Source organism: Lepisma saccharinum, chromosome 2 (genome assembly GCF_977018435.1).
Source record: "Lepisma saccharinum chromosome 2, izLepSacc3.1, whole genome shotgun sequence".
NCBI lineage: Eukaryota > Metazoa > Arthropoda > Insecta > Zygentoma > Lepismatidae > Lepisma > Lepisma saccharinum.
The window spans coordinates 149008568-149147212 of NC_139230.1; the positions used below are offsets into that span (position 1 = coordinate 149008568).

At 36.7% G+C, this 138645-nt stretch overlaps 1 protein-coding gene and 1 pseudogene across 2 annotated transcripts; both read right to left on the reverse strand.

Annotated features, from left to right (window-relative positions):
- Positions 1 to 3328: 3328 nt before the first annotated feature.
- Positions 3329 to 4105, reverse strand: LOC145984532 (cytochrome c oxidase subunit 3 pseudogene; annotated as a pseudogene).
- Positions 4106 to 42919: 38814 nt separating this feature from the next.
- On the reverse strand, positions 42920 to 118413 carry Rip11 (Rab11 interacting protein). Of its 2 annotated transcripts, XM_083117592.1 has the most exons (13): positions 118195 to 118413; positions 109172 to 109210; positions 106709 to 106814; positions 104629 to 104766; positions 89624 to 89790; positions 86867 to 86935; positions 79281 to 79453; positions 72859 to 73075; positions 71540 to 71803; positions 61415 to 61596; positions 59414 to 59580; positions 57336 to 57445; positions 42920 to 43831 (listed from the first exon to the last, which is right to left on the reverse strand). In XM_083117592.1, exons 1-12 carry the CDS (start codon positions 118223 to 118225, stop codon positions 57394 to 57396), a joined length of 1605 nt encoding a protein of 534 aa, XP_082973718.1. In that variant the 5' UTR covers positions 118226 to 118413; the 3' UTR covers positions 42920 to 43831; positions 57336 to 57393. The 2 variants fall into 2 exon arrangements, with proteins under 2 accessions (XP_082973718.1, XP_082973717.1); XM_083117591.1 differs by lacking the exon at positions 42920 to 43831 and having other exon boundaries at positions 57331 to 57445; positions 59312 to 59580.
- Between the last annotated feature and the right edge of the window lie 20232 nt (positions 118414 to 138645).

Genomic DNA, 138645 nt, shown 5'->3' on the forward strand with positions numbered 1-138645 from the left:
ATTTTGACTGGAGTTTTATTAAAGCTTGGTGGATATGGTATTTTGCAAATTATTTCTTGTATTGAGAGATTAGCTATTAAATATAATATTTTTATTTGGTATTAGAATTGTTGGTATTTGAATAATTAGTCTTGTTTGTATGCGTCAAATTGATTTGAAGGCCTTGGTTGCATATTCATCTGTGGCACACATAGGTCTTGTTTTAATGGGAGCTATGAATGTTGGACTTACCTTAATAGTAGCACATGGTCTTTGTTCTTCTGGTATATTTTGTTTAGTAAATATCACTTATGAACGATTAGGAAGTCGTAGTATATTAATTAATAGGGGAATAATTAATTATATTCCTAGACTATCCTTATGATGATTTATATTAAGAATTACTAACATGGCTGCTCCACCCTCTATTAATTTGTTGGGGGAGATTAGTTTATTAAATTAAAAAAAATAAAAAAAATTTAAAAAAGTGATCATATTTTAGCTTTATAGGGGTTGCATTACTTTCTTTTTTAAGTGCTGCCTATACTTTATATTTATACTCCTATACTCAGCATGGAATATATTATTCTGGTGTATTTTCTTGTTGAAGAAGTAATATTCGTGAATATTTATTATTATTTTGTCATTTATTTCCATTAAATTTTCTAATTATTTTTTGTTCTCCGATATTTCATTGAATTTAAATTATTTAAGTAGTTTAAATAGAATAGTAAGTTGTGGGCTTAGTGGTAACTAATAAGTTCTTAAATCAATGGTTTTTAATTTTTTTATTACAAGGGTAATATCAATTATTTTATTAATTGGTAGAATATTTTTATTACTATTAGGAATAATATTTTTAATTAAGGATGTTACAGTTTTTATTGAGTGAAATATTATTAATTTAAATAGTTCTAATATTATTATAACAATATTATTTGATTGAATGTATTTAATTTTTATATGGTTAGTTATATATATTTCTTCTATAGTTATTAACTACAGAGGTTCTTATATAGAGGGAGATTATAATATAAATCGATTTATTATTTTAGTTTTATTATTTGTTGGATCTATAATGTTTTTAATTGTTTCTCCTAATATTATTAGAATTATTTTAGGATGAGACGGCTTAGGATTGGTTTCTTATTGTCTAGTAATTTATTATCAGAATGTTCGTTCCTATTCTGCTGGAATATTAACTGCTTTATCCAGTCGAATTGGGGATGTATTTATTTTATTATCTATTACTTGAATATTAAATTATGGTAGCTGAAATTATATTTATTATTTATGATTAATTTCTGATTTTGACATAATATTAATTACTAGCTTTATTATTATTGCTGGGATAACAAGGAGTGCACAAATCCCATTTTCTGCATGGTTACCGGCAGCTATAGCTGCTCCAATCCCAGTTTCTGCTCTGGTTCACTCTTCTACTTTAGTTACTGCTGGGGTTTATTTATTAATTCGTTTTGGGGATATATTAATGCATACTGTTCTTGGAAGGGGACTCTTATTATTATCTGGGTTAACTATATTTATAGCTGGGGTTGGAGCTAATTTTGAATATGATTTGAGGAAAATTATTGCTTTGTCTACATTAAGACAACTCGGGTTAACATTAATGTTAACATTATCTATGGGGTTAAGGGAGTTGTCATTTTTTCATTTATTAACATATGCTATATTTAAGTCTTTATTATTTTTATGTGCTGGTGTAGTTATTCATGTTATAGATGTTCAGGATATCCGTTGTATGGGGGGCTTAATTAATAAGATGCCAATAACTATTTCTTGTATAATAATTTCTAGTCTTGCTCTATGCGGAATACCCTTTTTGGCTGGGTTTTATTCTAAGGATTTAATTTTGGAAATATTAAGCATATCTTCTTTTAATTTAGTAATATTTATTTTATTATGAATCTCTACTGGTATAACTATGGCTTATAGTTTTCGGTTAAATTATTATTTAGTCGGTAAATCTTATAGAGGTGCTTCATTTCAATTTTTATCTGATGATGGAGGCTGAGGAATATTTAAGGGTATATTAGGATTACTATTATTGTCTATTGTAGGGGGGTCTGGTTTAATATGATTAGTCTTTCCATCTGTTTTTGTTATTATTATTCCATTTAATCTTAAAATAGGAGCAATTATTTGTATTTTATTAGGAGGACGAATTGGGTATAATATTACGTCTTTTTTATTTGAAATTTATCCATTTTTTAATAATAAAATAATATATTATTTATTAGGAGGAATGTGATTTTTACCATATTTATCTTCGGGGGGCTTAATTAATAGTTCATTTACTACTGGGGGGATATATATTAGGGCTATCGACTATGGATGAAGAGAAATTATAGGTGGACAGGGGGTATATAAATATATAAGGAGTGGTTCTTTAAGTATTCAACTAGCACATTCTAATTATTTTAATATTTATTTTATATTTTCATTTTTAATAGTAATTTTATTAATAATTTATATATGTTTATATAGCTTATAGTAAAGCATAATATTGAAGTTATTAGGAAGAATAGATTAGTTCTGTAAACATTTCTTGGATTATGAATAAACCCAGCTTTATCATGAAAAGATAATGTAATATTATACTAAAGAAATTATGTAAAGAAATATTATGAGAGTATTAATGGAATTTCACCACTAAAGGTGGAAGTTAGCAGCCTCCCCTTAATATTATACCCCTTAACCGAGGAGATTAAATCCTAATTTTATTATTAACATTAATATGCCGCCTTCCTTTGGCTTCAGTTAAGTAAGCAAGGGTAATATATACCAATTTATTCAGGTCGAAGTTGATTGCTTTTGCTTCTTGCTTAATAAAGTAAATTGAATTATTCAATACTTTTTGAATGCAACTCAAATGTTATTATTAACTATTACTCTAGCATGCTCATTCTAGTGATCCTTGGGTTCATTCATGATATAGCCCTAAAAGTAAGATTAATAGAAATAATAATCTAACACATAATCAATATATTAGTTTTGAATTAGTAATAATAACTGTTATTGGTAGAAGTAGTACAATTTCTACATCAAAAATGAGAAAAATTACTGCAATTAGGAAGAATTTTATAGAAAATGGAATTCGTGCTGAGGATTTTGGGTCAAATCCACATTCAAATGGTGATTTTTTTCTCGATCTGTAATTGTTTTTTTTTATAGTAATGTGGATAATATTATCACAATTGAGGTAATTATTATAATAATTAATGAAATACTTGTAACTATATTAATTATTTACTTTATTTTATTATAATCTTTTTAATTGGAAGTTAAGTGTACTTTAAATATACTAAGTAAATGTTTATCTACATCATCAATAAATTGAAATATAAAGGAATAATCATACTACGTCTACGAAGTGTCAATATCATGCTGCTGGTTCAAATCCGAAGTGATGTGTTGGTGAAAAGTGACACAAGATATGTCGGGCTAAACATACTCCCAGGAATGTTGATCCAATAATAACATGTAGTCCATGGAATCCTGTTGCCATAAAGAATGTAGATCCATATACTGCATCAGCAATAGTAAATGGAGATTCATAGTACTCATATGCCTGAAGAATAGTAAAATATATTCCCAATATTAATGTTAATGTAAGTGCTTGAGTTGTATGTGTATAATTTTTTTCTAACAATCTATGGTGGGCTCATGTTACCGTTACTCCTGAGGCTAATAGAATTGCTGTATTTAATAAGGGTACTTGTATTGGGTTAAACGGGGTAATTCCCTTTGGTGGTCATAATATTACTAATTCAATTGTTCGGGATAAACTTCTATGGAAAAATGCTCAAAAGAATGACACAAAAAATAATACTTCAGAAATAATAAATAGAATTATGCCCCATCGTAGTCCTATTATGACTTGACTTGTATGTAATCCTTGATATGTTCCTTCCCGTGAAATGTCTCGTCATCATTGAGTTATTGTAAGTAATATAGTTGTTACTCCTATTAATAATAGCATTATATTTTGTTGGTGGAATCATCTAATTATCCCTGTTGTTAACATTATTGCTCTAATAGCTCCTGTTGCTGGCCATGGGCTTTGATCTACTAGATGATATGGGTGGTTTTGATTTGTTGACATTAGTTACTTTGATTCTCTGGAATAAATAGCAATTAATAGTGCAAATACATAAGATTGAATAAATGCTACAGCTGTTTCTATAATAATTAGTATAATTTGTGCTAAAATTAATATTGAAAGTCCGATAATTTCTAATATTGTTCCTGTGTTTCCAATTATTGATATTATTAGATGTCCAACTATTATATTTGCTGCTAACCGCACTGATAGGGTTATTGAACGAATTAAATTTCTAATTATTTCAATACCTACTATAATTGGTATTAATAGTGCTGGTACACCTTCTGGCACGAGGTGTGCTAGTATATGTTTTGTATTATTAATTCACCCAAATAGTATAAATGATAATCATATTGGTAAGGCTAAGGTTAGGGTAAAAACTAAATGACTTGATCTAGTAAACACATATGGGAGTAACCCTATTGAGTTATTAAATAAAATTATTGAAAATATACTAATAAATATTAGAGTTCTTCCTTGATGATTAATTATTCCTAAAAATGTTTTGAATTCTTCATGTAATTTTACTATTATTATATTATATAATATAGAGGTTCGTGATTGTATTAATCAAAATGGAGTTGGAATTATTAGTAATTCCAGGATTGTTCTTATTCAATTTAGTGATAAATTTATTATTGATGATGTTGGGTCAAATGATGAAAATAGTCTTGTTATCATTTTCAGTATTTAATTTTTGGTTTATTTTCTATTTTAATATTATTATTATTTAATAATTTATTATAATTATAGTAGTTAATGATTATAAATAGAAAATAAATTAATATAAATGTTGTAAATAAAATAATTCAATTTAAGGGGTATATTTGTGGGATAAAAAAGTATCTATAAGGATAATTTAGGTTTGACACTCCTATGTTATGTATTAACTAACTCTTTTCATTAGAAGTAGTTGTTATATTACTATTTTGTGGTTTAAGAGACCATTACTTACTTTTCAGTCATCTAATGATTCTTGTATAATTTTTATTAATCAATTAATAAAAGATTTGTGAGTTGTAATTTCAATAATAATTGGTATAAATCTATGATTAGATCCACAAATTTCTGAACATTGTCCAAAAAATAAGCCAATTCGACTAATATTTACTCCTGCTTGGTTAAGTCGTCCTGGAGTAGCATCTATTTTAATTCCTATTGATGGTATGGCTCATGAGTGTAATACATCTGCAGATGTAGTTAGTACTCGAATATCTACATAAATTGGTAATACTGTTCGGTTATCCACATCTAATACTCGAAAGGAGTCTATTGCTATTTCATTTGTTGGGGTTATATATGAATCAAATTCTGCTTTTATGAAATCGGAGTATTCATAACTTCAGTATCATTGATGCCCAATAGTCTTTAGGGTTAATGAAGGCTGATTAATTTCATCTAGTAAGTACCGTGCGTCCATTTCGATCTGCAGCCGAGAGATCGGGAGAAACGTGGCGGGCGGCGCTGACGGAGGTGCCGACATTTGCGGCCTGTAATGCCCGCATATTTTTATGGACATATGCAGACATTTATATAAATATTGCAAAACTAGCACTAACCTGTGTTATAAGAGTTGTTCAAAGTGATGTCCACCTACATTCACACATTCCTGGCATCGTTTGATGAAATTTTGATTCACACGCAAAAGTTCTTCTTCCGTAATTCTTAATAGTTCTGCCCTTATATTGTCTTTTAGTTCGTCGATGCTATGAGGGTTATTTCGGTAGACAAGGTTCCCCACAAATAATAGTCACATACGGTAAGATCTGGTGAACGTGAAGGCCATAAACCTCTTGAAATTATTCTGTCATCAAACACCTCCCTTATAGCGTCCAAAGAATCAGCGGCGGTATGGGCTGTGGCCGAATCTTGTTGAAAATACCCATATTGTCTCTCATTATCTGATAACAACTTAAAAAACGGCGCGAGTATTTGTGTGCGGTACCTCTCTGAATTTATTGTGTCTTCAAAAAATATAGGCCCTATTATTCTTTTGGCACTTACAGCACACCACACACCAATTTTTGCATCGTGTAACGGAACTTCGTGTATTATTCGGGGATTTTCAGTGCTCCAGTATCTATTGTTCTGTGAACAAACATGACCACGCAAGTGAAACCATGCCTCATCCGAAAAAATTATTAACTGTGGATCAACAATACCATCTACAATATTCTGCAAAACCCAATTACAGAAATTTACTCTACTTACGTTGTCAGGGGGCCGTAATTCTTGCACTATAGAAACTCTGTACGGTTTTAATTTTAGTAGCTTAGTGGCTGTATGTGCTGATGATTTTGACACGCCCATCTCCTGTGAAACACGGCGTAGAGGTTTGTTTGGAGAACGTTCTAACGCTGCACCAATTTCATCGAGTTTTGCTTCGGTTAGAATCCGTCTTTTTTGCTTAGGTGTTTTAAAATTTAACGATACAGTTTCTCGTAATTTAAGGACAAGACGTCTAACCGTATCTCTATGTGGAGGTGAAACGCCTGGGAATTTCTGTACAAATTGCCTACACACGTCTCGACACGAGTCTGTTTTCACGTAAGTGTCATACATAAAAATTCTTTGTTCTAACGTGAACCTTGCGGCTGGCATTCCAATCGTCTGACTGACACAACACACATACACACTGCAATAACACAAACAAGTAACGGCAAGTAACCAAGAATAACACTCTTACGCACAGTACGAAATTAACACGCTCTTGGTTTACATCTGCCTGCCACTATATTCACAGCTCTGTAGTCGCGAAGGAACAAAAAACTTGAGCTAGGAGATTTCGGATTGCAAGGAAGCTCACGAACACCATTAGCTTTTAACGGTTCGTCTGCAGCGTAATCTTGATACAGTGTTGCACATTCGAAACCTCCAAACGATCCCCATCGACATAAAACTCTTTCAAGGATATAAACTTAAGCAGGACGTTACTGGTCAAAACTATGATTAAAATGTTTTACAGAGTATTATCTGTGGCTCTTAATATAATTTCTAAAGCGTATTTATTTGTGTATATAAGGGTGGAACTTGGAAGAATTACAGAAGAACTTTTGCGTGTTATAACACAGGTTAGTGCTCGTTTTGCAAGATGTCCACAAAAATAAGCGGGCATTACAGGCCTCAAATGTCGTCATCTCCGTCAGCGCCGCCCGCCACGTTTCTCCCGATCTCTCGGCTGCAGATCGAAATGGACGCACTGAATAATAAACGTAGGGAGGGTAATGCAATAAAAACTAATGTAATTGCTGGTATAATTGTTCATATTGTTTCTAGGACTTGCCCTTCTAAAAGTATTCGATTTGTTAATTTATTATTAAATAATGATGTTATTAGGTATCCTACTAATACTGTAATTATAATTAAAATTAATATTGTATGGTCATGGAAGAATATTATTTGTTCTATTAGTGGAGAGGATCTATCCTGTAGTCCTATTTGATTTCAGGTTGCCACTTTTAAGTAAGGGTAATCCTTATATTTGAAGCTTAAATTCAATGCACTTCTCTGCCACCTTAAAAATTATTTGTTAATAAGTAGTATCGGAAGTTCTGAATATGTATGTTCGGAAGGAAGTGATATTTGGTATCATTCAATTGATGATGCTTGTTGTAAATTAAATAATGTTGGTCGAGCACTTGTTATCCCCTCTCAGGTAATAAAAATTATAATAATTACTGCTGTAAATGATAAGATTGATCCTAATCTTGATACAATGTTTCATATTGTATACGCATCTGGGTAATCCGAGTATCGTCGTGGCATTCCTCTTAGTCCTAGAAAATTTTGTGGAAAAAATGTTATGTTGACTCCAATAAATATAGAAATAAATTGAATCTTTAATCAATCTGGGTTTATTATTACTCCTGTAAATAGTGGAAATCAATGTACTAGTCCTGCTATAATAGCAAATACTGCTCCTATAGATAACACATAATGAAAATGTGCTACAACATAATATGTATCATGCAATACAATATCTAATGATGAGTTTGCTAGTACTACCCCTGTTAATCCTCCTATTGTAAATAAGAAGATAAATCCTAATGCTCATAATATTGACGGAGAGTAGTTAATTTGTGTTCCGTGGAGTGTGTCAATTCATCTAAATACTTTAATCCCTGTTGGTACGGCAATAATTATTGTAGCTGCAGTAAAGTATGCCCGTGTATCAACATCTATTCCTACAGTAAATATATGATGTGCCCATACAATAAATCCTAGAAATCCAATTGCTATTATTGCATAAATTATTCCAAGAACTCCAAATGTTTCTTTTTTACCTCTTTCTTGAGTTACAATGTGTGAAATTATTCCAAATCCTGGTAAAATTAGAATATATACTTCTGGGTGTCCAAAGAATCAAAATAAATGTTGATATAAGATAGGGTCTCCACCACCAAAAGGGTCAAAAAATGAGGTGTTTAAATTTCGATCTGTTAATAATATGGTGATTGCTCCTGCTAGAACTGGTAGTGATAAAAATAGGAGAACTGCAGTAATTACTACTGATCATACAAATAGTGGCACTCGTTCTATAGATATTCCTATAGTTCGTATATTAATTACTGTTGTAATAAAGTTTACTGCCCCTAGAATAGAGGAGACTCCCGCTAAATGTAATGAAAAAATTGATAAGTCTACAGAGGCCCCAGCATGTTCAATTCCTGCAGATAGGGGAGGGTATACTGTTCATCCAGTTCCTGCACCACTTTCTACAACTCTTCCTGATAATAGTAGAGTTAATGATGGTGGTAGTAACCAAAATCTTATGTTATTTAATCGTGGGAAGGCTATGTCGGGGGCTCCAATTATTAGAGGTCCCAATTATAATAGGTATTACTATAAAAAAAATATAATAAATGCATGTGCAGTTACAATTACATTGTAGATTTGATCATCTCCAATCAAACTTCCTCGCTGACCTAATTCTATACGGATTAAGATACTTAATGATGTTCCAACTATTCCTGATCATACCCCAAAAATTAAATATATTGTACCAATATCTTTATGGTTAGTAGAAAATAATCATCGTTGCAAGAATGAGATGACTGAAGTCATAGGTGATAAACTGTAAATTTATTTATGAGTTTTAAACTCTCTCATTAATTTTGGCTTTATAGTTAAGAATATAATTTTGAATTGCAATTTCAAGGTGATACATTGTAGTATTAAGGCCTAAAAGAATATCCTTTGAAGGTCATTAGTTTAAAATTAACTTAAGACCTTATAAAGATATATAAATTGGTTGAATCATAGGCATTCCACAAATTGATATAAAAATTGTAATTACTGATAATACTTGTTCTTTTAAGTTTAATGGTTTATTATTAATAATACTTCATATATTAGTTTTATAATTTATTAAAATTGATGTGAGTGAGGTTCGTAAGTAATAGTATAGAGTTAATAGTGATATGCTAATTAGGAATATAATTATAATTAATTGCTTAAAGTTGGTTATTTGGATAATAACTATTCATTTTGGTAGAAATCCTAGTAGTGGCGGGAGACCTCCAAGAGATAATATTGATATAAATAAGGACATTTTTTAATAGGAGCAAGTTTTAATATAAACAGTTGATGGACGTAATATGCCTTGTTTATTGAAAATAGTAGAATGGTGGAGGTGGTTATAAGAATGTATAGTAATAAGTATATTAGCCAAGTATTATCTTCTGATGTTATTCTTAGAATAATTCATGATATGTGGTTAATTGATGAAAAGGCTATAATTTTTCGTAATGAGGTTTGATTTAGTCCTCCAATTGCTCCAATAATTGCTGATGTTCTGATGCTTACAATTAGAATTATTCTTAAATTGTTGGTTACATATCTGAGTAATGTTGATGGAGCGACTTTTTGAATAGTTGTTATTATCAGACAGTTAATTCATGTTATTCCTTCTATGACTTCTGGTATTCAAATATGGAATGGGCTGCTCCTATTTTTATTAATAAAGCTATGGTTAGAAGATGGGTGTGTATATTTAAATTTACTGAATTAATTATAATTAATGCTGCAGTCAAAATTATTGATGATGCTAGCGCTTGAATTAAGAAGTACAGGGTGGGCCAAAAGTCAGGTGACAGCATTGTCATAGGAAAGGCTGGTGTGTTGGAGGTCCACTTTGGCTACATATAATGTTTGAGGGGAGGGGCAAACCCAAGGACACATGTGACCACCCCGGGCACCATATTGGAATCCGCCATCTTGAACGCAACTTAGGTTTCTCAAATGGAACCTTAGGCAAGTGGCATATCATTTCCAATTGTTTTTTCGTCAGGAGTTGAATGCCGCAAACAGTTTTGTCCTATCGTGAATCTTTTCCTAATTATGGCCTGTTTTATCTTTGCAAGTATCACCGACTGAATAATGGTGCTGACGAGCGAAGAACGTGTGGAGATCATCCTCATGTGTGAAAATCGGAGCTCGCGTGTGGTGGCTGCAGAGTTTAATGCATTACACCGCAATAGGGAGCCCATTTCCCACAATGGTGTGGCGAAACTCATCAGCAGATTCCGAAAGACGGGATCTGTGGCCGATAAAGCACGCAGTGGTCGCCCGAAAATTTCAACATATGAGGCAACCACTGTCGCTGTCCTCGCACCCTTCTCCAAAAGCCCCCAACGTAGCACCAGACGTATCGCCCTTGAATCTGGAGTTAGCCGAACGTCCATACGGAGGATACTTGCCGTTAGCAAATGGCACCCATACATCTGACCAGTGGCACCAGCATCTGACAGAGGACAATCCTGACCGTCGGGTACAGTTTGCCGAATGGGCGACGGAGGAACTGGAGACCAACCCGGATCTCCCATTGCAGGTGTTGTTCTCCGATGAGGCACTTTTTTACGTAAACGGAGAAGTGAACAAACAAAATCACCGTTACTGGAGTGAAAACAACACACACTGGATTGATGCATCGCGGATCGTTGGTTCCGAGAAGGTTATGGTATGGTGTGGTATTTTTGACACGTGGATCATTGGCCCATTTTTCATTTTCGGCACGCTGAACGCCGACCTCTACCAACGACTGTTGGATGAGGAGATTTTTCCGTCGGTTTTGTCGGAGGACGGTTCGTACCCAACGTTCTTCCAGCAGGATGGAGCCCCTCTCCACTACGGACATTGTGTTCGTGACTACCTGGACCAGCAGTTCCCTGGGAAGTGGATCGGGCTTCGGGACCGGTAGAATGGCCACCACGGTCACCGGACCTCACGCCTCTCGACTTCTACCTGTGGGGCCACCTCAAGGCCATGGTTTACGCCGTGAAAATCCAGAATTTATAGCATCTGGTGCAGCGGATTGTGAATGCCTGTGCTGCTGTGCGTCCGGAGACATTGCTGGCTGTGCATGAGGACTGGAAGAGGCGTGTGGCACAAACCATTGTGCACGAGGGTGCTCATTTCGAGCATGTGTTGTAAGGAGACACAAATGGGGAAATACAGGCCATAATAAGGAAAAGTTTCACGATAGGACAAAATGGTTTGCGGCATTGAACTCCTGACGAAAAAGTAATTGGAAATCATATGTCATATGCCTATGGTTCCATTTAAGAAACCTAAGTTGCGTTCAAGATGGCGGATTCCAAGATGGCGCCCGGGGTGGTCACATGTGTCCTTGGGTTTGCCCCACCCCTCAAACATCAAACGTGGCCAAAGTGGACCTCCAACACACCAACCTTTCCTATGACAATGCTGTCACCTGACTTTTGGCCCACCCTGTACTTAAGTGACGCTTCTGTATTTCGTTGATTATTTAAGAAGAGCGAGAAGAAAAGAAGAAAAAGGAAAAAGAAGAGGAAGAAAAAGAAGAGGAAGAAGAAGAAGAAGAAGAGGAAGAAGGGGAAGAAGAAGAAAAAGAAGGGAAGAAGAAAACGAAGAGGAAGAAGAAAAAGAAGTTAGAAAAAGAAGAGGAACATGAAGAAAGAAGAGGAAGAAGAGGAAAAAGGAAGAGGGAGGAAAAGAAAAAGAAAAAAGACGGAAAGAAGAGAAGAGGAAGGAGAAAAAAGAAGAGGAAGAAGAAGAAGAAGATGAAAAGAAAAAGAAGTAGAAGAAAAAGGAAGAGGAAGAAGAAAAGTGAAAGAAGAGTAAAAGGAAGAGGAAGAGAAAAAATAAGAGAAAGAAGATAATGAAAAAAGAAGAAGAGGAAGAAGAGGAGAAAGAAGAGGAAGAAGAAAAAAACAAGAGGAAGAAGAAAGAGAAGAAAAGGGAAAAAGAAGAGGAAAGGACGAAGAAAAAAGAAGAAAGAGGAGGAAGAAGAGCAAAAAAAGAAGATGAAAAGAAGGAAAAGAAGATGAAAAGGAAAAAGAAAAAAGATGAAAAAAGAAGAGGAGGAAGAGGATGAAAAAGAAGAAAAAGATGAAGAGGAAGAAGAAGAAAGAAGAGGAAGAAGAAGAAAGAAGAGGAAGAAGAAGAAAATGAAGAGGAAGAAAAAATAATACGAAGAAAATGAAGAGGAAGAATAAAAAGAACTTTTTTGTTGCTACCAAATCCAGTTCCTACTAAATTCAGGAATTCTTTTTGCTACTAAATTCAGTAACGGTTTTGTTTTGCTAATAAATTAATTCAGGAATTCTTGTTGCTATATGTTGTTCATCATATCGTTATAAGTTTAAAGTGGGATCCGAACCACTATGTGCCTCCACCGGGTATCGAATCCGGGTCCCCTTGATTACAAGGCAACGACGCTACCACTGCGCCATCGGGGAGGCCCTCAGGAACTTCTTGTTGCTACTAAATTCAGGAACTTCTTGTTGCTACTAAATTCAGGAATTCTTGTTGCTACTAAATTCAGGAACTTCTTGTTGCTACTAAATTCAGGAACTTCTTGTTGCTACTAAATTCAGGAATTCTTTTTGCTACGAAATTCGGGAATTCTTGTTGCTACTAAATTCGGGAATTCTTGTTGCTACTAAATTCAGGAACTTCTTGTTGCTACTAAATTCAGGAATTCTTTTTGCTACGAAATTCGGGAATTCTTGTTGCTACTAAATTCGGGAATTCTTGTTGCTACTAAATTCAGGAACTTCTTGTTGCTACTAAATTCAGGAATTCTTGTTGCTACTAAATTCAGGAATTCTTGTTGCTACTAAATTCGGGAATTCTTGTTGCTACTAAATTCAGGAATTCTTGTTGCTACTAAATTCAGTAACGGTTTTACTAATAAATTAATTCAGGAACTTCTTGTTGCTACTAAATTCAGGAATTCTTGTTGCTACTAAATTCAGGAACTTCTTGTTGCTACTAAATTCAGGAATTTTTGTTGCTACGAAATTCGGGAATTCTTGTTGCTACTAAATTCGGGAATTCTTGTTGCTACTAAATTCGGGAATTCTTGTTGCTACTAAATTCAAAAATTCTTGTTGCTACTAAATTCAGGAATTCTTGTTGCTACTAAATTAAGGAAATTCTTGTTGCTACTAAATTAAGCAAAATTCTTGTTACTACTAAATTCAGGAATTCTTGTTGCTACTAAATTCAGTAACGGTTTTGCTAATAAATTAAATCAGGAACTTCTTGTTGCTACTAAATTCGGGAATTTTTGTTGCAACTAAATTCAGGAATTCTTATTGCTACTAAATTCAGTAACGGTTTTGCTAATAAATTAATTCAGGAACTTATTGTTGCTACTAAATTTAGGATTTCTTGTTGCTACTAATTTCAGGAATTCTTGTTGTTACTAAATTCAGGAATTCTTGTTGCTACTAAATTCAGGAACTTCTTGTTGCTACTAAATTCAGGAATTCTTGTTGCTACTAAATTCACAGGAACTTCTTGTTGCTACTAAATTCAGGAATTCTTGTTGCTACTAAATTCAGTAACGGATTTTGCTAATAAATTAATTCAGGAACTACTTGTTGCTACTAATTTCAGGAACCTTTTATTGCTACCAAATTCAGAAACTCTTCGTTGCTACTAAATTCAGGAACGGTTTCTTACTAAATTCTAGAACCCCGTTTAGTCGCACGAGCGTTTTCGTTTAGAAGGAAAACGAACGCTAGAAAAAAGAACAGGGAGAAGAAAAAAAGAAGGGGAAGAAGAAAAGAAGAGGAAGAAGAAAAATGAGGAAGAAGAAAAAAGGAGAGGAAGAAGAAGAGCAGGAAGACGAAAAAATAAAAAGAAGAAGAGGCAGAAAAAGAAGAAGAGCAGGAAGACGAAAAAGTAAAAAGAAGAAGAGGCAGAAAAAGAAGAGGAAGAAGATTAAAAAGAAAAAAAGAACGAGAAAAAGAAGAGGAGGAGGAAAAAGATGAAGAAGAAGAAAAAAGAAGAGGAAGGAAAAAGAAAAAAGATAAAAACGAGAGGAAGAGAAAGGAAAAAGAAAAAGAGGAAGAAGAAAAGAAGTTCTTACTAAATTCAGGAACGGTTTTGCTAATAAATTAATTCAGGAACTTCTTGTTGCAACTAAATTCAGGAATTCTTGTTCTTGCTAAAATTCAGGAACTTTTTTTATTGCAACCTTCGATGCTAGAAGGGGAAGAAGAAAAGAAGAGGAAAAAGAAAAAAGAGGATGAAGAAGAAAGGGAAAAGGAAGAAGAAAAAGAAGAGGAAGAAGAAAAAGAAGAGGAAGAATAAAAAAGAAGAGGAAGAAGAAAAAGAAGAGGAAGAAGAAAAGAGAAGAGGAAGAAGAAAAAAGAAGAGGAAGATGAAAAAGAAGAAGAGGAAGAAGAAGAAAAGAAGAAGAGGAAGAAGAAAAAGAAGGAAAAAGAAGAGGAAGAAAAGGAAAAAGAAAAAAAATAACAAGAGGAAGAAAAAGAATAAAAGGAAGAAGAAAAGGGAGAAGAAGAAAGAGTAAGAAGAGGAAAAAAGAAGAAAAATCGAAAAGAAAAGAAGAGGAAGAAGAAAAAGAAGAAAAAGGAAAAGAAGAGGAATAAGAAAAGAAGAAGAGCGAGAAGAAAAGAAGAAAAAGGAAAAAACAAGAGGAGGAAAAAGAAGAGAAGAAGAGGAAGAAGGGGAAGAAGAAGAAAAAGAAGGGAAGAAGAAAACGAAGAGGAAGAAGAAAAAGAAGATAGAAAAAGAAGAGGAACATGAAGAAAGAAGAGGAAGAAGAGGAAAAAGGAAGAGTGAGGAAAAGAAAAAGAAAAAAGACGGAAAGAAGAGAAAAGGAAGGAGAAAAAAGAAGAAGAGGAAGAAGAAAAAGAAGAAGAAGAAAAGAAAAAGAAGAAGAAGAAAAAGGAAGAGGAAGAAGAAAAGTGAAAGAAGAGGAAAAAGGAGGAGGAAGAAAAAGAGAAAAAATAAGAGAAAGAAGATAATGAAAAAAGAAGAAGAGGAAGAAGAGAAAGAAGAGGAAGAAGAAAAAAGAAGAGGAAGAAGAAAGAGAAGAAAAAGGAAAAGAAGAGGAAGAGGAAAGGACGATGAAAAAAGATGAAAGAGGGGGAAGAAGAGCAAGAAAAAAAAGAAGAGGAAGATGAAAAGAAGGAAAAGAAGGAAAAGAAGATGAAAAGGAAAGAGAAAAAAAGATGAAAAAAGATGAGGAGGATGAGGATGAAAAAGAAGAAAAAGATGAAGAGGAAGAAGAAGAAAGAAGAGGAAGAAGAAGAAAATGAAGAGGAAGAAAAATAATACGAAGAAAATGAAGAGGAAGAATAAAAATAACATTTTTGTTGCTACCAAATCCAGTTCCTACTAAATTCAGGAATTCTTTTTGCTACTAAATTCAGTAACTGTTTTGCTAATAAATTAATTCAGGAACTTCTTGTTGCTACTAAATTCAGGAATTCTTGTTGTTGCTAAAATTCAGGAACTTTTTATTGCTACCAAATTCAAATAATTACGCTGTCGTCTTTGGTTCGGCAGGTTCAACAACCTACCCGGGTTCGATTCCCGATGGAGGCACATAGATGTTCGGATCTCACTTTAAACTGTAGGTCCAGCCTTACTGTGCATGAAGTGGACTTAAAAGACCAGTTCAATTAATCAATCAATCGAAAGGTTCAAGGTTCGATCGCAGGTGGTCAGGCCGGTAGCCAGAATTTGATTTCGGAAGGGGCTTATCTCTTATCGGCAGCCGACATCTAAAGACGAAAAGATTGGGGGGAGGAGTAAATGTGTTGAAAATCAATTTCTTGGTTTATTGCAACTAATCATATACAATATGTTTAATCCTGTTAATGAAGTAACTGCTACACATTATTAAAATCAGATATTAGTAGGATTTCGGGAAAGGACTGCAGCTCCCGAGTCCCTTCCCTGGGTGTGTGCCTGCTTGTATTAGTTCCAAAATTTGTGTGCTGTTCCAACTAGGGATGGCCAGATCCGGATCCGCGGATCCGGAATTTTCAGATCTGGATTCGGATCCGAAAGTACCGGATCCGGATCCAGAGCTTTCGGATCCGGATCCAGAATTTTCGGATCCGGATCCCACATGTGCTTCTTTGGAAAGTAAGAATGTGCTTATAACATATTGTTACTAATATACATATATATATATATATAATATACATACATACACATATATATATAGTGTGTGTGCGCCCGTGCGCGATTTGTAATTAATTAATACACTTACAAGGGAGGTCTGCCAGTTTCATGGAAATCGGAGGGACACAGGGGTCAGATCCTCACTTCAAGTTGTCCTAATCTTGACATTTGAGGGTGTTTTTGCCCCCTAAAACCGTTTTTTAGCTGAAACAAGAAAAACACGTATTTCTTCCTTTGGGCCCCACTATACGCCTGCCAAGTTTCATGGAAATCGGAGGGGGACACTTAGATAACCTCCCTTGTTAGTCTTACACTTTGTAATTATATAACACTGTTTCATTTTAATTTGTAAAACTGTAACTGTAGAACAATTGTATAATTTTTGTATAACATTTCTATCTTGTTATATGTGTTAAAGGTTTCATCCAGGAATGGAATGTCTCACATTTATGTGTGTTTTCATTTCCAATCCATTCGAATGAATACATATTCGTCTCAATGACATTTACAAAATCACCTCTGACATTTTATGTTAAACAAGTAAGATTATTTTTGTGCACGAGTGTGTTAGCCGATGCGTAGCAAAGTATTTTAGGAACAACACTTGAAAACAATTCTTCTAGGACTAACTAATGAAAAATTTCTTTGTAATCGAAGATCATAATACCTTTTAAGGTGTGGTAATATTATAATGGGATTGAGATACGAAACTCTCGGATCCGGATTTTTCGGATCCGGATCCGTTTGGCCATCCCTTGTTCCAACATCGCGAGGACAATTTGGGAAGTACTTGAAAGCGATATGGAAGCAAATTCTGCTCTCGAAACTATGGGACTCGATGTGATGACCACGCGCAACCGAATGAAAGAACTCTTCGCAGGCCTTGTCCCTCAATATTAATTTTACTGACTAATTGTAAGTTTTTCTCGGCCTCCTCGATGACGCAGTGGTAGCATTCAAGGGGTCCCGGGTTCGATACCCGGTAGAGGCACATAGTTCGGATCCCCGATTAGCCTTACTGTGCATACAGTGAACTTAAAACACGAACTCGATAATTGGAAGGTTTTAGAACAACAAAACACGGCTTTTTATGCATCGTACAACTTTGCTTCTTTTCACCCTACTTTTACAGTTTTTCTTCCACTGAGTATAACACGCTACGAAACCAGAGATCCAACGTTCGGACATTGGACAGGTATGGTTGTATCATGTCTGTCCCATCGCCATTCCTTCGGCTCATCATTCATCCTCATCGTCGCATTTATCCCAAGAGGTAGAAAAGCGGCTTAATATAGAAATATATAAATGATTGATTTGGTTTATTTTACTTCGCTTTTCTGACACTTTTTGGCTAATCGTGAAGATGAAGATGACAATGAGTGATGTGAAATTGATGAGAGGACCATCATAAAGAACACACACGCCCAGTCCGGGATTCGAATACAGGACCTCTGGCATCGTAACCACTGCACAACAAATAGGAACAGAAAATGCTTGATAAGTTATTTGCTTCTCCATAACTCATGATTATATTATAAGTATTATTCGCTGCATGACTAGGGATTAATTACACCCCATAACACGATTTTTGTTCCTGTGTAGTAAGTTTCATTTTCTAAAGGCTTCTGACTGGAAACAATAGAAAATGCCTATTATTCCCCTCAAACTTTGTTTTTGTGACCAGGACAGTGTTATTTTTTAATTTTACCTGTTTTCAATGAGAAAATATACGAATTCGTGTTTTTCATTTACATAAAGAAAAAGACAAACACATATACATCAAAAGTGACATATATTTGCACTCCAGTTGTGAACAAAATTATTGCAAAAGATTTAAAAATGAGTCGTTTTCCGGGATTTATAATTATACTGTACATTAGGTACAATCAACAGAAAATGAATTAGGAGAAAAAAGATATTCTCGACGAAAAATGAGTTGGCAATGCTGCGAACACCGAGGCAATCTTGATAAGACGCTTGAGAAGCGTCGAGCAAACTTTCCTGATTAGCACAACTCAACTCCAGTATCGAAGGTCATGCTACATGTGGATTGGCAACTTTCGGGAGCATGCTGTCTGTCTACACAATTCTCCCCAAATGCCTGTTTGAAGATGAACCTTCGGCTCGCATTTTATTTTTCAAATGTAGTTCTGACGTTGTAGTCATTTTACAATTATTTGTATTTGTTCTTATTTTGCTTTGCTTTTATTTCACCTTTACAATTAATCGAAACTATGAAGATGGATGATAATGAGATTAAATTGATGAAGAGACACTTAAAAAAGATATTGCCAGACCAGGACTCGAACCCGGAACCTAAAGCGGATAAGGTGGGGAGACCGTCAATAACTCCCGGCCATGAACTGGAGTATAAAATTTGTAATTGCTCAGGAGTATTTTTTGTTCTGTTCATGACTAATACCTGCTTTCGGACACTTAATTTATAAGTGATACACTTCTTTCGGTGGGGACAAGCCACGTATTGTTTTAGAGGAGGGACACATCTCGTTCATATACTAGATACAATCATGGACTATACTTGAAATGTGACGTGCTAAACAATACTTTCGGAGATCAGTTGGACATAGCAATTTTGATATACAAGTTGCATTTTCTCTACTTATTCATTATGCCTCATAGATAATCTCGCAACAACGCAAAATGTATTAATTGACTCGAATTCACAATGACTAATATATACTGGACCTACATATTTTAAATGCAAAATCTAGGTGACGAAAATATGCCTCAACACGAAATGAAAATGCAATATTCATTCAATACACTAAAAAAGCTAACCAAAGCAGACTTTTAACAACACTACCCACGTAACGTTTCCATCCTCTAACAGGGTTTTTGTTGGAGTAAGATTCACATGGCGTAATATGATTATCATTCACTACAAAGCAATAGCTATAAACATGAAATAAACCTGAAATGAGGGGTTAGAATTCACCATATGAAAAGTACAGCAGGTAAAACAAAACACATATGTAAGAAAGAGGTGTGTAAGTGTAAGTTTCTATATGAAAATTGACTGAGTGGTAGCACTAGACGATTTTACGTCAGGGATCCTATGTTGGAATACCGGTCTGGGCATTGGTGTTGTTTCTGAATGTTCTATTTATTTTATCTTCACTCATCTTCGTCGTCGCGATTGCCCAAAAGTGGAAGAAAAGCGACGCTAAATAAAAGTAAAAAATATATGTGAAAATTAGAAGGTTAATTAAGAGCTGATAGGTAAAATATACTCTATGAGCGATGCTCGATAGAAGTTCTGTTAAGATGTCAAACCTGTAAGAAGCAAATAGCGAAGTTGTGTGAAGGATTGAAGATAAGCTTCGATCACATGGTCACCTGGATTGTCTCGAGCTGAACCAGTGAATGGGCGATGTTTAATCCCAAGGCCATTCTGCAAAACGATTGCCAAAAGAGGTTCGTGTGTGGATTTGGTAAGCATGAAATTGTTGGGTGATGATAAGTGAATGGTATTTTTTCTGTTTTCGTTATTTTACGTTGCTTTTCTACCTCTGGATCTTGAATGACGAATAAATTAATTTGGTGAACTGATAAGCACAAAAAAGCCAACCCCATGGCTAATTGGTTAGCGCACGCGCTTCGAAGTAAGTTGAGGATGTGTCATTGTCTGCATCCCACTTCCATCTATCACATCTTCAACCTTCATCATTGCGATTATCCTAGACTGGTAGAACAGTGTCGTGAAATAACAAAAATATCACCCTCGGTGTCGATTTCAAAGTTTGAAGTATTGCTGTTTCTGCATTCAATAGCGGCTCTAGATTGTGACAGTGATGTGAAATGCTTCTGATTTTATAAGAAATAGTAAAACGAGAAGAGCGATAGATATTCCTCTATTTTCAATTTTCTCTAAAACTATTTTCCCCGACTGTGGTGATAATGAATTCTATGTAGTATGAGAAATATATTTTAAATTAATTTATACTAATTTATGCATATGCAACTGATTAAGAGAGCCTCCACGATGGTGCAAGGAAATCGTCGCCGCATTGTAATCAAGGAGTTCTCGGTTCGATGCCCGGTGGAGGCACATAGTGATTCGGAATCTAGTTTAAACTGTAGATCCCGTCCCGGTTTGCCTATTTGTGCATAAAACTCAGACTCAGAATGATTAAGGACTTTTCGAAATATTCTGTCTGTACCGGAATGGCAATAATACGCACAGCACCTCTAATTACCCACTGCCATTCAACACGCTCTATCCGTAAATTCAGAATTATTATTTTAGGGTTCAAATTCTGGCATCTGAAAGAGGAACACTTGGCCCCAAACGTTTCAGGTTTGTTAAGATTTACTAGTTAAGGATATTTTTGTTAAGCTCCTGGGACCTGAGGAACAAAAATATAGATCTTTTAAAATGATTTCTCAAATTAAATGTAGAAATTATGCAGCACACTAGCCCAGAGACGCTATAGCTTATTCATGGAATGGAAAAATTGTCATTTCCGCCCCCTCGCCAAGCTGTATATTCGATTGACTTAGATTCGAGTGTTAATATTGATTATGATTATTGGTAAGATGATAAGGGGTTACATCATTCATTGAAACTTACGTAACTATGCTATTGGTTATACAGTATAAACAATAATAATGACAATTATCGTGCGTAGCACTCTGATTACTCTACTGGGAAGATAATTTACACCTGTAAGTTTTTCGAAACAAATACACATTTCACTTCGTATAACAAGAATCGGCGATGAAATTTCGTAGTAGAAATTCAGTAGCATTAGTTTACCTTAACTTTCGCAAGATATGAAAAATTCCGTTTTTGAATTGTTGGATCGTAATGTCGTGACCATCCCTGATATTTTCCTTTCATATCAACGATATTTTTTTGAAAATAGGGTTAGCAACCCTTAATTGAAGACCAAGTGAATGACTTGCGATGTGGTAGTCGGAAGCCTGGCCAGGACGAGCAATCGTTCATTGGAGCTACGGAGTCAAGATGCCATACACGTCTGAAGTTACTCGTGGCCGTATAATTTTCATGTTCGAATGTGGCCGCACAATTTCCGATATCGCAATAGCCATTGGAAGGCATGAAAATGTTGTTCGTCATTGGATAAAGCGTTTTCAACATGAAGGAGAAGAGGGCCTGAAAACAAGAAGGAAAACAGGGCGCCGCAGAGTGACATCGGGAGAGCAAGATGCTGCTATTGTGGAACACATTGCAAATCATCCATTTTCTCCAGCCGCTATTGTTACCAGACATTTACAACTGCAGTGTTCAAGTAATACAATACAAAGGCGTCTACAAGCTGCGGGGATACGGCACAGAACACCAGCGAAGAAAGTGCAACTCACAGCGCAACACGTAAATGCTCGTCTTGGGTTCGCTTTACAATATCTACCCATGACAAATGACTTTTGGGAAACAGTAATTTGGACTGACGAGAAAGTGTTTTGTTCGGATGAAGATGGCCAAATTAATTTGTGGCGACCGGACAGAACTCGTTATGATCCAAGATATGTTCTTAGCAATCGAAGAAGTGGAAGAATTTCAGTGGCATTTTGGGCGTGGATCAGTGCAGCTGGTACAGGAGATATCGTAGAAATATCCTCGAGGATGGATTCCGAAGAATATATTAAAGCGCTTGAAGAATATATGCTACCGACAGTTCGCGTTATTTATCCTTGGGAGAAAATGCCCATCATCAACTTCGTTCATGATAATTGCAGTATCCATACGTCCAAAAGAACGAAGCAATGGCTTGCACATCACCCTGACATTCAGCCATTCGAATGGCCAGCAAAATCACCAGACCTCAATCCAATTGAAAACGTATGGTCCATTATGGTGAGAGAATGGGAACCTGGCTATGAAAGAACAAGAGAACAATTACGTGGCCATGTGTATGACGTATGGAGAACTATACAGAACAGGCCACGTATTTGTCATAGACTTGCTGAATCTATGCCCAGAAGATTACGTGAGGTAATCGACAACAATGGCTGGTGGACTCATTACGGAACACACGCCAACATTATTTGAAACATTGGAAATCAAGTTTATTTTTTGTTTGTTTGAATGAGTGTGTCCTTTCTTTCTTTCTGTTTTCCCTAGAGACAATATATTTATTTTCTTTGAAACATTTTGAACTCTGATTTTTACAAGGCTGCATTAATTTATCATGTGACACAATAGTCTCAAAATATGGCATTTCAGTTTGGAACAGGCAAACTAAAGTCGAGTTTGCAAAAGCAAATACATTTTTTTTCGCCCTTGCAACTCATTGTTTCTTCCAGTTATCGAGTGCTTTCTTTGCTTTGCGTTGCTCTAAGTCACTCAGTCGCCATTTTTGTTTGTGAGCATATACTAAGTTTGATTGAAGCTTATCCTCTATCCTTTCTTCATACAACTTGACTATGGGCAGGTTTGACATCTCAATAGAATTTCTATCAAATATAAATCATCAACTTGAAATATATTTCACTTACTAGCTCCTACTCTCCAAAATTTGGTATGTTTTGTTTTCTGATGATACACGTGATATCGTAAAATTTGAATATGATAGATTTGTATTTTATACCTATGGAGATTACTTACTTACTTTTGTATCTCAGATCTCTTGTAATTACCTACAAATTATGTGAAACAATACACCAAACATGCTCATACAGAAAACCAAAGCTGAACACGATTCCGAATACATCCATAAATTGCAGTTCGTGGCCTTCCACTCCATTCTCTCACATACGCTGAGAATTCTTCAGTCTGGGTTTTCTATACGAGCACAAATAGTCCAAGATCGCACAGTACTGCTGTCTAGACATTCATCCCCATAAAACGTCTTCAGTCTCAGATGAATGTCAATTTGTAGCACATTTTCTGCGGTTAGAAACTCGATAACTGAAAGCTACTTCAGGCACTTCACCAACATTACATGCTGCCATTTTCCTCGCAATAGTTCAGCATCCCCTGGCGATAGAAGTTTGAAACCTTTAATGGAGAAGCGGTACAGTCTTATAAGTGCAATGTATCGTTGCTCAAAATACAAAATGAGTTTACAAGGTAACAAAGAAAATAAAAACATAGAAAGCTTTATTTTTCAGCACGCCCTCGTATATATACTTTATTGTAGATCCACTTCAGGATTGTAATGTTGTTCATTGACATTCCAAATTACAGTTTGCAAAATTTTAACACAATATGTTAATAAGAAATGAAATTAGGCATACCAAATTTAATGCAAAATATTGAATTTTTCACGAGTTTTGTATCTCTTAAACCAATTGAATCTCAAACTCAAAATTTTTACTGAAGTTACTTATCATGGAGTACTGTATTGTGTACAAATTTCAGATTATGCCTGCCCACCAGAGATATTTAACCCTGAACTTGGATTTTTTTAACAAAAAGTACATGTTTATGACCCTATAGAAAAAGAAGGATAAAAGTCTCAAGCTTCAAATAATTTTGGCACACACTATTGGTACACAGGTACTTGCACAAAAAAATTCAAGTGTCAAACAAACTGCTTTCCCCCTAAAAAAAATGTCCAAAAATGTCATTTTGAGCAATTAGAATACACAATTTTGACCTTAAAATTTATTATGAAGGATTAATATTTAGAAAATTACTCGGAAATATAATTGTAGCCTATAATGTGCTTAACATCACAGATTTTGTCTCATTGTCGTAATACTTACCAGAGCTGAGATAAAAAAGTTGCCGCTGATGCTTACGAATGGAGAAAATGACGCGTGCCATGATAAAAAAAATGCCCGCCATCTTCAAATCGGTGATAGTAAAAATAAAATAACAGTGGTTCTGAACTGTCAACATATGAGGCTCACAGCACACAAGAAATAAACGTTTTTAAAAATGGTCAAGTAACCATGTTGTATGACTTCATACGGATTGACCCGGCCGAGAGTTAGAACGATATGACTAAACTTCCCAGCTCTTGCTTCCGAGTTCGAGGCCTGGTCTCAGCATGGAGTTCTATCTCTGCAGTGTTTCCTTATCAATTTAATGTAATTATCATCCATCCTCATAGTTGCGACAAATTATAAATGTGTCATGGTGAAAACAAAGCAAAATAAGAAAAACAATATTGTAACATTACTGCAATGTCAGAACTACGTTGGCAAATAAAAGTGAACACCAGATCATTTTCAAACAGGCATTCGGGGAGAACTGTGTAGAGGTAGACAGACAACATGCTCCCGAAAGTTGCCAATCGACATGACCTTCGGTACTGAAGTTGTGCGTGGAGAAAACTTTGCTTGAGACTCCTCAAGCGTCTTATCACAAATGCCTCGGTGTTCGCAGCATTGCCAACTCATTTTTCGTCGAAAAAATATTTTTTCTCCTAATTCATTTGCTGTTGATTGTACATTACTTTCACGAATCAGCCCCCAAACATAGTCTCCCATCATGTTCTCGTTATACCGGCCTTGGTAGCGACGTTCGAAGTCCAATATATATCTTGATGGAAACGCTCGCCTTGCTCCTCCGAGTACGCTCCCATGTTATCCTTAAATGTATGAAGGTGAGCATCGAGGACATGAATTTTCAGGGACATCCTGCAGCCCATTTTGTCGAAGTTCTTCACCAGAGTCTCAACCACTCCCACATAGCTTTCGGACTTATGATTGCCCCAAAAGCCCTTAACCACTAAGACAAAGGTGTTCCAAGCCGCTTTTTCATTCTTACTGAGCTTCTTGGGAAATTCTTCGCACGCCAAAAGCTTCTTTATCTGTGGGCAGACGAAGACACAGGCTTTGATCTTTGCATCAGACAGCTTAGGAAGGTCTTGAAGGTACTTGAAGGCTGCTGACTCCTTATCTAAAGCTTTGACAAATGGTTTGATCAGAACCAATTTAATATGGAGTTGAGGCTACCAGTGGCTACCTTGTGGGGGTCTTCCTCTCTGGCCAGTACCTCGTGTTGTAGTGCGCTTTGGTGTCTCTGCTGTCCCATAGACAAAGATAACAACGAAACTTGGTAAAACCGCCTTGAAGACCCATTAGAAATCCTATGATTTTGAAGTCTCCGATAACTTCCCATCCATACTCATTATATTTCAAGGTATCTAGCAATCGCTTTATGCTGTTGTAATCCTCTTTGAGGTGGACTGAGTGAGCCAGTGGATGAGACAGGTATGTATTTCCATTATGAAGAAGCACGGCTTTAAGACTTCTGGACGAACTGTTAATAAAGAGGCGCCACTCATTTGGACTGAAGTCAATTCCAATTGCTTCAAACAGACCGGTGACATTGTGGCAGAAGCAGAGTCCATTTTGACTTATGATAAAGCTGAAAAAACTTTGATGACGCTTCTTCTGATCTGTTATTTGCACACTTTCATCTAATAAATTCCACTGCTTAAGCCTGGACGTCAAGAGTTCTGCATTGAACTTGATGATACCAAGATCTCTTATTAAGTCGTTAAGATCTTTTTGATTCGGGTAGTACGGGTTTCTCTTTTCGGCTCGAGCCCGACCCAGTGGCCGAGTGGTTAGCACATGGCGCTGCGACGCCAAGGGTCCCGGGTTCGAATCCCAGTCGGGCTTGGTTGTTTGTGAATGTCCATTCATCAATTTCATCACTCATCCTCATCTTCGCAAATTAGCCAAGAGGCACAAAACGCGAAGTAAAATAAACTAAATCAATCAATCAATCTTTTCGGCTCGAAAATTGTAAGTATCAAGATCAATGTCTTCCTCGCTCTCTGACTTACTACTCTCGTCTGAAGAGGGTAGCTTTTTCTCCGGAGGAGTGGGCACGGGAAACTCGGGGCAATGTGGCACAGGGGCGATGGACGAAGGCGTATCCGGATATATAATAGCTTGCGCATTCTTTCCAGCCCGACGTTTGGAAGGAACCACCATGCAAAAGTAGCAATTACTTGAGTGGTCAGTGGGTTCCCGCCAAATTCTTGGGATAGCGAACTTCATGGCTCTCCTTTCTCCTCTGTACCATACTGAAAAAGACAAAAATAAACTAATGTGTATTTTCACAACATAGTATTTCGCATATGAGATACGTAGATATATATTTAATATGCACAAAATTATATACTTTTATTAACTTTCTCAATCAGGCGCACAACTGCACCCAAACCTTGTGACTTAGGTGCACTACTAGCTATTGGTTAGGTGCAGAAGCAACTTACAAAACAGGATGTGTAATTCAACATTAATGTGGGTAAAAATAAAGTATATAGCAGTTTATTAAATGTTAAACATGTAAGGTGTTAGTAAAAGTAATTTTTCAAAATACATTTGAAATAAACAAAAAATTCTCGGCCTCTTCAAGAAAACCCTAAATATTTAATATAAAGTCCTGCAAAAAACTAAAACTCTATAACTTCAAAACTATTAAGTTTATTAACAAACTATTTTGTGTGTACTTACAGCAAGGTTCAAAGTTTATTTCCTGCTTGTTAGGTTCATCGCCAAACCTCCAATTGTGCACCATTCACGTCCAAACACTGTTGCAGTCTTTTTGTGAAACCGAGAATTGCATGCTGACGGTGCTCTCCTGGGATATTCAGAATCACATCTCTTATTTTTTTTCATTTAGGTCATCCAGATTAGCTGGTTTCTGTGAATACACCTCGGTCTTTACATGTTCCCACAACCAATAATCGCAAGGTGTCAAGTCTGGTGATCTTGCAGGCCAAGGTGTGGGCCCTCTTCGGCCAATCCATCTACCATGAGATTGTTCGTTAAGAAACTGCCAAACTTCAAGTGCAAAATGCTGCGGCGCCCCATCTTGTTGCATGTGGACGTCATTGATATTGCCTAACCTATTAAGTTCTGGCACAAGGAATGTCTGTAGCATGTTCAGATAGTTGTTGCCATTTACCGTGTCTTCCTCGAAGAAAAATGGACCAATGATGTGGACCATTGAAATCTCACACCACACATTCACTTTGGGACTACCCCGAGTTTGCACTTCAAACTCGTGTGGATTTTCAACCTCCCCATATGGGGTGGTTTCCCATATGTTGTCTGGAACTTTCTCTGCACTGAAACACAAGATTTTGACTCTGCAAACAACAGAACACATTGTGCCTTTTCCTGGATGGACGCCATCTTAAGTCATATGATCACGTGATTACCAGTGCAAGCGTCACTGAGCAGTGTGGCCAGAACAAAACTTTAAACTTCCAACCTTCTCACCCAAAAAATGTGTATTGTTAAACGGAACAGCTAAAAAGTTATAGAGTTTTAGTTTTTTGCAGGACTTTATGGACTCCCTGTATAATTGAAATTATTAAAATTTTACATTTTAATTTTCTGTCTTACCTTCCAGAGTTTTTTTTGCAGTTCTCGCAGGTGAAATGAGGTGTCCAGGTTTTGTCTTGTTCCCCTACAGACATGCCGAAATATGCTCTGTATGCTTCACACATTTTAGCAGATGCTTTCACAGAGTACTTATTTCCTATTTTCTTGATAAAATGTCCACAGACATAACAAAATTCGTCTGCCATATACTTGCAGCCTCTTGATGTCATTGTAAATGTGTATCTAATTAGGCAGCCAGAACGACAAGGAACCTCTTCAAACTGCACGATTTGCACTATTGTTGCTGGCAGAATGCCAAGACCTGTCCATTTCAGTTATAGGGGAGACCAGTATATTGCTACAGCTCGCAATATGACACGTTATTTATCTTCTTTATTCGTAATGAGAAAAAGGGTGTACTGGAAAAGGGTAAATCTCAAAATATCATTGTCCTGGCTACAAAAACAAAGTTTATGAGGAATAATATCCATTTTCTATACTTCTGGAACACAAGGAATTAGGAAATAACAATTATTACCCAGGAACAGACAAAAAATATTTTTTGTTACATTGTGTTATATTTGTATGTCTAGCCAACCTAGCCACCTAAGCAGCAGCAGCTTGCAGGTGGAAGCTAAATGAAGAAAAATCACAGAAAGTTAGAAATATATACAAATTTTGTAACATAATACTTATAGAGTATGCAGACGCCTGTAAAACAATTGTTACATGCCTAGTTTCTTTCCTTAATTGAAACGTGGTTTATTCTTCATTATACATGAGATCAACCACCCTGGGATCTTGTGTGGTAGTCAGACTCTTTTTTAGAATGGCAATATGTTTGATATTTGGTCGATCGGTCGATCCTGATCCATTGTTTCCGGAGGAAGACAGTCTGGCAGCTTTTCATTCGACATTTTACTCGCGATGTAGGAAAAGATCTACGAGATCACAAACACTTCGTGATGCTATCTTCTCGCGTTTACAGAAGTTTACCACCGCTCGGACAACAAATCCTACTTCAAACTGACAGATATCAACTGTCCACCAAATCAACAGATGAACCGACTGCTTTGATGTTTCTCGGAATTTTCAGAAAGTGGCCTCTCCCTCCTTGCAGGGCAGGTCATTAGCAGGAGGGTTGAGTGCATGTGAGAAGAACCGCTATGTCATTCATTCCCGCGCCGAAAAAGGGACAAGCAATAGAATTATGTTCTTGGAATTTGAAACGCATGGGGATATCTTTTCTGAACCATAAAATAATTAACGCAGAAAGTTCTAGCCACCCGTAGCTAAATCTTCCTGTTTGTGTCGTCCTTTCGGCGCCCATGGAGCCAGTGCAGGGCCAGATGAAGAGAAAGTGCGAGTTTTGGGGGGATCCTGGATCTGGTGTACAGCAGGGAGGAAAAGTGCATTCTCAATAAGTCTCAGACTTCCCTGACCGGGACGGACCACAAAACCATTAACTGCATCCCCTCCCAATACATCTGTTTGTGTTCAACAAGCAAGATACAGGGAAATAAAAAAGAAATGCCTTGATTGGGTTCGTGCTACTGAAAATTGAAGAAGTGTTTCAAACTGCAAGCAAATTTACTGAAGAATTATTTTGCAATATTTGTCATCAAAGTAAAATTTCCAGCAAATACAGAACAGTTTCCCGGGCCCACATGGACGTTTGCCGGGGCCAGTGCCCTCGCGTGCCCCCCCCCCCCCTAACGACGTCCCTGATTATAGTCACCCTAGGCCCCTGGAAGACAGAAATTAGAGCGACCTGCTATTCCTCCTCCATTTCCCACCTCCTCTCATCGGAAATATAACATTGCACTTACATGTTAATTTATTAGGGAACTAATGTGTTTTCAAAGTTTTTTATTCTGAGCCACTCCACCTAGTTACATACATCAGATCATTAATTTGCAATCGAATTTGCAGATGTGAACAATACCAAACACTGCTTGAAAGAATATGAGGTAGGATGCACAACCGACTATCCTATTATTAGACACATTTCTTGAATGCTAAGTTTTATTTTCGTCGGATTCAACGGAAAAGATTAGGTACATAAAATGTATTCATTGTCCAAGTATGCGAGCCTCGTCTAGGCAGCGAGGATGTGTAAATTCGGTGCAGGGGGTGCAAAAATCTATCCTCGTCCTGGGCGCTGAAATCTCTAGCTACAGCTCTTATAAGGAAATATTTCCTTTCGAGAGACCATTAACAGATTTACACCATTATAGAAACATACCACAATAACAATATGAAATTTTATTGACCATTATTTATAGAAAGCAATAATTAAATAAAATCTAACACTTATTAAAAACATTTCACCTATAGTCTAATTTCTCGACATTTTGAACCAGTTGTTAAAGGAATTAATTTTCTAGTTTATAAATGTACCAAATTAATTAATTTATGTGTGTTTAATTATATTAATTAAGTTATAATTGACATATATTTCATGACAATAATATATTTTTATATATATTGTAGCGTGACGTCGGGTAAGGTACGGGATCGAGTCACGCCGGGACGTAGCTCAGATAAATACAATAGGTCTTAAGTTTGACTTGGCTAACCACCTCTACCCTTAAGGAGGCTGATGAAGGATTGTTGGGAGCCTGTGTTGTTGAACGCTACTCACCCCTTGCTGTTGGTCTGGCCCTCGGCTTCTGGCGTCGGTGACGGTGACAGGTGTCCGCTGGAGAGATCGAAGATGACGATAAGAGACGGCAGGCAATTCGGCGACTTGTTTTATTCTTGCAGATTCTTCGGTTGGCTTAATCTGGACTGCTTATGGACTTCTCGCTTGTTGCCGCCTCGTAGTGTCGCGTTCTCTCAGCAGGCCGTTGTCCTCTTCTCGTCGATCAGTTTGGTGGTGATATTGGAGCGAAGTGAGAGATCGATTTACCGACTCCAGGGGTTTTATACATTGGATTTGAGTCATACTTTGGGGGACTTTGCACCTCCACTGTGCACCTGGGGTATCCCTGGATGCAGATGGAAATTTACAGTGGAGGTGCACTCACCGCTGGCGAGGGCCGTTGCCTTGCTGACTGTGCAGAGCCAAGTGGAAAATTCTTGTTGCTCGGCTCTGCATCCGGTGGAATGTGGGGTGAATGAGCGTTCAACTTGCGAGCTTCAGAGCGATGTTTGAGGCAAATTAATGTTTCTAACTTTATGCTCCCAATTCCTTCATCAATATAGATGATTCCACGGTTTGGCTTCCACCCCCCCCCCCCCCTCAAGACATTCCTGGGTATGGGCCTGTTGGCAGCCATGAAGTGTTGAAATGTCCTGTTGTGTGGCGACTTCAATCTTTCAATTGACTGGGAAAATCAAACCACCGGAAGTGCAAATTGCTCAAATGACAAATGGTTTATCAACACTTTCATACACGGCATTGGATTGAAGCAACATAACATGCACAAATAATTTGGATTATGTGCTGGCAACACTGTGTGAAATGGAGATAACTCCACAAAGGAACTTGCTACCCTCAGACCATGCCTCTCTCAATGTCGCTGTGCATCTCCCATCCGCTGAGAAGGTTAAAAACCTCCAACCCCAGAACGAATCGCGCCACCTGTGGCGAATAGCCCCCTGGAATGAAATTCGCTGAGCACTAGACAGGGGGGTGAAACTCTAATGCCACGAGCTGTGGTCTTCGTGACGTCAGCGATGTTAGCGACATCTATTGGCAGTGCACCCAAGTTATGCGCTTCTCAGTCGCGAAGTATTTCATAGTTCTACGCTAGATGTCACTCCATCGCCAACTAACAGTGAAACCAAACACAATATACATTTGCTGATCCTAGTTACATTGAACGTTTTTAGGACATCTACTTGAAAGTTCTCGCAGGAATATCTCCAGAAGAAGTCTTGAATTTTAAGTTTGTTTTATGCACAGATAGGCTAGTTGGGACTGGCCCAGCAGGTTAAAATGGGATCACACCATCCAATGCTTGAAATGGACAACGATGTGCGGGGTGTCTCAAAGGTAGAAATATCTACGCAAAGCATCCCCATCTGTCCTATTTTATAATTTATTATTTGAAAACATAGGAGCATTCAACAACTGAACTCACGGCTCGAGCTAGCATTCCCTCATTTAAAAACTTCCATTTCGAACACACTCTCCCGTCTCCACCAGTGTGATATCGAACCCGACACACCTTGATTACATGGCAACGAAGTTACCATTACGCCATCCGGGATGCGACATGGTCTTATGCATCGTGCATTATGTAATACAGTGTTGAACTTCTTTCCTTGAATAAGAAACTCGAAATTTGGCCCTGAGTTCCCAAAGAATACTGTAGACATCTTAGAACTAATTATTTATTAATTAGTATTAATTACACTGGGGAACAGTGAAATTGCGGCACAGTGTTTGAGAGCTAATTTAGGGCAATTTCATGCTGCTGAATAATGATATAATAATATATTTCCTGAATTGGCTCTAATTTATGAAATAAATGCAACTAAACCAAAATGGCGGAAACATAAGACATACATATAAATGAACTTCCAACAACAATTTAATATTTATTTTTGTGATTACAATCATTATTATAAAAGTAAATTTATATAGGCCTATGATCATAATAATTAAGAAAATATGTACACAATGAAGTAACAAACTATGTGAAACGTTTTCTGTACGATTTCCTGCTGTATTGCTTTTGAGGACAATCCCTCTGTAAGCTCCAACAGTGGTCGGCCATCACGTGGCGATCCCACCGTCCCTGGTACCTTTCTTCCATTATCCTTATATCCTGATGGAACCTTTCTCCCCGTTCTTCACTAAAATCACCAAGGTTCTCAGGGAATCTGTCAATGTGGCTATGTAGAAAATGTATCTTCACACTCATATTAGCTCCCAATTTCTCAAAATTTTTCAACATATTTCCAAATATATCGGGGTACTTTTCTGCTCTGTGATTCCCCAAAAAGTTTTTGACGACGGCCACAAAGCTCAGTCAGGCCTCAGATTCGATGTAAGACATGTAAGTTGTAAAATTGGCATCATTTATGAGTGTACGAATTTGTGGTGGTCCGTCAAAGATTCCTCCCTTCAATTTTTCAATACTTAGTCCTGGAAAAGTGTGGCATATATATTTGAAACAATCACCACTTGTATCTAAGGCCTTGACAAACTGTTTTATCAACCCAAGTTTAATATGCAGTGGCGGAAGGATGATTTTGTCCCTATCTATCAGCGGTTCATGAATGATATTAGCTTTTCCCACTAATATTTTCCCTTGGGGGCCAAACTTTTATCGTCCAATGCTTTTCTCTAGCACGACTATCCCACAAACATAGGAAACAGGGATACTTTGTGTACCCACTTTGCTGTCCTAGTAAAAAAATCACCATCTTCAAATCCACACACACGAGCCACTTATGTTCAGCATATTCAATTTTTTTCTAAAACCATTTTTATGTTTTGGTATTCTTCCTTAAGGTTTGTTGAGTGTCCGATATATTGCCTAGCAATGCTTCATAAGTTGCCTAGCAACAATTTACAAATAAATAAATAAGTTTATTATGGGAATTTCAGGCCATTATCAAATTTTGATATTACCGAGAAAAGCGTAGAGTAATTTTACCTCCTATATTTTCCATGGTGTGTTTATTTTTATAACTGGAGTCAATTCAACTGAACCAATCATACAATTGGCAATCACAGCTGTTTTGTATGCTGAAACTGTTATTAAACTTTATGCCGCAAAATAAAATCTTTTTTTTGTTCCCCAGTGTTATGAATTATATCTAATCCTTGGTATTTGCTGCTTGTAATATGAAGCTTATATTACACAGCGCTTCACATTAATATTTATTTACACAAAACATTTTTTTCTGTCATCCAGTGCTTAGCTCATTTTCTGCGGGTAGAGTTAGCAACACTCATTCAACGTTCGCCAGCCCCCGCGAGCTCAGCTTTGAATTTGAAACGGCCGTCACCGCCAGTTGGACAATAGACGTGGATAGACAGGGGTCGAAGGTGCAGGGTGATGTATGGAGGATGCTTTGTTTTGGACTCGTTAGCAACGGCAGTGGGTGGATGCAGTTTAATGCACTGTTATTGTAACCTATAGCTGCAAAATTAGTTATTTCGCTCATGCTTTCATCGAAGAGAAGATGATATTAACAGTAGGATATTTAAAAGGTAAAAAGGAGAAACTTAGAAAAATATTTTAAATATATTTGTTGGTACAACCCCCTCCCCTCCCTCTCCTCTACACAGCCTGCCATCTAGCGTGCCCACAGAGAAGCAAATCGGCAACGTAGTTGGGTGCACTGCCAATAGGTGTCGCTAGTTTCGCCCGTGACGTATTAAGGCCACAGATTTTAACATTGAGTTAACAAGTCTCTCCTAGTAGTTTGTCTATGGCACTAGATGCCTACCCCTGGTTTCTGCTGGAACAGGAAGAGATCAACGAAGCCGTGGAGATGTTTGTGGAAGTACCGCATGATGCAATAAATGACCTTGTTCCCACCAAGAAAGCGAGCAATGCGAAATACCCGGTTTGGTTTGATAGTGAACTAATTCATATTTTTAAAAACAAGAAACAGGTTTGGAGCTTGTGGAAACAGTACTCCAATGAACACACTTATAAAACATTCTGTGGTATTCAGAGGCACTCAAAAAACCTATTCAAAAATAAGTATATTGATTATGTAAATAACTTAACATCAGAGTGTATGACTGATCCAAAGAAGTTCTTTTCGTTAGTTAATTCAAGAAAGCAGAACCCGCGTGTGCCGATGGAAATTGTGCACAATTCTACCACCGTTGTAGGATATATGAGAGCGCAACTTTTTAATGGTTTTTTTTTCATGAAAATTTCTCCTCAGAGACAATTTCTGAACCTCTTCCTATAGTCAAGTCTGTCAGTTCACACACACACTATTCGATTAAAACCTCTCCTGAAGAAGTAAAATCTCTCCTCTCCTCTTTGCCGTTGTGCCAGTCCTTAGCCCCAGATGGAATCCCGACAATTTTTCTTCGTAAAACTGCTGACTCCTTGGCTCACCCTCTGTGCATCTTACTTAATAAGTGTTTTTCTACAGGTGTGTTTTCCGGCTTGTTCAAACGTGCCAATATTGTACCAATCTACAAATCTGGAGACAAAAATTCCACAAATTTATATAGACCAACCACTCTCCATTGTCTGTGAGAAAATAATTAAAGACAGGTTGCTAGAGGTTACATCTCTCCTTATAAATACTGCCCAGCATGATTTCCTTCCAGGTAGCTCTTGCTTGATCAATCTATCGGTATTACTTTCACATGATACTGTCTATCTCAAATAATTCCCAGCTTGACGTTATATATTTGGACATTTGAAAAGCCTTCGATAAAATAAATCATAATCTCCTTCTTCATAAATTACAATCCAGATTTAACATCCATGGGAAATTTCTATCCTTACTACTATCTGAGTGCACGTTTGCAGCATGTTATTCTTCCTGGCACCTCTTCCAACTTTCTTCCTGTTTTGTCTGGAGTTCCCCAAGGGAGCATCTTAGGCCCACTTTTGTTTCTTCTTTACATGGATGATCTCCCCGACAGACTGTCCTCTCTCTATATAAATATACTTCTGTTTGCCGATGACTGTAAACTCTTCACAGAAATCTCATCAGAACATGATGCTTTAATCTTACAACAAGCTCTTACAGAACTACTTGTGTGGTGTCGCCAGTGGATACTTCAATTGAATCCTAAGAAATGCTCCTGCCTCACCATTTCCCTAAAAAGGAACAAACTTGATTCTGCTTATCATCTTGAAAACAATTCCATCAAAAAAGTTTCCTCTCAAAAAGATCTCGGGAGTTATCATTGACGAAAAACTAAACTTTAATGAGCACATTACGAACACTACTAACAGAGCAATGTGTCTTCTCGGTCTTCTGTACAGATTCACTGAATTCCAAAACCAATCATCCATCAGCATATTTTACAAATCCCTTATCTCCTGTCTACGGAGAAAAATTCAAGCAGAAGTCGTGCATAATTCCCGAAACCAATAATTCACTCAGCATTCCCAGAATTCAAGGAATTCCCAGCGAGTAGCCACCCTGTTGATATCAACAAAGTAAGCAATGCTTTTGCAGACAAAAAAAATCAAGAAAAAAGTCATTTCAGACCAATATTGTAAATGATAATAAATAAGGTAAGCATTGTAATAAATTAGTAATCTTAATTTGTTAATGAGCAAAGAATGTATTGTATTTCACAGTATGTGTTATATATATTAGTCATTTTGTATACTCTCTTATTATTAAACTCTAGCATGTGTCAAAATTAAATCAACACATCTTTAATCATAATCAAGAGAAGTATAGCCTACCAAGACTACCAAGGGAGAGAACAAAACTTAACTACGATTAGATCTAAGAAATTGAAATGTTGTGACAAAGCTGAAAACGGCACAATGGTATTGCTTCCTATCTGGAGAAACTGTAGAAGAAAACATGGTGCAATGCATTGAGTGCAAGAAATAGGTACAAGATTCATATTCTGGCCTCTCAAAATGAGGAACTGCATTTCATTTGTGATGTTTGCAAATAAACTACAGTCCAATGTTATGTTTACATTTTTCAGGTTCAAAATTAATGTCGAGAATATGTTTACTTGTTCATCATTTTCCATTTTTTTATTTATTAAACTGAAGAAGTTATTGATATATCACACATGTTTGGGATGATTGTGGCTCTAAATGAATAGAAAACTTGTCACTATATTTTGCAGTCTTGAACCTTCGAAACATGTTATTTCACAATCTTTTAAACTGCAGTGTGATTTGGGCTCCTTGGGGGTGCAATTTAGGAGACCCGTTGCCGAAATCGCAAATGCAAGGGTTTTGATTTTAATATTTTTCTGGTACTTCCAACTTGAATAAAATTTTCCAAAAAAATATGAAGAAAGGTAAAAGTTCCCTTTACAAGCTGGTATATCAAAAACTACATCATGCCACTTGTTTTGCAGCTACGCTCATTAATTTGAAAACTGGTGCGATTTGGGCACCTTTCCCCTACCTTCAACTTTCATGCTCCCAATACCTAGGTACAAAAAAAAAGTTATAAAATTTTCCTATATTTTACATTTAACTGTTATATAAGTTTTTTCACCTTGGTTCCCTGATAAACGTAAAATCGAGGTTCCATTGTATACATCTTGATCACAATGGACAATACTTGTGACACAGAAACGTAACAATATTCAGAAAAAAATTTATTATCCCTTTTTAACATATACATACATTTCAAAGTAATACCGTAGGAAAAACTAAAACCAAGAAAAGTACTTGGTCCACAATACATTATCCAACAATTTCAACAGACATTAACAAACATCTTGAAGAAAGGCATAGCATTTCTCATTCAATTTTAGTACTTGAGCAAAACACACCATTATATCTGTCTGCAGACTCGTATATAAATCATGAAGCAACCTCTTCAGAACGTTTTCACATATGGCAAATGGAAAACTGTGAACATTATAGAAGAAAAGGAAATAACACAAAAGTGTGTGAACAGTTGGTGAAAATTTTCATATTTTTTGCAATCTTTTCTTTGGACTGATTGTTGTAATCATTTAGACTAGATGAACACACCACTGGTCCAATTTAATCAGCAACACAATTTTATCATGTCAATTTCAAGCCAATCTGAAATTAAAATTACACTTCTGTGTCTGCAACTTGAGACACAAATTCCAAATACAGCAAATCTCATGTCCTCAACATATCTGTATAGTTTATCAAGAGGCAGCTGCTTTTCCTGGAAAATTCTTCGAATGAGATGAAAAAAATTAAAATATTTAATTGGGGACAATGTGTGTTCTGACTAACTTTATTTTCAAAAACTGTCAAATAAATGAATATGGGCACCATTTTACTGATTTTACAATTGCAAAGATAAAATGATCAATCGATCACCATGCTCATTCACTTTTATTATTCAATGCGATAATACCACTTAGCAGAGACTGACCTCAACATTGTTTTTTTTTAAAAAATCATTCAAACAAAATGTTTCCAAGTTGTATGTATTTACCAAACCTTTCTGAAATCCACAAAACACATTTTTCACAGATATGTAATATGTTGCATTGCATTTTATACATATATATTTTCTCATATTTACAATTTTTTGAAAGACTAAAGTATTAAAACAATGTAAACTTATTGGAAGCATTTTCCTCAACAAATATAACCTAAATTATAAATACAACCATTTTCTCTTCAGAACTGGAATTGTCACTAACTTCAAAATACAAAATGGAATCTTAGTGAAGAATTTCCACAATGTGACCTGATCTACATGTTTTCAATGCTATTCTCATGAGCATAAACAAAAGTACGATTCAACATAAATACACTCATGGACTCTTCTGGGTTGTAACAATCTCATTGAAAGTTAATGGGATTGTTACAAACCAGAAGTGTCCATGACGATACAAGTAAAAGCCAGCAGCAACAAAAACAATAGACATGCCATCTAAGCGTTGGAATTTGAAAGAAGTGGTTATAATACACATGCACAAGAGATGAGCGAATATAGCCTGTTGTTCATTCACAATATGTATGTATAATGTATGATTGCCACCTATGTCCATTGCCATCTAGAATGTGTTGGAGAATTGCAAAAAGTACCAACGCAAGTCTATATCCTTGTGTACCTTGCAACAATAATGAAAATGGCAATGGTAATATTTATGCAGTTAACTGTTCTAGACTAAGTACCAAACCTTAAGTTTCATTAGAGAGTCTAGTGAAATTTGAATGAAAATCAATAAAAAAAAAGTAAGTTTATGGACTGATTAATGTAACGTGGGTTCCCATGTAGTTAAATGGTCAAAAGTTTGTCAATTTTTTTAAGTCCACTAATCAGGACTGTTTCAGTTTAAAGTGAGATCTGAATCACTGTGCAGTGTGCCTCAACAAGGATCGAACCTGAGACCCCTTGATTAGAATGCAACGATCACTATGCTATTGAGGTAGTCCTGGTCAATGATGCAAACAGCCGTGTGTTTGGTCCCTGGTGGGAACCTTAAAAATTCTGTGTACGAGTATTTTAAAGGCAGTTAGGGAAAGAATGAATTCTGGCATAGGGAAGCAAATGATGGGACATGAGCAACCATGAGTCATCCACTTGGTGCCTTTATTGGTGTACTCTGGAGTGAGGTTTAGAGTAATGTCACTCTTATGGGCACATCTTTGTCATGCAGCAGACTTAGTTTTAATGCTAAATCAACCTGTGAATTTGATATTAAAAGGCAATATTGAATGTTTCTTGCTTCCATAGAAATACAAGACGACAGGTTGCAATCCAGAAAATTGCCAATTGTTCTTAAGAATTTGTGACCCTCAGACATTTCTGGCTTGTTAATGATCACATTGAAAATCAATGGGATTGTTACAACCCAGAAGTGTCTGTGACTGTACAATAATCTCTAAAACAGAAATATTCCTTCCAGATGAAACATCCTTGCTTTGCTTTGTCAAATGTTTGCTTAAAATCAACCTTATGCTCAGATAATTGGGACTGCACCTACAATTTAAACCACTGAGCAATGTGCATCCACTGAGGATTGAACCGGATTTCCTTTGATTGTTTATTTTACTTCGCATTTGTGCCACTGTTGGGTAATTGCAAAGATGGGGATGAGTGATGAAATTGATGAATGGATACTCACGAACACCCATGCCCAGGCTGGGATTCGAACCCAGGACCCTTGGCATCGTAGCATGATGTGCTAACCACTCTGCCATGGGGCTGATTTCCTTTAATTAAAAAGGTGATAGTGTTACCACTATGCCATTGAGGTGGTCCTGTTTTGATTTGGAAGAGAATGTTGTAAGGAAACATTTTATAGAAACTTATTAATAAAGTGCTGACTTGTACAAGTGAAAATGGGCTTTCAATCTATAGGGGGAAATAAAGTTGGTAATCTACTATACATTACATTGCAACATATTGTTTTCCAAGAATTATGAATACACAAGAGATTTAAACAGCTGGACTTACTTTTTCCACAAAAATTTCATCATGAATTACATTCAGATTAAAAATTCAAAACCACCTGGATCCAAAGCATTATTCTCTTTCTCTTCCAAGTTCATAGTGTGCAATGAAGTCAGTTACAACTATTATATAGTTTTCACAAAAAACAGGATGAATTATGACTGTCGGATAATTAATAGAAATGAAGAAATAACTAATGAAATATTTGGGTGTAGATTTTAAACCTCATCACTTTGCATTTATCAAATACAGTGGAACCTTGTTTTATTTTTTTCAGGGGACCAAGCTGGAATAACTTAAAATGCAGGAAAATGTAAAATCGAGGAAAATTTTATAACATTTTGATATGTTCGGACCATCAGGATTGAATGTATAAAGCAGGAAAATGTAAATGAATGAATGAATGAAATCAGGGTTCCACTGTATTTGAGACAACATACTTTCGGATGTCAATTTGCAGTTCTTCAATCTGCAACCAACTGGAATTTTTGTTGTTTAAGTTTCTTATTACTGCACTAAAACAATTTCTAAATTCTTACTATATAATTTAACCATAGCTTACTTAATAAACCGTTATTTCATATTTTACATAAATAATTCTGCTGAATAAAAAGAATGCATTAACTGTGTATCACGTTTTAATATATTTAAGTCACTGAAAGCAAATGCTGATGTCATTGTTAATGTTAAAATTCTAGTATATTCCTGCTTATCTTTTTTATAATGCTTGTGTGTACAATTGGTATGAAAAATTTGAACTTATCCATTCTTCTCACAGTAGATTTACACAGATGCACATTTTTTTTCACCAACTGTTACATACACTGTAGTAACACATTTACAGGAAACGTTACAATCTCAAAGAGAGTAAGCAGTATTCACAACCGTCATTTGTATTGTGAGATACCCTTCATAATATCATCTGAATTATTTTACACATTTACACATCCATACCTTGTACTATTATTAGCTGCAGCTGTTATCACACTCAGGGAAATTTCAGACCAAAATAACAAGGGACACATGCAACTTGCATTATTTCAGCATAAAAGGCTGCATCCACAGGTTTGTTTCCAAGTGATAAGTGTTGCTTGTCACCTGATGGCTGTTCTGAAAGCTCATTCAAGTAAATAGCAACAAGTGAATCACTTATTTGTATCGAGAATTTCACACAACCATTCATTATGTTCAAAGGGAGATTTTTTTAATCACCAAATTACAAAAATTAAACACATTCTTATATTTTCAAGATAGGTGTGTCGCAACTTGTGGTATAAAACAAAGTAATCAGAACTTAAGTCTACTAGGACAAAATTACTTGCTTATATATGCAATACACACACATACATGCATTATTATTGCTCACATGCATTACAATTATATATTATGTTAATAAAAAATGATAATGATTAAGTAGAAGAGAATTGATTTTGACTTAAGTAGAATATTTAAAACTAAGTTTTGAGGAATGGCAAGGTTTTTCTCCCCTGGCTTGTAAAAGATCACTCTATTCAAATATTTTATAAAGAAAAAATTCGGAAGACATTCGCTATCATACAGTAAAACAGACAATTCTAGTAAAACGTTTGTAGTCCTACTTATCACACTACAGAAACATTTTAAGTACATTTTTTATTTGGAATTCACATTTGCTAGATATAAATTATTTAGTAAATAATCACTCAATGTAACTTTTTTGTATTCTATATCAAATACATGTATCACATTTATTCTTTTTCATTAGCCATGCTTCGGGAATTGAGACAAAACATGAAGTGTCTAGCATGGCAAGTTTTGATTTATATCCCTGGATTACTTAAGGTCACTCTTTAATTACTTGTTAGGACGGATTGAAGTCTTTGTTAAAATATAAGCTGTGAAAAAATACTTACAATTCTCAACTCTCACTACACCAAACTGACTGGTGCTATCTTGTGTTGTAAACCCACACATTAATTTATTAACTATGCACATGTAGAGTTCTACACACATCATTAAGTAATATAATTTACTACCAAATGAAATGTGAATATAACACATTTTGTGACATACTATATTAATGGTTCAATAATGAATGCTTATTAGTATAAATCTCTGTACAAGTGGTATAATTTGTACAAATTTAAATTAATTACACAAAACTACTTTTGAATTAGAAGTCAAATATTAACAATTGTAACAATAAAATATATTCTTTGTTCTATATATGTAATACTATTTCACACATAGAGGGTTTGCCATGTGTTAAAATATTTGAAAAAAATTATATTAAGTAGCTTCAAAACTTTCTACAATAAACATTCACATAAAAAACTTGAATTTATAAAATTAAGTACCAAACCTGCTTCAGAATACAAGATAATGCATATATGCAAAAAAATGATTCACTGTAATAAATCTAAATGACTGCTAATAATTTGAAAATTTTAGATATGAAATGGATTTACAAATTTTCATGTAGTTGCAATGTTCAATTGGTAACCTTCGTTTGGCAACCTCTGAATATTTAGAATTAGAACACAATGTCAATCTTCTTTTAAAAAACAAAATTTGAATAATGCATAACTAAGTCTTCAATTATAATGGAAAAATTATATTAAAATGTTTGAAGTTTCACCCATACTTGGTTCTATCATATTTGTCAAAATAAAAAGCAAGAAAGAAACTTGTTGTGTACTCTTTCCAATTTGTTTTTGTGATTAACACAACTTACCAGAAAAAAAAAATGCCTTTCTTACTATTTTCAAATTAACAAACCAAAACATGAATGTGTCAACACTGGATCACTACTAGAAATTCACCTAGTTCCCACTTCTATCTGGGATTAAGGGAAATTAGAAAGTGGTAGTGTATTATATATTATCTTTCAGCACCAACTTTTGTTACTTGAAAATTTTGCAGTGAACGTGTAGAGGAAACAACCTGTCCTTATGAGAGTCTATATGGTACCACTCTGGTAAGTTTTCCTCCCAGTTTACATTACCTTTCTACCTGCTTAGGTTAATTATGCTCAGCTTCAGGGCAGTTTTTACAAGGCATTTCGTTAATGTCATCAGGGCAGTTTTTACAAGGCATTTCGTTAATGTCATACAGTTTTAGAATGGATTTGGACTGAAATGTATCCATTGGTAAATTCCACAGCAAAAGTACCGGGATTTCTATTTATAATTTTCTTGTCAAAAATTGTTCAAATATGCACTTAAATAATGACCATTTATCCAGGTACACAGCATAAAAATACCAATAAAAAGGCATTGTGATTTAGCCACTAACTTTTGACTTCAATGCAATTGACTCAATACTGTCCATATTTTAGTCTTTATTTAAAAGTAGGTTTCCTCCAATTCTGTATGACTTTTCTTTTGTTCATAAATTAAGTTTCCTCTTAACTTTATTCATTTCTTTTGCCCATAACTTCTTCACTGTTCAATTTTGAATTTATATATAAGAAAATACCCATGAAAAATATTTCACAATGAAATACTGTTGCTAGTCCATAACAGTTCACAAATATAAATCACTACATGAAATTTTAAAAATGAAAGTGTACACACAAAATTTGATGGTAAAAAATTATGCAAAAGTTTTCTATAAATATATATACATATATGCATAAAATTTTAAGTCTCTTCAATGAGACATAAAAACATCAATTATTATGCAATAGGTGATCATAAAGAGAAATTATTACAATCGTTGATCAAGTGAACTTGCATTAAAACTTCTCTTATATAATGAACCACAGAAAATTTTCATTTGAAACAGTGAAAGATACACATTTATGAAATGGAAAAGGTCAGTAAACCTTTGGCAATTGTCACTAGAATAAATATAGTTTCATTAATAAAATACACTGTCAATTTTTCATTTTCACATACACACACAAACACACTTGCACCTGGAGATTATGCTTTCACTAAATTTTTTGGGAGATGCGACAAGGTGTATCCGAAGATGCCAACACTTATTCCACAGTCTTATTAACTGTAAAAGAGAAAAAGTAATTATTGTGATATGAAAACTAACACACAATAAACATTTTAACATACCCAATACATTTCTTCCCCCAAAATAACAACAGTTTACATTCATCTTAAGGAAAAGAGGTAGACGTTTCCTTCAAGGAGCATGAAGAGTCAAACAAGATGGAGATCTAGGCAGCTCTGTATTGGACAGAAGCTAGAATCTTTGGTGCTTATTTGATCTATAACATGATAAATAAGAGAAAGGACAGAGGTCAAAGAAAAACTAAATCAGAGGGAGTGTTTTCATTCTCCATAAAAAAATACATGGTAGTCTAAACATTTATTGATGTTACTTTTAATAGCTATTATCTAGTATAATAATTGAGCGGTTCGGGAGTAAAACTTGATAACTTATGAAAGTATGGAACTGAGAAAAATGCAAGTGAAAGTACAACCATTGCATTGTAGCTTGTATATTACCAAGACCTTACCACTTAACACCTACTGAATTGGCTTTGGACACTAATGTGTGAGCAACATGCAGCAGCTACACACAATGTTAGCTCAAGTTATACTCCCGAGCTGCTCAATTAACATAAGAGCTACTTGAATCTTCCACATGAGAAGACATACATACTCTAGAATACATCAGAGGCTTCCTTTCAATGTTCAAGTGTACCACATGCACTTAAATCATCTAAGATTATACACACATTTTGTGGAGTAAAATACCATAACATAAAAATTTGATGTAACCAGAGAAATTGCGTATAAAATTTCATGGATTATCACAATTAATCAGTTCACTAGAAATATTTGTAGCCAGTGAATATACCTCTAGAAAAATCTGATAATCGAACTCTAAATCAGGATATGGACAGTATTTATGTGCAGAAACTCCATGGTGGCCATCTTGGATTTTGGATCTCATGTATGGTCTCCGACAAATTTTCCAGCAAAACACCTGTAGTAATGTATGATTGCATGCCTCTAAATGAAGGCATCCTCCATACACATGCCTTCCCTTCGTGCAAAAACCCAGCAAACTTACAAATGGTCAAAATGACTCCCAAAGGAGTTTAGGAGATATAGCCGTTTTTTGTTGTTAATGTCTGTAGAGGTAGCTAGCTATCTTGGATGTATAATGTCTCACAGGCTATACGCAACAATAGTAGGCATCAACAAAATATCACAGGCAGTAATTTTTCCCCTTTATATGCCAGAATATCAAGTAAAGTATAAAATATGCTTAGAATCCTTGCAGAAAAGGACACCAAATAGATATATATCTCCATATCAGTGCGAGATATGAAAAAAAACTTTGTTCCTTTTTCAATTCTGAACAAAAAATGTATCTATACAATTTTGTCAAAAACCACTCTTAAAGGAGTTATGATAGCTTTCCTTCGTTAGTGCATGGAGCGGTAGCCATCTTGGATTTATGACGTCACACAGGCCATATGCCACAATTGCGGGCAAAGCACCTGGTAGTACAGGATTGTGTACCACACTAGCAACCAGTGGCGTGCTGTGACATTTTTTGTTGGGGAAGCAGATCCCAAAAAATGAAGAAAACCAAGAATTCATTGCTTCTACATGGTACGTTATACTGAAATATGAGCACTCTACCTGATACTGTGTCTTTAACGTCTCTGGTACTTCAAGATGGTCATCAATCACCAAGTATTTGAAAGGGAAAGGTGAATGTCTTTGTGCAGTAGTTCATTTATTCGAACCTCATTTGGTCTGTTGTCAAACATGCCACAGACGAACGCAGATGATTGAAACAGTTTTCACGATTTTCACATATTGCAATATTCACAAATCCAGTTTTGCACCATGTAGCTCCTTCCATAAAAAATAGTAAACAATGCCAGTACTAAAGTTTTTGAAGCTTTCTGTTTCCACACAACCACTCGAACTTCCCGCAAAAACAAACAAAACAAATAGAAATTCACACACCCGAGAAACTTTTAACTTCGCAAAGCAGTTGGAAAAAAAATGTGACCATGGCCAGTGAGTGTTACCAACTCTATTTGGTGGATGTGTCTATGGACGTGATGCCCTAATAGACCGAACACTCTGAAACATTCATATTAACATAAAATATATCATACGCATGTCAGCAATCATATATTTTTTTCTCATGTGCTTTAAAACTTTATGGTTTATTTAAAAATATTAAAATTGTAACTTGCTAGGTTGATATGCTACAACGCTGGCATGGACACTTAATCGTGCAGTTCACAACACTGAGGACATCAGTGGACTTCACCAATGGCACCCGACTATCTTTCATCCCTTACCGATTGGAATACAAAGTTTTCCACCACGTAAAACAGTGTCCCATTGGCTGATTCAAGGTCGCCTCTTTCTCTTGGGGATACTTGCTGGCACTGACTACAAACAGGCCAGGGTGATGTGTCACAGGGTAGATGTTTTGTCAACATGCCACGAGAGGGTGTGGATGGTCCCATATCGGAAAAGGACAAACATTGCAAACCTACGGCAGGTTGATTCTGTTGAGGTAACAGGGAAGAAATAATGAACAAGTAAAAGTTAAAGAAGTAATTTTTGTAACTGTAATGCTGTGGGCCAGCACAGCTGGCCTTGCTGTACTGGAGTGCATGTGCATGCTAACAACGTATTACCGGTAGTCATATATTCTCTTCATTCTAAATCCCACGAACTATAGAAATGTTGACATATGACCCTGGACTAAAACACAAATAAAGACAAATAACATTTACAAAATAGTAACAACAACATAATTACAAAATAGTAACAACAACAGAAGTGCAACTAGTGAAACAAGTTCAGGCATCTAACATCAAACTACACACAAGATCAATGTAGCAAACAATTGATAATGTAACAAATTTTGGCAAAAAGTTTGTGTAAAAAAACAATGATGATGATGAGCATAATGAGGGTAAATTAACCGAATAATGCAGGACTAAAGAAAAAAATTATGTAAACAGAAATTGACAAGTCACTTAAGAGCATTAAAACATTCAGTTATTCTTCTAATGAAAAATGTCACAGAAATATAGTAGTTATGCCTTCATCTAATACCACTTCCATCACAGAATTCATTTCTGTATTCATTTATTGTTCTCTGCCCAATGTGCATGTTTTTTCAATGCAACCTTGAAGCTTTCCTATCTTGCAACCTTATTCTTCATGTGAGCATAGAATGCACTAAACCTTTATTGGATGGAACCTCATGAACCTGTAAAGCTTCCCAGATGAGAAGTTTTCATGTGCATGCATGCTTTTCAAAATTGCTGTGATGTACAAAAAGAAAAGAAAAGGAATTTCAGAATGACAGGGCTTTTAGCAAAGATGAAATTTAAACATTGTACCTCTCAATAATGACAGTTAAAGGTAGAAGAAGAAGATCAAAATTTAACAAAGAAATTGGTATCAGTTGTGCCTCTGTGGGCACCACAATAGACTGAAGTGAATGAAAAATGTAGAATGTAGCAGTAGTACATGAAACAACCATGAAAGTTTTGTTGAAAACAGACTGATACTTCTTGGGAAAAGACATAATAACAATGTATAAGAATAGCAGTGCTGCCAGCTTCTGGAGAAAAATTTTGGAATTTCCTTTCTAGCATCAGCCCTATGGATGCTGGATGGACCAAATTTGCATGAAAGCATAACAAAAGACTTTGAAGATATGTAATGTCCATGACCAAATTTTGAAACAAACAAAAAAAATAAATTAAAAAATTAAAAAACAATGAAATTACACATTTCCAAGTCTTAATTTTCTGGAAAGTTAAAAAATTGGGCATTTCCTTCTGGGACCAACCTGGACACTGAATTCTCACATCCTCGCAAGTTGTTAAAATGTTCATTTGTTCTCATTATTACATGTAAAAGTGTAATACTATATTGGCGGAAAGCGGTGGTTGAAGAGATATATACAGGGTGTCATTTTAATGGAGCCCATGAACCACAGATTCGTGTAGAGGACATCAAAACAAACAACTTTTCTCAGTAACATTTTTCTCGTTGGTGCGTCAATTCGACGCTACAGCCGTTCAAAAAAGATTGTTTTGCCGCCTGAATGCTGGCAACCCAACACAACATTTTATCGTATCTGTGACGTCATTTCCTGCGGCGAAACAGCGCACGGCAGTGTTGCAAGGAACACACAAATTTTGTGAAAAATGACAAACTACCAACCACATTATTAGCTGTAAAACGAAGCTAGAAATGCGTCCAGTAGACCGAACATCATAGCCTACCAGCCAGAATATCAGCAGTCATCTCAGGGGAAGGGGAAGAGAACCAACGGTATGAGAAATTGTAAAAAACGTATTCAAAATGAAGTGTCATTATCAGATTTTGTCTCAGCCTACATGTCAAATATCAACAACAATAAATTTTATTGTACTTACAACTTACATGTGGCTGTTTATATTTGCAAATCTCATTGCAAGGTTGATATCTACAGGTTTGTGTCCAGATGCCTTGTGGTACTTTTGTGCTGATAACGAAGTATCTGAGGTTCACGTTGTTACATTACGGCTAAAACACGTACAACCACAGTAACAATCTAATGATGAATCAGTAGCGAATATACTGCCCTGTTCATAGTTGCAAACTATTACATGTGTATCCGGTGCGTAGATATACACAGTCGTCGGAGAGTTTGTTTTACTACTTTTTATATCCCTGCATTTTTAACCATTTTTGTCCCATGCCTCATAATTCCCTGAATATACATTATATTATGTGTTGCTTACCTTTGAAATTTTGAATTCTTTCATTTCTATTTTGTCATCTGTTCAGTGTGTCACGGACAACTAGTATCAGAAGGACGAAGTGGATAGACTAAATTGTAGATATCAACTTGGTAACTAGATTTACAAATATTTGATATGTAAGCTAAGACAAAATTCGATATGACCACTTCCACTTGAATTCTATTTTCTTTCTACCATTTTTCGTATCGTTTGTTTACTTCCTGTTAGGTTACAGAACGTGTTTTCTGGTTTGTTTTACGGTACATAATGTGGCTGATTGTAGCTATGTCATTTTTCACAGAATATGTGTGTTCCTAGCAACCCTGGAAAGCATCGCTTCACGATGGGATATGACGTCACAAATGCAATCAAATGTTGTGTGTGGTTGCCAGCATTCAGGCGGCAAAATGGGCTTTTTTGAATGACTGTAGCGCCTAAACGATGCACCAACAAGAAAATGTTACTGAGAAAAGTTGTTTGTTTTGATATCCTCTATACGTTTCCGTGGTCTGTGGGCACCATTAAAATGACACCCTGTGTATATATAAGATCTATCCTTTAATTCTCAGAGGGAAACAAAGGACTTTTTCAAAGTTCCACATTGCTCGTCAAATCATTGCCGCTGGTATTGCTGCAATCACATTGCAAATAACATCCTTCAATTGTCTGCAGTCTATGTTTAAAGACTTCAGCCTTTAGGTATCCCAAAAGAAAGAAATCACAAGGAGATAAGTCTGGTAACCAAGTCTGCTATGAGATGTCCCCATGTAATGAGATGAGCAAAATCACAGTGTGACCATTTTTAAAATAGGTTTCCAGCACAAATGCACATGGTTGACAACTAGAATGGCATGGCCTGTGCTACTCAAGGATATATGACTCAAGCATCCATGGGAATACAACGCGTGCAGCGGCCAAGTCAAATTGGGGTGATCATTCTGCTGTACCCTGTATAATCTAGCTACTTGGAAGCCAATACATTGTGTGGGATACAAATATCCCAGTCGTCCTAAGCAGGTTAATTTAATATAATCAATAAACTGATATCATCTTCCCAGTGGTCTAGTCGGTATGGCATTTGACTGCCATGCAGGAGACACAGGTTCGATTCCTGGGGTGGGTGATCTAAGGTCAGAATTTTCCTGGTATTGTCCCTGCATAAAGTAACTGATCAAATCAGTGGGTACCTGGGGGTAACACTTGAGGAGTAAAGGTGGCCAGAGCATGGTGCTGATAACCTCCAAAATGGTCAAGATTGAGAATGTGTGGGGCCCTACCCCACATCCCCTAAATGTGTCTTCATAGCACGGTGCTATATGCATGGGGAACTTCACAATTTTACCTAGACCCTACCCAGTGTCAAACATTCCTTCCAGTGCACAATTTACTAGCAGGCAGTTCCTTCTATTATCTTATTGACCAACTTATATCATGCTGCTTATGGGACACCCCATGAATCTAAGTTTTCAACTTCTTCAATTCTTTCACCTTAAATTCTTCTGTTAATTACACAGGGCTGCATATTTTTTTTAAAAAATCGGATGTTTTAAAATCAATAGATGATTCTGGAAGTATTTTGAATGCTGATCATGAAAATGACATCCATTTTTTCCCATCATGTCAGGATTTTTAACAATTTCACAATCAAAATTCTCATTTTCACCATTACATTAAATCCATTACCTAATGCAACAAAATAAATTTATGCAGAGGAAATTTTGGTTGTTTCCAAATCAATAACTGATTCTGGAAGCATTTTCAATGCTGATCATGAAAATGAAATCCATTTTTCCCCATCATGTCAGGATTATTCACAATTTCACAATCAAAATTATCACATCCACCATTCCATTAAATTTATTACAGAACGCAAGAAAATAAATTTATGCATGGGAAATTTCGGGTGTTTACAAACCAAAATGTGATTCTGGAAGTATTTTGAATGCTGATCATGCACATGACATCCAGTCCCCCCCCCCCCCATCACATCAGGTTGTTTCATAATTTCACAATTAAAATTCTCCTTTTTACCATTCCATTATGCCAATTATGGAATGCAACAAAGGAAATTTATACAAGGGACATTTCGGTTCTTTACAAACCGATAGGTGATTCTGGAAGTATTTTGAATGCTGACAATGAAAATGACAAATTTCTTCCCATCATATTAGGATTTTTCCCTAGGTCACCATTTTTCTCCATGTCACTAAGTTCAATCAACCCACCATATTATAACACTGCATTTTGGGCATTTTGTGCAGGAAATTTTATGAGGGATTTCGAAAATAAAACCCTCGTAATCAAAGTCCACACAATTTTCATGGCAATGTGTCTTGTGAAGGTAGCTGAAGTTATTCAGAGATAACAGTCATCTGCGAGACATCCAAACCCATACAGACTTGTGTTAGCCTTGCTTTTTCAGTTACCTCTGTTTTGTTCACATTTATTTTCATCCTGAACTGCTCACAGGACAACATCTGCAAATCTTATACATATATATATTTTAATCCTGCTCTTCCTTTTATTACCCCTATCTTATTCTGGAAACTGTTCTAATTTTAAGTAAATATTGAATAATGTAGGTAACAGGCAGCATCCTCGTCACATTCATCTCCCCCACTTCACTATGCCATTTCATCCCCTATTCGCACCTTAAATTGTTGTTTTATGTAAATATTAGGGTTGACCCGATACCCCTTTGAACCTATACCGATGCCAATGCTCTCACCGATACCGATACTTGTATAATTCCAACTTAAAATAACAAAGGCTAGTTATTACATATGTGTGTGTGTGTTTAGTATTGTTACATTTTGCAGATATGTATTTTTGACAAGGGGAGATGAATAAATTAACCCACCAAACAATGCTCTCTTGCAAAAATGCATCATAACTTTACAGATTTTTTATAGATCAGTGACAATCGATCAGATGTTTCAAATATGAGAGAAATATTATGAGAAGCTAAGAGTGATGCAATCATGCCCTCCCCCCCCGCAAGTTGAAAAATGAGATCATGCCTCTTCAACCTCCTTAAAACTAAGGGATCACACAAGAATAATTGGCAATTTACCAGCCCCAGACACAACATCTAAAAAACTAACAGTAAAACTGTAATGTAAACCCTACCTACTCTCTTTTTTGTTCTTTAACCAAACAAATAATATATAATAAACAAAATGTAAGGAGAGAATGATAACTTGCCAGTCTCTTGCTTCTATATCAGTACAGTGATATTCAGACTTGACTTTGCTTTCGACATATATACTTTTGGCAAATTATTCCTAAAAAAGTATTAAATGCTTAGTACTATCTCTTGGCATGGAAGGAAATCCAAACCCACCACTACACTTTCCAGAAAGTAAGTGCCATCAACTGTTGTTCAAATAAAATTATTCCCTTGCCACGTTCCCTGTGCCAAAACATGCCTGTTGAAACCCAGTTATGCAGCTCGGGACAATAAAAGTCTAAAGTTGGAAAGGAAAAGGGGAATTAGCCCAGGTATTTGAATTTCCAGGAATATGCTATGTACTATGTCTGAGACATGTGCACCACTCACATGGGCGATGACTGTTTTGACTGCGGGAGGTCTCTAAACAGAGAAATGTCCACAACACACCAGGTGCCTCGTGGCTACCGGGACCTCATTGGGACTATTGTGACACAAGACGGCATCTGTAGGAACAAAGCCTGGTCGACTTCGAAGGAACTCCTATGGGGATAATTTCTCGTTACCCTTGATTTGCAAGATACTTGACTGCGAGTCTTATCTGCGTACGGATCTTTGTCACATACTTGCTGTTCACGGAACTTGAGTCCATGTTCAATTAACAAATGCACAAATACGTATTTATCATTTTTCTTCAAAGCCAAATGTAAGTTGGAAAAAGTGAACGGACCTTTGAAAAGAAACAAATGTTAGTTTTGGCCACGCTTCTAGCAATTAAAAAATGATGGTATCAGCTGGTATCGGTGATACTTTCCGATACTGATACCACTGGTATCAGGTATCTGTATCGGCTCAGCCCTAGTAAAGATTTCAGTTTCATCTCCTTTAACCCATTAACTATATGCAGACACTCTAAAATTGGGCCTTTTTTCCGGAGCGTCTATATACAGACAGTATTTCAAAATTAAAGGTTCTTGTATTGTGGCAAGTCATTTTTATATACACCACTTTTTCGTGCTATTATTAGTCTATGTGGACTGTTGGCAATAAAAAAAAATCCATGGTTGATGATTTGTCAGTTTGTGTATTTTTTTTCTTTCTTTTTCAATATGGAATTAAGAGCCATGGTGGTGTAGTTGGTAGGGTGTCTGACTGCAATGCAGGAGACCCGGGTTTGATTCCTTGGGTGGGTGTATTGAGGTTGGAATTTTCCCGGCCTAGTCCCTGCATAAAGCGACACTGGGACTCACACAGCCTCAAATCAATGTGTACCTCGGGGCAACCCTGAAGCGTAAAGTGACTGGAGCATGGTGCTGATCACATCACCTCCAAAATGGCCTAGATCAAGAATATGAAGTGAGGGTGTGGGGCCCTACCTCCACATACCCTAAATATGCCTTAAGGCATGGTGTTGTGTGCAAGGGGGGGGGGAACCTTACCTTTGACCTTACCTAATATGAAATGTTTATTTGCTGGCAGTCTATATATTGATTGTTTTCCTTAGCTTCATTTTGCAGCAAGTTTTTTTATAGTTAGTTTTTTTAATTATATACGATGACACAAATTTGCAGTTTCATCTATATATAGATGATTTATTTTGGCCACACTTCTTTTGAACATTGCCGCAGGAAAGGGGTTAAATCTGCACTAAGTTTCTTCAGTATCTCTGCAAGTTTCATCCAATTCACTTTATCAAATCCTTTATCCAGATAATATAAACACTTTCTTTCTTTTCTCTAGATAACTTTCACAAATTGTTTCCAGCAATCCAATTGCATCTCTTTTTTCTTCCTGCAACCACTCTTCTTCTAACTCTCCATCAATCGCAGCATATAAGTGTGTGTAGTATTTGAGGGAGAATTTTTGCTATGTGTATCTCTCTTATTATCCTGTTACTCAGTACATTTCCTGGCATTAATTTTCTTCTGTAGAGGTACTAAAACTGCCTCCCTGAAATCTTGAAGCCAATCACATTCTGATAGATTTCATTACATAATTGTAAAATTTCTTTTCTACATTCAAGCACTTGATTTGTTCCATAGGGATCTTGTCTACTGCCAATAGGCATTTTACTTCATGATACATCAAATCATACCTTCCCCCATATTTCTAGTTCCTCAATTTATTCACATTTCTTCTTCAATTACTCTTACCTTATAAGTTTCTCTTCTTAGTTGGTTATTAATTTAAGTTTTTTCTTTAAATTCCATTTTCTTCTTTCCTTTATCTTCTCACTCATATTTCATGTCATCTATGGTTTCTTAGTACTCTTCCTTTCTCTGCTGCTATCCACAGTTTTTCTGGACCATCCCAAATTGTATCACTGCTTTCAGCTCTGACTTTGAATTTAGTGACACCCTTTCTTAAATTGTCTTCAAATTTCTGTCTTTCTTCCCCCCAAAGTTTCTCAATGTGAGGTTCTTTGTTGCATGGCCTCTCCTATCTTCTTCAAAATGCATATTTATTTCACCCACCAGTAGAACAAGATCTCAATTTACTTTGAAATTGGAATCTGAAATGACTGTATTTTTCAGATAATTTTGGAATCACTTCGGCACCAATATGTCATTTGTTGTCCTTTGGGCACATCTACACGTATCACCTTCTTTTGTGTTACTAGAATTATGTGCTTCCAACAATTAGTGTGTTCCTTTTACGAAACTCACTATTGATCCTTTTCTTTTGCCATTATCTCTTCAATCTTATTATTTTTCCTCCACTTCTGTTAACCCACTATTGTGGCACATTACCTTGAATAAAAATTAAGTTTATTTTTCTTCACAGTCTCACCACTATTATCCTCTCTCTCATTCACACAATACAGTAATATCACTTTGTTTTTCACTTGTGATCAAAGTAGTATGTCAACAAGTAACTTATCCAATCCTCAGGTTTCTCTTCTTATCACTGTTGAACTGTGTCATAAAGAGTCCTTACCCGACAACCCTATCCTGGATATCTGAATAAACAAAACAAAAACTTTAAACTGTAATATCAGAATGAAGTTAAATTTGGTGTATAGTCAAGGTAACGAAGCTGATAAAATATGATAGTGTAACAATAGTTTTAAAAACATACTTAAATTACATTAATATCCAGTCCGTATGGGGCTGAATAATCTCTGGATGGTGATCTCATATTTCAATGAACAGTGTGAAACTTAGTTTCAAATCTGCTACTGTGTTATCTTGATTATGAAAATCAAAGCAAGAATTTTGAACATTTACCTTCTAAATTAGTATTTTTTACAGTTCACCAAAGGAATTTGATCAATTTCTATGATTAAAGAGATATTATGTAATTCAGATTACCACAAATGTTTGTCATTTTATATTGATATTCTATCAACACCAGTAAAACTTTAACATTGATATACACCTGACATGTAGTATCACTTTCTTTTATGGGATAAACCATCACTTGTCTACATAAGGCAAATGAGTTAGTTAGTGTTTTTAAGTCCACTTTATGCACAGTAAGGCTAATAGGGACTGCACCTAAAGTTTAAAGTGGGATCCGAACCACTATGTGCCTCTACCCAGGACCCCTTGATTACAAGGCAACGACATAAGGCAAATTAACAAATTCATTTAATAAAAATGTTATAAAATGCATAAAAATGTGAAATATGTCCGAGTGTTTTGCTGGTGAAGAGATTTTCTCAGGTTATCTACTGTGTGAGCTGGATAATTTTCTGAGCTTCCAAAATCTAACATCACTCCCATCATCTAACAAGTGTACTAATTATCTAATCCATATTTTTAGTACAATATTTATTTCTCATTGTTCTGAAAATTGTATATGTAGTGAGTGGAATGAAGCAGCATTGTAATTTTAAGTTTTCTGCCCAGATTTTAAATGTAATAAAATTGCTGTGCCACATCTCAAAATTAATTACTGTTTAAATAAATGTATATAATACACATTCACTACGCATGGTAGCCACCAATATTACTCTGCTGCCTTCTCAACCCTAGCTACATGTGTTAAGTAGTTTCCTGCCTCTGCTTTTCCTCATGTCTAAAACACAAAAAAATGTAACATCTCAATTTATGAAATAACAGAGTTCTCTGCACCTCTCTAATGAATGAGTACACACATGCACACATACATGAACACAGAACAGTGTGAAACATGTTTGGTTTACCACTTCAGAAAACACAAACAAGAATCTTCAACTGATGAATTTTGCTACATGTCATCTACAGCACTACGAAGGTGAAATATGTTTGTTATATGTACAGTTTCTAATGTTTGGTAACATGTATACGATTCATGACCATGCAGATAATGAGAAATAAACATTGTTGCCTCAACAATAAAGAAACTGTAATTCCCAAGGAAACTCAAGAGTGAACATCCAGCACTAAAAAAGGTGAGTAATAATGAACTGAAGAATATCTGTAATTACATTGTAAGCAGAGGCGTGGCGTGCATGTAGCCGGTGTTACCGCAGGTAACAGTAAAATGTAAAGAATTAAAAGTTTTTTCAATAAAATGACAACATGGTTAAATACATTAATGAACACCGTTACCGTCCAGTAGATATTGCCTAGGATATTTTTTCTGCAGCCGACAGAAGCGAAGAAGGAGGCCGTTCTGCTACCCTGAAGAGGCAACAAGGGAGAAGAGGGTGCCAATGCAAGGAAAGAGCGGGGAAGGACTTTGGGGCATAGTGTGCTATGGGGTTATTCATATGCCTGTTAAGGGGCCCTGTTGCCATTCAGACTTACTGGATCAGCCAGTGTTGTCACATCGGATTGGCAGAAAAGAGCTAAATCCCACCTAAATAGGAATACAATTTCTGTGAAGCAACTAGGGGCAGACTGCAGAGCCAAGGCTGGATTGAACTACAACTGAGACCAGTTAGGTAATAGACGAAAATATAGTTCTTTGGTGTGATTCGTGATTTGGACAAACCTTGCTCCAAAATACTAAGTTGGCAACAGTAGTACATACAGCTGGGCTTTCCTTCCACAAAGGAGCTGAGTTCTGTCGTCTGCTCAGTGCTCACCATACAAACGTCAAACTGACCCGAGAAAAGTGTTGTTCTTTTTCTTCCCCTTCGCACTTCATTGCAAAGAAACAGAGACAGATGAAGAATTGACAAGGGTCTACCACTATTCAATGGATTTTTGTGGTAACTGTCTTGTGAGTGGTAGTTCTTTCTAGGAGTGTTTGTGGCTAAATCACTGTGCTGATTGTAAAACAAGAATGAAATGAACAAATATCTAGCTCGAAGATATGTTTTCTTTACCGGGGGGGGGGGGGGGGGGGTGATAACGTCTAGCAGTTATAATTGTCGTACTGATAGCCGGTAACACTTCTGAAAAAGTCACGCCACGCCACTGATTGTAAGTTAGCAAAACAGACAAACTAAGGGTGTGACACTGGTTGATGTCAATTATTTAACTCCTAATCAAATTCTTCTTGAGGACATCATAACCACAGAATTCTCCATCCTTCTTTACACAAGTACTTCACTACGACTTTCTAACATTAAAAAAAAAGCTGTTTGCATTCAGCTACATACATACAAATCAGATAAGCACTTAAGAACATATAAGTAAAAGCAGACTTTCATAAGGAATCACCTATTTTGTATTTTCCCTGGAACAATTTAATGAATGCATCTCATCACGATTTTGCCATCTATCCATTTGTGGTGTATTTATGCAGAAGTGTCTGACTTTGAAGGTAGTTTCTGGAATAAAATACATAGCCTTAGTATCTGAGTAACTCATGTTAAAAATTTACTTCTTTTAACTCATTACACATGATGCTATTTGATTAAGCCTTGCAAAAAATTTCTATTACGAGTTAGAAACCTTTTATGGAAGAACATTTAAAACCAAAATGAAAAAATGAAGATTCAACAACCTTCTACAGACATTTCATTTCAATAGTTGATTGGAGAAGACAAAGGGAAACAACTGAGAAACATAAATTTGAACTAAATCATTGTAGGTTTCAAAAATGTCAACTCACATTTGCTAATTATATTTTAATTGTCATATTCCTTCAACAAATAATGGAACTGAAAAAACATTCAATTGAGTATTCAAACATATTTATGTAAAAATAGAGCAAGCTGAGGAAAATCGCAGTCATAGATATATAGCATAGGTTTAAGTAAAAATGGAAAAGCAGCATGATTTTCTGTAGTAAATAAGAAAATAAGGCCAGGTACATACATATCTTTAAGGAACAAAGCAAAGTAAAGTATGATTTGAAGCTTTGCTGGCAACAAATAATGAAGAAGTTCTCTTTGTGTACTGATCAGGTGAATCCTGAAGAAGATTCAAAGCTACTTCACATAGTCCTCGAACATGAGAGTGATGTTGGCTCTCAAGAGCTTAGAATTTTCTCCAGATTTTAGCCCGAGAGGACCTCTTCACCAAAGCAACATAAATCCATTCAAGAGCATGCTATTCTTATTTCAGACAAGAGGCGCAATAAAGTAAATCATGAACTGAATTAAAATTTCATTACTCTTTCAATGTATCTCAAGTTGAATTAATTTCTCGCCAATATCAATTTGTCTTAATTTTTAACAAAAATATGTAAGCAGAAGACAGTAAACACTTACCAAACACAGAAGAAAACATATGGTGTTAGTGCTGCTTGAAATACATGATAGGTGACAGGAGTCTACGAGAAAAGTACTTTAGTCGGTGCTTACTACATGGTCGGTGGTAGGTAAAGTTTGGGGAAGGAAAAAAACAAGGGGTCATTATTTGGTGGCTAGGTCTCATCTGGGCCCTTTCCCATCACCTGCGGAAGGAGAAGGAGGTGTCTGTGGATGGGGGTAATAAGTAGATAATAGCTACATGAAAACAGTTGTTAAATATAGTTTTATGGCTGTTTGTGTGGGTGGTGAAAGTGAGTTCAGAGTTTTGGGTTGAAAAACAGTGGTTATTGATTCTTAGGTTCAGGGAGTAGAGGTTTCAATAAGGTAGAAGCTATCACAGATTTGAGGTTGGAGGAATGGCAGCTGCCCTTTGGGTGAACTTGCCAGCAGCAGTGGAGATCTGCTTGGTGGTTCAGGTGATGAGTATGGGTATGTCTTGCACCTGTGGGCTGGGGGGTGAGAGGGGGTTGGTGTATTTGACACCAAGATGTGGCCAGGCCAAGAAATAAGGAACTTTTCTTTCTGCGTCTGGTAAGTGCTTACTGTCTCCTACGCATATTTTTGTTTATCCACCCTCCCGGCTCTTTTCCTCATTCCATTCCTGTCTCTTCATTTTTTACATATTAATAGTTGGGCCTAACTCCAATCAACATAGTTATAACCTGAAGATTACACTCACATTCAACAGTGTACAGATGCGCAGTACACATACAAAAAAAATCCCCCATGAAATTTACAGAAACACAAGTCTTGATTCGATTGTAAGATCAGCTTGCTATACAAAATAAAGCAATCTAAGCCAGGAACATTCGAGGTATAACCACAGAAGCATTAACATTCAGTTGTGCATTTATTTGCAAAAAATTACTGTGAAGATTTTAAAGGCCACTGTGAACTTGTGCAAGTGCTCAAAAACTGCTCTTACTTCACTTGCTGTACCTTGTTTTCTTCTATGATATTCCCATATATTAGAATATAGAGCACTCTCTTTCACTGGTGAATGAAGATTTACGTGAATTATTTTGAAATTCCCTTTCTAACCTTATTGTAGCTGTAGCTTTGCATGTGACATATGGATTCTGGAGAATTAGTGGGGTGGTCTCCATAACCCGTACTAGCAAATTATCTAGATAATCCTCTAGGTCTTTCATCCTTAAATTTTGGTGATCTACAGTTGATTGCAAGTTATGGATCATTTCAATCAAGTCCTGAAAGGAAACAAGAAAAGGAATAAATACAATGATACTTTAAACAAAGATAACAAAAATATCAAAGGTGCCTTTACAAACTTCTTTTTTCAACTAGTTCATTACGAATTAACAACTTCCTGTTTCTGAGCATGGTTTTCAATGCACAGATTACATTATATATACATTTATGTACAAGCAAGGGACATGAAATATCTTTGAAAAGGTATTTAAATTACAAAGCTCTCCTTTCTAGCCTGCAGATGGAATAGTGTTTTGTAAATAACAGACTGTATTGTGTTGTAATGAAAACTTTCTTAAAACGTTTAAAGTGGACTTTTCAAACTACGCGTATATTGTTGTTACGTCTTAAAAGTTTTAAGACGTAACAACAATATACGCGTAGTTTGAAAAGTCCACTACCTCAAATGCAAAATAAGTGACAACAAATTTAATTTGGCCCTGCAAGTGACAAGAGAAAGTGCCATAACACATTTCAAGGTCTTGCAAGTCATCACAGTGTGGTCTGTGAGCCCACCCACCAGCCTTGTATTAATTAATTAATAAAATGTTTTAAAATGTGTAGCTTTATCTTAGTTGCAATCATGACTTTATTAGACCATTTGCATAAAAAAAAAGCCCGAGAAAAATTGGCTGGCACCTGAAGTTTTTCAGTTTGTTCTACACATGCTTTAGTATATAGGTATAGTTATGTGTAAAGTTGCTTTAAATCTCAGAATATAATTATGTAGTACATATATAAATTTTTTGTGAGCAATTATCAAGTAGAAAATATCTTATGGGAGTAATTTCAACTCAAATTTATTTCCAATTGAAAAAATTGATGCCATCTTGGAAACTTTGGATAATTCAAAAGTCTTGAATTCAAATTTAACATTGTTTGGTGCCTTGAACTTGAAATTAATGAGATTTTTCCTGTACTAATATTTTAGGAATGGTATCATGGGACATTATATTGATGAAGTACTGATATGAAATTGATCAATAAAAAATAACCAATACTCTGCACATTAGATATTAAATAGCAAACATTTCATGAAGACCTTAAATCCAACTCTTTAGTTAATTTATATAACCAGGTGACTCCAATAGGTTCTAGTGTCTTAAAAAATAAATATATATCTACAAATTTACTATTTACAATCATGCTACACAAACTATACACAGCAAAACCTCAATTACACAATATTTAGGAGACTAAAGAACTTAAAATGTGGGAAAATGTACAATATGGGGAAATTCTGTAACATGTTGCCTTATTGGGACCAAGAAGGTAGACGTATAATTCAGGAAAATATAAAATTGAGTCTTTTTAACACACATACCCACCAAGATGCTACCAGTGGAAAGAGTAGGCTATGATGAGTGTGAGAAGAAATGAGAAGGATTAGAGCAGAAGACTTTTATGCTGACCAGGTCATAGACTGGAAATGGTGAGAGGAAATGATGAGATTTTTAACAAAGAAATTTAGCTCTCCTCTCCATTACCAGCCTGCATTGCCTTCTGAAGGCAATATATATATAAAATGAATAGGTTACAATCAGTGTGATTTCTCCACACACCTCCAACACCCCCAAAATTTGCTCGACACCCCTATAACATTTTTCACGATGACTCAATTTATGGTCATTTAGCTCTAAATGTACACTTACACCCTTTGAATTATGAACTTACACCCAAGATGGAAAATTCTTGTTACAATAATGTGAAATGTGGACAGACTGCAAATGTTCTCTCCGTATGCAATATGGTAACAAGTATTGAAAATAAACTTAACAAATGAATAAGAATAAATCTAATACAAATGGGATGACAATATGACACTTTACTCACCTCCCTAGATTTGCCTTCATACTTTTGAAGAACTTCCCCTGGCAATCTGCTTGAATTCTTGCTGGCACTCATACCATCATTTTCTCCACCTATTATGATCCTCTCATATGATGCACTTGCTTGTACTAGGGCACCTAATGTTGAGTTGTTGTTATCAGACATTAATTCTACTTGCTTTGAGCCTGAAAACAAACATCACCATGAATTCTAACACCAGGGTAGGAACAACACAAACACATAATACGATTTACCAATATATCTAAAAAGTTTCCAGCCATTCATAAAAATTTAATCTAGAATAAAATTTACTTGATATAATTATAAACATAGAGATCACATTCTACAAACATAAAAAAATGAAATTACTCAGTGAAATTTTAACTTACAGTAATTTTTTTATCGGGGGTAGGATATGAGAGCACTGGGTTCAGTGGCAAGATACAGCATTTTTAAAAGTACATTTTTTTACATATGTAACAAACACATGTTACAGCAGAGTGCAAATATGTGAAAACTCAATATTCATGAAATGGAGAACAATCATATTCAATGTTTCTTAATATTTCCACACAAGTAATGTTCAATTTGGCAAATACCTTCCTCATGTTTTAAGCCCAATCTTGTCTAGTATCTTGATGAAGCCACATGAAGTGCTGATAGCTAGGCGAAAATATATGTAGGTACATGCAAAAAGTGAACATTACATGTGTGAAAATGTTGGAATGTGGTGCAAGTTACACTACAACTGAACTTTACATATTTATTAGAAAATTCCCCGATTTTTACATGACTTGTTTCAGTCACAAGCTGAATTTCCTGACTTTGAAGTTTCCCAAGATTTCAAGGCCAGTGGAAACCATAGAGAAATAATGAACAGAATACATCAGTAAAGTTGTATTATAAAGGTTGTTTCATTAATTTGGAACAATTTGAAATGTGAAATAAGGTTACGTGTTTAATGTTTTTTCTTTCTTTCAGATTTAACAACTTCAGTCTTTGGAAAGATTAACAATCGAGCAACATGTTCAAGTTATCGAAATGTATTATGAAAATGGACGTTCAAACAGAAATGCATTTCAGGCACTTCGCGATTTTTTTGGCCAACATAATCGACCAACCGAGTGTGTAATTGGCAAAATTGTTCGTAAATTCTAACAAACTGGGTCGGTGGCAGATGTGAAAATGCCAATGCATGCTCGTTTATGCCGTTCAGCTGAAAACATTGTGGCAGTGCACGAGAATGTGGCCAATAATCCAGACACCTCTATTCGTCATCGCACGCAGGAATTGAACCTCTCCACAACAACACTACATCGAATTTTGACAAAGGATCTGTCTCTACACTCTTACAAAATTCAATTTACACAAGAATTGAAGCCTGCTGACCATTTGAAGGGCCGTACATTCGTCAATTGGATGCACGAGCAAAATCAAGCTGATGATGATTTTTCGCAAAAAATCACCTTTAGTGATGAAGCCCATTTTCATCTTGGTTGGTTCGTTAATAAGCGGAATTGTCGCATTTGGGCTGATGAAAATCCAAGGAACATTGTTTAAAAGCCACTGCATCCACAAAAGGTCACTGTTTGGTGTGCATTTTTTGCTAGCGGAATCATTGCCTGTATTTCTTCGAAAATGATCCTGGGAATTCTTTAACGGTCACAGGTGAGCAATACCGTGACACGATAACCAACTTTTTATGGGCTGAATTGAATGCTATGGATGTCGAAAAATTTGTGGTTCCAACAGGACAGCGCCACAAGCCACACAGCCAATGCAACAATGACTTTATTGAATGAGAAGTTCCCAGGTCGCATCACCTCTCGAAACAGCGATGTCAATTGGCCACCACGATCGTGCGACTTGACCCCATTAGATTTCTTTATCTGGGGTTATCTGAAAAGTAAGGTCTATGCCAACAAGCCAATAACAATTCAACAGCTGAAGGATGAGATAATAAGTCATATTGGTGAGATCGAAGGAGCAACTATGCAGAGACGTCATCAAAAATTTTGACCATCAAGTGGACGTGTGCCGCCGAAGCCTTGGCAGACATTTGGCCGATATTGTTTTTCCCACATAATTGCCATGCCTCTAGTAACATGATCCAAAAGTGAAATCAATAAAGTTTCACCAATAACACCATTTTATTTACTGCTAACTTTGATCCATCTTAATGGAACACCCTTTATGTACAAATAAGAGTATAGATCGACCATCGGCCATCCTTGCACTCCCTTCCAGATGTCCATGCCCCGATACAATTTTATAGAATTGAGTTGGTTTGAGTTGCTGTTTTAAGTCCACTTTGTGCACAGTAAGGCTAATCGGGACTGGACCTACAGTTTAAAGTGGGATCCGAACCACTTGTGCCTCCACCGGGTATCGAACCCGGGACCCCTTGATTACAAGGCAATGACGCTACCACTGCGCCATGGGGGAGGCCTACAATTTTATAGAAAATGAAGTATTTTCAAGCCGATGAAAGATCCAAGCAACTACAGGGAAAGGGGGTACATTATTTATTTTGTAATTGTACTGTCTCGCTTCGTTCTCAGCAAATTTCTTGTTATTAACACTCTAACATGGGGCCCATTCTGAAAGTCACATGAGTTTAACGTGTTAAACAAGTTAGGGTAACTGGCCATCACATAAGTGCTCTCTTGCGTTTCATGAGGTTCATTATGCTGTCCCAAAAGTCTCTTTCCTTGCGTTTCATGCAAGAACAAGATACACCAAACGCACGGGTCAGGAGGCTGGTTTGATTGGTGAAAATCATCTGCTGCTTGCAGACAACGTGCATGCATGATGGCTTCAAACTGCACTAGTTTGGAAAATGTATCGTAATTTTAACAGAGAGTGATATGAAGCAACTTGTGCGAGATGAGTGTGCCTAACTGTTCTTACAATGTGATGAAAATGAGTAAAAGTATCAGCAGTAGAGATTATTTCTGTCAGAAGGACATGCCTTCCACTGGACACCATGCGGAAACTGTGCTTGCACTTTCATCTAGAGCATCCCATAAGTCTTAAAGTAACTGGTTTCACCAGGTTCACGAGCCCAGTTATCTTCGTTCATTTTGTTAAGACTTTCGGAAAGCAGCCATGTTTTATTCTTCAGCTACAGGGCCTGCCCGATGGTGCAGTGGAAGCATCGTTGCCTTGTAATCAAGGGGTCCCAGGTTCAATACCTAGTGGAGGCACATAGTGGTTTGGATCCCACTTTAAACTGTAGGTCCAGTCCCAATTAGCCTTACTGTGCATAAAGTGGACTTAAAAACACCAAATCAATCAATTCTTCAGTTATGTTTGGCAAAAGGAAACCGAACATCTCCATTTCAGGAGTGGACATGTTTCAAACAAAAAAAAAAAAAAGTAAACCATCCGAGGAACCCAATCAACGTCTTTCATCTCTTCCACATCTTCCTGTCATAAAATCTAAAAAGGTGGGGGCAAAACATCTTCAAGTTTGCCCTATCTCAGAACCAACACAAGGGGTCAGGCATTTGCGATGGCTGTATTTTCGTGAAGAATATTTATGACCGAAAATCATAGAAAGTTGCGTTCATAAATAAAGCCTTTCATTGTCGGCAAATTTTTGACAATCTTTCAAACCAATTTGCCTTCTGCTGGTGTTCGATGTACAGATATCGTTAGGGGTGGGTATGGGTTAACGAATCCTGCACCATAATGAAAACATGAATTATGTACATGAAACATATTGGTGAATTATACAGCACATCTTCCTCAATAATTGAAGGTAACAACCCTTATGCTGGTGTGTCACTTTCCCTACCCAACTGCTAGAAAAAAAATAATATTTAAAATATATTGACCAAGCTACAAAGTCAGATGTTCTACCTAGTAAGGCATGGATATGTCATTGTGTGTGTGTGCCATCTCATATGCTATTTCATCAGTTCCTCATTCATCCTCATAGTCGTACTTACCCGTAGAGGCACAAAAGTGATGTAAAATAACCAAAATAGAAATAGATTTTGGCGTAGGATAAAATACAACCATCTAAAAATAGTAATGTAATGATAGTTATAAAATATATTAACCCATTATGTATCAGCATCCTATAAATAGGACAGTTGATTTCTTAATTTTTATTAAATATAACAAGCAATTATGAACAAGCAATTGTTTTATTATTCAATAAAGCATATTAATAACTATGTTCATAAATAAAGATAACAATTGGGGTTGAGAACAGCGTAAGTAAAAGTACAGTTAATTAAAGCAATTAGTACTATGTCAAGCTATCAGTTTCATTCATCTAGTTTGCAAATAATATGCAGTGGGCATGTAAAAATGCTATATATAACTTTGAAAGGGTCTCCATACGATTTGTATGAAGAATATCTCAAACCCACAAGGTTTTTGTCTTTGTGGAATGGTAATGAAGTTTGCTGTCCTATTTATAGGGTGATGGAACTTAAAGGTATCAATTTCATCCTTTTCCTCACAGATGTCTCTAGCTTCGTTGCAACAGAAGACAAACGAGTAGCTGCGTGTGCAAAGCCATTGTGATTTTTGCATGTCAGGAGGTAACAGCTTGCATGTTGCAGTGTCCGTTATCCATCATCTTACCTTTGTCGACATGTTTAGTGAAGTGAAATAAAGGATATTCTCCTTGATCCAGCCGTAGCTGACAACTCTGCAGAACTGAGTGTGGTGGTTCTGCCTCCCGATAATGACATCATAAGCAATGAAGATATTTTTGAAGATGATCAAATAAATGATGTGGAGGTTGCAGATGTTCCTGGTGAGTCACTTTTGCAAATTATACCAAATGAAGAAAACACGGAGTCTTCTTCTTTGAATGTGGAAGAACCTGAAGAAATCCCTACACCTGGTTGCAGCCAAAGTAGAAAGTTACAAGCGGGGGTGAAGAAGAGGCAGCTATCAACATGTGATGTAAATTGGAGGAAATGTGACCAAGTGTACACCAAATTGCAAGTTGAAGGTCTTTGTGCATAATCACAGGCAGCCGATATGGAAACTACATTGGCAGGCAAATCTCCGCTTCAAGTTTTTGAAATGTTTTCCAATTGCGATGTTTTGAATTTGATTACTACACAGTCTGTGAAGTATGCAACAGAAATAAAAAACGAATTGCAGTTTTCTCTATCAGTTGATGAGTTAATGCGATTCTTATGGATTCTGTTATTATCAGGTTATCACAAGGTGCCCAGTGAGAAGCACTTTTGGAGTGAAGATGATGATTTATGTGTACACAACTTTTCCGCAATGTCTGGAGTAGCGACATGCAGAGGCGAAAGCTTGTGGGCAGGGCCAGACTACGTGGAGAAGGGTGTGATTGGCTAGTCGAGTCGCCCTCTCCCACACGACCCCTCCCCTCCGTGTGTTCATTGGACGAGGCACTCACCCGCAATGTGCGCCCAGGACGAGTTCGTGTTCTCTTACTCCAGACATTCCGGAAAAGGAGTATATATTCTGTTCGAGGTAAAAAATGGTATTGGTGTCTGTTTACAAGAATGCTTGACATGGCAGTTGTAAATGCGTGGATTGTGTACAGAAAGGTATCACAATCAGGAATGGACTTGCTGGAATACAGAAGATCAATTGCAGTGGCATATTTGAAGGCAGGACAAGGACGTCCATCTGCATTTGGAAAACCCACAAAAACATCATCACAATCCACATTTCAAGATGTGAGGTATGATGGCATTGGACATTATGTTGTGCGAAGAGATAAACAAAGAAGGCGCCAAGGACTGAACTGCAAATCTAAACCCTTAACATTTTATGAGAAATGTCAGGTAACATTGTGCAAAGATTGTTTCACACCTTACCACACACAATAAGCAACCAGAGTTCCATATATGTATTGTTTCCTTTTCTTATTATTTTAAAATGTATGTGTATCGTGTGTATCAAATGTAATAATCAATAAACAGAGAAGTAGTAATACAACTTTTAACCAAGCTATGAAACTTCTTATATCATCTTAGGTTCTGTCAGAAAGGTGCATATGTTGAGTATGATACCCTATTGTACCAGCGTCCTATTTTTAGGACAGTTATTTATATGAAACTGGTAACAGGTATTTTTTTATTGCTACGTGGATCACTTTAAAACAAACCCCTTATCATATCCAATCAGAATTTCAGTTAATAAAATCAAAAGAAAAGGTGTGGTACTTAAAGGGTTAATCCAGCACAGTTGAGTAGCATTTGCCATAATTTCACAGTTCAAACAGCACTTTTCATGGCTGAGTGGAGTTGCTATTGCTCCACTCTACCTCTCCCCTCCATGCCAAAGCAAGATGAGCAGAAAATTTGTTTCTGAGCAGGTTCTTAGTGGTTCCATGGCAACAGGTCATTAAGGAAATGTCCTGAGAAATCAACAGGCCTGGCAACAGTGTCTCGGACCCTTGCCCTCCCCTGCACCAATGTGGTTCTGTGCAAGCTCCTTTCCTTGTGGTTCCACTATACTAATGTAACTAGTGCATTTCAATATGCCTACGTCCTGAAACCCACACTTCATTGTACACAAAGGCAGTGGCAGAAGAAAGTGAGATCAAAATTATGTTATGGATTTGCAGTGCTCAGGAAGTTATTTTTTATTATTTCTTGCCCAACAAATACTGCTGATACACATCCTGTGTGATGGAAGGTGCATGCTCACATTCTGTCAGAATAGCACCGCTTTTCTCGGTGTTGCAAAATGTTCCGTTACAAAGCGAAAGATCATTTCACTTTTATAGTGTTTTTTTAAGAAGTTATTACCGTATTTACGAGTGTATAATGTGCATGCGTGTATAATACGCAGCCTCGTTTTTGATGGGGAAAAGCAACAAAAAATATATCTTGTATATAATGCGCAGTACAATTCAGGTCCCAGAAATGGCATTCTTAGTGTCGGAACATTTACGTATTTCATTTAAAATTAATCAGTAGATTATAAAAACTAGTTTTTCCTTGCTTTCGTAGCTGCTGCATTCACCACACAACCTTGAACTTCCAGATATTAGGCTTTTCATAGGAGAGGAGGGAGCAAAGTTATCAACCACCCGTTCAAGGTTGCAGTGTGTGATGCTTACAATAGATGGATGACATCAACGCAGCATGAACTCGCACCAAGTGGGAGGATGAAACGTGCGTTGCTGCCGATTGTTTGTGAATGGGTTCGTGAGGCATGGGACTCCATCTCCCTAGAAATGGTGATCAAAAGTTTTAAGGTAACGGGAATATCAAACAAGATGGATGGAAGTGATGAATTTCAGAGAGCTTGTATTAGTAACTGGGAGTGAATGACGAAATTAAGTGTAAACGTTATTTATTTATTTACGTGAGTCAAGCTGCAATAGTGCAGTAAATGTACAGTAGTTATTTCTATTTGGTAAGTGTCGACGTAATTATTTTACCTTCATATTTGTAACAGTCAACTCTCGATACAACAGCCTTTCACAGTTCCTGGAAAAAAGGTAGTTATTTCGAAGGGGGTCGTTATTGGAATTTGCACAAATAACGATTATCGGGAGATAATCGGGCAGAATTTAATATGGGTCTACTAGAGCATTGTCTGTTACAAGATGAACTGTAAGATAAGATCTCTCGGAAGATCTTACCTTTCTGGGCACAAAAAAAAAGTGGGGCTGTAAATTTCATTCTGGTTCAGCTGTGTAAAATAAATCGTAAAAAAGTCACGTTTTAATCGTAAAAAAGTCATGTTTTCCTTCCTTCGACCAACTTATAATTCACCCCATCCCCCATTCCAGGGAGCAGTCCATATTCTTCCTCGACTTGCATTGTAAGCCAGCCTGAAAAAGAAAACACGCAACTTGCGATCTCTTTGCACCCAATGCGTATTCTAGAACACACTGAACAGTGTCGCACTCGATAAGCATTTTGGTTTGGAATTGGATTCCACTAAAGTGAAACTGTATATTTAGTCCCGATTAGCCCAAAAGCATAAAATGAACTCAAACAAGCTTTATGAAACCTGCACATTTTCAGATATCAAAATGGGAGATCATTATTTACTCTCACGTTTAATTGACGATAATCGGTGTCAGCTTATACATTGAGCACTTTTTTTTAAAATCCTTCTCAGCTTACACATTGAGCACCCCCCCCCCCCCCACCAGGAATGGTTCTGAAGATAAGCGGCAATTATATTGTGTACATTTCCTTGCTCTGAGTGTTCAGGAAGTTTATCCTTGTGTCAGATGCAAAATAAAATTTACAGTTTTGTTTATCAGAAGGTGCAGAACATGAAGTTGTTTTAACTCTTGTTTTTCTTTCTGAGATCGAATTTCATTATCGTCAAATCAAAACAGCTTTGTAAGATTCAAAACAATGACTTTTGCCTTCATGCTGGATGGCAAGGGACAACTTCGCAGACGCTAGACAAAACACTGGCGCTAGTTGCAGCGTAAAAACAAGGTGACCAGCTGGAAGTTCGAGCAACAGGTGGTCAAAGGGAAAATCCTATTTCAAAGATAACACAACTGTTGAAGGCGGAAATTTTATCAGCTGTGTGAAGAAGAAATAAATGACCATTTCTTTACATTTTACCTTGAAACAGACAATAATTTGGGCAATATTTCAATAGCATTAAAAAAGAAGAAAAAAATAGGACCTGAATTCTGTAATTATTACATTGCCGTGCAGACCAGTGGTGAAGAATGAGCTGAGAAGGCGAGGGGGCACATTTTTTTTACTTGTCCTATGGTTTTTGTTCATTTTCAAGAATGCATCTAGAACTGGTTGCCCATTTTAGAAGTCAAAGGAAAGGAAGAGCTGTCCACTTCCACCCTTGTCTGTAGTCAGCCTGTGTGCACACACGAGCAAGACAACATCGGCATTGTCCCCCCCCCCCCCCCACCTAAACGTTTGCTGAGAAGGAAAGAGGGAGAAGTCACTCGGCCAACAGAACACTTTTGGCAAATATTACGACATCGACACAGTTATGAAAATGTATGAAGTGGTAAACGGGAGTTATGATGCACGTAAGATCGAAGTGAACTTTTGCGGAAACCTGGATGAAAATGCATTAAGAGAGTTGACGATCTTTAGTTGGCCTATGTGGCTTTGATTATCTCTAACAGTTTCGTTTCTTTAGGAAGTGTTACAGGGAACAAAGAACACGTTTTGAATTAAAGTGGTTACGGGAAGTTGTCTGCTACAAGGTCAATCTAAAATAACATCCAAGCATATTCAATCTCTTCTCATGTATCCAAGAGCAAACAAAATCACAATGGCAAAACAAACCTGGCATGTTGGGTAGCAGCCGTCGCTGCAGGGTAACATTGGTGCACTTGGGGGAGGAAAGGGCAGAGGTCAAGTGCTATTGGATATCACTGAAGGGTGGTCTGGTGTTTTATTTTTAGATCAGACCCACTTGGGAGTGGTAGAGTGCTTGTGAAGGGAATGAGTGCAAATAAAATGAGTGCAAAAAACATTTTTTGCTCAATCTCTGTTCATGACAGTTTCTAAGGCGAAAACAATTTTTGTGGAAGTTATTTCCCCCACAAAAAATACTGCGTGATACGCCTACCATGTGACAGGAGGCGCATGCTTGAATGCCGCCAGAATGGTGCTGCTTTTCTCAATGTCGCAAAACTTTCCAATACTAAGTGAAAACTCATGGAAAACTGCTATTTAGCTTTTAAAAGTTATTTTTAAAAATTATTATTGCTAACAAAAGACAATCTGTAGATATATACATATTATACTCAGTGACATAGCGAAAAAAAATGTGTGATTTCATTTTGGCTGTCCGAATTATTCCGTGCATAATACACACCATAGTTTTTGGGGACAATAATTTTGGAAAAAAGTGCACATTATACATGAGTAAATATGGTATTTCACATTTTGCATTCTTTCATGAAAAATATAATGGAAACTGTACCTCTCAACCGAATACCAGAAAATAACATTATGGTAAGAAATATCTCATTTAATATATGTTCCTGGTGACTAAAAGAGAAGTTGTTTTGGTTCATTGTTATGTGGACGTTGGTAAGATGCAGAAGACAGCATCCAAGGGTAACTGATGTTGACGTGAAATGTTTTAGAGTTCTGCTGAAATGTCTTCAAATTAAGTAAGTACATGCAGGCAAAACTGTGTGTAAGTGATACTACTTACCCCTTCGGAAGTTTTTAAACCTTTTCCCAAGCTTTGATTTTTCTTTCTCCTCTTCTTTCTTTTCAGTATCAACACTATCACCATTTTCTCTTTTCTTCAGAGATTCTACACTGCCTACAGTTGGGAAGTTGTTCTCCACTGTCGGTGAGTCATTATTGGCACGAGTCTCTTCTTTAGGTTCGTCTTCCTCAGGCTGACTACTTAGCACAGTTTTGGATGTTTCCCAGGACCTCTTGGGAGCATCTATATTTGTACCATATGCATCTAGTTTCAAATGAATGAAAAAATAAGTAAGTTATAAACTGAATTATACAAATGTTCTTTGCTCAAATGTACACAGCATTTATTTCTAATTTTACAACCGGCCCAAGGTGGATTTTAGTCCAGATGGAAGCACCAGTCCCAAACATTTTTGATACTACCTTGCACTCAAAAACAAAATATGAAAATAAATTTGAAACTGTACTGGAGAACAGAATGGTTAAAGAGTGTCGATTTTCTAAATATGTCATAACAAGAAAAGTATAACTTTTCACTCAGTTATCATAATTTAAGTTTATTTTCGTTGTAGCAATCTATTTCACTCTTAGCATTCATATGCTTTTCACATTCTTCATTAGAGCCACCAGTGTCAAAAGCCAGAAAGAGTGGTAATGGAACATGATGCACTGACCACCCATCACCAAATGGAAAACCATTTGGCAAACATTGGCCCTCAATGGGTTGTTTGCACCAGTTGTTTTCTTTCATATTTTTATTATTATTGAAGCTAACAAAGAAGATACTAACGAAAGATGCATGGTTGTTATTCTTGTAAAAAGAACAGTTAAAAAAAGTGCATGCATGTATGGAAAACAACTCTACCTTGTAAATATGGGAAATGTGGCAGGGGGTGTATCAACATACAAGTCATTCATGTTGAGGGGAATAAACAACACAGTTGATAATATAAGACTTAAGCGATTTACTAAAGATATATCCACGAAACTTACTTGTAAATGCTCTATTAATTTCGGTGGCCTCTGCCACCATCCACATCGAGTTCACAAGTAGATGGTGGCAGAGGCCACCGGAATTAATAGAACATTTACAAGTAAGTTTCACGGATATATCTTTAGTAAATCGCTTACGCCTTATATATACAAGTCATGTTGGTAGTAAACAGGCTTGCACTACTCAGCTGGAGTACTTGATGTCATCCACATGTATACTTTCCATTATGAACAACAATGGAAGAACTCTGACTGTAGTTCTGTTCATTAAGCTTTCTTTGTTTTGTGTTCTAACAACTTGAGTAAAAGTGAAAAAAGTGTATTTACCTTTGCCCTTGCCACAGAGCTTTTCTTCCCACTCATCCAGTGTCTTGGCTTTTTCTGCTTGTGCTGACATGCGAGATTTTAAGGAAGATGTTCCTGAATTCCTCCTGAGAAATTCCCCTCCTGCTAAATTTTCTAGTGAGCCTGCTACAGAAGTGTTGGTGTTATTGGCTTGATTTGCTAAAGAGCTTGCAGAGCTCTTGTGAGAGAGGTCGTCAAACTGTAAAAGACATGTTATACATGAAAAAAAAAATGCATAGGTAACAAATTATTTATTTTGAATTACCCTGTATTACACCACAACTTTACAATGTCAATCTTTTGCTCTGCAATATTATTACATGCATTAATGAGATTGCTGAAATGTTTATGTGTGAGGAATGAGACAGATCAATTGGTACTCTATCGACATCAGTTGATACAGGCATAATTGGTATCATTTATTAGTAATTTTACCTGTCCAAATATATCTCAAATATTTTATAATTTAATGGAATATTCTCCCATTTTGTTATAATTTTTATGGATCTAAACATATAATGTAGTCACTGGCAATAAAAATTGGACACCTATATCCTGAAATACTGACTTCTCTGCAATACGTTGTGTTACCCAACCCTATGGCAATAGAAGAACTTCCTGTTGAAAAGTTTCTATTGAAATCAGCTCATCGCCATAGAGTTAGACAACACACATAACTCACTGCAGAGAAGCCAGAATTTCAGGATCTTTATTGCCAGTAACTGTACATATCCTAGTTTTCTACAGTCAACATCTAAATATGCAGCTTCTTTTGCATTGCAGTCATCTGGTAATGAACATTTATTAAGGTGGTTAATGAACTATTCAGGTTCTTAAAAGACCACTTGGAACTTTATATTGGTTATCTGCATCAGAAAATTTTATATCGACCAAAATTTCATATCAGTCCATCCGTATGTAATACAAAGGTTAAGTCATACATAAGTCATGGCAAATATTTTTTTTACTCGTGAACAGGGGACATGAAAAATCTATGATATATATACGTTTGAAAGTGTATGGAATGAACTTTCAAATAAAGCCATCAGATGCAGTCTGAATGCAGGTGACTCTCGTATGGGAAGAGGCAGAACACAGGACATTTATTATGGCATGAACAACAAGTACACAAGATTACACTGTTTATCAACCTTAAAAGTATTCACCCAGGTTATCCACTGTTCGACAGGGCATGGCATGCACACCCAGTGCTTTCCATAGCTCTGTATGGCATTCCTGTGCATTTATGCCATGGAGAACTGCTACTTTAACGTACAAACATTGCTCTTGCTTCATGACCTCCATTTTCGAAGGCTGTCACCCACCGACTGAATTTGGGTGCATGCTTATTACCCCACCTTTGTTCACATACACCATCTGATGGCTTCTTTCGAAAGTACATTCCATACACTTTCCATATCTTAGATTTTTAGTGTTGTCCCCTGTTCACGAGAAAAATAATAGTTGCCATGACTTATGAAACCCACATACTCCCTCTGCCCCATAATTATAGTCCGGTATGCCAAAATTGTAACTTTTTATTTATGTTCTTTTGGATACTTGATCGGCCAATTTGTACTGATCCTTGAGTAATAACGTTGTACGACTCATTCCCGTGTTTCATTTTCTTCTTCTGTATACACCAATGTCACAGTTTGAATATCGGACAAGTATTATGGGGGGACAAACAAAAGTGTACTGGACAATAATTATGGGACAGAGGGAGTATATAGTTCTGGAGGGTCACAAGGACTAAATAGCAAATAAGAAGGCAAGAAGAAAGACTCAAAAGACACCGGAAAAGTTTTAAATTCTCAGTGCCATGAGGCATGGAAAAAAAATGGCAAAAATGGAAGTGCAACTTTTCAATCTGCAAAGTTGCCAAGTTCAGATCGATGATATACAGGGTAAGTCAAAATGATGGACCCGATTACAGAAATTTATTCTGTGAAATCTAATAAACATGTGTTATTGTGAGGGCCTCCCCGATGGCGCAGTGGTAGCGTCGTCGCCTTGTAGTCAAGGGCTCCTGGGTTCGATACCCAGTGGAGGCACATGGCACAGTGGTTCGGATCCCACTTTAAACTGTAGGTCCAGTCCCGATTAGCCTTACTGTGCATAAAGTGGACTTAAAACACCAACTCAAATGTGTTATTGTGAGACATGCGCTTCGAAAGGTTAACTTTCAAAGTTTAGTTTCCACGCAGTGTTTCCACTTTCTACCGCTAGGAGTCAGCAGCAAGCAGCGAGCAGGAAAATGGCGTTGCCTGGAGAACAAAGATCTTTCTGTGTGCTTGATTCTCATGTGAACAAGTCTGTGATTAGTGTGCAACGGCATTTCCGTACCAAATGTCGAAGAGAACCACCTAAGGGGAAGGCCATTCGTAAGTTGTATGAACATTTCAGAGATTCGGGCTGCATCTGTAAACGAAAATCAACTGGTCGTCCGTCAACTGGGGAAGAGACAGTGGAATGAGTGTGCACATCTTTTGTGCGGAGTCCACAGAAGTCCACCTAAGGGGCAGCGAGAGAAAACTGTCAGTCTGGCGGATTCTGCGGAAACGTTTACAAATGAAACCCTACCGCTTGCAACTAGTTCAAGCTTTAAAAGACACTGATTATGCTTTGAGCGCATCCTTCTGTGCTGATTTCCTTGCATTAATGTAAACTGATGGGTTCTCTGAGAGGTTAATTTACAGTGATGAAGCAACTTTTCACCTTTCAGGGAAAGTGAATAGACACAACGTAAGGATTTGGGGAACCCCCATGAATTTGTGGAACACGAACGCGATTGTCCCAAAGTGAATGCCTTCTGTGCCATTTCCCATGAAAAGATTTATGGGCACTTTTTCTTCCATGAACGTACTGTGACAGGACTTGTTTTCCTTGATATGCTGCAACTATGGCTCCTTCCACAGCTTACAGAGGATAGCGCAGATTTTATTCTCCAATTGGATGGTGCCCCTACGTATTACCATGGCAGCATTCGGGACCATCTCAATGGGGCATTGGAACAACGTTGGATAGGTCGTGCATCTCCGGAGAATCGACTTCTCCTTCGTTGGCCACCTCATTCCCCCGACTTGACCCCATGTGATTTCTTTATGTGGGGTTTTGTCAAGGATCATGTTTACGTACCACCACTTCCAACAACATTGGATGACCTGCGTGCCCGCATCACAGCAGCCATTGCTGATATTGACCGCAACATGCTACACAAGGTTTTGGCAGGAGATAGACTATTGGCTTGATGTGTGCCGTGTTACGCGAGATGCTCACATAGAACACTTGTGCTTTGTTTGAAAAAAACTTTGACAGTTTACCTTTCCTAGCACATGTCTCACAATAACATTTGTTTATTATATTTTACAGAATAAATGTCTGAAATCGGGTCCATCATTTTGACTTACCCTGTAGTTGGTACAGAAATACTTTCTTCTCTCACCAAATTTATTGAAAACTGTGAGTGGTAGGATGTGGTGTGGTTGCTGTAATGTGAGAAGAAGAGAGGGTTGGAAATGGGGATTAGGGGTGGAGATGGGGTTGGTTGAGGAAGTTATTGAGTGACCTTTTTCAAGACAGGGCATGTGGCTGCACTCATGGCTGATATGTACACCCTCTCTCACCTATACACAAAGTAGTCTCTTATTTTTAATAAATGTTTTAAAATGATTCAGATTTAATTAAAAGAGTGAAACAGGGAAGGTGAAAAACATAACTAAGATAGGCAAAAGGTAAAAAAAAAAAAAAAAAAGGTACAGTGTTCCCCTGCGCATAGCACCATGCCATGAAGGCGTATAGGGGGTGTGGGGGTAACTAAGATAGGCATTTGATGGAAAATATACAATAAGACTAGTATAATAATGGAGTTTGGGGTTTCATTCCTAGTGGAAAATGCATACTGGGGAATGCATATGAGTTGTTGAGATCCTAATGTATAGTCTGCTGGGTCCATCCTTAGAATATGAAAATCATGTACTTCACTATTATCACTTCATTCAATTTTAAGATCATACTCCTGACAAGATTGCACACAACATACTCCATAAGATACATCATTTTTAGGGCTGAGCTGATACCGATTTTTCGGTATTGGCCAATACCGGTGGTATCAGCATCGGTAAGTATTGGTTGAATTTTTTTCACCAATACCAAAGATTTTGAATGGCTAGAAGAGCAGCCAAAAGCAACAACTCGTCTCAACATTTGTCCTTTTTAAAGGTTCATTCACCCTTCCTTGTGACAGGTTGGGAGCCCAGCACAGATTTTCCTAGAAAAGCTAGATAAACCCCTACCCCCTGGGAAGCACATGGTAAGATCAAAGGCATGGGTAAAAGTGAAAGCGGAACCCAAACATGACCGTGATGGCATGTATCTGCCTGCTTAACACTGTGGAAAAGACCATTCATTGCCAATTCTTGCTTGAAAGCTCCTGGGGGCAAGATAGGTGGATGTTTTTAAACAACACACCATGCTAATGCCGGGTCAGGTGGTTGCGAAGATCTTGGAAAAGAGGATGAAGGTCACTGTGAAGTAAGTCTTTGGTGTTACTGCTGCCATCTGCCAATCGAGGGTTATTTATTTCTGCCGATATTGGATTGGGACCATACGGCTTTGAATGACAGTACTAAAGAAGAATTATGTACCCTACTACTAATAATATATATAAAAATATTAATCACAAACTTTACTTATCATCAACTGGTCCTAACATATTTTTGTTATTCAATAAATATTAAATTTTTACTTTTTTGACATTAATTTCCTTACCAGGACGGTTGCTTTTATACAAATTTTAGTGGTTTTAACTACATGTAAGCTACATGATGAATAGTTGCTGCTGTATTTTGGTTTTATAGTCAATTTACATATTATGATGAATAGACATACAAGGCATATTTTTAAAGTAGTTCCTTTTGATATTACATAAACACAAGGACACATGTTGTAATAATTTAATTTTTACATGAAAGCCTGGGACTACATCTACTTTTCAACATAATTGCCACCTACATTAAGGCACTTATCGTATCATATGACCAGCTTCTGAATGCCATCTTCATAGAAATCGGCCGCCTGATGTGATAACCACTGCTGCACGGCCATTTTCATGTCGTCATCTGCGTTAAAGTGCTGACTGGCAAGGTGCTTCTTTAAGTGCAGGAACAAGTGATCGTCACTGGGCACTACATCAGGGTTATAGAGAGGATGATTAATTTGTTCCCAACCAAATGACGCGATGTGATCTTGGCTTTGATCGCCGTGTGTGGACGAGCATTGCCATGAAGCAATACGATCCCTTTACTGAGCATGCCGAGCCTTTTGTTTTGGATTGCACGACACAGTTTATTCAAGGTCTCACAATATGTCACAGCATTTACTGGGTCACCCCAAGGCAAAAAATCCACAAGCAACACCCCCCACCTATTCCAAAACACCGTGCACATAATTTTTCGGGCTGAAATTGTTTGCTTGAACTTCACTTTCTTGGGTGATGTTGAGTGCCTCCATTCCATGGACTGTTGTTTTGATTCCGGTGTAACGTGAGACACCCATGTCTTGTCACCAGTGGCAATTTGGCTCAACAACTGATCACCTTCAGCACTGTACCTCTCGAGGAAAGTCAAAGCACTGGCTACATACAGAGCACTGTGTGACACTTTCGGAAACACCGTCAAAAATGCAATCATAAAGCATCTGTTTTTGTGCACTTTTTCATCAACTTGCTGCACCAGGTCATCGTTAATGATGGACGGTCACCCACTTCATCCCTCATCGTGCACGTTTGTGCAGCCATCTTTAAATGCCCTCACCCATCTTCTTACCATGCTATCACTCATAGCGTTGTCTCCATACACTTCTGCAATCTGCTGATGGATTTTGGCCACTTTCACGTCTCTTGCACTTAGAAAACGAATGACAGTGCATAGTTCACACTCAGCGGGACTTTCAATCATCTGAGGCATTGTAACCACACCTGAACAACTGTCTACTCAGGCGAGCGGTTGCGTACTGCCGTCTGTGGCAAGCCCATAGATGCAGGTCCTCAGCGTGCATGTGCGAAACAGCGAGTGCAGAGCTACAGCGGCCTAATTGCAAAACAGATCTTACTTTAAAAATATGCCTCATATATATTATATTAGCATGTTAATTATAAACACTTAAATTATTAAAAATATATTTTTAGATATTGTGCCTGGTGATGTGATGAGTTAGTATGACTCAGTAACTTGTTATTTTATACTGGAATTATACAAGTATCGGTATCGGTAGGAATTGTTCAGGGTATCGGTATTGGCAAATGGTGGTATCAGCCCAGCCTTAATAATTTTCATTAGATTGAGTGAAACACTAACACTTGCAAAAAATATTGACACACAGAATAAGAAAACCATGATACTTACAGTAAAATCATCTTCGCTTTCACCTTCACTAATGACTCCAGGATCTGCATCTCCAACAACCTGCTGAGAACGTCTCTCTCGTGGTAATGTGTTGAATCCTGAACTATTTATTCCATTCTTGTCATCCGAGTCTGAATGGTGTCTATGACTGGGTTTCCTAGAAACCTTGTTACCTAAGGGGAAAATTAAATGTAAAACAAAATTAAAATCATAAGTTTACTGGGAAATAACACAAGGAATATTATGTTGAATAGGATCAAAGCTTGATTGTGTTATGTCTGTCCACTTATGCTCAAATAGGCTAATCAGGGTAGGATATGCAGGGGGATCCGAACCACTTTGTAATGTGCCTCCAACAGGGATTGAACCCAGGATCCTTGATTACAAGGAGACAGCATTATTAGGGATGGGACAGATTAATTGGTACTCTTTACAGTATTGGGCAATATAGGCATATCAGTTTATCAGTAAAGTTACAGATTATTTTACCGAGCTGATATATATACTATATATATTATAGTTTAGCGCAAAATTCTATGATTTTGTTATAATTTTTATGGATAATCTCAATGACCTACATTTTTTTAAAAAAAATGCCTAAATATGCAACTTCTTTTGCACTGCAGTCACATTGAAACACAAATTTATTAAGGAGATCAATGAACCACTCAAGTCTTCAAGGACCATTTGGAATTTTATATCGGATCAGTGGAATATCAGTTATAAGTATTGGTAAATTTTATATCGGTACTTTATCGGTTATCAGCCAAAATTTCATGTCTGCAAATGCCTAAGCATTACTATTATCCCCTAATAGAATTGGAAGCCATGTTCATCTAGTTAGTAGGGCATCTGACTGCCACATGCAATCAGTTTTATTATGACTTCATGGCATACAGAAAGTACATTGCTTCTTTGAAAATTATGCAGAGCTGTTAATTAAGTCCAACTTCTCTGCGAACAGAATAATACACAGCTGAAACTGGAATTTGTATTGTTCATGGCAATGATTGTATGATAATATCACAAAAGGTAAAATGCAGATCAGAAAAATCACATCAGGCAAGGAAGGATGTATATGTGATGGTGTTAATCAGTATCGATGCTGATGGGAACATTTTTGTTGCTCCTCTCTTTGTGTTCCATAATAAAAAAAAGAGTGACACCATTCTGAGAAAAGATGCTCCTTTGGAAAGTGTTTTTGCAGCTGAGGAAAGTGGGTGGATAACAAACTGTTTGTTTGATTTTGATTTGATTTAGTTTATTTTACTTCGCGTTTTGTGCCTCTTGGCTAATTTGCGAAGATGGGTATGAGTGATGAAATGATGAAATTGATGAATGGACATTCACAAACAACCAAGCCCGACCAGGATTCGAACCCGGGACCCTTGGCGTCGCAGCGCGATGTGCTAACCACTCGGCCACAGGGTCGGGCCAAACTGTTTGTTGCGCGAACTCATCCTACAATGAGTTTTTACATTTTGTTGGAGGTAGACTCATCCTACTAAAGAAGAACCATTCCTTCTCATATCTGATGGACACAGCAATCACAAGGATCTTGCTGAAATACTGTTTGCAAAAAAAGATAATGAGCACATGATTAGCCTTGGATAGGGCTGTTATGCGGTCCTCCAAAGGAGCTTACAATGAAGCATGTAGTACCTGGATGAGGAAGTAGTGCCCTTTATGGTCTGTGGAGTGGCAGCTGGAATTTTGGTAAGTGAGATCGCGTCTGCCGGCATTTAGACCCACAGCTGTATGCTGACCTTAGCACTTACGTCTAAGTGCTTCAGTATTCAGATAACTGGTGTCCAGTTTGCATGTGTTTGTGAGGTGTTAAGGTGTTAACAACTGTTTTAGATTGTTTTGTTTTAGTTTACATATTACTGGTGCTTTTCTGGAGTCTAATAATGCCACATTATCTGTACAACTCTTACGTCATTATGAATTCTTGTAAGGAAGTTAGAATACATCTTGCAACAGAATTCCCAAATGTTCCTGTTTCACACAGAGACAGTGTTCGGATACTTGTGAACAAATTCAGGTAATCAGGGTCTGTTCTTGATAAGAAACAAAGCGGCATGTGCTTAATGTGGAGAAACTAGATGACATTGAAGCACGATCAAAAATCCCTCTGGCACCTTGCACAAGAAACAGACATTTTCACGATGTCTGCGTGGCAAGCTACCAAGCTTGTAAACCTAGGAGAGAAATTGAAGCAATTTTTAAAGAGGAACTGATACACGTTAGTGAAAATTTCCTAAAAATATGCCGCAAATGTGTGGATGCAAGAGGACATCATTTCCAACACATCTTGTAACAAGGTATGTGCTCATTTTAATTGTAACTGTCAATGTAATTGTAAGAGATTATTTCATTACATAGTTAGCGGTTCCAGTTACGTGGATGTTGCATCCAGTTTGCCAGCAGACACGGTCCCACTTCTTGCCATACTAGGGCATTTTATAAGCCCTTGAAAATTACACAGAGATATCACTCCACATTCTGTTCATATATTCAGAACTGTGTCTGGGTAACTTTTTTCAGAGCTGAGAAAACAAAACTTTCAGCAATTTTAAGGTATCGGTTTCACTAGAAGCAGTAATAATTAAGGCCTGGATCGTTATGTAGCCAAAACATGAGAAATATGTACATAAATATGAATAAATCATTGAAGTATGTAAAAATATGTATTTTTTTTGTAATCCTGTGCTATTTTTTCAGGTTCAAGTGGATTTCTTGGAAATTCTGTCTACTACTGCTACTACCTGAACAGCCAACCTTGAGTCACTATTGGAGTAGAAGTCTGTCACTAAAAATGTGCCCACTACAAAGTAATTAGTAAGGCTAGGATCTTTATGCATCTTTTCGTTTTCGTGAAAGCCCAATACATTAATCATGGTTTCATAACAAAAGGAGCCAAACAAAGCATCTTTGATTATTATTATCATCATTTTTATTATTCTTGCATTTTTGTCAATTTTGCAGGACATTCCATTTTTAAGGGGTTTCATGGCATTTAGTGTTTTTTAACATTTTTTTAAGTATCATCGTGCTCTTTATGTTTCCAAGAGAGAATTATATTTCTTGTTTCTTGACAGTATAAAAGTTTCAGAACAGCAATTTTGGTTGCAGGAAATCAACCAAATATGGTAAAATCAACTTCCATGACCAGTATGGAAATGGAAGGAACCTGCCCAAACCAGTTCAAACCTGACTCAGAACACCACCATGGTCTCAAGCCAAACATCACTTTAACTCCCAAAGAAGAGAACACATGCAAATTTCCAGAATGAAAAAGGCATTGCAATGCAACATTGGCTCCAGTGTTGAGACCTGTTTGGTCTAGCAGAAAATACATCAAAATTGTCCCCAAACATGGTTGTAGCAGAGGGTAGTAGACGAAGTTTGTAGAAAGCTGACATTGTTTTCTGCTCCTTTGTCCCCCCCCCCCCCCCTTGGCTGAATAGGAGAGTAGAGGCAGGTGCATGGTTAGCTGTTGACAGTACTTGTGAATTTCTGTTCTGTTGTGCAATAGTTCACATTTTGTATTATTTCATGGCAAAACATTGTAAGAATATGCACCTCACACATTCAAAAAACTTCAAAAATAAGAATCATACTGTGTAATTACACATTTAGTGTTTGTCAAACAAAATATAAATATCCCTAATTGTTAGATAAGTACTATATGTCCAGTATGTAAATGCTCGGTGGCTGTGGCCAAATCTGTAACTAACGATGGTATGAGAAATTAATTGGAACATGTAACAGTACCACTTCGTATTTACAATACATGAGATATGCCACATTAGAGTAGACGGTAGAGAATAAGTTACCACAGAGTCTAGTTCCGAATTGCAGACTTCAAGTCTATTCCAGCTTGTAAAAATAAACTAGTGAGAAACAGTAGGCATGTTAACGAAGTTTGCAAAATTGCTGACAACTCTTTGGGACAAAATTTTAAGTTAGTTTGAATGACTGATGAAGTGGAAAAGTAGTCAAGAGCTGGCTCAATTGTCTGAAGATCACAGGTTCGAAGGTCTTTTAGAACATTTTTTTTTTATTTGGTAGAATTAATGTATTGTCCACATTTATAAGAGGTAAAATATGAAAATTATTCTTTTGCTAAATCTAATTACTCGTCGATGCCACTCAGGATGTGTTTTTCATATAGCTTTGCCAATACTAAATTACTTCCTGCAGGAGCAATAGGGTTGACAGGGTGAAAATCTTAATGATCTGTGACCCAACTATAAGGTAAACTTGAGTTGACTGTTTAAAAAAAAAAACAGAAGCAGCCTAACAACCCATATTCCTCCTTTACAAATTCCTGGGCACGCCACTGCAAATGAACCAAGGATGACATCATCTGCTGCGAGAACCTTTCCGTTGAACATGTGAATTGTGGTCCAGTGGTCTTGAGGCTTGCCAACCTTAGAACTGCACATGCTCAGCTCGCAATCTTCTAATCACATGACATGGACTATCCTGTCTGTGACCGAATTCTAGCTTACCATGTTCTAAGTATGTAGAGTTAACAAGAAAACATAATGTTTCATAAATTTGAAAAAAAAAAAAAACCACCAATTTACTGGTAATTGTAATATACTGCTTGAAACACTTTCTATGAATAGCAGATGAAATAGTGCAATATGGTTTCAACACATAAATGGGTAGGAGCATATAAGCAATAGATTAAGAAGGACAGTGTGGTGCAGTTACTATGAGACCTACCTGCAACACAAAGGCACCTAGGTTTCGAAACTCCCCTACAGCATTTTTTTTAAAGGATAGAATGCCAACTAATGTAAGTCTGTAAAATATGTATTGTTTATCTGATGATAAATGTTTTTATTAATACAAATTGCAAATAGTTTTGAAACTGCTCTTTACAAAACTCAGTTTATGAAGTTCAAACCATGAAATGAGACATAAATAAAACAAACCCTAAGTGTATTATTTAAATCTATTGTTTTGCATGGAATTTGTCACTATATTATTTCCTTAGTGCATCATGGATTTACTGATGTAGCTATGTTATTAAATCTTGCCTCTAAATCCATATCCCAAGCGCAAACATCAATCTCTGGCCGTTTACAATTTATATTCTTTCAGTTTCTATTAAAATGAAGAATGAAGGGCCCGGGGGTAAAACAGGGCCCGGGGGTAAAACATGGTAAGTGACATCTTGGTAATTATTGAGTTTCTTAAGCAGAAGATATTAGAAGCTTTACTGTAGATAAATTGCTTTCGAGTTGTGTTTAGTAATTTCAGAAGGGTTCAATAAGCCCAGTGGCCAGTGCATATTACACGACTTGGCAATTACACGTGAAAATTTAAGGATGGATCTTTTTAATTTATAACCCAATAATGACAAAAATGTCACTTATCATGTTTTACTCGAGCCCTTTAAATGATTTATGTTGCTTTATACCTTCAAAAATTGTGTAGTTTTAGGCATTGTATACATGCAGTGAGCAAAGAAGATATAGACTTTGTATCACTGCACCCATCAGTCCCTAACTATATACAAACGTTCCTTAAACATTGAACGAACACCACCTTCCCCACCCCTCTTTATACAGCCACATCCCTTGCTTAGAAAATTCCTCACCACTCCACTTTATGGAGGTTTTGTTTGTGGAACCATGTGATTGATCTAAGGGTGATGTCAAATCGTGGCGGCAGAGAAGACCACACTTGGGGTAACGTCGTATTGCCAAGCAAGCAAGGAATTGCTTGTCTCTTGAACAGAAAGCAGGCTTTTCTGTACAAGATCAAATGTAAATCTTCCATACTTAAACTACTATTATTTTTAATAAAAATGGAATGGTTCTGAGAGAAACTACTTGATATTAAACTTCTTACAACCTGTGGAAAGGCATGTGAATGAGACATATATGCAAATAAGACAGAGAATTGATACGAGCATATTGTTGTGTATGTAATTGATTCCACAATAGTTCTTGCTTTGCATATTTAGTAATCAAGAAACAGTGCAATGTTATTGTAGAAATTCTTAACAACCACATCAAAACTTCAAGCTGTTTTTGAAAATAATATTGATTGAGTTATGAATAAAATTTACACTGTATAGATTTAGATTTTTAAAATGAAAAATGTATTAGCTAATAACATATTAGGTTATGTAAGTTGACTGAAGTAGTTCAGGTCTTAACATTATCATTTTGTTGTAAAATCTGTTGCTACATATAAGAATAGCAAAAATAATGTTTTTAAGACTACCTTTAGCACATTGTTTTCTGGCCAATCAGTATTGTCCCGATTTACGTTTGTAGTATCCATATGCTGTGTAAAAGTATAAACATCTGCCTCATCTGTATTTATTTATTTAACAACAATTCCAAATATATTCTAGGATTCCAGAACAATATCTCTTTAGATACAGATTAAATTAAACATATTGGTAGGTGACAATGCAAACTTGTGTCAACAAACTCGAAATCATCTTCAGTTTAAAATGTCGAGGCATGTAATTTATAGTCATAGTGAAAGTAGGTATGGTCTGGCAGGTTTATGTGTAAAAAAGTGTAAAAAAAATTTGTTCAGAAGGAAGAATATAAGGTGTTTTTCGAAATTAGCAGGTGAAATCATGGATTGAAAATGCATGTGGTATGCACTTTCCGCATCCCACGTATTCGAGAATCTGTAGTTCGAACATACACATGTTGGAGCCTCATTGGCAACTAAAAAAAGAAAAATTCTCTAACTGGACTCAAACATGCATCATTCAAAACATGAAGCCCCCACGCTTATCAATCACCGACAGCTTCTACAGCTAGGTGGTTATTTACTTATTATGTAAGTTTTTGAAATGTTTCTTCACTGCCGACACATATTTCTTCTCGTCCATTTTCTTTCAGATGTAGTTGTATTTCCAGATCACTACAATATTTTACCTTCTGCCACCCATGGGAATTCTTAAGGAATACATGATTGGGACACAACTCCCAGAAAAGAGACTATCTTAGTTTCAAAAAACTTAAGGTGGAAATGGCATGTTCATTCACATATTTGAACTTAAAACTTTTAATATTTGAAGTTTTGCTTGAACGCCACCATCAACTGAGCATTTACATTCTGGACAAATAGTACATCCTTTTCTTAAACCATTAATAAATATATTACTGATGAACTGTTATGGATCGAGAAAAATCTTAATTGCAATGCAGAATGCTTTTAGGTATGAAAATGAAAGTTATGTGGTGAAAAATGGAATTATTTTCATACTGTAATTTATTTTCAGTACTTATTCAAATTATGAATTGTAACTTCCCTTAGCAAATCAATGAGATTTTTTTCTGGAACCAAAGCAACAGTTCATCAATAAATATTTCCTTTCTTGAAGATAAAAAGAAGTACCTAGTTTACAAAAGTACGTAGAACAGAAGAAAGTAGAACTATTTTCCTAACATAATATTACTAGACACATGGGCATGAATTTCCAACAATGAAAATTACACTTACTTGTGTCATGTAAATGGATAAGTTTACAACACAATTTCACTAATACACAGAACCTTGTAAAAAGATTCAATTAATATTTTAAAAAATCAACTTGCCTATTGATCTTGCTAGTTTCTTGAGTCCTCCTCTTTTCTCCAAACTGCCAATGCTAAGTAAACTGCCACCTGAAAATTAAAATTATGATTAGCATCAATGTATTATGTATAAAGCATGTATATTTCATTTTTGATGAAACCATGAAATGTAAAATAACACATTGTAATGTTAATTTCTCATATTTCTGAAAGGTGTGAGGTTCATTTTCCTACCGTTTTGTCATGAAATGATGTGAAATAAACTGCCAAATGTGAAATAGACTATCAAAAACAAAATTTAGTTTATTTACCAATGTGACACTTTCTGAAGTTTGAATTATCCTGTGAGTAATGCAATTCATGGAAAATTGATAAATTCTGCTGTAAATATATCAGAAGTAAAAAATGTACCCTTTACACAGGAATAAACTTTATACTCTGGTAACTACATAAATGTGCTATTAGAAGAGATATGTTTATTTTGTGCAATAAGTGCAGTTTTTAAATCAAATTTAGGATTATATTCATAATTTTAAAACCAAAATGTTATTTTTATATATCGCATTTGAACCTGAAATTGACTCTGTTTTTGTACTTTCATGTGGTTAAATAAATGGAGGGAGTTTGTACTAAAGCAGCAGTGTTTCCAATATTCTTTAATATGCATCAATAAATAAAACAAAATGCAAAAATGAAATATCCCAATTTGGTCTTAGATATTTACATGTAAGCAACTGGTTCTTTCATGCTGAAAAATCTATTACAGGAAGCTTGCAACAACTTGAGCTCTGGGAGAAAGTATTTGAGTTGACTGTAGCAGCAGTGAAAATCATCATAATGAGATTGTCCACCCTTCAAAAAGCAGTGAACTTTGACCTTCTATTACCAGTTGCATTTAATTTAGGCTGAAAGACCTGGGTTTTAGATTTTTGGATCGCACATATCTGATAACATACAAAGAAGCTGGAATTATTTTTTTCGGCTAACATTATGAGCCAAACATGAGATAACATTATGAGGACAAACTAAACAAACATAAATTATACTTCCTCTCCCCCTTTGACAACCCAGGTGTCTATGATGCAGTGTATGGTGCAAGGCTCATTATATTGGAAGATCCATCAGATCAATCAATGAGAGAATTCAACAGCACCTAACAGATGCAAAAAAAGCCCAACCCACTACTGGACTTGCAAAATATATCAAATACAACAGCCATAAAATCCATAAAGTAAATGCACACACACTCATAGACACTAAAATCAAGGGAACACATGCCACCATGAAATCCCAACCTGAACTAAAAATCCATAGTGGTCAAGCACACCACGCGTGGATTCCACTACTGCAGCATCTAACACCAGTGAATGGCAGACGACACAGGCAGATAGGCGACAACAGCACACCTTGTGGCAATTTAGGAACAAAATACAACAGAAATGCACCAAGCAACAAGTTCGAATGAGGATGGTGGCAGTGGCCACAGAAATTAATAGAACAAACTAAAAACAGCCCCATGACTACTAAGTGTATGTGTAATTATTTACTACCGTATATCTCATTTCCCAAAATATGAAATTAAAGCAATAGCTTTCTTTAATATGCAACACTTATTGAGTGAAGAGAAGAAATAAGTAAATGTATATTACATTGAACACAATCTTGGAGGCAACAATGGCATTTCACCGCACCAGGCTGTTTTTGTCTACAAAACTCATCTGGCGCTATCAATGTCCACATTCATCCAGAGCTCAAGAAGTTGCACATGCCCTACAGCAATGCATTCTTGTAAGAAATATAATGCAATGTGCTATCTACTTAACAAAATCACTGGACATGAACAGTGTAAATATGGCAAGTTACAAAAATATATTCCCATACTTACAGAAATGAATTAAAATAAAATTACTATCAATAGAAACATTTCTATCAGTTCATTCCTAATTTTTACTATTCTGAAAAACTGTCACTTCACCCTATTACTGTTGGCTATTTTTGGACACTGGCTACTAAACATTCTTTAGTTTTGTGATCAGTGACAAAATAGATAGCTTCATTCACAAAAGATAAATATTGGCCTACTCTTGTTATTACTTATGGTGCAAGAATTATCTGAAATTAAGAAGCACAGTTCTAATTGAAAAGTTAAATATTTCCCAGAACAAATTAGTCTGAAAATATGGATGGACCATTATGAAATTTTAATCAGTACCAATTGAGTGGGAGCATAAAATTTACTGATAAAAAATTACCAATATTTTAATTTGTAATATTAAGTGGCAAATATCCCTTGCATAATCCCCTCCTTAATGGGTTTTGCCTTAGGAAAAATGGTACAGTGTGAGGCCCAATTTTACATTTTTCCACATTTAAACATTCAATCTTCATGGTCCCAATAAGAGCAATAATGCTATAAAATTTTCCCGAATTTTACATTTTCCGGCATTTTAAGATTTTCACCTGGGTCCCCTGAAAAACATAAAATCAAGGTTCCATTGTATTTACAAAACCAGGGTACATGGTTAAATACAATAAAATGATGCAGAAATTTGCACTCATTTACAGGTTATTTGTAAAAATATCAATAGGTGAAATTATAAGCAACTAGAAAGTTTTTGAAGGACATATGGAAAGATTTTATTTTTCAATTTGTTAAGAAATATCAGTGACAACCAATACTAAATAACTAACCCAAGCCTTCACATTTCATTTGAAATGAAACAACTTTTCAATATACTGTACCAAAAATTGTTTGAATATCAGCCATGAGAAACTTACCAACCGACTGTGCCATCACAGAAAGCTGTCCCAGAGATGATTTATGTTTTTCTTTCTTGCTCAGATCAGTCAGACTTCCTGCTTTTACAATAAATGCCACTTTAACCTCCAGCTCACCACGAGGTTTATTCTTTTCTTTACCAGGTTTGCTCTTTAATATGTACCACCTGAAATTTATCAATACATTATTATCATTTCCTTAAATTTAAGCCATCATCAGGAGATGTGATATTAATTTACAGATGGTTATGACTGTTGCACATTAAATTTCTGATACTGGGTAAGATATATTTGTATTCTTAAAAAAAATTTACTTTTTCTCTATAGGCAAGGCGAGCACATGAATACCAACATATGTGACTTAAATGTTTCATTTACATTATATCCTACTCCACGATTATGTATTACATTAAAAGTAGATGTATTTTTCATCGTATTTAGGTCCCTTGGTGCGTTTCATGCTTTTAATGAATCAGATTCAGCTGCCGAAAACATGGAAAAATTGACAGAAATGGCACAGAAACCTCAGTGCTGGTGAGACTATGCAAATCCAGGTAGTAGCACCATGTCACAAAGCACGGGGGCAGGTACGTGCACTGTGTAGGGGGTTAGCATTTTCCAGCTAACTCACTCTATGAGGACATGTCTGCACATCGGACCCCACCCATGCTCACCTATGCTGAGAACTTCTAAATTTTCACAAGGTACTGCAAATACAGATTTTGTTCTGAATTTCGGCATCACTTGTCTGGTGGCCAATGTGGCTTTTTCTCTTATCTACCCACCACTGCACCTGCAGCTACTTTGTGTACCACTTCCTCTATTTCTTCTAATCTTGATCACTGAATGGTCTCTACTACATGCTGAGGTCCAGTTGTTAAGATGGGATATTGTCTGATCTTAAACCAAACTGAAGCATAAACTTTTATGATGTACTTTGCTTTTATCTTCAGCATGCTGGAGGATGCCTTTGAGAGATGTATAAATGCATGATTTATTTGACTTGCACCACAGTTTGCACTTGTTCCATGCCCATCCTAAACACATCCACAATAAAGCTACATCAGCTAACAGGTGATGCTCAAGTTCAGGGGGGAAAAAAATCAGCATTTGCAGCACCTTACAAAAATTAATAAGTTCTAAGAGTAAGTGGGCATGGGTGGGCTCGATGTGCAGACAAGTCGTCAATGCATGTTCTGAGTTAGCAGGAAAATGCCAAGTACAGTAGTTATCTGCATGAAGGGTAGCAGTTAAAGAAAATAAGGATCAGCTGGTGGATGGAGGCAGCGTGGCATAATAGGTGGACAAGGGAGGAATCCCCAGTGGGGATTCTTTCCATGCACAGTTCACAAACACTCAGCTGCCTGCTTCACAGTGCAATACTACCAGCTAGGCTCTCCAAGTCTCACCGGCACCAAGATTTCTTCACTATTTCTGTTACATTCCCGTACTTTTGCCAGCAGCACCTGATTCATCAAGGACATAAAACACAACAAAGGGGCTAAATGAGATGAAAGGATGTCTACTCCTCAAAAAATCAACCAGTTACAGCCCACAACGTGCCACCAAAGACTGGAAGGAGAAAATTTTATAAATTTAATGCAATTTGGCAAAATTTCAAAACTTTAAGCTAGGGAAGGGGCATGAAGATGAGTGATTTTGCTAATAACATTTTTTGATCCTTCATCAGGATTGCCAAAAGCAACATTTGGAAAGTATTGGAAAATTCCAATTGAAAAATGTGTTTTTTAAACATACCCTAATGCACCCAGCACAGTGCATGGTACTCTGCCTGCACTGGAGTGAGCATGGCATAACACATCTTTCAGTGTGGACATACATCATAGAAAACATAAGACCAAATATAGCACTGTGTGTGGCTGCACCATAAGTTGTACATCAAGTAGGTATAGTACAATCTTCAATACAAAACAAGTTATCAAGAATTAATGACAACCTACTTCATTAGTTTGTCAATTGATAAAAATATCTGTTATCTTTCAATCTGCCAAGAATAGTCTCTATTGAATTTTTACACACTAATACTGGTCAAAAATAAAATGGCATACATTAAATGCTGAAGTGGAAGGAAATATTCACCCTTCACTGTTAATGTATCATGACTAAAAATAAGGCCAGAATCAATTGAGGAGTAATTTGGGCCATTTAATCTTAAACACTGTGGTAGTTGAACCTCATATTTTAAAAATGGTCACAAAATCCTACTGACCAGACAATGTGTACTATTGAAGCTTTGTTATAAAAAATAACTTGATTCTGTATAAAGAATGTTTAAAAATATTCCATCAGTAAATAATTTTTGAAAATCACAAAACCTGAACCAAAGTTACTTTTATCCAGATCCATTAGAGAGGCTTTCATAAAAATGGTAAAAATTTGAGAAGTCAAACACTTGCCTAATTTGAAATGGACTTTCATCTTGAATGTCACTTTTCTGCTACTCACAACAATGAAGATGAATAATGATTATTAGGGCTTGGATTTTTATGACATATATTTTCCCAGGGGCTGGTTTTCTGTTTGTTAAGTTAGTTTAAGCATGTTTCTTGGTGTTTTGAAATCGATAACACTGTTTTTGTTGGTCATATAAATCAGGGTGGCTACAAACAAGCAGAAATGAAATTCCCTGACTTTTCCAGGTTTTCCAGGACAAAATTTACATTTTTCCTTGACAATTACAAACTAAACTAAATCGATGTTTTTGCAAATGGAAATAATGAACTAATACAGATCCAGGTATGGATTTGTTAAGTACCAATATTATCTTCTAAGAAAATGACGTAATTTCTCTATTCTCTATGATTTGAATTCAAACTGCAAAATAGTGAATTTGGAAAATTATTACGATTCACAAGCTAGGCAAGGATTACGGAATTTTATCATACGCAGTGAGTTTAAAATAAAATACTTGATTATTTTTAAAGTTACGACTAAATGAGATTAGAGTGAAGAGTGATTGATTAAGAAATACATTTTGTAATTTATCAGTCTCCTTATCCATTCTCGGTATTATATGTTGATATTTCCACTGAGGTTTGGAACGCTCTGCTTGCAAGAACCATGAGTGCGGACATAAGTGAAACAATTGAATTGTACAAAAGAAAGTGTCATATTTCCTTACATTATCAATGGGATTTCTGCTTCAGTACAGTATATCCAAGTGAAGTACTGTGAAACTGACAACATGCAGTTATACCATTATTGCTGACGAAAAGGGTATGTAGGTATTAGAAATTTAACGCGAGCAATATATATAATTGATTGATAATATAGGTACCTGATTTAGCTAACCAAACATTACAACAGGAACACACTGTTAATAACAGCTTCTCAAAGTTCATATACGAGGGGCATCCTGAAAAAAGCTCCAATGGTGTCTGTACGAACAATAGAGCTTGAGAGCGACACACATGCGGGCAGGAAGAAGTGGCATGTAGCTGTAACCTGGTAGAGTCATAATGCAGCCGTATTAGGACAGTTCTAGAGTCGTTTTCACGTTCAGAAGAGACAACGGCGCTTATGGAGAAACCGCACAGTGTTGCCAATACAGCGCTAGCTCATGTCGCCGGGAAATGATGACCTTCCTTCACAATGAAGGTGTTACATATTTTATATATATGATGATAATTATATGTAATTATTAATATTAATATTATACTGTGAACGTTACAGTTACCCTTTTTACTATGATCCATTGCGATCACTACACACGCGAGTGTAATGCACGAATATGACACTTCAGAAATCACTTAAAAAAGTAAAAATCACTGAGAGCTCACACAACTGAAAACACTTTTTCGGGAGAGGGAAAAAGTCTAAACAGACCAAAGCAGATCTCTCACTCAAGTAAGGAGACGCTGGCACATGGGTTAGATTCAAGTTGCAACCCAAACAAACAAATGAGTTATGGTCCACGTGAACTGATAAGACGCAAATGACTCAAGCAAGGCATGTCATATTTCTATCTTGAAGCCCCATATTTTGTCACGTGTTGGAAAGCCTTTCAAAGGTTAATATGGTGTCTATGAATTTATGTGTACCTTGGAAACTGAAAGGTGATCTTCATTTCAGCATTAATGTCGACAGTAATGTAAACGAAAACAACGTGTATTTGCGACAGCACTAATGTTGCTCACAACAGCAGCATTGGAAATAATTGTCAATTATTAAATTTAAGTAATTTCAATTCTATTATAACAAACTGCATGAAGTTCATATTTTTACTGAATGGAAATAAAATAACAACTGGAAAACTTTGTGGTGATAGCCGGAATGCTGCGGTGAGTCGGCTCAAGATGGCCAGACAACGTCTCCTTACTTCGCGCGCGGTTCGGGTTAAAAAGAAACTCCAAATGCATGGAAGTAATATTTCTGGGAACCTTTGAGTGGTTATAAAAAATAATTTCATTATTTTCTCCACAACTTTGTCGCTGGAAGTTTTTACTTGGAATTACAGAACAAAAAATGGCCAGCGACGACATTTTCTACTGCACGAATATAAAAAATCTCCACATACTTTATTTGAATATTTTTTAATGCAAATATGCTTTAAAGTATTGATAAATTCTGAGTACCACCGTCACCTATGACAATTAAAAAACAGTGTCAATTTTTTTCATAATGAAAGCTTCAATTTTACGGCATGTTTCAACGTTAGGAATGAAAACAATGTAAAAATTGTGTTTTCACAGAAAATTTGCGTTTTTAATTTATCTAAAATTATGTAAGCAAGTTGCCAGTTTTTTGTGTTCACCATCGTATTCTCTACAAAATTTCCTGCAAAACTGCAGGTACCGATTTTACTTAAGCTAAATTTGTAAATCCAGAAATTTGACAACAGCGCGCTCGTATTTCCCATAAGAAAAGCATTGCCCATAAGAGCCCATTGTGTCTTCTGAACGTGAAAACGACTCTAGGTTAAAGATTATAAGGGGGGAACCCCCGAAGTGAGCCCGCCTTCTCCCGCATACATTCAAGGGATGCGCTTATTGTCCTGGTTCCTAAAAATATACCAGGACATCAGTTGCTCCAAATTTGATGGTTCCCCCAACTTTATTTTCTCTATTTATTACAATTTGATTGCCATGGCGACTAAGATTTCAGCCTGGCGACTGTGATCTTTTGCTGTAATATGTACGAAATTTTAATAATTCTAATTGCAGGACATCGTAAGTTACCAAATTATTTATTTTATCAACATTGTTAACATACCAGAGACAGTAACAATTTCTTACCCTTTGTCCTCCAACAACCCATTTCCTGCTTTCTCAAATAATTTAGCGATGTTTTGAATACCGTGATGATCAGCATCTTATACAGTGTGTTTCAAAACTCGCACAACCCAAACTTTGGAAATTTATATCATGAAAACCGTAAGAGATATTTACACCGGGTTTTCTGCATTATAAAACCTCATCTATTGAGATATTTTTCAATGCCCAAAATTATCAGTTCACTCCGTACAGAAAATTATATAAATTAATAACTGACGGAAAACAATATTCAATTTCTTCCAGAAATGAACTTCTGAGTAAGAAAAATATGTAAGAAATTATCGAAGGGTCATAATTAGAAATTTGATGACTGATGCCATGTCAGTCTGTCATTTGCAACCAATATTGGTCATGTGCAACATTTGATGAATTTTTTGACTGGCGATTTTATGGGTAAGTGAAAAGTGCCATTTTTGGGACATATCTCCGTATATGACAACACTAGCAGGTTGAAATATTGCAAACAGTCTCAAGCAACATGTGTCTAAGTATTGGCTATACATTTACATGAAAAATCGTAAATCAAGATTTTGTGCCGAAATTGAACTCTTGAGAGAATCCTAGACTGCCTCTGGTTACATTGAATTCTCTTCGCTCACTTTCGCCGCTACCGTGCCTGTTTTTTTAATTGGTTCAGCATGGCGTATTCATTGGAGCAGTGCGTGTGCATTGCTGAAGAGTATTTTACTACTCATTCTTACACTCATGTGCAAGAGGTTTTCCAAGAAAAGTCCCCTGCTTCTGCTGTACCTCACAAAGCAACTGTTTTAAAACCAGTCAAACACCAACATATGATCACACAAATTGTTTAAGAGTTGGAATTTTTTGCTGAAAATCAGTTCTCAGATGTTTTCAGCAAATTAACAATGTTTTTTTTTTTTAAAATAATGTAATTGTTTTTATTTAGTTAAAGGCTAACATAAATTTATGAACCCAGTAATAGCCTACAGGATTAGTTTAGTGCAGAAAAAGCAGTGTAAATATCTCTTACGATTTTCATGATATACATTCTCAATGTTTAGATTGTGCGACTTTTGAAACATACTGTAGTATGCACAATTGCTTATAGGTGGTTTCCTGGTGCCTAGCTTTGAAGAAAATTTTTCGAGCACTGGGTATAATAATAAATTACAATGCTATACAAGGGAATATATACATAATTGGTGTATACAATACTTTATGTGATATTATTTCTGTTCTGGGATCCAGAACAGAGAACATGAACCTCGTGAGTGACATTACATTACATGTACACATTTTTTTTTTTAAACCAATTGGGAATAGTGTGAATATGACATTTTCCATTACTGTACGGTTTCTGATTTCGACTCTTATGTTTACATGGTAGGACAGTATTAATAATATTTTTAATAACATAATCAATAACATTTTTAATAACATTAAGTTAAAGATTGCAGCTCTCATACAGTCTCCCACCGACTGTGATGTAGTCTACGTATAGTAATCACATTTTTGCATGCTCAGAATTTGGCACAGAGCCACCAGCAATTGTGTGAGGTGTGCAGAATGGACGTCGTGAGTGATAGTATGGTCAGACGATGGTGCAGACAATTCACAGAAGGCCAATTGAAGCCCATACAGCTGAGTACACGCGGGCCCTTTGCATCACTTCAGGTGAAAGATCTTGGCCACTCTCTGTACAGCCCTGGCCTTGCATGCACCCAATTTAATCTCTTTGTTCAACTGAAGAGGTTTCTGGTAGGACAAAGATTTGACAGCTACACTGCGGTAGAGATAGTTCCAGTCTTTGCTGTCAGACACATATACCATGGGCATACAAAATTTAGTGCCATGCCACGACAAATGCCAGAACAACGGTGGGGATTATGCCGAAAAGTAGGTTAGGACTCACTGTTACTAATACAATACATTACTACTGATCATCTTGTTTTATTTATGCCTAATCCGTAGGGACCTTGATTTTTTTTTTTTAAATTGGTGTATTTTTTTATTTTCTATTTTTTACTATTCGGTATTATTTTGCCCAAAATTCACATTTTCATTTTAGAGCATTTTCTGGCAAATAAATGAAATTATACCTTCATGGTGTTTTTAAACTCTGCCAAATATTCCAAAACTTAATACTTGCATTGTGCTTTTAAACTATTATTTTAAATTGTAGGTCACATGGTCTATGTATTTTCGTGACATTTTGATATGTTGGAACAGATTTTTGAGGAAGTAAAAGTAAAGTGCTCCCCTGTGCTTAGCACTAAGCAATGAAGGCATCTAGGGGGTGTAGAGTTAGGGCCCCATACTTTCTTGACCACAGTCAAAGGTGGGGGTGATGTGATCAGCACCACACTCCTGGCTACCTTTAGCCCCAAAGTTTCCCCCACGTAGCCGCTTGATACAACGCTGGGTGGGTGCCGGAGCAGTTTGAACAGGTGAAAAAGATCCCAGTTCTCCCCCACAGGGGATCGACCCCCAGGTCTCTTGCATGGTAGTCAGATGCCCTAACAACTGAGCTCCATTATTTCTGACTCGACAAATGCCAATGGTGTGCACATAGCTTGGTAATTCAAAACACATCTTGCGCAACAAATACTGAAGATGTGTGACGGTAGATACACACTCGATCTCCTGTTAGAACCCTGCCACTTTGCTCTGTGATGCAAATGGTTTTGATAGAAGTTGAAAAAATCGTGGGAAATACATGATTTAAAGTGGCTGTCGGAATTATTCTATGTATAACAAGCATTATAGTTTACTCTTGAATAAAATGTTGCAAAGCTTGCACATTCTACATACACAGATATGGCACATTTTGTTTCTTTAAACGTAGAAAAGACAAGAATGCTGGATTTCACGAAATTTTTCGTTGTTTTACGACATTTTTTAAAAAAATCGCAAAAAACACAAAAAATTTGCATTTTATGTCAAATTCGCATTATTTAGATATTTCGAATGTGCGAAAAATGTGTCCAGACATCACTGCACATTCATAAACACAACTTCGCAGAAATTAACATTTTTCACGGTTTTCGCGTCTGCGAAAAATTGTAAATTGTAAATTACTTTCTGGGCACCCCTCATATAAATCAGTAGATGGAAAATGAAAATTTAGCAGGGTGGCAGAGAAGAGTCAATTCTTGAAGAAAGTGATTTGCTTTTATGATTGAATGTTTCGAGTAAATATGTTAAAATATTTACGTATTTATTATTATTATTTTATTTCATAGTATTAGACATTAACTTCGCTCAGTGAGAGATTAATGACCATCTCTCACGAGTTTAAACAGACAGGACAGAGAGAGGTGTTAATTTCATTGCAATACTAGGGTTGCAGTAAATTTGAGGTTGGGAGCATGCACTTGCCAATTTTTATAACGTTCACCAACACAGATTTATGTTTCAATTTTTCGTGATTGTATTCAATACATATCCCGTTTTGTTGGATTCTTCTTGATATCTAAGAATAGTGCAATGTCATTGTAAACATATGTTAACTTGTGCGAAACCAGTAATACGTCAGGATGAAAGAAAACCTTCGTAAGCACTGCTACATTAAATAAGGGGAAGTGAGCCAGAATAGTAATAATATTCCAGCAGCATATTTGTATTTGCAGTCCGAAGACATCCAACAAAAATCAATTCCATAAGAGTGCCATGCATGTAGTTTCTGTCGCATGTTGTAGTGAGATACTTTGTCGGGTGGCGATACTCGACAAAAATCGTATGTATCAATGGTACCTATTTGTTTCCATGTTTCTTCAGTTTGTCCAACAAACTGCCTTACTAACACTGCATTTTTCCTGGACGTGCTTTAAAAAATAAACAATGAAATTGCCAATCGATCTTTTCGTTGTTGTCCGCAATCGGCTTAAAGATTGTTAGGCTATTGTTGTTCATTCCCTTATCATTAGCTGTTCTGCCCAAGACTATTAGAAGGAGAAGGCTGGAGCCATACCTGATCACGTGGTCCTTGACGAAAGCGTGACATCACTGGGTGAACAGATCGCTCAACACCACGGTTTCACAGCGGAAGCAATGCAGAAATTATGAACAAATATGAGCAGTAATTATGCCCAGAAGCTAGGACTGCATATACAGATTCACTTAGGATCCAAGATAATGTGTGTCTTCAGAATTGGATTATACAGCTATTAACACATGTATTGCATCGGTAGTTTTTAGGTCCATCACATTTCTCTGTGAAACCTAAAGTTTCATGTAAAATTGAAGTTAATATGCCTGGTCATGACTTTTGTTAAATAAAGAAAGGCAGAAAGTCAAAATTATGGATAAGTTGAATATGTAAAAGAAAACAACCTCATCTATTGCTCTCTTTTAGGAGTGATTGAGAAGCTCTTATTCACTTAACTTCTTCAATTTGGTAACTTTGCTTCGACTCTTGATATTTGTTTCTTCATTAATTTTCCTTATTCAGATTACAGTTCTGAGTCTGATGAATCTTTGAACTACACTAGGAGGAAAGTGAGGAAGTTCCGTGTGTATTATGTCACAAACACTTTAAACAGCTTTCGACTGAACGAAAACTTAGGACATGAAACTGAAGAAAGTCGAGGCTGTTTATATATATATAATCAGTGGGATGTTGAACACAGGTGCCCACAGGCGGGTTTGTGGAAACTGGTTGTGTCCATTTAACTTTGGGGGGGGGGGGGGTTGTGATGAAAATTTGACTGAATAAATAATAGAGCAATGGAGGACCGAAGTTCAACTATACGTAGTCATTTAAGCATCACTCGTATATAAATAGCAAGTTGTGTATTTCCAAGGGAATTATAACAGTTATTATGTATTATTAGTGTTGTTCAGGAGACTAGACATGAGAAGAGATGGAATTTTCATGAGACCGAGACAGACCAGTGTCGTCTCTCGGCAACAGTGTATCTACTATTTGAGGTGCACAAATATATTACAGATATTACATATTAAACCTTAAATTGAAAAAGATTTGATTTGCTTTGATTTGCTTTATTTTACTTCACTTTTTGTACCACTTTTGGCTAATTTGCAAAGATGGGAATGAGGGATGAAATTGATGAATGGACACTCAGAAACATCCATGCCCAGGCCAGGATTCGAACCCAGGACCCCTAGCATTGTAGCACCATGTGCTAACCACTCCGCCACATGAGCCGGCTAAATTGAAAATGAATTCTGGTGTGGAATAACACTTGGTAGGGGAAGTTTCCAACTCTGTAGTAAGGGAATTGAGCACTAGGCTGAGAGATAGCCAAGCCTTGAGTATTACTGTTGCGCTTAGATGGTTGTGGGGATTTTGGTGTGGCAATTGAGAATTAAATTATTTGGAGGAGGTCGAGATTCAACTCTTCAATACCAACAATATTTTACTATACTCATGAGTGTCTTGATTATAAATTAATACATTTTTTTTTATTCTAATAATTGTAAACCAATTGAAGTGTATGGTAGCCTGATGTGTCATGAGACTACTGGTATCGCAATCCACTAACAAGTCTCGTTAGATGCATTTTTATTTTTTCATCAGAGATCACAACACGTCACGAAATCTCACTGAAGGCATTATAAAAGACAACCACCCAAAAATCCAAGAAAAAAGGAGCAAAAAGAACAAAACAGATCAGGCCTTCCTAACAGCTAACACGTTTCTTTCCGTATGGGGTAAAGGCTCATGTGGATTTTGTTCGCTGATACCCACTTCACTACTGACATCACACCCACGTCAGTAGTGAAGAGTCGTGTCTGACCCCAGCTTTTCCTTCTAGTAGTCTTGGTTCTGCCTCTCCCCCTCCCCTTCTATACACAGCAACCAGACAGCATTTGAAGTGTATGTTATTTTCAGTGAGGGAGTGTATCAGTGCCAAGGAAGGGAAGAAAGGAATCCTGTCGTTTAGAGTTTGAAGCTTCCAGTTCACAGTGCATCCACAGACCATCTTTGCTCCAGAAAGTAGGGGAACAAATTTTACAGGTAACACGTACGTTGTTATAATTTTAAGATATCGAAAGTGAAGTGCACAGAGAGTGTGAAATTGAAAAGTTGAGTGAGAGAGTTCGGTGAAAAAAAATCAGTACTTGATTTGATTTGAATTTAAAATTTTGGGTGCGTCAGCACTAAGGCTATTTTGCACCCATCACATAATACGGGGTCCAGCCCCTTATCGTTACACATAACAACTCTAACGTTGCATAACTAAAATCATAAAATATTAAAATCTTCTGACTTTCGTTAAAAGCTGAGGCTGTAAAGGAGCACTCAGTACAAATAAGGACAAAACACAGGACAACACAAACAAAATTATACTGGCCATGGGGCCAGTCGCCAGAGCCTCGTTAGTCTGCAGTCCAGGGTGTACTACGTGGAAGTGAGGTTGACTATTGGGTGCACTACGTGGAAGGAGCACCCCTTACACCCCGATTTTCAGTACTGATGGCTGAATTTTATTTTGTAAATTGTGTGAAGTGAAAGTTAATGCTGAAAATTGCTTCACAGTGCAACAACACTGCAATGCAAATAGACATAAAAACTGTGTCGATAGAGAAATGGACAAGGAAAGAAGACAATGATTGCTCTTTGAGAAACCACAAAACAGCAAATCTCTATCTGACAATCTATAGGGCGAGTTTTCCAAGGATCTCTGTGAAATGATGGTTTCTTCAAATATTCCATTGCACAAATTAAATACTTGTAGTTTTCGTAAGTTCTTGGAAAAGTACACAGTCCATCCCATTCCCACAGAATCAATGCTAAGGAAGAACTATCTTACATTGTGTTATGGCGAAACAATTAACAAAATAAGAGACAGTGTTTGCAACAAGAAGATATGGGTTTCCATAGACGAAACAAGTGATGTAGTTGGTAGACACGTTGTAGTAGGAACTCTGGAACATGAGGGTCCTCGACAAGTATTTCTCTTGGCGTGTGAGATCTTGGAAAGAGTGAATAGTTCATCCATCACTGTCGTGTTTGACACTGCAATGAAGTTGTTGTGGCCAGGTGAAATAAAACGAGAACATGTACTCTTGTTTGTTACAGACGCTCCTTACATGATTAAAGCATCAAAAGGGCTTCAGCTATTATATCCCAAAATGGTACACTTAACATGCCTCGCACATGCACTAGAGTGGCAGAAGAGGTTCGCGTGAATTACCCTAACGTAGATAAACTTATTGCAAATGGCAAAAATATATTTGTTAAGGCTCCGCTGCAAGTGCAGAGGTTTAAGGATGAGGCACCATCACTACCCCTCCCTCTACAGCCTGTCATAACATGCTGAGAATATGGCTACAAGCTGCTGAGTACTACTGCACAAACTATAGCGATGTTAGCAAGATCTTTAATAATTTGGAGAAAAGAGATTCATCCTCCATCAAAATCGTGCAAGACTTGTTTTCATCCAACCTGGCAACAAATTTGGCCTACATCAAGTCCAATTTCTGCATCACAGCAACGTCCATCACTCGCCTTGAAACCACAAGCATGCAACTGTGTTGTGCATTATGCATTGTAAGGGAAACAGAATATGAATTATCGCGAGCACAGGGTGAAGCAGCTGACAAAGTAAATGCAAGGGCGAAGATTTAGAACTTTCCCCAAATGATCTAACCTTCAGATATGCTCCTGTTACGTCATGTGACATAGAAAGAAGTTTATCCAGGTATAAGACTGTGCTTGCGGACAACAGAAGGGCATTCAAATTTGATATTTTGAAAATGCATGTTGTAATCAGTGCAACTGTAGTGATGGAGATGATGTGATGTAACTTTTTTATGCATTTTCTGCACCGTACTTTTCAAACATTTTTATGAGAGCCAGAAGATTGTAAGTTGTAAGTTTCATTTTCTTGTGATTCTTTATTTTAGAAAAGCATGCTTCTTCTCAATAATTACCCCAAATATTATTCATGTGTGTATGAATGAAAATGTATGTAATATAGTTTGATTTTGGAAATTGTGTTTCATATATTTTTTAAATGTCAGTCATTTCAAATTTCACATATATCCTATTCACCATATTTTCAGTTTTTAAGAGAAAAGCATGCTTCTTCTCAATAATTACCCCAAATATTATTTGTGTGTGTATGAATGAAAATGTATGTAATATAGTTTCATTTTGGAAATTGTGTTTCATATATTTTTTAAATGTCAGTCATTTCAAATTTCACATATATCCTATTCACCATATTTTCAGTTTTTAAGAGAAAAGCATGCTTCTTCTCAATAATTACCCCAAATATTATTTGTGTGTGTATGAATGAAAATGTATGTAATATAGTTTCATTTTGGAAATTGTGTTTCATATAATTTTTAAATGTCTGTCATTTTAAATTTTACATATATCCTATTAGTCATATTTTGCTAATTTTAAGGACATAAATGCATGCATATTACAGAAGTGTTTAGGTCATAAAAATCCAGACCCTAATGATTATGTGAAAATAATGAAAGGGAACTCACTGCAGAAGTCAAGACAAGAATCGGAAACCTTTAGTGAGAGATCATGAATGTAGTTAAACACTCAGGCAGGTACAGTCACAGACACTTCTGGGTTGTAACAACTCCATTGACTTTCAATGGAATCATTACAAACCAGGAGTGTCCATAAATTTACAAACAATAGAGCCAGTGCTTTTTTTTCCCCCAAAAGTGGTTCTGAGAGTAAGAAAGTTTTGTTATGATTTGTTAGATAAGCTACATTTGTTATGTTAATTTCAGGTCCTTTTCCTTTTGTGCAATGGGGTTGATGATGATTGAGATGAAAAGTATGTCATTTCAAATTTCACATATATCCTATTCACCATATTCAAAGTTACATCCCATATTATAGGCTGTTATCATATATGGAGCAACACACAAGTGGCAGACGTGGGGAAGATGGATAGATAGATCTCCTTAACAGTCCTTCCAGCCACGTGTGACGCACCCACTGACCAACAAAAGATCAGGTTCTCAGTTCACACTGTGGGCTGTGTAAGGCTAATGTCTATCTCATATACTATTGGTGGGCAAGGCAATAGCAAACCACTACATAATATTTATATTTTCTCCAGGAAATCAAGCTCTTTCAGTGGCATTTTCATGAGTAAAACATTTCAGACTTCACTGTTTTGGATCTCCAGGTGAAGACTGTTCGAGGAAACATTACAGAGAAATAACAGAGGGAGGAGGAGATATTTTTTAAATGTAAAACAAAAGCCTGAACAAAACATCCTCAGTGATGAGACCTTAAGAAGAAGAAGAATTACTCAACACCTATTCCATAATATTTATTTGGAGTGTGCATCCCAATGAATGAATCATACGCTTGCAAATACCTGACAAGCACCGATAACCAATAGAACATGAGTTGATAGATCATTTGGCTACCATCCCCAGAAAGTCCGGGTTCAAATTCTGGACCAGAAATTTTTGTCAACTTCCGTGGCAGAGTGCCAGAGGTCCCTGTTTGAATCCTGGTTAGGACATGAATGTTTGTGCTTTTCAGAAATGAGAAAACAGGGAATTTAGTAAAAAAACGATGTATGTGAAATCTGAGAAAAATGCAAATAACTGGGTATACTACAGCTTAGGAGTATTCCTTTAATTAAAAATAAAAAAATAGCCTATGAAATTGCAGAGTTCATCTGCCATGGAGTGGAATGTTTTGCTTATGCATAATTCACAATTTTTGCTACTGAATAAACACACAAATTTATCTTCTGTTCCTCAAAATTCATGCAATCTAAACAACATTTAACCCACCTATTCCTTGGACGTTCATAAACATCAAATTCTGCCAGTGGAATATTAATTACTCCAAGAAATTCATCAACGCCGATAAAGTTTCTGTGCAACACAGTCAGCATTATCTCTGCAGTATTGCCTTGTTTTGGTATTTGCCTACAAATAAAAAATCAATTAAATTAATTCACAGGTAAAGAAAAGTGTGTTTCAAATATTTCATGGCTTTTATATACGTGTATATCATTATTATTATATAGCAAGTCTTGTAATGCATCAATTACAAGGGTCGTTCAAGGTTGACCGGGACTTTTATTTCTGCAGAGGAAATAGGTAGCAGAAGAAACACCAAACTATGTCAGTTTTTCAAAGTATTCTCCGTGCGTGCCGAGGCACCGTTGCCATCGTTATGGCAGCTCCCAAATTCCTTTGGCATAGAAAGAACTTGGTTGTTGTCGTAGCCACTGGAGGACATCGCTCCGCAGTGCTTCGTCTGTCGTGAATTTCTTCCCTCCCAGATGGTCTTTAAGGGGTGCAAACAAATGATAATCACTGGGGGCTAAATCCGGACTGTAGGGGGATGGGGCAGAACTTCCCAGCGCATGTCGGCCAGAGTTGTTGTTGTCACATTGGCCGTGTGAGGGCGGGCATTGTCATGGAGAAGAATGACATTCTTTTGACAGGTCTTTTCTTGCGAATGGACTTTCGTACAGCACCACTCAACAATGTGGAGTAATACTGGGCATTAATCATGCTCCCTTTGTCCAGAAAATCCACATGGATAACATCCTTCATGTCCCAGAAGACACTTGCCATGATCTTTCCAGCGGATGGGTGCGTTTTGCTTTTCTTGGGGGGCGGGGAACCTTTATGCTGCCACTCCATGCTGCGTCTTTTGGTCTCTGGGGTTGAATTGTGCAACCATGTTTCATCACACATGATGATAGATTGCAACAATTCATCACCTTCTACTCGAAACCGATTCAGAAGCTGTTCACAGACCATCCTGCGTGTCCACTTCTGATCGAATGTCAGCTGGCGGGGAACCCACCTTGCACAGATTTTGCGGAAGCGTAAGTGGTCATGAATGATTGTCTCAACACTCCCGACACTGATATTCACCTCGGCAGCAATATCCCGCACTGTTACTCGCCGGTTCTCAAGAATCATTTGCTCAACACGTGCGATATTCACTGGTGTGACTGCAGTCGGCCGAATGTGTCCATGCGCTTCATTTGTCACCAGCTCCCGTCCTTCGCGAAACTGCTCACACCATTCGTACACTCTTGTCCGCGACATCGTTTGTTCACCATACTGTGCTTGCAATCGTCTGAAAATCTCAGCTGGTTTCACTTTCACCTTCACGAGAAATTTGATTACACACCGCTGCTCCACAGCCACAGACACACTGCTTGCCGCCATGTTCGCTGCAACTGCTGCGCATGCGCGAAATTCGTCATGCTGGGAGCTAGTAACTCGCGAAGGAATACATTACGTCACCCGCACGTTTCATCATGATCCGGCTATTCATCGATTTTTTACGTACGAAAATCCCGGTCAACCTTGAACGACCCTTGTACATTAACAATATAAATATACGGAAATTTTCTTACATTTTTAAGTTATATGATTTTAAAGATGTCACTTGATATAAAATATGTACTGCTATGCTAAGAAAAATCCTCTTTACTAATTTCTATTGTCCAACTATTACTAACTATGCAGTATTAAAATTGGTTCTTGATATAAATAAAAAATATCCCACTCACTGTTACACACAAAAACTAGAACCTCATTGACCAAGAAAATATGAAAAATATCTTGAGTATCCCTTACTTCAAATTGGTGCTTATTTGTTTATGTTCACTGCAACGGAGATGACATCGACCACTATGAACTGATACTCTTACCGATTACCACCAATACCAATGCATGTAAATTGTAACAATTAAGAGTTGTTCAAAATATTGGTTAACATTAGCAGTGACTGCATTAGAAATTTGGAAAATTAAGTGCCACATTCAAAGAAAAACCACAAGATTTGTAATGGCATGAATTATTCTCTCTTCTCAACTCTAATCAAAATTAGTTTTAAACTTACAGCTCACATTCCTCATGCCATTCAACAGTTTCAATAGACTTTTCCTTGACTGATGTTTGATATTTGTCTTTACCAAGAGCAATTGTGACAAAAGCATCATTTGTTCCTGAAAATAAAAGAAAAAATAAATAATGAACTTTCTTACATACTATTTTCACAAGTGTCTTTCAAAATGTATTTTTCACGAGGTTAACAAGAATTGCTAAAGATCAAATTCAATTGAAGTTTGTACTGTGGCTACCACAGAAAACAAAATTGAAAGGCAATATGGTCCACCATATAATGAAGGCTTTCATGTCAGGGTTCACCTTTAAATTGTTTACCCTCCTCTCATACCAAAGTTTTACAACACATTAAGGTATCTATGGCATGTAAAATAAACTCCACTAAGCACAACACATAGTCTGTGGCAGGTTCCTGCATTCTATAAGGAAGTAACAGCTGTTGGCCACACGGCCGTGTGGGGGACTGGAATTTTATAATTTTAACTGCTATTATACGTTTTAGTGGGGGGTTTCTAAAGTAAGATGGTAAGGGAAAAGGTCAATATATTTGAGAGAAGACAAGTTTTATCAAAATTTGCTTTACCACTTCAACCTGCACCCTTTTCCTTGTTTGATACAACTTGACGCGGCATGGTGGTGATTCGTGCCTAAGAAAAGCCTGAAGAAGGAGGCGGTAAGACTCCCAAAACGTTGCATTTTTCGACAGATGATACTCACTGGTCATAAGTAATTTAGGTTTTTATACATTTTTTTAAATATTTTTATTAATATAAAAATATTTTAACATTTTCTAAAAGTGAGTAATTTGCACAATGCAAAATTTGAATGGAAAAATAAGCACAACAGAAATGAGTATACCCTTTCTTGAATTAAACAGCACATAATCCAATATGTAGGTGCTATGCATGTTATTCAATAGGTACAGAGAATATGGGGCAGCAAAATTCACATTATTTTCAATATTCTAAACTGAACTCCCATGGTGAAACAGTCCTATGAGGGCCAGGGCCTGTCAAATATTTTTTATTATTATTGTTATCATCATTGACTGATGCTTGGTCAACACATAAGTCCCATTGCTGCTGCTTTCTGTCTCTCAAGACCAGAGCCTGAATGATGCTGTGTCAACATTTTGTGACTCTCATTGGGAATCAAACCCTGGTGCCACTACACAGGAGTCCTTTCAAATCCTGTACTCCCTGAATTCTCAATTAAATAGATTGTAAAATTGTTTCCATCACAGGAAATATCATGCATGATCACATGCTAGTTCAAACAATATAATTTCAACAGGGCATGGCAGCTTTCAAGGAAGCAGCAGCAGGTGCAAGTCAATTACAATGGACCAACCTATGACAATGATATTCTGCACCGCAGCTGTGTAGTCTAAGGCATAATGCTTTGGGCTCTGGATACAGGATGCACACAGGTTTGAGTCTCCTGAGGAAAGCATAACCACTTAACAGTGATACCCATCACATACAGTGGAACCCTGATTTTACATTTCCAGGTTTATCAATTTCACACATTATGCATTCAATCATCTTGGTCCCAATAGAGCAAAATGTTATAAAATTTTCCCATATATTAAGTTCTTTCACCTTGGTCCCCTGAAATACATAAAATTGAGGTTCCACTGTAGTACCAATAACTTTTTGATTTGATTGATCCATTTGCTTTATTTTACTTCGCTTTTTGTGCCACTTTTTGGCTAATTTGCGAAGTAGGGGATGAGTGATGATATGATGAAATTAATGAATGGACACTGACAAACATCCATGCCCAGGCTGGGATTAAAACCTGAGACCCTTGGCATCATAGTGCGATGGCTAACCACTCCACCAATGGAGTAGAAGTGAGGTTTTCATCATGTTTTAACAGCAGGCATGCAACAAGTAAAAAATAAAATTTCAGTTTTTCAAAATGCTGGGAACTAACCATTGGCAAAGCTCCAAATAGTAAATACCATTTTAAACTTCATCAATGTATTTAAACAATGGAGCAACATGCACACTCAGCAATTCTACTGTGTTGAAAGAAATAACACCAAAACTGTTAACATTAATGTCATGTGAGTGGAATTTGACCTTACAATACTACCAAGGTATTAAATCCATCACCACCTTGTAATCCAGGGGTTCTAGGTTCTATACCTGGGAGAGGCACATAGTGGTTTGGGTCCCACTTTAAGCTGTATGTCCAGTCCCAATTAGCCTATCCATGCATAAAGTGGACTCAAAACAAAAACTCAAACTTAATACTACTGAATCATGAAAAAACAAAGATTATATCTTTTTACTTTATACTTTTATCTTATTCCTAGTGTCACTATACTTTTTTTTATCTGTGTTACCTTTTCCTGTTCTCCTCTTACCCTCAACACAATTCAAGAGACAGCATTCGTAACTTGTACAACTTCATTATTTTTTATTTCAATATATTTTAAGGCTTCACTTACCATTTTTGCCTTTTGTTAGCAGCCCTTTTGCTCTCTGAACTAGAATGCAAAAAAATAAAATCACATAAGAATATGTAACAGAAAAAAATTACTAGTCATGTTTAAACTTTACAAATAATGAAAAAGTACTATAAAACTATAATACAAAAATGCAGCCTGCAGCCACTAAAACTTAAACTTTCCATCATCTCTTGAGTTCATGGTGGTTGCGGTAAACGCGGTTTAAAATTACTTACGTGAAATTTAGAAGATTTCGTACTTCCGCGTTGCACAATTTAATGGTTCAATCCTATTAATTTCGAAGATCCACTGTCTTCATTCACAAAAGGATCTCCGCTTCAAACGCCGTACCCTTTTGTGAATGAAGACAGTGGATCTTCGAAATTAATAGGATTGAACCATTAAATTGTGCAACGCGGAAGTACGAAATCTTCTAAATTTCACGTAAGTAATCTCTTGAGTGTTTTCTATTTCCTTCTCATTTGACATAGGAGTCTAGGTCTGTACCAGGGTTCAGAACTGAATCCCAAACTCTAACTGGCATTTGGTAACTAACATATTACATTTAGGTGCAAAAGTTGGAAACTTAAATCAACAGAATTGATTCAATAGCGAAAAAGAAAAACATCAAAACTAATGAGTAGAAAAAGCAATCAACTGTACATCTCAGCTCTTCTTTTCAGGGCCACACAGCAAAGAAAAATATGCCTAATACAATCTATCTGTATTTATTAAAAATAATTATTCACTTTCGAGACGCTACGTATCTCGAAAGGTGAAATACTTCAATGTTTGATACCATTCACATATATTGGCACTGCCAGGAGTCCCAGTTTGAAATCCAGAATCTATGGTTGCTGTCAGAAGCATCTCATCTAATTGCCAATAATTCTCATCATTATCATGTTTAAGCTAGAGAGGCAGAAAAGTGACACAAAGTAAGCAAAATACAAGAGAGGTTAATACAAATTGCTTGGCCAAAGGAATTTAAACGAAATGGGCAATTATCAAAAATCAATAAACATCCCCATGTTCCAACATGAAAAAGATCTAAGAAGAGTTGCAGGTTTTCCATCATGTTTGAAAGTTAAAGTATGATGTAGCTGCTGAAAGGGGCAACTTAATGAATTAAAATAGCAACCAAACTGCTGGTTAAACTGCATTTTGCTATTACTAATTTCAAACAGGTTTGCACAGAATAAGAAATTAAGTAACTTGGAAGTCAATGGAGTGTTGCTGGAAAAATTACTCGGATACAAGACAAAATGTACAAACAACAAACGGCATGAAGTGAGAGACAGCATGTGATAGTGAACCACCCAATTAGAACTGTTGAATATGTTAAAGGAGAAGAATATATATTGAGGTAACTGTATAAAACAAAACCTTTGAGTAAATAAATGTGTGTTAACCTCAGGGCCACATCTATTTAATGTCCTGGAGAACACACCAAGTGAGTCTAATTGCCAATGAACTTATATAATCAGACTTTATATACAAAACTACTCTGCAGTGCTGATCTTTCTTTCATACACGGGACAGCCAATTGCAAAGCAAGCAATTTCACTACATCACGGCAAACCAAGTCATACATACAATACTCTGGACATCTAAATTTTGATTTGTATTTGTATGCCTCTTTAGGGTAATTGTGATGAGAAGGAAGGATGAAAGGACACCCACAAAGAACAGAACAAGGATGTGGATCAACATGCCGGGTCACAGTGGCACCTCTCACTTTTTTAAAAATTTGCCACATTTTGTCATTTTACATATAGTAATTCTCATGGCTTAAATGTCAGACTGGAATAATGTAATGATATTTCTCTTTGAGAAGCTTACTTTACCCCACATATGTTCATGAGACCTGTGGACTTATATGCAAGGCACATTAAGAAATGTGCACTATTGAAAATTTGCTGAATTTTGAACTTTGCTTTAAGAAAGTTTCACAGAATGGGTTGGCAAAATTGTTTCATAAGCTAAAATTGCTTCATAAATGGTTTCAACCTCAATTTAACAAACAACAAAATTGGACTTCAAAATAGTGGACTGGCTCTTTGGAACTGGGACGTGACAATTTCTGGTTCAATTTGAGATTCCAAAACCTCCTGACTGCAGAAAAATGCATGTATGTGTGCTTTTGAAAATGTTTAAAAGCATAGCATTAGCATGATATAAAGATATGTATTACTGTTGACTCAAGTTAATTGTTAACAAAGAACACCATGAAAAATGGTATGACTTGAGATGACCGGACCCCTCTCAGATTTTCTTCATACTTGACATACTCACTAATCGAGGCCTCCTAATCACGAATCTGAAGTTAAAATTTGTCGGAAAAATCTAGAAATTGCAAAATAAGCGAATCAATTTTCACGACCGGACCGCTCTCCGATTTTTATAGTACTGCTCATACTTACTGAACCTTTGACGTGTGGTTAGGTTAGGCAAACATAGTTAAAATTTGGTGCCGTGGTAGTATCAGGATCTAAAAATTGCAAATAATTGCGAACCAATGACGCTAGCCGCATGAACCATTGGCACATGGTTAGGTTAGGCAAACATAGTTGAAATTTGGTGTCGTGGTAGTATCAGGAATATATATATTTGGTTGTGAATAACCAGAATAACCACAATGCATGTCTTACAGAACATTACAAAGGAGCAACATAAGGTAGGAATATGGGAAAACCAGCTCTTTTTTTTTTTTTTTGAGATAAAATTATACACACAGAATTAGCACATTTAAGACAAATGTACCCTTATAAAACACATTTTCAAACAAATTGAAACACTTGTGATTTATAAAGCATAACCTTAGTATCAATTCACATGAACCACAGTTTACGTAGACATTTGGTCTGGAAGTTTCACATGGGTTAACATTACAGGTATCTTCTTTGGGGGTGGAGGGGCATTTCCATCAATTTGTAAGCTCATGGCTAACACAGAAATCCATAAGGTACTCAAAAAACTGCTGGTAACTTTGATAATGCTATTTTATATCGTGAAAAATAAAAAAGTGAGTAAATCAGATGGTGGTATGATAAGAAAATTGCACACAAAGATAATGTTCAACATGGAAACTATTTACATGCTACTACTAAATCATGGATGCTAATATATATATTCCATATATATTACAGAAGAAGCAAAATATTATAGCATTGCTAAGTTCTGGAACCTATATTTTACATTTTTTCAGGGGACGAAGGTGAAAAAAATTAAAATGCAGTAAAATGTAAAATCCATAAAATTTTTCCAAAATTGTTGCTTTATTGGATCATGACAAATGAATATATAATGTAAAAAAAAATCTAAAATTTACTGTATATCCTTCACGTCATGCTGGTGTTGAATGTGTAGCAATGAGTGATGAGGAAACAGCAGTTTTAAGATGGGGGGGGGGGGGCAATGGACAATGTTGCCAAATTTAGAAGTGCTGAATCCATCGTATGGAGACAATTGCAAAATCACTTATTATTATTATTTACAAATAAAGAGATATCTGGGTCAGAGTCTAATTTCTGGCATAATTACCATTATGTAAATACCATAGAACTGTGCTGCCATAGCATAAAAAAAGACAACTGTAAAATTATCAACACTGTCAACACAGAATGCATGGTTCGAATTCTAGTTAAGTTTGTTAACACATACTTCATCTTGGTGATTACTTGCTGTGTGTTTAGGAGAGAAGAATTTTCACTTTTGTATACTCCTGAATGATTCTATATTTAGAAGCAGCCATTTGTTTAGGATACAGATTGCTGCTACTATCTACTTTCCATGCATGGGATGCGAAGTAGTATTACATCGCTAAATGCCTTCACTGTTAGGTTAGGTGGGTCACGCTTATGGCTCTTAGCATTAAAATCACAAATGCTTCCAACACCTGATCACATAATGTCTGGTCTCAAGTGCAGAACCCTCATTGACCCTCGCATCAAAATCCACCACAGCTCCATATTTGAGATGACTGTAAACCAGGAATGACAGCTCGCTGCAAAGCACACATGCTCATTTAAGCTAATTTTCAAATAATATTCTCCAGTTAAAAATACATGGTCAGGCTTTTAATAGTACTAACTAGTTTCTCCAAGCTTTGAACTTACTTCCACAATTATTTCCAATATTTTAAAGCACTTCCTAATACTCCCATAAAATTTGCAAAAAATCAACAATCAATCAGAACCATTAACAATAAGTGAACCTCTTGAGCTTGCCAACTGTCTTTCCTTTTTTCATAAACAATGTGTGATTTTTCTCAGCATAACATAAAGAGCAGAAACTCCACTACTGACGTACTTCCACAACAACACTGCATGTCAACGACCACAGTAGAAGTTTGGAAAAATATTATTCTAGACAGTACGAAGCAAGCATTTGAGAGTATGTATGTGACATAGGAACAATAACTAAAATGACATGAAAGTCAAACATTACTGTGACTAATAGAATATTCTTCCATTCACATCAAGGGTTTGTTACAACAAGAAGCTGAAACGTTGTTCATATTCTCATGCAAATTCGGTAAAATTTTCATACCGTCAAACGTATTTCTTCAATTTTACAAGAGAAAGTACTTACCGAAATGAGTTTCTGTATACTTCACGAAGTTCTCGGAAGTGCTTTTTTTCCTTGCTTAATTTATTTTGCCGGTAAATCATGTATTTTTCAATATTAATGTCTCTCCGATGCACGAAAGCTGTTCCCTTGATGTCCTTCTACTACGGGAACCAAATGTTACATGCGTTTGATGATGTAAGAACCGGTCAGTGTTTCCAACCACGTCACGTGGTTTTGCAACTGCGAAATAAATTATCTTGAATTTTTCTAATGTTAAATAACAATTTTAACTATGTTTGTCTTACCTAAGCTAACCTAACCTTGCCGTGCATGGTTCGTGGGTTTTCGAACCCGGAAAAAAATACAAAATCAGGTATTTTTTGGTTAAGAAGGATGGAAACACTGCACAGCCACTGATCACCGACAACACTAGTCAAGATTTGCCCACCATATTGTGTGTAACGCAACCCAAAAACGAACGAACAATAATTACTTGATATGTTGAAAATTGAAGTTATTGTCATAAAAAAACGAGGTAAAATTTAATTATCCCCGAAACGCATTTCTTCAAATTTACAAGAGAAATTACTTACCGAATGCAGTTTCTTTAGAATTGTGGAAGTTCGGAGAAGTGTTTTCTCGCATTGTTCATTCAATTTTGCCGGTAAATCATCTATTTTTTGATATAAATGTGTGACCGATGCACGAAAGCTATCACATCCATATACTTCCAGGTGGATGTAGCCTGCGTGTGATGACGTAATCCCAGTCAATCCCGATCAGTGTTTCCAAACACGTGTTTTCGTAACTGAAAAAGGTACGTCTCCGCAAATGGTTTGTGGGGCTATGCGAGAACGGTGTATGGGGCTACGCATATCTTTTTCGAAACCAATTTTTAACTATTGTAACCTATACGTGACCCTACCTAACCTAACCTTACCGGAAATGGTTCGTGGGGCTATGTGCTAATGGTTTGTGGGGCTACGTAGGTATTTTTGGTGGAGTGGGGTGGAAACACTGCATGCTGACTACGGTAGTGAAACTGTGCCCGCCATTTAGCATGTTACTGAAGGGGAAAAGAAACGAACAAAACTTATTTCATACGTCAAAAATATAGATTATTTCCATGAAAAAAACGAAATGCCACCTTCAAGAATCCTTAGCAATGCAGAATACGTAAGTACCAATATGAAAAAGAAGAAAATAAATGCATTTCAGACATTTGGTGGTTACTGAAATTTTAATGCAAATTCAAATCAGGAACTACAAAATAATGAAGAAGGTGATAATTAACAATTCACAATCAGTCTTTCTGGTGTCAGTCTGTCAGTATTAAAAGTAACAGCAAAATGTATTTGTTTGCTACTTTAAAAAAACATCTGTCAACCTGTTATAAACTCCTTGCAAATTATAAGTAGGGTGTATTTAATGTGAAAATTAATTTTACTCCATGAAAACAAACATAGTGTATCACTAGAATGCTTTGGGTAAATGAGTTAACTTGTTTCATTAAAATTTCGGTAACCACCAAACGTCTCTAATTCCCTTATTTTCGTATTTTTCACATTGATACTTACATATTCTGCATTCGTAAGGATTCTTCTATTTCGCGTTTCGTTCTTTGCAGGCAAATAATCTCAATTTTCGAAATATGGAGTATTTTTATTTTCTTCGCTTTTGCTTGCGTTACACGCGATATGGCGGAGAAATCTTGACTAGCGTAGTCCATGATCAGTGGTTATGCAGTGTTGCGACCTTCTTCATAGCAAAATATCTAGGTACTAGTATGGAGAATACGTAAGTATGAATGTGGAAAATACGAAAATAAGGGAATTAGAGACGTTTGGTGGTTACTGAAATTTTAATGATATGGATAACAACATAGGCCTTTAGCCTAAAAATAAACTTCAGTCTGCTGACGTCAGAACGCAAGGTAGCAAGAGTGTTGTGCGATAAGTGATTGAAATAAAACAAAGCAACTGATTGTGAAACAGGTACACGTCTCATACTCTCACTTAATGGCGCGTGGATAGGTTAGTAGGGCCACGCAAAGGTTTCAATAGTGAAAAAGATAGCCCCACGAACCATTGGCGTGTGGATAGGTTAGTAGGGCCACGCAAAGGTTTCAATAGTTAAAAATATAGCCCCACGAACCATTGGCGCGTGGATAGGTTAGTAGGGCCACGCAAAGGTTTCAATAGTTAAAAATATAGCCCCACGAACCATTGGCGCTAGCCCCACGAACCACTGGCGCGTGGATAGGTTAGTAGGGCCACGCAAAGGTTTGAATAGTGAAAAAGATAGCCCCACGAACCATTGGTGCTAGCCCCACGAACCATTGGCGCGTGGATAGGTTAGTAGGGCCACGCAAAGGTTTCAATAGTGAAAAAGATAGCCCCACGAACCATTGGCGCGTGGATAGGTTAGTAGGGCTACGCAAAGGTTTCAATAGTGAAAAAGATAGCCCCACGAACCATTGGCGCTAGCCCCACGAACCATGGGCGCGTGGATAGGTTAGTAGGGCCACGCAAAGGTTTCAATAGTGAAAAAGATAGCCCCACGAACCATTGGCGCGTGGATAGGTTAGTAGGGCCACGCAAAGGTTTCAATAGTTAAAAATATAGCCCCACGAACCATGGGCGCGTGGATAGGTTAGTAGGGCTACGCAAAGGTTTCAATAGTGAAAAAGATAGCCCCACGAACCATTGGCGCGTGGATAGGTTGGTAGGGCCACGCAAAGGTTTCAATAGTTAAAAATATAGCCCCACGAACCATTGGCGTGTGGATAGGTTAGTAGGGCCACGCAAAGGTTTCAATAGTGAAAAAGATAGCCCCACGAACCATTGGCGCTAGCCCCACAAACCATTGGCGCTAGCCCCACGAACCATTGGCGCGTGGATAGGTTAGTAGGGCCACGCAAAGGTTTCAATAGTTAAAAATTGGTTTCGAAAAAAATATTCGTAGCCCCACACACCATTCTTGGATAGCCCCACGAACCATTGGCGCTAGCCCCACGAACCATTCACGGATAGCCCCACGAACCATTCATAAATAGCACCACAAACCATTCACGGATAGCCCCACGAACCATTCATGGATAGCCCCATGAACCATTCACGGATAGCCCCATGAACCATTCACAGATAGCCCCACGAACCATTCACGGATAGCCCCACGAACCATACATAAATAGCCCACGAAACATTCATAAATAGCCTTAGAGATACTGGGCGAAAGGGGGGGGGGGTTATAGCCCCCATCAACTTCACATTGAGCAAGCCACTGATCCTGTGCACGTCATGTTGTCGCAAGTTCGTAATCAGAAATGATGAACAGTAACTCACGTTTATTTACGTTCTAGAACTGTTACACAGTTACAAAACCGCATATTTGGAAACACTGACCGGTTGTTACGTCATGAAACGCTCGCAAATATTTGGTTCACGTAGTAGACGGACATCAAGGGAACAGCTTTCGTGCATTGGAGTGACATTAATGTCGAAAATTACATGATTTACCGGCAAAAAAATTTCAACGAGGTGAAAACAAACTTCCAAGACCTTCCTAAAGTATAAATAAACCCATTTCGGTAAGTACTTTCTCCTGTAAAATTGAAGAAATACGTTTTGGGGATACAAAAATTTTACCCTTGTTTCAACTGAAACATTATATTAAACGTACTAATCATAAGCACAACCATGACGTTTTTAAGGCGGGGGGGGGGTGATCAACTGTTGCTCACAAAGCATTTTGAACGCAACTGTGGATAGAAAAATATAGCCAAATAATTATATTAACCTACTGTTTAAAAAAAAAAAAAAGTAAGTGCAAGGAGAGAATTTTGACCCCCATAACCACTCTCCTTCGATGTACGAAAAATAACGCAGAATACTTTTATGAGGTAACTACGTAAATATATGTCAACCTGCCCTACATAATTTTCATACCCTATTGGCGTGTAAATACTTGCAAAATACCCAAGTGACAGTCATCGCTTTGATTCATGCATTTCTTCCAAACATTATAATTCATTATAAATAGAGAGACACACTTTCATGTTCAAAAATTACTTTTGCATCCACTGTCATAAATGCACTAAAGCATCATCATTTGAGTCCGTCCTTCTTTCCCAAGTAGGTGTATAACAAATCTTCAAATTATAAGATGATCAAATGAAGAAGAAAGGAACCAAAATACTTACAAATTATGCTTAAGATTAAAAAAAGCCTTTTTCCAGACGGTTTTTAGTTCACTCAAAAACAATACGCTCCGTGGACAGAAGATACATGAAATAACTATGTTGTAGCAATCTGCTGTGTACGATTAACAAAACTTAAATTAAGTTATTAAACAATTCCTTGTTCGCGTAAATACAATGAAACATCATTCAAAAAGTGTTTCATTGTGAAATCGTATTATACATTTAATTGCAAATTTGCCTTCATACATACCTGTCACTTGTACGTGAGTTGGACTCCACATTCTTGTAAGATTCTGCTAATAACTTTCAATATTTATAGGTCACATACAAAAAAACGCACACACTTTTATCTATAAACTATTTAACACCATCCATTGCACGCAAATTTAGAAAAATATTCATCTCAGCTCAAGCAACAAACACAAGTCACATTCACTTCCTGGTGCGAATACCTCTTGTCGTCATCACTCGGAACACGAAACAAATGACTCCAAGCCTGCGCAGCACACTTCGAAATAACTTGCGCAGATCTTTGGTATTTCTGATCGCGAACTTTACTTTCAATATCCATCTCGCATAATTTGCACTAAGGCGGAAACATAATTGGTATCGCTCTTTTACATTAACTGCTTTAGTTCATTCGCTACGGATTGACATTTCCGCAATATCAGAAGTTAAAGAAAAAAAATGGCACCTTCTGCAGATGATGAATTCTCATTTTACCACACGCTCGGAAAATTGTAGTCCCTAGATTTCAACACGTAACAACTTTCAGACATTGCCTCAGGACTTCTCCTCCCACCCCCATCTCTCCCTCTCAGAAACATTAGATTTAGTGAAGAATAGTCAACGTGCGAACTTTACTTTTGAGAGAGAGTGGTGCGAAGTGATGTATTCTACTACTGGATCTGCGTGTTCGTATACAGAAATAATAACAATAAATCGTTAATATTAATATTTTTAACAATAAATAGAAGAATTTTCATCTTTCGTGAATTGTTATTTTTATTCAACGCATACGTTAGTAATTACATTTTCGTATTGTAGGCTACAGGTAATCAAGGGGTCCTGGGTTCGATGCGAGGTGGGGGCGCATAGTGTGATTCGGATCCCATTTTAAACTGTAGGTTCAGTCCGGATTAGCTTTTCTGTGCATAAAGTGGACTAAAGTGGAACCACTAAATACAGTTCGAGAGATTATCATTTTTATTTTTGGATAAATCAACTTTTGAGTGTTCGTCCCACATTTATAGCTCCTTACTCAATAAAAAATCAGATAGATGGCCAAAATAACGCATTTTTATGTAAAAATATGTAACGTAAGCTGAAAATATGTAACTTGAAATTTACATATATGGTTCCTAACATCGTCATTCGCCGACATTTGCAGTTTTTGCTTGACTACGTACAAAGGGGAAAAATGTTATTACATAAAATTCCGGACCCTAGTCATGAGCAATCGAAATCAAATTGATTGATTGAATTGTTTTTTTTAATTGCACTTTATGCACAGAAAGGCTAAACGGGACTGGAACTACAGTTTAAAGTGGGATCCATGAGCAATCAAAAGTAAAATACGTATTCGATCAGTTAATATATAAATTACATACAGTATCAATTGACGAAATTTTGTCACTTGACTCTAATTTCAATTGCCAATTTGGGAGGAACTCCTTGTGTACTAAAAACTAAAAGAAATTAGCTGAAATAGCTATACCCTACATACATTTAGGCACAAACATAGAATGTTAAAACTGGTAACAAACTGAAACAAGCTGCAATCAGAGCGCTTGAATTGGAAATTGTTCGCTGGAGGAGGGTGGTGTTTGATCGAGCCTTTGGGTTAGCTGGGGGATGCATGGTTTAACATGGTGACAATGAGACAGCTAGGGGTATGTTTGCGAAAATTTTGCTACCTGTGGGGATAGTATCCCCCTCAACCCCTCTCACTTCGAACACTCCCGATACAGAATATAATCCTCCACGTCTGAAGTAAGATGCATACATTTTCCTTGAAATACCAGTTGTGTTTATTGGTCCATTGAGTAAAAAGTCATAATAAACTGAATTATACCGCTTTGTGTTCAACTACACTGAAAGTTTATATAATAATAATAATAACAACAACAATAATGAATTATGATCATCCGCTGACACATGTTGGCTGTCATTGACCAGTAACATTCTCCTGAAAACCACACAACGATACTGGATGTGGAAATGACCTACCACACAGTTGCGAATTTGGAAATGTTTTACATCTACTTTGCGAATGCCAAATACGAGGTATCTTATGTTAATGCATCGAGCTGACCTGTTTATGAGAGCTTTACAAAATAGAAAATATTTAATCAAGGTCTTTTACCCTTCATTTGGAATCCACCCACAACACCCACGAGTTGATTGGCCATCACCAAAGCATTCAAGAGAATGTGGTTTAATTTATAGCTGATTGGCTAATGAATACGACAGGTGTGCATAACTCGCAGAGCCAGAGGTGCGATTTAAAAGTTAGTGTGGTTTAGGAGACGTTATGATAACACAGCCCTGCATTTATGGGGGGGGGGGGATTGGATGATTTCAAATCAATAGGTGATTCTGGAAATAGTTGGAATGCTGATCCATTTTTTTCCCATCACGTCAGAATTTTACACAATTTCACAATCAAAATTTTCATATTCGCCATTTCATTACATCTATTGACTAACGCATCAAAATAAATTTATGCAAGGGAAATTTCGGTTGTTTACAAACCAATATATGATTCTGGAACTATTATGAATTCTAATGACGGATATGATATAAATTTCTTCCCATTACGTCAGGATTTTCCCCTAGATCGGGATTTTTCTCCACTTGATTAAGTTTAATCAACCCACGATATAATAATATTGAGTTTGGACATTTTGTGAAGTAAATTTTTATGAGGGAAAGTTTACAATTTTCATGCCAATATGTCTTGTGAAGATAGAAGGTGGATTAGATCCTTACTATTCTATGTGCATTTATAGTTCAAAATTGGAGGATATGTATTATACAAAACCAATATTTTACCACCATCTAAACAGAGTCATCTATTGGGGAAATGGTGGAACTACACATTTTATTGTGAAATTAAGGCAGTTAATATATTGCTGTTTTCTGAAAAAAACTAGATGTGATGGGTAAAAATTGATTTCATTTTTGGAATCAGCATGCTGAAATTATTCAGAGACATCAGTCATCTGCGAGTCATCCAAACCCATGCTGACCGGTGTAATAGGCACCTATCTCGTAAATGGCCGGATTGACATTTGAAATATAACTTTGACTTTTCTTGATTTAATGTTAATTTATCCTTTGTGTCAAATGAACCTGCGAAAATATAAGAAAACGTATTTCTCGAAGTTTACGCGGTACGGCGTCAGGGGTCCCGGGTTGGAATCCTGGCCTGGGCATGGATGTTTGTGAGTGTCCATTCATCAATTTCATCATATCATCACTCATCCTCATCTTCGCAAATTAGCCAAAATTGGCACAAAAAGCGAAGTAAAATAAAGCAAATCAATCAATCAATCAATCGAAGTTTACGCTATGTGGAGATTCATGAACAAATGCATTACAATGTGAAGTTGAAAAATTGTTTATGCTGTCTCTTTGTAATAAAGACATTCTGTAAATTCAGACATAAACTGTAAATTCAGTCCCGATTATACTTTCTGAACATAAAGTGTCATTGTAATCATACAGCCATTCATGGCGCGAAATCTTTGAAGGGGGGGGGGGCGGATTCTCCCCACCAACAGTCTTGTCCTCAAAAATCCCCCCAACAAAATTTTCGGGGAGGAGACTTTTTGCTGTAACAACAGAAGACTTCAAAAATACTTTACTAAGGATAATATCGAAAACAAAACATGGTAGTGTAGTTATGAGCGTTGCATGCGCTCTCTCTCTCTCTCTCTCTCTCTCTCTCTCTCTCTCTCTCTCTTTCTCTCCCTCTGCCATCCCTCCCCCTCTCTCTTTCTTTCAAGAGATCATTAACAGATCTACAGAGGACCGGATTTACCTCTTTGCCTCCCCTAGGCCAAACTAACTCTGCCGCCCCCCATACCGTTTATCAAGAATGAAAAAAACACACATTATTTTCTGTATTACTATTTTTACTATCAATGGCATGCAGTATTAATTAAATGATAGTTACATACAAAAATGTAACAAAGCGATATGACATAAATTATATCATATGATTATATAAATTACATTTTAACATTTACCTTGTTTTTCAGAGAAGACTTTTATTTTTACTTCATTTAAGTGATAGGACAGAACACACACTGGGCTCATCAACGGAACTTTCCTTACTTTTTCCTGATTACATTTCTGTATTAAAAGAAACTGATTTTCGGAACCTTCTTCAGAAATGCTTCCTGCTTTTCATCTTTCTCCGCTTTTCTGTTTTTGTATTGTGACCCACTGAGTCTTACTCTTTGATCACTCATAATGAGCGTAATGACGTTTTAAACTTACCCCAACAAACGCACGTCGGACCGAAAGTCTATGGTCGGACACTGACACACGCGAGACCCGACACACCACTTACTTCTTGAATAATATTCTCGAGCAACTAACAGTAGAATAGTACAATGCGAAACCCCTTTAATAATGCTTGTGCCCACAGTTCAATTCCCGACAATTCAACGCGAATCACATGCTTTTGATATGCCGGCAGTAACAAGGAACGGCGTTCCTGGAACGCAGCCAAGCCGGTGTTGTCTTTCAAAAGCAAGCGGCAGGCTCCACGTTCTTGCCGCAATCGCCGACCCGGCTCAGAACAATACTGTACCTTCGAAACAACAACGTCGGTAATTAAAACAACAAATTAGTAAACTAGTTCCGAGCCTCTCTCAAGAAATATTCTTCGTTAACTTATATTTACAATACAACTACATTAAGTCATTCCATTCGTGTGTCCGGAGAAAAGAAGATGTAATCCGAGAATTAGGTATCCCTTATAAATTTAAAACAAACAATCGTGCATCCCCTACCAAAGTGCCGCTCTAGGCCCGGGCCTATGAGACCTATTGGGAAATCCGGGCCTGGATCTACACCATTAACAAGATTATGCACAATATGAGTAATGCGAGACAAATATAAGCAAGAAATGTAATTGAGTTGTATTGAAATTGATTGACATTTTTAACCAGTTATTAAAGAAATTACTTTGCTGCTTTATGCATTTCTGATAATATATATATATATATATATATATATATATATATATATATGTGTGTGTGTGTGTGTGTGTGTGTGTGTGTGTGTAGATGAAGATCTGCTCCCCCTACCAGTTTGAAATGATTTCGCTCTCTACAGCCATTGTCTCAATATTGAGCTCCTGGGTAAGACTTGACTTTATATTTGTATTTCTTCTCACATTTATATGCATGTGATCAATTCGCTATGCTTCTTGAAAGTGTGGGGCGTTACCCCCACACCCCCTATACGCCTTCATGGCGTGGTGCTAAGCACAGGGGAGCACTTTACCTTTTTTTTATCTTGAACATCTTGAAACGTAAGAACATAAAATAAAATAAAATACAACACAAGTACATTATTGTGCAGGTAGTATGTGACGCCAACTGACATTCAATCGTCCTGAAATGGCCAACATTAATTACAAGTTGCAAAACTTATGATCACTCAGGGCATTTTTTATGTAATTTATTACGTGCTTTCTCAATATTATGTAGTTTCAGTAACTTTCGTTTCAGTTCAGCTTCCTCCTGAGCTGTACGAGGAGGAAATGAATGCAAGGAAAACGTGTGTCCACCGGAAATTCTTACCAGTACAAAGGTGCATATTTCTGTCGGCGTTAACTTTCTCAGCCCTTCCTTTCAAAGAAGCAAAACCATGTGTTAACTGTCTTGAAAGAATTTCGGCAAGTTCTTTCGATAATTTATCTGAAGCAATCCAGGCAAGTTGTGTACAGAATGGAACTGTGTTGTCTTTTGCTGCAAACATGTTGGGCACGTGTTCTTACGTGATGCATGTTCGTGTTTAAGATCTTTGTTTAGGTTCACCGCCCTTGGTGCTTTCTGTGCTACCGAACAGCGTGAAGCATGAACAACAGACCCAGAGACAAACATGAAACAATAAATAACTATCATAATTAGCACAAGGGACTATTGGCAGATCTAGATTCTTTCTGGGAGGGGCAGAGAATACACTGTAAATATTATGGGAGATCTAACAATGGAAATATAATGTACATATTTTTCGGGATATCTAGCATAGTTAATACCTTTGATTATATTGTGCAAACTCATCTATTTTGGTTTAATTTAGAAATGATAATTATACTTACAAATAAAGCAGTGGTGTACCCAGAGATGCAGCGTTCGAATCCCGGCCTGGATGTTCATTGTGAGTGTCCCTTCATATCATCTCTCAATCTCATCTTCGCGATAATCAAAAGATACAGAAAAGCAAAGAAAATAAACCCAATAAATCAATCATGTGGCAGTTAAAAAGGAGTCATTTTATTTACATCACCAACACAATTCTTCATCCAATACTACAATATACTTCAAGTATTTGTACGTATATGCACATCTATTTATTCAGTAACATACATTTTATCAATATTTCTGGAATCAGATAGAAAGAAAAAGGCTTGACAGCAATGAATAATCAGGGTATTATCAGCATTAACACTCCACCGCTGTTGCGTATCTTCATTAGTGTGCTTCTTATTATGTGCATGAGATTAAGTGTGTGATACATGTCAATCAGAATTTAATTTCCCGTTTTTTCTTTAGTTTTTAGTTTAGCTTAGTTCAGTTTAGTTCTTTAGTTTCTTCTTTATTTAACTCCTGTGGAGATTAATAAAAAATGCTAGTGTGCGATATTACAACTTATTTAGGTTGCACGGAATAACAGAGAAACAACAGTTGAATCCAGTTATTTCTATATCTTTTCAGTCTTATATATTGATTGTAGAATGTGATGTATAAGAATTACTAAGCAAATTGTCCATCTCCATGTTCACTGTCTTTGTTTTACGCAATGAAAGCTTCGAGAATTGAAACAAAATGACAAACAAGCTGCTGACAATCTCTGTACGTAAAAGTTCATTCCTTGAAAACAAGTACGATACGAGAAAAAATAATGAACGTAGTCATGGACAATTTTCCGAATAATACTTGTGCATCCCGCTCGCATGTTAAGATAATATCTTAGTTATTATTGTTCTCCTAACAAGAAAGGGTGTTAAACTAGAGATGTCTTAAGAAGAAACTTTAGAATGCAATTTCTAATGGAAAAATGGGCAAAATTAATTATATTGTCGCATTTGTCTCAGAAAAAGAGACTCGTAAAGAGAGAGGTGAGTTGATTTCCATAATTCTGTTCGGTGCATCTGACCTTATACTGTATATTGCACATACATACACAAGCGGCAGAACCGCCTGGCCTGTAGTCCTATTAATGTTTTCTGAAGCGATAATAAATATTATGATAATAATGATAATTATACCCTTCAACAATACACTTAAGCAATCTCTATCTCCTGTGAATGTCATAGTAGGACGATGGAAAAAATGCCCCACAACAAAATATCTAGTTGCTATGAAAAAACAAGTCGGTGAATATTAGTGATAATCATGAACAGCAAGCATAGAGTCACGTGAGCAACTGTTAATTCAATTTTCAACTCTGCATAAGTTACTTTTCCCTTTGGCATCACGTGTGCAATCGAACCTGAAAAATTGACACCATTTTCTTTTCAACAAGCAGTAGATGATAATTAATAATTAAATAAACGACAATTGTAGTGAGAATTTCCAATGCACGATTCTCTGTCTGAAAGAAAGGGAAAAGAGTGAAGCCTTCTCTTAAAGATATTCGGACAGGAACAAATTACTTGAAACTTTCTAGTAGATTCATTTGTTGCTGCCGAGTGCGATTTCACTCCTTCTTAACGTGAACATAATTTGAATGTTTCGTGAACCAAGCAATCGTTTCTGAATGAAATCGGATCAAAAGAGCGTGAACGCTGCATTGGACCAAACTTCCTGATGTTTGAATATTATTGCAGCCCCCGTATTGGTATATTAGCTTCAGATTCTGCCAATTGAATTACGATGTGGAGCTTAATTAGTTCGAAGGGATGATTCACTGACACATAACAAATAAGAATTTATTTATTTGTCATCTACAGAGAAAGGAATATCTCCAGTTACAGAGGTATTAATATAAATATTAATACAAGTTAAATTAAATATCATGCATACTTGAGTTGATTTGAGTTGGTGTTTTAAGTACACTTTATGCACAGTAAGGCTAATCGGGACTGGACCTACAGTTTAAAGTGGGATCCGAACCACTATGTGCCTCCACCGGGTATCGAACCCGGGACCAAATATCATGCATACATATTACAAAAAGCCAAGATATGTGGGGTATGCAGGAACTCTGGGTGCCTTCTAAAAAATTCCCATCAATACAGGGTGTAAATAAAGGTTGTTTTTCAAATTTACACTCTAATGGGAGGACTTTTAATTTACAGGAATATTATGTGGTCCATATGATACCAAAACTAAGAAAAACGTTTGACATGCAAACTAAATTGTCTAAATAACCAAATTCTCATACTATTCCATACCTCTAATGAAAGTTTGTCAAGTCACTGCTCTACAAAATAACCACAAAGCAAATGGATTTGCAAATATCGTCTTCTTGATCTATGTATCACCCAAGCCTTCTATTGGATGATAAGACAATGATGTCCATGAACGAATGCTGGATTTTATTTCAACACTCTGGCAATAATCTAGTTCTTGAACACGTAGAAGATATGGATGAAACTTACTTGTGGATATAAACTTCTTAACAAATCTCTCGAGCAAAAATTGATTTGGATTTGGTACATGCTTAGGTGTCCATCCAGATGTCGTTTAGGTTAATTGCTGCAGGCGGAATCATCATTATCACACGGTGATCGAATCTAGGCAGTCCCTACAGAAGTTGTACACCTTATCGTTTGAAGTAGCCTAATTGAAAACAATGTTGGTATCCACTATAATCTCTAATATAATATTTCCCAGGTCATCATAATTCTCCATAGACAAACAACATAACATGGTGGTGAAGTAATACCTTGTAATTGTGGTTAAAGTGTAGGCGTATCTTGTTTTCCAGGAAGAATGCATGATTGAACTGTGGTCGATATCTAAAGGCACGGCAATCAAATAAAATTTATAACCTACCACTTTTATGACCTCATTCTTTTTATTTGTTGCGTTTTACGTTGCATATTAGAATACCAAATTTGTTTATGTGTGTGTGTATATCACGAATCGATGGACACGCATTATATATTGCTATTTCACGTTCGGAGAAAGTTATCTGGGCTCTTATCGTTATTGTTTGTGAAGCAAGTTTTGAACATCTTTGAACCATTCTTCTGGTTGTCCACACCGTCCTCGAACGTTGGGAGAGCAGATGTAACAAAGTTGTCCATAAAAAAATGATATACAAGAAATCACATTTTTATGTCTGTTGTTAATTCATTCGCCTCTTCAATGGAACTTTAACAAAGTTGTATCTTGTTTATTTCGCCTCGCTATTTGACACTTTTTGTTAATCGCGATGATCATCATCGTCCTGCGGGACGGCGTAGGTTCGAATCCGGCTCTGGTCGGAATTTATTCGACCTACGTATAGGGCCGGTGGCAACCCACCATCGTGAGGAAATTGGGCAGCTCCGAGTGAGTGAGTGAGCGTAATCCAGTCACGGAGACCTACTATAACGGCTGGGGATACGTCGGGCTGACCCCCCGACTATTCCAATACTGGTTGAAGATCTCCACACGCTTAGAGGTGACGAAGGAAAGCGTGGGAGGGAGACCGGCAGTCGGTAGGTATGCCTAGGCCCTTCATGGGCTGTTGCGCGACGGATTATTATTATTATTAAGTTAATCATAATTTTTATAACCATGGCAGAAATTTTGGTAGGTATTATAAATTAAAGGAATGCAAATAAATACTTTTACTACTATTACACAGTAAACACACCAGCAACAACGACGGGGAAATAGCAAGGAGGAAATATTTTCAGAACGCACCCATCACGAATTTACCAAATAATAATAATAATAACAATAAACAATAATAATACAGAGAAATTGCTTCTCAAATATTATCATATTATCAATGTGTATCTCACGAAGTTTCCCATTCATTGATATTTTAGAACAAAAATTTATAGCTAGGTAGTTGCCAGGTGGTCTCGGCTCCCATAGACCCTTGCCAAAACTCCCATCTCCCCCCTCCCCCGGGGGTTAGTTTGTTTCCATCTTTCAAAGTTTCCTTCCAGGCAGGGGCGGCGCCAGAAATTTTCGACCGGGTGGGCAGAAGCTTCATAGTGATAGATTAGGGTGGGCAGTATAAATCTAAGACCATGTATGTGTACATAAGACGTATGTATCCCCCTCTCTCTTACACTCCCGATTTTCCTCTTACTTCTTTTCCCTTTCCTTTTCTTGTTTTCCTCTTTATTCTTTTCTAATCTATTCTCGCATCTTGTTCCATTTCCTTTCGTTTTGTCTCTGATGGACACAATTATTTTAAGGGAGTGTTTACACATGCGCAGCCATACCCCAGCCATACATTCTAATCCAATTCTTTCATGCATGCTAATACAGTGAAATAAATGTGAATTAGGTTTAAGCTTGTGTTACAAATACAAGGCACATACTTGATTTTATGTATTCGGCGTCAATGATAGAAAGTTTGTACAACTGACAAATCTATCTGAATGTTTGCAGTAGCAGCGATTGGCCCCCCCAAGGCCAATGGCGCATCCCCACAAAAATCACGTCCATGTCATCCGCCCCCCCCCAAATCATATCATTTGCGCCATGAAACTATGTCGTAATCCCTACACCGAAAGTAACTTTTTCCTTAGCTTTTTGTTACAAATGATGCACCTGCTTTAAAATAAGCAGTATAACAACACTAAGCACTAAATTTTAAGAAGTGATGTTACTCATGAATATGGAGAATATCGCTCATGTCTTGTAATGCAGCTATAGCATAAAAATTCACATCCACCTCAGTAAAGCGCCAAACACGCATTGTTGTAACAAACACATTATTGCGAGCGAAGCAAGGAAGAACATTTTTACATCCATTTCTTTGCAGGGTTTCAAGAATATTAATTTAACGCGGTGTCAATACTTTCTTAGGATCCCGGGATATTTAGTCTTTTCCAGCTTCTCTTTTGGCACGTTCGGGGTCGAAAACGTGTGGATACCATATCGCTAAATACAGTCTCCAAAATTTAATGTTCAAACTCTCTCTTCACTACAGAAATCCCTTGACAATCTAATATTTAACACTTTATCACGAGCTTCCTATCTCCCCCTTTAAATTTAATACTCAATCCTACCACAAAAATGTCCATGCCAATTTTAGACTTACTGTTGATATTGAAGACTGGATATTGCCTCCTCCAAAAAATTAATTCTCAGTCTCCACACCAGAATTTCTGCAACATTCTAAGACAATAGTAATACACAAGAATTGGATACCTTAATGCTCAATGCCCCTCTAACTAAAATACCCGCCATAATCTAAGACTTACAGTTGAATACTGTCCTCGCCAACGTTTAATTCAGAATTCCCCCTAGAACCCACGTGTCAATTAAGGCCTAATATATGCGATATGGATATTTATCCCCCTTCGCACCTTCAATAATGACCTTAAACACTTTCTTTTCTTCATCTAATGGATTAAATATGGTGAATTTAAGGTGTAAAATTTTTACCTGTAATTTGGAAAAATATATAAATGTTCAATTTTACATTATTTGAAGGGAAAATTTTCCCCAAAGTATCTCGATGGCGCAGCCTGCGCCATAATCCCTCCCTGTGGGCAATCCTGAATATATGTTTTCTTGGTAGAAAAGGCTTAGCATAAAGAGGCCATAGTGCGGGTGCAAAAAGTGGCAAAATGTGGCTGGGGAACTGCATTCCCCACTTCCCGCTCCTCCTAATCGCCGCCACTGAATGTTTGGATTAAAATGAACGTCTTAATAGGAGTGATTTAAAACCCACACAGAAAAAAAATGTTCATTGTCCATTAAGTATCCCTAGGCTAATGAAAGGCTATTCTGACAAAATATCACTCGTCATAAGTAATAAACAAGTAAGATTGAGAAATCTGTTCAGAATTTAAGAGATTATTAGCTAAGTTGCTTTTCGTTTTCTGAAGAACTGTCATATTACTAATGCGGGAGAAGCAATACACGTATGGTTACATGAACCTATTTTTTGAGGTAACAAAATGATTTAGGACACAAGGAATTCATCGAAGTTGATCATCGTACCGGTAATACTTCATCTATTTTTCATTGGGTTGTATGGGATGACTATTTCGAACACACTAGAATGTCAACCTCTATCCTGTGCAGCATACCCTGGAAACTTTATTCCTTCAGGGCAACGAGTCCCTGGCGCTTGAAACCACTGTCAAAGTAATAATTTATGAGGGTTTGTATTTTGAGTGTTAGCATGTTTGTTTTCGCCCCTTCGTTACTTTCGTCTTATCACCATTGAACCTTATCGTCGTCATTATCAAAATTAGCAGAAATATGACTTTAAATAAATCAACACAACCACAACTTACTCTTCCAAAAATCGAGTTTCATTAGTCCATAGCTCTTAGAAAGTTGAGGTGGTGGTTTCAATTGCACAGCGTTTCATTAGTGGATAAAGGCAGCTAATTTCGTGAATAATGACATTGTTTTCCGAAAGTCTCAAGTATTTGTCTCAGGCAATCACCCTCTTAAAATAGACGCATCTTCTGTGGGGATAAAATGCCACGTTTTGTGCGAGTTCTTCCTGTATATTTTTTCCGCCAATGGCATAACGCTGTCGCATTATAATGAAGAGGTCCTGTGTTCGACTCCCCCTCCTCTGGTGGAAGCACAATGCACACGGGTTCGGACTACACGTTAAACTGTAGGTTTAGTCCCGATTAGCCTATCTGAGCATAAAAGTGGGCTTAGAAACAAACTAACAAAATCGTCTTCTATATACTTCGTTACATAACTTTTTTCTTTACTTCAGCTGCATCTACAGATTCTGTTGACATTTTCGGCTGATTCATGTGACAAAATTTATGTCTGGAATGAGGATTTCTAAATAGGATAAGCCACTCATTAGCAATTGAATAATTCTGTAGCTTTTTGCATATATAACTGATTTATTAAAATTTATTCACTTCGGTATTGTAGTGATTGTTGTGATTCCTTCTTATTAGTAGAACGAATATAAAGTTGATATTTCGTATACCATATTGATATTTGAAGATGACAGGTGTATAAAAATAGTAATGAAAAAAGGGACACTTCTGGAATTTCAATGCAGAGCTAATTAAAATTATATTATACTCTATAGCAGGCATGTCCAACTTCAATCAAGCAGTAATCTACTTTTTATTGTCACAACAGGCAGTGAGCTACTATTAATCGTTAATCTTTGCAAAAATCTGTACCTACTCAGCCATTATACATTATAGAAGTTGAATTCAAATAACGTATATTCGTATAATTACAATAGATAACTGCGATCGACCAACAAACGCCCCGAGATCGACCGGTCAATCGCGATTGACGCGTTGGACATGACTGCTCTATAACATACTTAAACCCGAAGGTTTATGGCTGCAGCAACACAAACCTTCCATCTGTCCCTATCTTGGGTAAGATCAATCCAATCTTTCCCATCCTTACCGATTTATTTTAGGTCCATCTCAACGTTATTCCTCCATCCTCGTCTTAGCCTTCCTACTGGTCCCTTACCATCAGGTTTCCCAACAAGAATCCTGTAAACTATTCTTTCCTCTGCCATTCGTGTCACATGGCCTGCCCATCTAACTAAGTCTTCTTGATAAAATTATTCTAATATTAATTAAAAAGTCGAAATAATTTATTGTGTTGCTGGTGGAAGTAACGCTAAGATGATGTTTAGATTTGTTTATTTGGAGATTATTTTAACCATAGCCAGGCCGGAATGAGTGAGTGAGTGAGCGTAATCCAGTCACGGAGACCTACTATAACGGCTGGGGATACGTCGGGCTGACCCCCCGACTATTCCAATACCGGTTGAAGATCTCCACACGCTTAGAGGTGACGAAGGAAAGCGTGGGAGGGAGACCGGCAGTCGGTAGGTATGCCTAGGCCCTTCATGGGCTGTTGCGCGACGGATTATTATTATTATTAAGTTAATCATAATTTTTATAACCATGGCAGAAATTTTGGTAGGTATTATAAATTAAAGGAATGCAAATAAATACTTTTACTACTATTACACAGTAAACACACCAGCAACAACGACGGGGAAATAGCAAGGAGGAAATATTTTCAGAACGCACCCATCACGAATTTACCAAATAATAATAATAATAACAATAAACAATAATAATACAGAGAAATTGCTTCTCAAATATTATCATATTATCAATGTGTATCTCACGAAGTTTCCCATTCATTGATATTTTAGAACAAAAATTTATAGCTAGGTAGTTGCCAGGTGGTCTCGGCTCCCATAGACCCTTGCCAAAACTCCCATCTCCCCCCTCCCCCGGGGGTTAGTTTGTTTCCATCTTTCAAAGTTTCCTTCCAGGCAGGGGCGGCGCCAGAAATTTTCGACCGGGTGGGCAGAAGCTTCATAGTGATAGATTAGGGTGGGCAGTATAAATCTAAGACCATGTATGTGTACATAAGACGTATGTATCCCCCTCTCTCTTACACTCCCGATTTTCCTCTTACTTCTTTTCCCTTTCCTTTTCTTGTTTTCCTCTTTATTCTTTTCTAATCTATTCTCGCATCTTGTTCCATTTCCTTTCGTTTTGTCTCTGATGGACACAATTATTTTAAGGGAGTGTTTACACATGCGCAGCCATACCCCAGCCATACATTCTAATCCAATTCTTTCATGCATGCTAATACAGTGAAATAAATGTGAATTAGGTTTAAGCTTGTGTTACAAATACAAGGCACATACTTGATTTTATGTATTCGGCGTCAATGATAGAAAGTTTGTACAACTGACAAATCTATCTGAATGTTTGCAGTAGCAGCGATTGGCCCCCCCAAGGCCAATGGCGCATCCCCACAAAAATCACGTCCATGTCATCCGCCCCCCCCCAAATCATATCATTTGCGCCATGAAACTATGTCGTAATCCCTACACCGAAAGTAACTTTTTCCTTAGCTTTTTGTTACAAATGATGCACCTGCTTTAAAATAAGCAGTATAACAACACTAAGCACTAAATTTTAAGAAGTGATGTTACTCATGAATATGGAGAATATCGCTCATGTCTTGTAATGCAGCTATAGCATAAAAATTCACATCCACCTCAGTAAAGCGCCAAACACGCATTGTTGTAACAAACACATTATTGCGAGCGAAGCAAGGAAGAACATTTTTACATCCATTTCTTTGCAGGGTTTCAAGAATATTAATTTAACGCGGTGTCAATACTTTCTTAGGATCCCGGGATATTTAGTCTTTTCCAGCTTCTCTTTTGGCACGTTCGGGGTCGAAAACGTGTGGATACCATATCGCTAAATACAGTCTCCAAAATTTAATGTTCAAACTCTCTCTTCACTACAGAAATCCCTTGACAATCTAATATTTAACACTTTATCACGAGCTTCCTATCTCCCCCTTTAAATTTAATACTCAATCCTACCACAAAAATGTCCATGCCAATTTTAGACTTACTGTTGATATTGAAGACTGGATATTGCCTCCTCCAAAAAATTAATTCTCAGTCTCCACACCAGAATTTCTGCAACATTCTAAGACAATAGTAATACACAAGAATTGGATACCTTAATGCTCAATGCCCCTCTAACTAAAATACCCGCCATAATCTAAGACTTACAGTTGAATACTGTCCTCGCCAACGTTTAATTCAGAATTCCCCCTAGAACCCACGTGTCAATTAAGGCCTAATATATGCGATATGGATATTTATCCCCCTTCGCACCTTCAATAATGACCTTAAACACTTTCTTTTCTTCATCTAATGGATTAAATATGGTGAATTTAAGGTGTAAAATTTTTACCTGTAATTTGGAAAAATATATAAATGTTCAATTTTACATTATTTGAAGGGAAAATTTTCCCCAAAGTATCTCGATGGCGCAGCCTGCGCCATAATCCCTCCCTGTGGGCAATCCTGAATATATGTTTTCTTGGTAGAAAAGGCTTAGCATAAAGAGGCCATAGTGCGGGTGCAAAAAGTGGCAAAATGTGGCTGGGGAACTGCATTCCCCACTTCCCGCTCCTCCTAATCGCCGCCACTGAATGTTTGGATTAAAATGAACGTCTTAATAGGAGTGATTTAAAACCCACACAGAAAAAAAATGTTCATTGTCCATTAAGTATCCCTAGGCTAATGAAAGGCTATTCTGACAAAATATCACTCGTCATAAGTAATAAACAAGTAAGATTGAGAAATCTGTTCAGAATTTAAGAGATTATTAGCTAAGTTGCTTTTCGTTTTCTGAAGAACTGTCATATTACTAATGCGGGAGAAGCAATACACGTATGGTTACATGAACCTATTTTTTGAGGTAACAAAATGATTTAGGACACAAGGAATTCATCGAAGTTGATCATCGTACCGGTAATACTTCATCTATTTTTCATTGGGTTGTATGGGATGACTATTTCGAACACACTAGAATGTCAACCTCTATCCTGTGCAGCATACCCTGGAAACTTTATTCTTTCAGGGCAACGAGTCCCTGGCGCTTGAAACCACTGTCAAAGTAATAATTTATGAGGGTTTGTATTTTGAGTGTTAGCATGTTTGTTTTCGCCCCTTCGTTACTTTCGTCTTATCACCATTGAACCTTATCGTCGTCATTATCAAAATTAGCAGAAATATGACTTTAAATAAATCAACACAACCACAACTTACTCTTCCAAAAATCGAGTTTCATTAGTCCATAGCTCTTAGAAAGTTGAGGTGGTGGTTTCAATTGCACAGCGTTTCATTAGTGGATAAAGGCAGCTAATTTCGTGAATAATGACATTGTTTTCCGAAAGTCTCAAGTATTTGTCTCAGGCAATCACCCTCTTAAAATAGACGCATCTTCTGTGGGGATAAAATGCCACGTTTTGTGCGAGTTCTTCCTGTATATTTTTTCCGCCAATGGCATAACGCTGTCGCATTATAATGAAGAGGTCCTGTGTTCGACTCCCCCTCCTCTGGTGGAAGCACAATGCACACGGGTTCGGACTACACGTTAAACTGTAGGTTTAGTCCCGATTAGCCTATCTGAGCATAAAAGTGGGCTTAGAAACAAACTAACAAAATCGTCTTCTATATACTTCGTTACATAACTTTTTTTCTTTACTTCAGCTGCATCTACAGATTCTGTTGACATTTTCGGCTGATTCATGTGACAAAATTTATGTCTGGAATGAGGATTTCTAAATAGGATAAGCCACTCATTAGCAATTGAATAATTCTGTAGCTTTTTGCATATATAACTGATTTATTAAAATTTATTCACTTCGGTATTGTAGTGATTGTTGTGATTCCTTCTTATTAGTAGAACGAATATAAAGTTGATATTTCGTATACCATATTGATATTTGAAGATGACAGGTGTATAAAAATAGTAATGAAAAAAGGGACACTTCTGGAATTTCAATGCAGAGCTAATTAAAATTATATTATACTCTATAGCAGGCATGTCCAACTTCAATCAAGCAGTAATCTACTTTTTATTGTCACAACAGGCAGTGAGCTACTATTAATCGTTAATCTTTGCAAAAATCTGTACCTACTCAGCCATTATACATTATAGAAGTTGAATTCAAATAACGTATATTCGTATAATTACAATAGATAACTGCGATCGACCAACAAACGCCCCGAGATCGACCGGTCAATCGCGATTGACGCGTTGGACATGACTGCTCTATAACATACTTAAACCCGAAGGTTTATGGCTGCAGCAACACAAACCTTCCATCTGTCCCTATCTTGGGTAAGATCAATCCAATCTTTCCCATCCTTACCGATTTATTTTAGGTCCATCTCAACGTTATTCCTCCATCCTCGTCTTAGCCTTCCTACTGGTCCCTTACCATCAGGTTTCCCAACAAGAATCCTGTAAACTATTCTTTCCTCTGCCATTCGTGTCACATGGCCTGCCCATCTAACTAAGTCTTCTTGATAAAATTATTCTAATATTAATTAAAAAGTCGAAATAATTTATTGTGTTGCTGGTGGAAGTAACGCTAAGATGATGTTTAGATTTGTTTATTTGGAGATTATTTTAACCATAGCCAGGCCGGAATATATATACGTAGTGGAGGCCCGGAGCTCCAGCCCTCAAGTTCACCCTCAATTCTGATGTAATCTTGATGATACCCTGCATAATTTTGAGCCTCCTAAACCTACTAGCTGCTTTTAAACATAGAAGTATTAATTTGATCACAGTTTTTGTTTCAACAATGACAAAAGTGGCTTTTTATGGGTTGATAATATGTGAAAATTTCCGGCATAGATAATATTCACAAGTAAAATATACATGTTATGAACACCAGGTTACACTTAAATATTTAATCATTCATATATCCCCGAGTATATGTACTTATTGAATTTGATTGGGTGGGCAATCGGGTGGGCACAGGAATTTTTGGGTGGGCGTGATTTTTCAAAAATAATATTTGTATATGGAAAACAAGCTCTCACGGCATTTGTAAAACTCATATACGTGCTTGACATATTTTTCAGAACCATCAAATTTCATTCTTAAGTATTATTTTACTAATTGGTGTTGATTGAATAAAGATATACTAGGCAATAAGTCGTGTGATAAAATAGAAAACTAATCACCACTCATGTAAATACCAGGGTGCGAAATCCTGGGGGGACAGAGGGATTTCCCCCACCAACAATCTTATCCTAAAAAATCCCCCACCAAAGATTTCCAGGGGGGAGTTTTTGTTATAACATCAAAAAATAAGTAAATTAGTTTCGATTTAAAATATACTTTACTAAATATACCCTCGAAAGCACACACAAAGTAGTGTGCTTGTCAGTGTTGGATGCTTCTCTCTCTCTCTCTCTCCCTCTTCTTAATTGATCGTTAACAGATCTACACCAATAAGAATACACGCACAATAAAAGTAAATCGAGACTACGAAATCTAATTGATTTTTATTAATAGAAAGCAAAAACTAAACTAGAACTTATACATAATACAACTATTTCAACTATTTTTATTTTAGGCACATCTTGAATCAGTTAGTAAAGGATTTAGTTTGCTACTTTATAAATATCTGATACACTATATAGTAAAAGTAACAAATACATTCCTTGATATGCATTTAATAATAGAGGACTAAAAGTGGTAAACATTGTAAGTGCCAAAGCGAAAGTGTTGGGAAATCGCATCGTTCCGCACATCAGCCCGTAAGAACGTTCACACTAGTGACCTCTTTACACGCCATTTGAACTACTTAGAGGGCTACCAGCCACTTTTCACGTTTACCACATTATATAGCATGGCACATTTCACACTTTAACGTGGAAAACGGTGTTTGAATTCTTGTGGTACTTACACCGTTTACCAATTTTAGTCTTCAATAATGTATTTTTAAATATTTAGCAATTTACTTTTATATTTGGTTGGTTGGTTGATTTCGTGTTTTAAGTCCACTTTATGCACAGTAAGGCTAATCTGGACTGGACTTGCAGTTTAAAGTGGGATCCGAACCACTATGTGCCTCCACCGGGTATCGAACCACTTGATTTACTTTTATATTTAATAACATAAATACGCATGTCATATAATAATTGATATATATGTATATACAGCATATGTGTATGTGTCTATGTTAGATTAAGATATGTCTTCAATGTTTTCGTACCCTGGATTGGTTGATTGATTGATTGATTTAGTTTATTTTACTTCGCGTTTTGTGCCTCTAGGCTAATTTGCGAAGATGGGGATGAGGGATGAAATTGATGAAGGGACATTCACAAACAACCGAACCCGGGACCCTTAGCGTTGCAGCGCGATGTGCTAACCACTCGGCCACAGGGTCCTTCTCGTACCCTGGAAAATGTTATACATATGTGAGGAGAGTGAGCGAGAATGTGTATTTACACGCACACGCAGACACACGTGGGCCTTCCCGATGGAGTCGTGGTAATGTCGTCGCTTTGTAATCAAGGGGTCCCGGGATCAATACCAGCTGAAGGCACATACTGGTTCGAATCCCAATTTAGACTGTAGGTCCAGTCGCAACTAAACTGTCTCTGCCTATAGCGGACTTAAGAACTCAAATATTTTATACTTTTAAACTACTAATCTTTGTGGCGTATTGAATCCTTGGATGTCAATTCTAGCCCTGTGTCAAAACCCCTCCTGAAATTCCATTCTGGGCAAGCTCATGTAAAAGAAGGCCTTCAGTAATAGCAGCGCCACTATTCACTGGATTGTCAACTGTAGGCTGAGAAGCAATCAACGTGATGGGAGCGGTTTTTTCACCTTCCCTCCCCCTTTTTCTTTTACAAAAATGCCGCTAGCCACCCAAACGTTTAAAAAACCGTTACAGTCCTCCAACCAGCTGGTCGACGTTGCCACATTGCATTTCTCTCAACTTGCGAGTACAAGAACATT

Coding starts and splice junctions, on each gene's coding strand:
- Rip11 (XM_083117591.1), bottom strand. CDS start 118,225: ATGTGGAGTCCAACTCACGTACAAGTGACAG. Junction 109,211..118,194: donor AACTCACGTACAAGTGACAG/GTATGTATGAAG, acceptor TTTGCATTCTAG/TTCAGAGAGCAAAAGGGCTG. Junction 73,076..79,280: donor AAAGCGAAGATGATTTTACT/GTAAGTATCATG, acceptor TGTCTTTTACAG/TTTGACGACCTCTCTCACAA.